The sequence below is a fragment of the Sturnira hondurensis genome, unplaced genomic scaffold (genome assembly GCF_014824575.4).
Source record: "Sturnira hondurensis isolate 20B ecotype Veracruz unplaced genomic scaffold, ASM1482457v3 Scaffold0002039, whole genome shotgun sequence".
In the NCBI taxonomy this organism is placed as follows: Eukaryota; Metazoa; Chordata; class Mammalia; order Chiroptera; family Phyllostomidae; genus Sturnira; species Sturnira hondurensis.
In genome coordinates, this window is record NW_028074670.1 from 3,747,595 (window position 1) to 3,891,773 (window position 144,179).

At 38.2% G+C, this 144,179-nt stretch overlaps 1 protein-coding gene across 1 annotated transcript; it reads left to right on the forward strand.

The window, feature by feature from the left end:
* Nucleotides 1-13,771: 13,771 nt before the first annotated feature.
* Nucleotides 13,772-75,190, forward strand: LOC118982634 (alpha-N-acetylgalactosaminide alpha-2,6-sialyltransferase 2-like). The gene is given in 6 exon segments (XM_037039783.1): nt 13,772-13,933; nt 20,125-20,226; nt 73,831-74,804; nt 74,806-74,981; nt 74,984-75,081; nt 75,083-75,190. Coding segments are annotated over 6 exon segments (1,620 nt in total).
* The last annotated feature ends 68,989 nt before the right edge of the window (nt 75,191-144,179 follow it).

The following is a 144,179-nucleotide window of genomic DNA, read 5'->3' on the forward strand; positions in this document are numbered from 1 at the left end:
CCAGGCCCAGACCAGTCTTGTAGCTAAACCACAGAACAATCAACTCAAAAATTCAGCATGGAGTGAGTGAGCGTGTGTGCGAGTGAGTGCGTATGTGGACGAGAGTCCAGGGAGCGTGCAGGTGTGGGCAAGAGGACACCTGTGAGCAAGTGGCCCAGGCTCTCCTAGTGGGGCAACTGCTGCTGTGGCTGCTGCCCAACCCAGCACTTGTGCCTGTGCAGATTCAGGGTGGCTGTGGATTGGTTCAGGAGCTATGAGCTCTAGGGGTGAAGAGAGACAGAAGGGGCGGTGCTGGCAGCAGAAATAGTGCATGGGATCAGGTTTGCCCGAGGCTGAGAATTACTGGAGAGAGTGGGGAGAGCACCCCACTACTGCCCCGTGTTATAGTGTCATTAAGGGAATCTTCCCAGAACCATCCGCGAGGGATCAGAAACTTTAAAACTGTTGAAGGCTCTCGCAGGCTGTGGCCAGCCCTGACCAGAAGAGACTGTATTTTTGGGGGACGGGGAGCATGTGGAGAACAAGTCTGCCAAGGTTCAGTGCTACAGTGTGGGAGCCACATAGAAACTCTTTTAAAAGAGGAGCAGAGGAGAGACTTGAGGTTTGGCAGGGACCTGGTGCTCAAGGGCACGTGCAGCTCTGCCAACGGAGAACTCGGATGGATGGAGTCATGCCGAAGGGATTGTGGGACACAACCCAGCATGGTTAGCATGTAGGAGACTCTGCAGGAGGGAGAGTCTGGGTCAGAGTCACCTGTGAGAGTGACTAGGGGACTGGCCAGCCGGGGGGAGCCGCTCGCAGACAGGTGAGCCCAACCCCCTTATCTGCTTCTGTATGGCCACTGTAGTAAACAAAGATAAACAAGTCTGACAAACACCTTTAACCAGACTCATCAAGTAAAAAAGAGAGGACTCAAAGAAATAAAACCAGAAATGAAAGAGGAGAGGTTACAATTGATACCACAGAAACACAAAGGGAATTTGACAACTTGGGTGAAATAGATAAGTTTGTAGAAATATACAATCTTCTGAAACTGAATCATGAAAAAGCAGAAAGCCTGAATAGACTGCTAACAACTAGTGAAATTGAAGCAATAATCAAAAAATGCCTGGCACACAAAAGCCCTGTGCCAGACAACTTCACAGGCAAATTTTACCATACAGTTAAAGATCTAATTCCTAACCTTCTTGCACTACTCCAGAAAATTCAAGAAGAGGGAAGATTCCCCAACTCTTTTTATAAGGCCAGTATTTTTCTAATTCCAAAACCAGGTAAAAACACAACAACAAAAACAACAACAACAACAACAACAAAACTATAGGCCAATATCTCTGATGAACAAAGGTGCTAAAAACATCAATAAAATATTGGCAGTCTGGATCCAGTAATCTATTAAAAATATCATACATCATGATCAAGTGGGATTTATCCCAGGAATGCAAAGATGTTACAATGTTTGCAAATCAATGAATGTAATATACAAAATGAAAGACAAGAATCACATGATCTTATCAATAGATGCTGAAAAAGCATTTGATAAAGTCCAACACCTATTTATGATAAAACACTGAGCAAACTGGGAATGGAGAAAGCATACTTCAACATAACAAAGGCCATTTATGAGACACCTATAGCCAACATCATACTCAACAGAAAAAAAACTAAAACCTTTCCCCCTAAATTCAGGAACAAGACAAGGGTGTCTGCTTCACCATTTTTAATACACACAGTATTGAAAGTCCTAGCCACAGTGATCGCACAAGAAAAAGAAATAAAAGGCACCCAAATTGGAAAAGGGGAAGTAAAACTGTCATTATTTGCAGAAGACATGATAGTGTATGTAGAGAACAGTAATATCTCCACCAAAAAATTACTCGACCTAATAAATGATTTTGGCAAAATAGCAGGATACAAAGCTCATATGCAGAAATCAAAGGTATTTTTATACACTAACAATGAAAATTCAGAAATAGAAACTAGTGAAAAAACCCATTTACTATAGCAAAAAGAAAAATGAAGTACCTAGGAATAAATTTAACCAAGGAGGGACAAGACCTGTACTCAGAAAACTGTGGAACACTGAAGAAAGAAATTAAGGAAGATACAAACAAATGGAAGCATGTACCATGTTCATGGATTGGAAGAATTAATTTCATTAAAATGCCCATACTACCTGAAGCAATCTATAGATTCAATGCGATCTCTATCAAAATACCAATGGCATATATCACAGACCTAGAACAAATATTTCAAAAATTTATGTGGAAAAAAGTGACCCAAGTAGCTACAGCAGTCTTGAGAAAGAAGACCAAAGTAGGAGGGATCACAATACCTGATATCAAACTATATAACTACAAGGCCACCATAATCAGAACAGTTTAGTACTGGTATTAGAACAGACACATAGATCAGTGGAACAGAACAGAGAGCCCAGAAATAAATCCATGTCACTGTGATTAATTAATATTCAACAAAGGGTGCAGGAACATAAAATTGAGTAAAAATAGCCTCTTCAATAAATGGTGCTGGGAGATCTGGAATGGTACATGCAAAAAAAAAAATGAAACTAGACCACCAACTTACACCATACACTAGAATAAGATGGATAAAAGACTTAAACATAAGCTTTAACATCATAAAAGTCCTAGAGGAAAACATAGGCAGTAAAATTTCAGATATCCCATATAATATTATTTTTGTCAATACATCCTCTAGGGCAAGGACAATAAAGGGAAAAAACAAAGAAACGGGACTAAATCAAATTAAAAAGCTTCTGCATGGCTAACAAAAACATCGGCAAAATGAAAAGAGAACCAACCATATGGAAAACATATTTGCCGACAATACCTGAAACAAGGGTTTGATTTCTAAAATATATAAAGAACTCATAAGACTCAACACCAGGAAGACAAACAATCCAATTAAAAAATGGGCCAAGGACCTGAACAGACACTTCTCCAAGGAGGACATACAGAGGGCTGCCAGACATATGAAAGGATGCTGAACATCACTAGCCATCAGAGAGATGCAAATTAAAACCATAATGAGATAGCACCTCATACAGGTCAAATAGTTATCATTAATAATTCAACAAACAAGTGCTACCAAGGATGTGGAGAAAAGGGAACCCTACTGCACTGTTAGTGGGAACACAGACTGGTGCAGCCACTGTGGAAAACAGTTTGGAACTTCCTCAGAAAACTAAAAATGGAACTGCCTTTTGACCCAGTGATCCCACTGTTGGGGTTATATACTAAAAATCTTGGAACAGCAATTCAAAAGAACCTAGGCACCCCTAGGTTCATAGCATCATTGTTTACAATAGCCAAATGCTCAAAACAGCATCAGTAAAGCCCATTAGTACTTTTTTGAGTGGATCAAAGACTGTGGTACATTTACAGAACGGAATACTACACAGCAGAAGGAAAGAAGGAACTCCTGCATTTCACGACAGCAGGGATAGAACTGGAGAACATTATGCTAAGTGAAATACACAAGGCAATGAAAGACAAATACAATATGATCTCACCTATAAGAGGAACCTAATGACCAAAACAAACTAATGAGCAAAGTAGAGCCAGAAGCATGGAAACAAGAAACAGACTGACAGTGATCAGAGAGGGGTGGTAAGGAATGGGTAGGAAAGAAGGGAAGGGACTAGTCAAGGAACATGTGTGAATGACACATGGACATGGACACCAGGGTGGGGACTGACTGTGGGAATGGGGGGTGGGATGGGCAGATGAGAACAAAGTGGGAAAAATTGGGATAACTCTAATAGAACAACAATAAAATATTTAATGAGAAAAGATGATCAGGTTGAATGTTATCTTTTGGCATATGTTTTTGTTTGCTTAATGTTATATTATTAATTTTTTGTTTGTGTGGCTTTGATTCATACAATAATCCATTGTATAAATAAATATTTTCTTACATAAGTATTTTACCAATGATTTTTGCTAAGAAAAATATTGTCATGAAAATTTTTACACATATGTTGTGATGGACATTTGTGATTTCTTTTCAATCTATAAGAACTTTTTGATATTTGTTACCAGACACTGGATACTCCTTGAAACTACTGTAAACGGTATGTTTTTATTTGCTTTGTAGTTTGTTGTTGCTGTATAGAAGCACAACTGACTATTTGTATAATTTGTCTTACATCTAGCAACCCTGCTAAGCAATTTAACTATTTCAATCAATTTATATTTACTTATTATTTTAAATTTTTCATTCAGTTTACAATACTGGCTTTATAAAATGAATTACAAAGAATTCAATATTTTTTGTTGGCTGAAAGAATTTAAGATTGGGATGAAATTTACTTTGCAAGTTTGATAGTATCTACTTGTAAAACTACCTTAGTATTTCCTCCATTTAAACATTATAAAACTATTGTTTTCTGTAATAGCTATAGGACTATTCATGCTAATATTCACTTGATTCAATTTGGTATTTTAATTAATTACTATGGGAAATATTTAGTATATGATATTTTCCCTATAAAACTTTCTTTTATTTGTAGATTTGCTTATTTTATCATTTATAATTCTTTTTAAAAGTGAACTTTATTTTTTAGAAGTTTTAGGTATATAAAAATATAGGAAATACAGAGAATTCCTATAATACTCTTTCCTCATTCTTTACATAATTCTATTATTAACATATTATATTAGTGTAGTTACAACCTAATTGAATGTTATTATTAACTAAAGTCTGTAATTAACATTAGAGATCACTTTTTATGTTGTATAGTCCTATGGGTTTAGACGAATTTAAAATGTCATCTATCCATAATGATAATGTCATACGAAATACTTTCACTTATTCATCCCTTTTCTCCCCTTTTTTTGAATCAGTGGTGACCACTGATCTTTTTACTGTCTGTACAATTTTCCAGAATGTCATATAGATGGAACCATATAGTATCTGACTTAAGACTGACCATTCAAAACTTTTTTCTTTTCTATTTTTTTCTTGATTAATTTCTCCATAGCCTAGTTTATTTTATTAATCTTTTCAGAGGACCAACTTTTCACTTTATTGATCTTCTCAATTCTCTTCTATTTCCTCAATTTCTAGTCTCTTTTAAATTTCTTTCCTTCCATTTGTCCTTAGTTTCTTGATGATTCTAGTTTCTTAAGTTGGATTCTAACCTTGTTAATGTTTAGTTTTTATTACTTTCCAATACAAGTATGTAATACTAGTGTAGATGTTCCTCAAAATGCCACTGTAGGTATAGTCCACAGTTTTGATATGTAGTGTTTTCATTATCCATTAGTTCTAGATAATTATATTTTCATATGTGTTATTTTGGTTCATAGTTGTTTGAATTTCAAAATATGTGGTAAATAGTTTCCTTTAGTGGTTCATTTTTAACTGTTTGCATATAACCAAGAAATAGAAATTCTGTTTTTCACCTGTTCTTTGACATTCATAGAGACTTGCTTTGTATTTTAGTACATGATTAATTTGTATAAAGTTATTTATATCCTTGATAAACAAGTTTATTCTTCAATATGTAAGTTCAACATTCTACTTATGTCTGTGTATATATTAAGCTTCTTAATTGTGTTTAGATTTTTCACATATCTATTTAATCTGATTAGTCTGTTAATAAATGAAAAAGTCACACTGAAATCTCCCACTCCGATAATGAACTTATCCATTTATAACTATAGCTCCATGATTTTATGATATAATGCATTAGAAGACCATTTTTAGTTGTGTACATGTTTAAAATTATTATATCTTTCATCATAATAAATGGAAACTTTTATCAATATGTAAAAATCTTTTCTATCCCTTATGAAGATATTTTAAATTTAAAGCCTATTTTGTTCTAATATTAATGTAGCTACACTGTTTATTATTTTTTAGAATTTTGCTGTTATTCTTTTTTGCATCCTTTTAATTTCATACTTTCCTAATTGTTTTGTTTAATGTCTCTTCCACACAGTTACTTTTTTTACCAAACCTGATGATCTGTTTAACCCAACCTGATGATATTTGCTGAGTTTATTCTTCTCATATTTATTATAATTATTAGTGTATTTGGATTTATTTATGCTAGCTTTGTTTATTGTTCAATTGTCCCACCTTTTTATTTCTTATTAGTACTTTTTAAAGAAGAATTGATATATCCTTACCTTAAGGGAAAAATTTTTACACATTATTTTCCCATTTTACAATCTCTAAACTGTTAATATTATGTAGCATTTTAATTTTTTATTATTATAGAAATACATTTTGACCTTTTAAAGTTTGTAGGCAAATACATAATTATATTATCTTTATCTATTATTAATATTTAATATAGTATAGGGAGAGCTTTCTTTTTTAAGCAGCAATTTATGTTCTTTTTTTAAAAACTTTTTTATTTAATTCTTATTCAAGAACAGTTTTCTGTCTTATATTCCCAGCCCTGCCCACCCCCAGTGCTCCCCACCTCCCTCCCATTTCCGCCCCCCACCTTAGTTATTGTCCATGTGTCCTTTATGCTTATTCATGTGAGTCCATCCCCTTTTCCCCTATGATTCTCTCCCCTAGGGAGAGATTTCTGATAGCATCTCCTTGATTTGTTTCTCTGCTTATTTTAATACTTCTTCCAAAATGTTTACAATGAAGAAATTATATGCCAAATATTCTGAAGTCTTTATCTGCTAGAGAGGTTTATTTACTCTCTTACACACATACACAAAAATGAATTATATGTATGAGGATAATGGTAAAGTTAATTTTTAGTTAACTTTAATTATATATAATGTTGGGAACTACCCTGCCTGGTTTCAGGAGCTGTAACCGCCCCCCTCCCCGCCCCCGCCCCATGGCAGGAGCGCCACTTCTGCTCCTTTTTCCATAACTGGCCTCCAATGCTTGATCAGTTAGCCAATGACGGGTAAGATTCCCCCAAGGGGGAATCACCTAAGACAGGCATGGTCACGTGGAGGCCACAGGGAAGGACTTGGGGGCTATGGAGAAAGAGGGTGATGGACAGTTTTGACAAAGCCTGAGTCCTCATTCTGTCTATGAGAAGTTTCCTAATTTCTTGGCTATCTTGCTTCCTCTGCCTGACTTAAGTCTGAAACAATGATAGAGGGCGGTGCAGCCCTGTGCTGGAAAGGGCAGGCTCCCCGGTGATCAGGCCTAAGAAAGAATACATAAACTCCTGTGAAACCTGTTTTGCTAAGAATGCTCTTAATTAAATGATAAAAGTCTGAGCAGGAAATGAGTTTGTTTCCCAAAGTTTTATAGCCCTTTAGCTAACAGACCCTGACTCAGAATAGGCCCTCAGAGTTCTTTGTTATCTATTGTTTGATCCTTACTGCCTGACAATGATTAATGAACTTTACCTGTATTCCTGTGCAAACTGAAACCCAATAAAAGCCTGTTTGGGCAAGGGTCAGCGTGCTCTCCCCTTGAGAGAGTGGCCAAGCCCCTCTGAGGTGCTCCCCTTTTGAGGGAGTAGCTGTGCCACCCCTTTTCCTCCACAGGACTTGGTACTCCTTGTGAATTTGTCTCATGCCTCATCCATGACGCTGCAGACAGTGCGGGCTGGTGTCTGTGTCAATATAACTTTAATTTTAATTTATATATAACTTTAATATATATAAATCTCATATTTAAATAGCAATTTGTCTACATAGACAGTTCTAGGTTCCAATTGTTTGCCTTTCATTCTTTAGAAGTATTTCCTTTTAAGTGTTCATGTCCATGTTGCTATTAAAATGGTTAGAGGTCATTCAATGTGACCTTTCCTTTTGAATGCTATGCCCTCTTTTTCTCCAGAGATTTTAGAATTTCCTATTTATGTTTTGATTTTCTTAAGATTTTTTATAAAAAAATTTTAATATATTTTGACATTCTGTAGGGCTTTCTAGTCAGATGTTCAGATGTTTCCTTCTTCCTTTCCCCTTCCTTCCTTTCCTTCCTTCTTTTGTTTCATTATTTTGGGAAATTTAGCTCAATTATGCCTCCAAATATTCCCTTCTTTTTGATATTTTTTCCTTCTCTGATTCTCTTATTCCAATGTTGACATTTAAGAGTTTTTGTTTGTTTATTTAACCTTTTTCTTTCTGGGACGGGACTTCAGTATAATGTTTCCACTAACTAATTTTTGCTGTATGAAGGCTTTGTGTGTTACCAAGGTACTAAGCCAGATTTAGCCAAACTGGGAGGTTAAGAAGGCACAGTCCCCCAGGCTCCCAAGTCTGCCCGAGACTTCGGATATTAGTTGCAAGTTCACAGGTACTTAGGGATACTCTTGCTTAAGACTAGCTAGACACAAGTCAAGTGTAACTGTGGACTTCTTTGAATTTGATAACTTGATAGAATGACTTACATAAATCAGGAACACATTGTACTTATGATTACAATTTTATTATAGAAAAGGACAAAAATCAGAACTAAAGGAAGAGATGCAGGGGGTGAAATCTGGGATTGGGAGCTTCTCAAATGCAAAGCTTCTGTGTCCTTCAGGACGCCCCCCCCATGCTTCTGACTTGAATATGTGGTAATATATACAATGATGTAAACCTAGAAGCTCACTGCAGCATGAGTATCCATAGCATTTATTGAGGCTTTGTAACAGGGTGCAGCCAAGAGAGGGCCCCAAATAGGGATTTGTAATGGAGTCTAGAGCTCAAGGTGTCCAGGAAATATTAGAAAAATATATATATGATGTTCTCAGTCTCATAAGTCTGAGCTGGGGGATGGGACACATGGAGCAGGGCCATTGAGAGCTGTGTTGTACAGCAACGGCTTTGCAGCTAATCTCTGGCATGGTCATTTAATATATCTATAACCTTTAACTGGTTTCATGGATATGGTAAATAACTGTGGTCATGGTTTGAGCCAGGGGGATGGAAGTGACTTCCACTCAAGATGTAACTGGAGGGAAGCTCCTCCTGGTTACAGCACCTGCGTGAGAGCTTGGAGAAGACTGGCTCCATGCCATGAGGCCACGCCTGCCCAGACAAATGATGGCAGCCCAGGAAAGCTGGAAGAATACAGGAATGCTGGCAGGTGTAACCTATTGTAGGAGGAGTCAGAAATGGGGCTGCAGAGGAAGAATGGCATGGGGATTTAAATCCAGATTCAGCAGCCGTGCAGTGGGGAACCACGTGGCTTTGGGTTGCTCCCCTTTGCTACATGGCTTAGGAAGTGTTGGGAACAAGAAAAATAGTCTCAGCCCCAAGGAGCCTGCGTCCCTAGCAAACATCCTGTAAGTTGATTGCCATGTGTTTAGTTTCAAAATTTTCCTCTCAGTTGAGTCAGACCCCACCCTGATCCCGCACGCGGGCTCTGTAAGCCAATAGCTAACTGCCACATCTGCTTCTGTGCAACGCTTGCTTGCTTGCCTCTATATAAGGACTTAGCTGTAAGTGCTGGGTGCGACTCTTGTTTGCAGGCCTTGCAGGCACTGTGTCTCTGGACATTCTGAGAGTTTGCCCCTGCGCAGGTTAAACTTGGCCAATAAAGTAACAGCTTTGAAACCCTGAAAGTCTCCGACATTTGTTCTCGCGGTTGGTGGATGCAACAGGAAGCAGGAGAGATTTTGCTTGGAAGAAAAGGGGTGAAAGGACTCTTGTTGGTGGGCCATGAGAAGGTGCCACATGGCTTCAGATTAACTGGAGATCGTGGTGGCAACTGATGGTGCTGGGAGCCCGAATCAAGGATTTCTACTTCTTTCCTGAGATATGGGACCCAAGACTGGTCAGAGGGAGAAGGAAGGATTGTGTGTAACTGTGGGTATCCTAAAGACTTTAATATTTTAATGAAGACAATAAATCACTACTCTAAGTCTGTATGGCTTTTAAATAAATAATTCCTTTCCTTTTCAGAAATCTCTGGCATTGAGAGACGTTTTTCCTTTGGCGGCAGGCATAGTGGACCCAGTGGGGGGTCCTTTTGGTAACAGTACAACGAACACCGGCTCTGTTCTGTAACACCCAGGAGGGTTTAGACTAGACTGAATCTACCATGCTGTAGTTTTGCAGCAATCAGGACTGTTCTGTACTTACTTCCATTGTGACCCGAGGAAGAAGCAGTTGGTGTGGGTTATGGAGTATCCGCAGAGGGACAACTTCCCTGAAACTCTGCAGATGAGAAATTACAATAATAAGGAGCAGCGGGGCCCCTGTGTGTTTTTCCACAGAGCGAATTCACTGCTGCTTTGTCTGACCTTGAAACCTTGTGTCACTGCTTTGCTCAATCAGGGACTCTAAATGCATATTCAGGTCACATCTGGGCTGAATTGTTTTATTTATATTGATTGATTGTGGCTTATGACACAGCATTTCCTGCTTATTCAGAGTAAGTGGAGTGAGTTTTAAGGACAAACAGTGAACCAGCTGCAGAAAGGTCGAGAAGACAGAAGAGTGTAATATTGCAAATTTATAGTGTAAACTTCAGGAAGGTATTTTTATTAAACCGTAAAAAACATCTGTACCATCTTAAGACCAAAAGTTCAGGCATATTAGGCAGTGGCTGCATGATTAATTTTGCGGCAGTCATCACCAAACGCTCTGCCACCCACCATGGCTCCGGAGGAGATGTGTTAGTTTCTTCTTACCTGGGAAGTATTTAAAACTTTTTCCTAAGTATCCCCTAATGGCCAATAAGAGTTAGTGAATCTCTCCAGGGTGATAGCCTGAAATAGCTACAGAAAATTCTTACAGAAAATTCTAAAAACATTTGTCAAATGTTTATAGATTTACTTTGAAAAGTACGCAGCTTTGCATTCAACTCTATAATATAGCCATGTTTGCTTTAATAAAGAAAAACATCACCCCATTGCCTAAATGTTCTGGGTTGGGACATATATCGGTTCTGCTGAACTAGAATTGCAGAGATGGGGACTTCTGTGTGTATTTGTAGAGCCATGCAAGGGTTTCTGATGTGTAGCCAAATGGCAGGGTGTGCCCTAGTAGCTGTGGGGCTTTGTGCCCTCTTTGGCATAGGGATAGGAAGTCCTGACTGAGAGTGAAGACCTGACCTCTGATGATTGGATTCTATCCTCCAAATCCAGGGACTCATTAAAGTGGTGAGGCTACTGGACAAAATAGGAAAGTGTGGTAAAGATACCTGATCGCATGCTCACCGCATGAAGAGTGTTGGCTACGACCCTGCTGGAAAGGGGCAGTGAGTACCCTGGCTGAGCCACTGGCAAGGCAAGCTGTAGCTCTGCCTACCACAGGCCACTCAATTTTAAAGAAATAAGTTGTTTTTCAAACTTGCCTTCTTCAAAAGCTTGGTCTGTTGCTTATTCAGGCATACAAACAATAGCAAAAATAGTCCCCTTTGGCTCCTCATGGAGGTCCTCTGCAGCTTTGGGATAGTTCACTACCTTAGTCAGCTGTGAGATCCACTTCATCTGTGTGCTTATCTACAGCCATCAGAGAGAAGGGTAAGGGTAGAGCAGATATGCCTACTATAAACTGACTTTTTAAATGCCTACTAAAAAGTAACTTTTTTTTTTCTAGTAGCATTCTTATCACTGAACAGAAAGTAGAGTTTGGATGCCCGCTGTTGTCCATAGGCGAATTCTGGAGGCAGAGGTTTGGTGAAAAAGGAAAGAGGTCTTTTATTCAAACACTACACAATCTGGGAAATGGCAGGTTCCTGCCTGAGAGACCATCCCTTCCAGAACACCCAGAGAAAAGCCCCGCCACCCTCTGCCAGACAAGGCCAAGGCTGCACCCAGAGTTCCTTCTCCCATTTAAAAATACTGCTCTTTGGGAACTGCAGGCAGCTCCAGCATGACCATCCACATGGGTTAGCTTGTTCCCCGCTGCAGTGTGGCTTCAGGCTTCTCCTGGAGTCTGTGCCTGGGGCTGCTGCTGCCACGCTGCTGCCTCTGCTTCCCACGCCAAGGGCCTGGGGCTGCTACTGACTCCTGCAGCCAGCGGCCAGGGGCCTCTGTTGTGCCAGCTGCAGGGGCCAGTACCCACTGGTCCCACAAATGCTCTGGCTAGCATGTCCCTGCCTCTGGATCCAGTTAGGAAGAGAGGCGTTTCTCCTTTTCCTCTGTTTACACCTTCTGGTCCCAACCTCCACCCTGGGAAGGGTCTAGCTCTTCCATACAATCCCATCCTTTTCCCGGACTAGACTGAAAGGACAGCACCTCCCCCACTGCCACGTTGATCCGTACAATACCTGTGTAGCTGTGTCCTCTGGGGCCCTAAGGGAGGAGGAGGCCTTGTCTTCCGTCAGTCACCCTCTCTAACCTTGGGCAGACTTCTGCAAAGCTTCCCCTTGCCTCGTCTCTGCCTGGACTGGGAAAATCTGGAATGTGCTGCGCTGGCTTGGTCATCGGCAGGGCAGTTCGGCTGTGCTGCCTTGGCAGCCCCGGCCTACAGCCCCTCCCGGCTGCCCTGCGGTCTAGCTGCGTCTGGCCACAGCTGCCTGGATCATTCTCTGTAGCAGAAAATGTTGGTTTCCCTTCGAATATTCATCACCAATCCTTCCCCACCTGCAAACAGGGCCCTAATTTAAGTTTGGCTATCCACGTTTCCTCACATGACTCAAGGTAAGTTCTCGTGAAAAATGGTGGTTTCAGTCTTTTATTAGGTCATTTGTTTAAAATGGGCTTGTGAGTCAAGTCTGGCCAGAAGCCAAAAGGATAGTTCTCATTAAGGTCTCCTCCTAGGCAGGAGATTCCAGAGAATGCTGTACTTGCGCCCCGGATGGAACTCGTGTGTGTGGGTGTAGTGTTTTGAATTCCAGCAGTCGTCTTGCTCTGTGAGAGGAGCCAGTCCAGAGGGAAGGCTGAGACCCCGAGGATGCTAGAGAGAAAAAATGGGAAGAAACTGGGTTTTTGAGGGTGCCATTGAGTCGATAAATCAATAAAGCCTAGAGCCCTTCTTGATGCTCTTTTCTTTTTTTTATAAATAGACCTAATTTTTTAGAGACTTTTAGGTTCACAGAAAAACTGAGGAGAAAGTACAGGGATTTCCCACATAGCCCATCTCTCCCAACAGCCTAAGTGGCTATTAGCATTTTACACTAAGGTGTTATATTTGTTACAATTGATACATCACTATCACCCAAAGTCCAACGTTTACATTGGGGCTCAGTCTTGTATTGTATATTCCAAGGGTTTTGACAAACCTATAATGGTATGTAGCCACCATTATAGTCATAGGGTGTATTCACTGCCCTAAAAATCCCCTGTGCTTTGCATATTCATCCCATTCTCATTCCTAAACCCTGGGAACCACTGTCTGTATAATTTTCCCTTTTCTAGAATGTCATATATTTAGAATCCTATAGTGTGGTTTCAGATGAGCTTCTTTCATTCAATATGCACTTAAAATTCTTCACTGTCTTTCCATAGCTTTATAGCTTATTTCTCTCTGCACCCTTTTGTATGTGAAATAATAAACATCCTCACTTTTAAGACACTTTCAGTTGAGGCTTTCTGCAACTTGGAAGCCTGAAACAAAATAACCAATATGGTCTCTAATCATCTGTGTAATGAGAATAGGAGTCGGGGGATCTGACTTTAATCCTAGATTGAGCACTAATTTTCTGTGTGATTTAGGGCAAGCCATTTTCTTTCTGGCACAGAAACTGCGTAGTTCCCATGGTGGGCACTAAGGCTAGCTCCCCCAAACCCATCCTGCTTCAGGTGATTGGTGTAACCGTTCGATGCCTGGCATCCCTCTGGTACGTGTAATTGTTCTAACAGGAACACATCTTCATTTGATCCAGTCAGATGGAAGAGAGGGATTATTATGTTTAATATAGAAAATCTTTCTAACGGTGTATGGATAAAGCAGCACATATTCCTTTCACACTGGTGGATTTCTTGAGGAGAAGTCACGTGATGAAGGCCATGCTGGGGACAGAAGGTGAGAGTTACGAGAAGAACCCAGATTATTGGGTCACTGAGCAGGTCATGTGCGATTACTCCATCTCAGGAACTTCAGTAAAGAAACAATAAATTAATTTATTGCTCACGTCCACTAGGAGTCTAAAGTTTATCCTTTTCAGCTCACATTACCTTAATGGGTATCAGTAATTCTTCAGATCAAATAAGAGACTGTAAGTAACATGCTTTGAAATAGTAAGACACCACACACATTCAAGGGAGTATCATTTGCCTATTAAAATAAGCATGTACTTCTCATGAACCACTGGGACGGTAAATACACAATTATTGAATATCTACCAGGTGAAGAGACCGCTGCATAGATTTTAAAATTCATTCTCAAAAAAATTCAGTGAGGCATTATTTATCTTTTAGTAGATAGGGAAACTAAGTGTTATGTATTGGTTTTACTCCTACAAAAACTCGTTTGTTGAAATCTTAACTCCTAATATGGTGGTGCTTGCAGCTAAGGGGTTTGGTGTATGATTAGGTCATGAGGGTGAAGCCCTCATAAACGGGATTACTGACTCTATAAAGGAGATCCTGGAAAACTCTCCTCCCCCTACTTAGACCTGAGGACAGAGTGGGAAGGTGGCCACTTATAAATCAGGAAGTAAGCTTCCACCAGACACTGAATATGCCAGCACCTCGATCTTGAACTTTCAAGATTCAGAACTGCAAAAAATGAATGTTTGTTGTTTAGACCCTGAGTGTATGGTGGTTTTTTTTTTTATAGTAGCATGGATAGACTAAGACACTGAAGCTAACAGGTATGAAACAAAGGGCCCAAAGATGTGTGACTGATGCATATCACAGTGTGGCTAGCCTGGATTTAGCTATTTCCAAAGTCTGTGTTCTTTCCACTACCATGAGCTGCTTCTAGCTTACTTGTTATGAGAACAATGTCACGAAATAATGGCATTTGAGCTAAGTCTTGGGGAAGGGTAAGATTCTTCCAAAAGGGTTAACAGCATGAGTAAGGTTACTGATGAGAGGACTCTTATGGTGTTCAGGAAGCAAAAAGGATGTCAGAGCACATGGTGCCTGGGGAGTTCCCTGGGGAAGACAAAGTTAGGAGTCAGAGGAGAAGAGGTAAACCAAGATGGGCTGGAGGCACTACTGCATGTTTAACAGAAGTGAGGAGGTGCAATGAAAGTCCATAACTTGGAGATTTGGAGGCATAGTATCAGGATGCTCAGATATTTTGTTTTAAAGGTAAATCTGATAGCAGTGTACGGAATAGTTTGTAGAGGCAGGATGGAAGAAACCCAGGATTCTCCCTGTTACCATGTTTCATGTTCTTTCTTCTTTTCAACTGTACACCACATTGTGCCCCCGACTTTGCCTTGCTGTATTCTTCCCTGCTATGCTTTCCATTATTACCTCTGTTTTAAATCTTGTACCATCCCCTCTATTTATGTTTTAATATTTTAAAAACTGAGGTGAAATCAAGTAACATAAATGAACTATTTTAAAATAAACAGTTCACTGACATTTAGTACATTCATAGTGTTGTGCGACCACCATCTCTGTTTAATTTCCAACAATTTCCATCACCACAAAAGGAAGCCCCATGGTCATTAAACAGTTACTTCCCCCCCAAAAAAAAACAAACAAACAAAAAAAAACAGTTACTTCCCAATGCTCTTCCATTCCAAGCACTTCCTCAGAAAAAAACCACGAGTTTGGTTTTGGTCTGTATAGATTTACCTATTTTGGATATTTCATATAAATTGAGTCATAAAGTACATGAACTTTTGTGTTTGGTTTCTTTCTCTTGGCAAAATATTTTTGGCTTTTCTTATTGATCTCCTTTCTATCTTCTTTCCAGATGTTTTATCCATTATTGAATATGGGGTATTGAAGTTTCCAAGTTTTATTGTAGAACTGTCTGTTTCTCCCTTTGAATCTGTCTGTGTTTGCTTTCTATATTGGGGCTGTGTTATTGGTGTATATATGTTTTTGTTGCATGTTTCTGATGAATTGATTTGTATAAATATGTAATATCCTTTGTGTTTTATAACAGTTTTTGGTATAAAGTCTATTGGTCTGATATTAGTATACCCAAGTCAGCTCTCTTTCGGTTAATATTTGCCTGGAATAACATTTTCTATTCTTTCACTTTCTACCTATTTGTCTTTGGGTCTAAAGTGAGTCTGTTGCTGAACAGCTCATCATTGGATCCTGTTTGTTTATTGATTCTGCCAATACTTGCCATTTCATTGGACAGCTTACCTCATTAACATTTAAAGTACTTACTGATGAGAAAATTCCTACTGTTAATTTCCTATTTGTTTTTATTTGTATCTCACCATATTTTGTCCCACATTCCCTTTATTACTGCCTCCCTTTGTGTTTAACTGATGTTTTGTAGTGTACCATTTGATTTTCTCCTTTCTCATGGGTTGTGTATATGCTTTTCCCGGCTTCCCCTTCCAGGTTTAGGCATATGGTGTGGACTGTTACTTTTATTTAAAATGTTTATGAAGAATACCTGCTCCCTGTTGTGCTCTGAGTGAGCTCTAAATCAGGTTTAAAAAAAGACAAGCCCCCTGCATGGGGCCTTTATGTAACCCCCAAAACAGGTCAGAGCAAACAAACAGAATCCCAATAAACTGTAAATAAACTCTGCTCTGCTCCCTCTAGAATGAGAGCCCAGGGTCTCACAGTGACCATGCAGGCTAATGTCTTCAGACCACTCCTGAGTCAGGAAGAGGGTAGAACAAGGAAAAACCAAAAATACCACAAAGTTTTTCTATCATTTTTGAGTTGCCTCTTCCTTGGTCCAGCATTCCCTTTGTTACTATAAACCTCTGAATGTTTTCCAGAGTTGTGACAAATTTGATTCTGACAGTTTTTGCTCAATTTTTAAATGTTTTTGAAGAGAGGTGTGCCCTTGGAGCTGCCTACCCCACTAATTTTGTTGACTTCACTCTCTCCTCCGTTTATTTTTTATAATCTCCCTTCAATCACGGCTTCCATTTCTCGTTCCACCCCAGGCTCCAAATATTCTTTGATACTGCCAAAAACTAGATGTTGTTTTCTTTGGTTTATTTTAGTGTTTTTGTCACTTAATGTCATGTCTGTGTGTATTTGCATGCTAATGTTGAGAAAGGTTTGGTGATAGCAAATTAGAAGGTCTTGTTGGCAGAAAAGAAATTTTAAACTAGCCATAATTAGGTGTCTCTAAATACACACTTTTTTTTTACATTGAATGCAATTTGATGGGAAGGATACAGTTCTCTTCTGGTGAAATATTTTAAAATGTGATTTTGAAAACATTAATAATCAGAAATGATCTATTTCATAAAAGGGGAAACCAAATGTTTATTGAAACTTGTCACTGTGAAGCTCATTATGTTCTGGTTTAATGGGAATAAGAAATCACCATTATGAAGGATTAACACCACAAAATATAAATCTTGCAAGTAATTAGGCAGCTGTATATTTATCAGTACAGAATGTATTTTAATTTTTAATCAAGGCCTTTGTTCCAACTGACAAAGTAATGGCTTATTTTCAATGTTCTACTGAGACAGCCTCTCCAGAGTAGGATTTGGTGCATCGGTGGGTCCCTCCGTGTTTCGTTTGCTCTCGAGTCTGATGTGCCATGTAAACCCCTGAGAGGCCCCAAGAAAACACTGTGCTGCTTTTGAATTGGTTGTTTTCCCCATATCCAATTCACAGGTAAATAAAAATGGTCTTTTTGAGCAATGCATCCCATTTGGGGGGAAATGAAAGAAATATTATTACAGGGGTATTGGAATTATGATAGGAGCAGCTGGAATGGTTTTTATGGACCTAGAATGCATTTTATATCCCCAGAGAAACCTCAGGATTAGAGAACTCCTATTGGAATAGCTGTGATACTGCCCATGACAAAAACCTCCCAACGTATCTCCACTCCAATCGTAAACAATCTGTACATAATTTAGATGCAAAGGATAATGAAATTTCAGAAACATACCGCTGTACCCCTAGTACTCATTTCCTAAGGAAATATTATTTGCTGTATTAGTATATATGAGAATTGTCTGTTGAGGAATTTGTTAAAATACCAGAAGGAGCTCCAGAATTTAATTAGAAAACCAAAATCTGAATCCCGGTTCTCCAGTTTACTGTGTGGCTTGAGCCTGTGGTTTTGTCACTCTGTGTTTTAGTTTACTCACTGCTAACGTGGGGGCCATTCCACCTGAGCAGTACTTTTGCTGCATTGTCATAGTAATTTGACGACGCACCATGAGAGAAAGGAGGAGCATAGCTGTCTGAGTTGGGTTCCAACTTTACCACTTACTGTGACATTTGGTAAGTTATCAAACCATTAAGGAGCCTCGGTTTACTTTACCTGCAACATGGAGATAATGATACCCATCTCCTAGGTTCTTGTAACAATTTCTAAAAATTCAGAAATATTTTAGGAGTGTACTCATGTTTGCTGAATGAATAAACACAGTAAGAGATTTTTGTTCTTAAGAACGCACATAAACTTTTCCAACAAAAGTACAATAGAATCTACTTTCAGTTGATTTTGATTTGAGAAATTTGGAGGTTTGTTCATTAGGAATTTGAAATAATACTCATGAATAGGTGTTAAGCCCATGGAAGACTTAGTCTGAAATTGGCTGGATGATAAATATTTTAGATTGCTCAGTATTATGTATCTCTGCCGTACTGACTCAGCTCTGCCATTGTGGCACAAAAATGCTATGTATGGTGTGTGAAAGCCCCAGTGAAGAAAAAAGCATGTGTCTCTGGGGGGATCATGAGAACCCCTATGATGTTTCTTTTTTTTTTACTGGGAATCGTTTCCAGGTGGAAGAAAGGGCATTGCCAAATTAGGTGACCTCCATCTAATTTTTTCATTTCTTTTCACTCAAATTTCCTTCTCTGTTAGGTGCAAACAACCATTGTTGTAAAGGTGCTTTGCAGAATAGAAGGCCCTGTGCCAGTGGTAATTACCTTTAGTGGAATACTGTGAATTAACTTGAGTGAAGATTTCAGTTAGAAGGGACAACTCTGTGTACTCCTAGAGATGCAGAGGGTGTGAACAGGAGAAAACTTGCTGACCACCACCTGTCAGGTCAGCTGCCCGGGGGTTGCTCACCCTGGTCTGTCTGTATCTAAACTGCGTGCTTCTGCCATTGTGTCATGTTTTACGATGTGATGGAGACTTCCATTCCATCTGGCACCTGCCACTAGCAGTTGTATGCCACCAGGCTAGTCACTGCTCTGTGTTGGGCCTCAGTCTCCACTTATTTTAGAAGCACAGGCTGGACTAGATGTTCCCTAGGATCCTGGCATGCCTTCCCGTTGTACCTCTCCTACAGACTGTGACTGTGTTCGTGGAACCGTACCACCTTGGCGGAGCACCCGATGGACACAGGCCTTTCAGACACTTGCAGGATATCCTCCTTTGGATAAGATGTCAGATAGTCTACTTTTGTACTGAATTTTGCTGTGTAGAGAAAAATACCAGTAACATTTTCCTTTTGCAGAGCCTAGAACATAAGCTCTTACTTTATCCACTGGTCTTCTTTTATCCTCACCCTCCCCTATAACCCATATACACTTAGTCCTTTTTTTAAATTAGGATTTACAGCATACATTTCTACTTGCCTTACCCAGATCCTTGAATGGAGTTGAAGAAGCAATGCAGTGTAGTGGTCACTGTCACAGCCCGTGAGGGAGACAGGAGACCTGGTCACAGGTTTGCCATTTAGTATCTGTGTGGCCCTACCTTGCGTTGGCTTTACACCTGTAAAATAAGCACAGTGCCTACTTCATGGCGAAATTTCAATGATTAAGTATGACAATGACAATGAGGTTCTAAACATGGCAGCTAGAACATAGTAAGTCTTCAAAAATAATAATAATTATGACTATTTTATCCTTTGGTTCTCCTTTTAAAAAATTAAATCTTTTTTATCACCGAAAGGACAGATTTGGAAGTTGTTTCTTATTTCTTTCTATTCCACCTTTCATAGGTGCCCACTTTGCTGCTGGATACCCTTTGAAGGAATGCTGCACCTCCCTGAGGGCGGTGGAGAACAACTGTGGCAAACATGGTGGGCAAACACAGGCGCCGTAGCATGTGACAGTCCCTAGGCTCTCTACATTAGCTGCTAATGTGTTAATTAAGCCAAGAGAAGCCATGATGCAAAAAGTGATGTATTTTTTTCTCAGCAAAGCAAATGCTAATTTAATAAGACTTACAGATCTATTTTTAATGGTGTTGTGCTGTGTTGCAGGCTGGTTTATCAGTGGACGCAAGATGGGGTGACAGGACCAAGGGATCTCGAAAAAGCCTGGGAGAGGAGGCAGGAATTGGAGTTTCTAACAAGGTTGGCCAGGTAGGGCACTTATGAAGCACAAGGTTCATAGAAAACAGTAAGTCTAAAACAGATGTTAGAAAACTTTATAATGAGTGGAATGGTAACGATTTTAGGTTGTTCTGTCTTATGTCACTGTCCCATGTACCTGGCTCTGCCATTGAGGCAAAAAAGCAGGTATAGAAAATTATAAATGAATGGGCACAGTTGTGTTCCAGTAAAATGTCATTTATGGACACTGAAATTTAAATTTTGTTAATCTTTGTCTTATTGTATTTAATAATGTAAAAGTCATTCTTCTCTTGTTTGCTGTACGAAAGCAGGTGCTGGTGGCTGTTTGCTGACCTTTAATCTAGAGTTACATTTGTGGAATTGTAAATTACAGAGAAAATCAAGAAAGATAGGACATCAAAGGATAAAAATACAGCTGTTGGACAGGCCTGAGCTCTGTGGGTACCATTTTGGCAGGCTCTTGCCTCAGTGAGAAAAAAAGGGGCTGCGCTGTACTTGAGGGGCCTGGCTTGTGGCTTGCGGGCATCAGGATTTGCATGCAGAGGGACACAACAGGAAATGAAGGCTGCTGACAGACAGGTTCTGACTCTGGCAAGTCCTGACCTACTTTTTTCTATTATTTAAAAAATGTTTTCTTTCAAAGCTACCACAACTCTCTTCTGATTTTAACCTGTCTCCTTTCAAAAACCTTTACTTTCTTCCAGATGTCCTTCTGAACAAATGCATTGCGCTTTGTTAAAGCCCACTTTGCTGTACAAGGAGATTTTGTGTAAGGCGGGTACATACAGCCTTGGATTTCATTCAAGGAGGTGTGCTTATAAAAGAGCTACAAGGAGTTCCTGACAAGATGGTCACACCCAAGTTTACTTTTATGAAGCAGACCCTCATCTCTGGCACCTATGCACACACTATTCTTCAACACCCTCAATTAACCCTACTCCAAAAATCTGTGCTTCTCTCCCTTAATTGCATGAAACCCCTGAAAATGTGCATCACTGAGGATAATGTCAAACCTAGATATATTTATATATTTATATAAGTTATATAAATATATATATAAATATAATTTTTATATATATACAAATTTATGTAACTTATATAAATATATAAATATTTATATATTTACCTACTAGCTAAATGACCTTGGACACATTATTTGAATTTGTCTAGTCTGCATTTTTCAAATGTATTTCATAATATCTCCTAATCTAATAGTACAGTTATTTATGAGTTTTTAGAATGTCTGAAAATAAAGATGTTAGGTAGGTTGAATTAATTTGTGTACTCTAATATGTGTGTTTTAAATTATTTAAAATATATTGTTTTAAATATTTTAGAGTCTTTTAAATATGTTCACACACATACATTGCAGTAAACGGCACAGAGATAAAAACTATATATGTGACTTCTGATTCACCACTTTATCTTTGCACGAGAGCTGTGTAGTACAGGGCAAGGAACATTGGCTCTTGCAACAAGGAGATAGGATTTTCATTACAGGCCTGGGCCCATCCTGAACTGGGTGGGAATGTTTAATATTTCATAATCTTTATTTCTTCATTTTTAAAAATGGGGATATGAACCCTTGTCTTGACCACAGGATTGTTTTAATAATCAACTGAGATGATGAAAAGAGTTTTAGAACAATCAAGTGCTATGCAAATCTAACTCTTGCCTCGTTAGCATAATTTTCTCTCCTGTGATGATGTGAAATTCCGCTCACAAGTCGAGGAGTCTACAATTTGAAAACCACTGGCAATAAGATAGTAAACCTTCAGAAAAAAGGTCGTGGTTCATTGACAGCTGAAATACACTTACTGAATTTTTTCTATATATGGTTAGGGGACCAATGCTTGATTAAAATGTAAAAGGTACCCTCAAAGTTCAACAATTGGATTTTCAGTAAATCTTGAAATAAGAGTTTCTTTTCATATAGACTGCAAATGCATACATTATGTATAGTTATCCTTGCATCTGTTATTGCAGCAAAATGTTGTTACTAGAGCACCAGGAGTTCGATGCTCCCCTTTGATCTGGAGGAAGGAGAAACAGTCTGAGCCAGAATCATGGAGGGAAGAAAATTTCTTCCCAGCTCCTACAGAAGGTCAGACAACTGGCTGATTTTAGCAAAGCACTTAGTTGAACTAATTGTTTCTTTGAAATGATTTTTCTGACTGAATTTACTAGGTGTTTGAGTCCAGAGGAATGATCTTATATTGCTTGCTTGACTCAAAGCCACAGGCAACATAATTTGAAACAAAATGAAACAAAAACAATGAGAAAAGTGGCCATAGAGTGTGTTCACAGTGACCCAAGTTAAGCAGGCTAATCCTTTCTGTATGACTTTCTTTTTTTGCTCTGGGATGATTGGACCCTCAAGGGCCAGAGGCTCTGATTTTTAATACAAGATCCTCAAAGAAGTCTCTACTGAGTCATTAAAAAAAGAAGAAGAAAGGCAGACCACACAACCTAGGGTTCCAGCGCAGGAATCCAAAGCCAAAACCTCTGGCTGTAAAAATCTGTGGGGGTTGTAGCAGTGGGAGAAACTCCCAGCCTCACAGGAGAGTTCGTTGGAGAGATCCATGGGATTCTAGAATGTTCACAAACCCACCCACTGGGGAACTAGCACCAGAAGGGCCCAATTTGCTTGTGGGTAGCAAGGGAAGTGACTGAAAGCAGGGCAAGAGCCAAGCAAGGAGCATTGTTCCCTCTCTGACCCCCTCCCCCCAATATATAGTACCACAACCCAGCAGAGTGGGTTGTCCCACCCTGGTTATACCTAAGGCTCTGCTACTTACAATGTAACAGGTATGCCAAGACAAAGAAATATGACCCAAATGAAAGAACAGATCAAAACTGCAGAAAAAGAACTAAGTGACAAGAAATGATTGAGTAAAGAGGCAAAATAGAGGAAAAAGTGAAGGCTATGCAAAGTGAAATAAAGAAAAATATACAGGGAATCAACAGTGAACAGAAGGAAACTGGGACTCAAATCAATGATTTGGAACAAAGGAAGAAATAAACATTCAACTGAAACAGAAAAAGAAACAAGAATTCAAAAAATGAGGAGGGGCTTAGGAACCTCTGGGACAACTTTAAAAATTCCACCATCTGAATCATAGAGGTTCCAGAAGAGAAGAGGAAGAGCAAGAAATTGATAAGTTATTTGAAAAATAATAAATAAAAATTTCCCTAATCTAGCAAAGGGAATAGACTTCCAGGAAGTCCAGGAAGCTCAGGGAGTTCCAAAGAAATATAACCCCTGGAGGAACACACCAAGACACATCATATTTAAGTTATTCAAGATTAAAGATAAGGAGATAATTTTAAAAGCAACAAGAGGAAAAAAAGAGAGTTACCTATAAAGGAGTGCCCATAAGGCTATCAGAGGATTTCTCAAAAGAAACCTTACAGGCAAAAAGGGGCTGGAAGAAGTATTTGAATTCATGCAAGGCAAGGACCTACATCCAAGATTGCTCTATCCAGCAAAGCTGTCTTTTAGAAAGGAAGGGCAGATAAAGTGCTTCCCAGACAAGGTCAAGGTAAAGGAATTCATCATCACTAAGCCCTTATTATATGAAACATTAAAGGGACTTATTTAAGAAAAAAGACTATCAAAACTATGAATAGTAAAATGACAACAAACTCACAGCCATCAACAACTGTACCTAAAAAAACAAAAACAAACTAAGCAAACAACTAAAATAGGAACAGAATTACAGAAATGGAGATTACATGGAGGGTTATCAGCAGGGAGGGGTTGAGGGGAGAATGGGGGAAAAGGTATAGGCAATAAGAAGCATAAATGGTAGATAGAAAATAGACAGGGGGAGTTTAAGAATAGTATAGGAAATGGAGAAGCCAAAGAACTTATATGTATGACCCATAGACATGAACCAAGGAGGGCTGAATGTTGGTGGGAGGGTGAATGTTGGTGGAGGGGAATAAAAGGTAAAAAAAAAATGGGACAACTGTAATAGCATAATCAATAAAATATACTTAAAAAGAAGAAAGGTTTCACCCTGGCTGGTGTAGCTCAGTGGATTGAGTGCAGGCCTGCGAACCACACGATTCCCAGTCAGGGCACATGCCTGGGTTGCAGGTCAGTTCCCAGCAGGGGACGCATGAGAGGCAACCATACATTGATATTTCTATCCCTCTCTCTTTCCCTTCCCCTCTAAAGATAAATAAATAAAATCTTTAAAAAAAAGAAGAAAGGTTTCTTTCTTTTTAAATCAATGGAAGGCCTTCTATTACAGTTTCTGCTTACTCACCATGAGGAAATAAAAGTGAGATAAAGAAAACAAAATTACCAAATGATAAGGGATAAAAGGCTTTTTTATTGCTGAGGTGTGGTGAGTCATGCCACATGAAAAAGCATGCTTTGGATTTCTGGTTGAGATAGCAGTGTAGGAGGACCTGGCTCGCCTCTTTGCACAACCACATCAAAATTATAGCTAAAATTTAGAACAACAATCACTCAGAACTATCAGAAATCAAGTTGAATAGAAATCTGACAACTATGGAATTAAAGAAACCACATCCATCCAGGCTTGTAGGCAGAGCACAGACATGGAATGGGCTGGTCCATTACACACCTGTGGAGGATAAAAATTCAGGATAAAGGACACATGGACAACAAGCTGTTATTGTCCATGTGTCCTTTATACTTTATCTCAGGAGTGAGGAGTCCCAGCCCCACACCAGGCTCAAGCCCAGGGCTCTAGTGCCAGGAAGATAAGTCTTCATCATTTCTGGCGGCAAAAACCACTGGGGATTGAGTTGGTGGAAGAAACTTCTAGAGCCCCAAGCAGTTTTTCTTAAAGAACCCACACACAGACACAACTACTCGGACTCCCTCTGAACTCTAGCACCAAGGTAGCAGCTTGAAAGGAACCAGTGACATATAGAGGGAAACAGAAGTGTCTGGCATCAAGGCAAGCAGAGNAGCAAGGACCATTGTTCGCTCTCTGACCCCCCCCCCCCCAACATATAGTGCCACAACCCAGCAGAGTGAGTTGTCCCATCCTGGTGAGTACCTAAGGCTCTGCCACTTACAATGTAACAGGTATGCCAAGACAAAGAAATATGACCCAAATGAAAGAACAGATCAAAACTGCAGAAAAGGAACTAAGCAACAAGAAATGATTGAGTAAAGAGGCAAAATAGAGGAAAAAGTGAAGGCTATGCAAAGTAAAATAAAGAAAAATATACAGGGAATCAACAGTGAATGGAAGGAAACTGGGACTCAAATCAATGATTTGGAACAAAGGCAGAAATAAACATTCAACTGGAACAGAATGAAGAAACAAGAATTCAAAAAATGAGGAGGGGCTTAGGAACCTCTAGGACAACTTTAAACATTCCAACATCTGAATCATAGGGGTTCCAGAAGAGAAGAGGAAGAGCAAGAAATTGATAAGTTATTTGAAAAATAATAAATTAAAATTTCCTTAATCTAGCAAAGGGATTAGACTTCCAGGAAGTCCAGGAAGCTCAGGGAGTTCCAAAGAAATTGGACCCCTGGAGGAACACACCAAGACACATCATATTTAAGTTATTCAAGATTAAAGATAAGGAGAGAATTTTAAAAACAACAAGAGGAAAAAAAGAGAGTTACCTATAAAGGAGTGCCCATAAGACTATCAGTTGATTTCTCAAAAGAAACCTTACAGGCAAAAAGGGGCTGGAAGAAGTATTTGAATTCATGCAAGGCAAGGACTTACATCCAAGATTACTCCATCCAGCAAAGCTGTCTTTTAGAAAGGAAGGGCAGATAAAGTGCTTCCCTGACAAGGTCAAGTTTAAGGAATTCATCATTAGTAAGCCCTTATTATATGAAACATTAAAGGGACCTATTTAAGAAAAAAGACAATCAAAACTATGAATAGTAAAATGACAACAAACTCACAGCCATCAACAAGTGTACCTAAAAAAACAAAAACAAAAACAAACTAAGCAAACAACTAAAATAGGAACAGAATTACAGAAATGGAGATTACATGGAGGGTTATCAGCAGGGAGGGGTTGAGGGGAGAATGGGGGAAAAGGTACAGGCAATAAGAAGCATAAATGGTAGATAGAAAATAGACAGGGTGAGTTTAAGAATAGTATAGGAAATGGAGAAGCCAAAGAACTTATATGTATGACCCATAGACATGAACCAAGGAGGGCTGAATGTTGGTGTGAGGGTGAATGTTGGTGGAGGGGAATAAAAGGTAAAAAAAAATGGGACAACTGTAATAGCATAATCAATAAAATATACTTAAAAAGAAGAAAGGTTTCACCCTGGCTGGTGTAGCTCAGTGGATTGAGCTCGGGTCTGTAAACCAGAGTATCGCGGTTCGATTCCCAGTCAGGGCACATGCCTGGGTTGCAGGTCAGTTCCCAGCAGGGGACGCATGAGAGGCAACCATACATTGATATTTCTATCCCTCTCTCTTTCCCTTCCCCTCTAAAGATAAATAAATAAAATCTTTAAAAAAAAGAAGAAAGGTTTCTTTCTTTTTAAATCAATGGAAGGCCTTCTATTACAGTTTCTGCTTACTCACCATGAAAAAATAAAAGTGAGATAAAGAAAACAAAATTACCAAATGATAAGGGATAAAAGGCTTTTTTATTGCTGAGGTGTGGTGAGTCATGCCACATGAAAAAGCATGCTTTGGATTTCTGGTTGAGATAGCAGTGTAGGAGGACCTGGCTCGCCTCTTTGCACAACCACATCAAAATTATAGCTAAAATTTAGAACAACAATCACTCAGAACTATCAGAAATCAAGTTGAATAGAAATCTGACAACTATGGAATTAAAGAAACCACATCCATCCAGGCTTGTAGGCAGAGCACAGACATGGAATGGGCTGGTCCATTACACACCTGTGGAGGATAAAAATTCAGGATAAAGGACACATGGACAACAAGCTGTTATTGTCCATGTGTCCTTTATACTTTATCTCAGGAGTGAGGAGTCCCAGCCCCACACCAGGCTCAAGCCCAGGGCTCTAGTGCCAGGAAGATAAGTCTTCATCATTTCTGGCGGCAAAAACCACTGGGGATTGAGTTGGTGGAAGAAACTTCTAGAGCCCCAAGCAGTTTTTCTTAAAGAACCCACACACAGACACAACTACTCGGACTCCCTCTGAACTCTAGCACCAAGGTAGCAGCTTGAAAGGAACCAGTGACATATAGAGGGAAACAGAAGTGTCTGGCATCAAGGCAAGCAGAGGCCATTGTCCTCTTTCTAAACCCACCCCCTGTAGACCCACAGAGCTGGCAGGCTGATGCCATATCTGAGACTCCATCAAACTGGCTAACACGATTTGACACACTTTGGAGATCCCCAGAAACTCTGCCATACCCAACTTACGGGTCCACCCAAGCTGTTTTTCCATAGGAATGCCTGGTCTTTGCTCCTATTGTGCAATTGCCTAAATCCTCTCAAACAAGCAACAGCTGGCCTCAGTGAGCACCAGGCTGGGTGCTAGCAGCATCCAGCCTAGATTCACAGTTTCTCAAGCCTGGGGATATCCAAGCCCCACACAAGTAGCAGCCTCCTCGGATTGCTTTATAGCTCAGGTGGGGTGGCCCTGGGGCAAAACACAGGTCAAGTATGACCTTCATCTGCACCACCCCAAAAACTTCAGAGCAAGTGAACCAAGTGGACAGCTACAGACCACATCAGAGCATCACCATCCTGCCCCTGCAGAGCTGATCCTCCATGGAGGAAAGAGGTTGGTGGTAAGTGGTCACAGCCAATTCTTGCAGCTGCTAAGGCTCAATAAATCCCTTCCATTGATCTGCCAACAAGCAAGTTTCAACTACAAGGTGGGGGGATGTACTCAGCCTACACAAAATGTGCATCTCAAGTACTCAGCTTGGGTGATAGGGGAGGCTCTGCCACTGGACCTTGCGAGACACCTACTACATTAGGCCATGCTACCAAGACACAGAATCAAAGCAGCTATACCTAATACACAGAAACAAACACAGGGAGGTTGCCAAAACAAGGAGACAAAGAAACATGACTTAAATGAAAATAAATCAAAACTCCAGAAAAAGAACTAAACAAAAAAAGATAAGAAATCTATCAGATATTGACTTCAAAACACTGGTTATAAGCATGCTCAAAAAACTTAGTGAGGACCTCAACAGCATAAAATGATCCAGTCAGAAATAAAGTTTACACTAATTGAAATAAAGAACAATTTACAAGGAAAGAACAGTAGAGTTGATGAAGCCAAAAATCAAGTCAATGATATGAAACATAAGGAAGCAAAGAACAATCAATCAGAAAACAGGAAGAAAAAAAGTATCCAAAAAATGAGGATAGTGTAAGCAGCCTCTGGGACAACTTCAAGAGGTCCAACATTTGCATCATAGGAGTGCTAGAAGAAGAAGAAAAAGAGCAAGAAATTGGAAATCTATTTGAAAAAATAGTGAAAGAAAATTTTCCTAATTTGGTGAAGGAAATAGACATGTGAGTTCAGGAAGCACAGAGAGTCCCAAACAAGATGGTTGCAAAGAGGCCCACTCCAAGATACATAATAATAATTAACATGCCAAAGTTTAAAGATAAAGAGAGGATCTTAAAAGCAGCAAGGGCCAGGTAGTTAGTTATCAACAGTGGAGTTTCCCTAAGACTGTCAGCTATTTCTCAAAAGAAACTTTGCATGCTAGAAGGGATTGGCAAGAAATATTCAAAGTCATAAAAAGTAGGGACCTACAGCCAAGATTGCTCTACCCAGATGTAGCCTTTAGATTCAAAGGACAGATAAAGAGCTTCCCAGATAAGAAAAAACTAAAGGAGTTCATTGTCACCAAACCATTATTACATGAAATATTAGAGGGACTTATTTAAGAAAAAGATCAAAAGTATGAACAATAAAATGGCAAAACATACATATCTATCTAAAATTGAATCTAAAAACCAAACTAAGCAAACAAGAAAAACAGAGACAAAATCATGGATATAAAGAGCATTTTGATGGTTGTCAGATGTGAGGGGTTGTGGGGGAATGGGTGAAGAGGTGAGGCGATTAAGAAATTCACACAGGTAGTTACAGAATAGGCATGGGGATGTAAAATACAGTATAGGAAATGGAGTCACCAAAGAACTTATGCACATGACCCATGGCACAAACAATGATGGGGGGATTGCCTGAGGTAGTGGGAGGTGCTGGGTGGAGGCGAGAAAGGGGGAAAATCAGGACAACTGTAATAGCATCATCAATAAAAATATATTTTTTAAAAAACATTCTTTGAACGATCCACCTGGCAAGATTTTATTGAAATTGACAGAACATAAGGCAATGCATGGTGCAAGAATCTTACTTTGGGAAACAGAAGTCATTTAGATGTAATACTTAAGAGAAGACATGCAGGTGAAATAGCTTGGGAGTCACAGAAAAGCATTGCAAGGACAGGTGCAAACTTATCTTTTAGGATCATGCCTTCCATCCTGATTGCATGGTGACTGGCGACTCCAATAGTCCTACTGAACTTGTGAGTTTACTGAACTTTGTTCTCTGCATTCCAGATTAATACATCCATTTACTCATTCTATGTCTTCACATGCAAGTTTCGAAGGCATATTCAAGTCAACATATTCAAAACTGATAATATTCTACCTAAAACTAGTCTTCTTTTTGGTGTCCTCTCTCTCAGTATCTGATACCATCATCAGTCAAGGAACAAACTGGAAACTGAAAGATGTTTTTTGAATCTTTATTGCTCTCCACATATCACAGGTAACCCATTATTATTTTTTAAATACTTTATTCAGAGCAGTTTTTGATTCACAGCAAAATAAAGAGGTTTTTAACATACTCCCTGACCCCATAGATACAGAGCCTCTCCATTTTCAACATCCACCACCAGAGTGACATATTGGCTACAATGGGTTAACCTACATGGACGTATCATTATTGCCCAAATTCAGTAGTTTACACTAGGGTTCATTCAGGCTGTTACACATTCTATTGGTTTGGATAATTTATAATGAAAAGTATCCATCATTGTATATCATGCAGATTATTTTTACCACCCAAAGGTTTTCCACACTCTCTCCATTCAGCTCTATTTTCTCCCAACCACCTACTGCAACCATTTATCTTTTCACTGTCTTCATAGTTTTGCACTTTCCAGAATGTCAAAGAGTTGGAATTGTACAGTATGTTACCTTTTCCGATTGGCTTCTTTCACTTAATAATGGCATTTAAGTTTCCTCCATGTCTTTATAGCTCACTTCTTTTTTGTGCAGAATAATACTCCATTGCTTAGGTCTACAATTAATGTATTCACCTACTAAAGGACATCTTGGTTGCATCCAAGGATTGATAACTATAAGTAAAGCTGCTAAACATTCATGTGCAGATTTTTGTGTGAACATGTTTTCAGCTCCTTTGGGTAAAAACCAGAAAGTGGGATTGCTAGATCATGTGAGAAGTGTATGTTTCGATTCTTAGGAAATCCCCAAACCATCTTTCAAACTATGTACCATTTTGCATTTCCATCATCAATAAATGGGAGTTTCTCTTACTCCACATCCTCATCAGCATTTGGCATAGTTAGTTTTCTGGTTTTGTCCATTCTAATAGGTGTGTAGTGGTATCTAGTGGTTGTTTTAGTTTTCACTTCTCTAATGACATGTGATATGAAGCATCTTTTCCTATGCTCACTTATTATCTGTGTATCTTTGGTAAAATGTGTGTTAAGGTCTTTGGTCCATTTTTAATTAAGTTGATTGTTTTCTTATTATTGAGTTTTAAGAGTTTTTTGCATATTTGAAAAACAGCCCTTTATCAGCTATTTGGTAATATATGAACAAGATAGTATTTGATATATCTTTTTTATCAGATATGTATTTAAAAATATTTTTCCAGTCTATGACTTATCTTCTCATTCTCTTGAGATTGTTTTTTGCAGAGCAGACATTTTAATTTTAATTAAGTTCAGGTTATCATTATTTCTTTCATGAATTGTGTCATTTGTGTTGTATGTAAAAATTCATTGCCATTCCCAACATCATGTTAGGTTTTCTCCTAAGTTATCTTCTAGGGGTTTGATAATTTTGAATTTTACTGTAAGTTCTATAATATATTTTGAATTAACTATTCTGAAAATATAAGGTCTGTTTTCAACATAATTTCTTTTGCATGTGGATATTCAGTTGTTCTGGCACCATTTGCTAAAAAAACAATCTTTGCTTTGTTGTATTGCCTTTACTTTTTATCAAATATCAGTTGACTATATAGCATATACAAATATACCTTTTCATTTTTTTCTTTTCTAATTCCATTATCTAAAACTTCCATGATTTATCTATGATTAGAAAGGAGTTATGGGAGAGGACATTTGAGTTTTTGACATAGTTTCTTTCCCTTTAAGAAAGTTATTGTAAATTTTTTTTTGCAAGGCAGATCTACTTGGCAACCTATTTTGTTAGTCGGTGAAAGCCTTTATTTCTCCTTCACTTTTAAAAGGTAATTTCACAGGGCCCTGACCAGCATAGCTCAGTGGTTTCAGTATTGTCCCACAAAGTTTCACTGGTTTGATTCCTGGTTAGATCACATGCCAGGGTTGAGGGCTATGTTCCCAGTTGGGGCAAGCGTGAGAGGCAACCAATCAATGTATCAATGTTTCTCTCATGCATCACTCTTTCCCTTCCACTCTTTCTTCCTCCCTTCCCCTCTCATTAAAAAACGAATAAATAAAACTTTGAAATAAAAATTTAAATAAATAAAGGATAATTTCAAAGGGACAGAATTCTAGTTTCTTTTTCTCTTAACATTTTAAAGACTTCACTCTTTCCTTGGTAACATGGTTTCGGAGAAGTCAGATATAATTCTTAACATTGATACTCTATAGGAAAGGTGTCTTTTATCCTCTATTTTTTATGAAAAATTCTTTGTTTATCTTTGATTTTCTGTAGTTTCAAAAGTATATGCCTGGGTGTAGTTTTTCAGCATTTATCCTGCTTGGTGTTTTCTGAGCTTCCTTTATGTTTTCTTTGTCCATTCTTCTCTGAGTGGACACTTAAGTTGTTTCACTGTCTTGGCAATTGTGAATAATATTATTGCAAACATGGGGGTACAACTATCTCTCTGAAATAGTAATTTCATTTCCTTTGGATATATACCCAGAAATGTAATTGCTAGATCACATGGTAGATTTATTTTGAATTTTGTGAGGAACCTTTATACTGTTTGGCATAGTAGCTGTAGCACTTTACATTCCCACAAGTAATGCACAAGAGTTCCTTTTCTTCACATCCTTGCCAATATCTGTTGTCTCTTATATTTTTCATAATAATCATTCTACCAGTGGTGAGATGACATCTCGTTGTGGTTTTGATTTGAATTTCCCTGATGATTAGTTAGTGAGGTTGAGTAGTGTTTTCTATACCTGTTGGCTCTTTGTACATCTTCTTTGGAAAATTTCTAACCAGGTCATCTGGCTATTTTTCAATCATTTTGTTTATTTTTTATATTGAGGTATACTCATTTCTTATTAATATTGCAAATATTTTTATCCTTTCATCTGTATTTGTTTATTAATATGTGTGTTCAAATTTTACTTGATGTTTATTTTATATTTTGTGAGCTATAAAGATGTAAAATATTTTAGAAGATGAGAGGACATTTAGATAAGATGTGTATACTGTAATACAAAGTAACATCTAATAAAAGTAATATGAGTGATTTATTAATAGCATATTTATTTTTTATTTTTTTATATTTTTTATTTTTTAATTTAATTCTTGTTCAAGTACAGTTTTCTGTCTTGTATTCCCAGCCCTGCCCTCCCAGTGCTCCCCACCTCCCTCCCCTTTCCGCCCCCCACCTTAGTTATTGTCCATGTGTCCTTTATACTTGTTCATGTAATAGCATATTTAGTTTTTAAAACAAGGTATCTTGTTTTAAAACTTTTAGAGACTTTTTTCTCTAGCCAACCCTTCTTCTGGGTTGGTTAGAGAAAATACCGTGGCAGAGGGCTAAAGGAGCTGGGAGGGCTCAGAACCTTGGATAATGATTGTCTGTCTAACTTGCTGCAACTTGCACAGGTAGCACCACGGCAATGCACTTAGTCAACCAAGGACAAAACCTGGGACTCAGTCTTGATTTTTCTCTTTATTTATTTATTACCCATAGCAGAAATTTTTATATAGTTGGTGTTGAGTGAGTAAGACTTGGGTGTTTGCTTTAGACCTCAAAAAATAGTTAACCTGCCCTGTTCTTCTTTGTTTTTGGACTTTCTTTTATTTCTAGTCATTCCTGGAGCTAACCACGAGATTTTATGTCTAGAGGAAATAATGTATGGCTGCAGATTTTGCAGTCATAAATGATGTTAGTATAAATACTGTCTCTACCACTGATTTTATAATTGAATAAGTATTTTCCTTTCTTGTTTAATTTTTAAATTTTGCGTTTCTAAAGGACTGTGGTTAGTTTAAGGTAACAAAAATCTCAAATTATGTAGCTTAGATGAAATAAATGCTCATTTTTATCACATGGAAAAATGTTTTGAGACATAAAATCTAGGGATGGTCTATGTCTCCTCCCAAATGTAAGCAATTCAGGTCAGTTTCAACTCATCACTCTGCATAGTTAGCATGTGATATTCGACAGGCACCAACTAATGTATCTGCATCCCCCAGCAGATGGAAGAAATGGTATAATAATAAATAAAATGCAAAGAACTCACACCAGCTATCAATTGAGAGCTTTATTAAGAAGCCATAACAGCCCTGGCTGGTGTAGCTCAGTGGATTGAGCTCGGGCCTGTAAACCAGAATATCGCGGTTCGATTCCCAGTCAGGGCACATACTTGTGTTGCAGGCCAGTTCCCAGTAGGGGACACATGAGTGGCAACCATACATTGATATTTCTCTCCCTCTCTCCTTCCCTTCCCCTCTAAAGATAAATAAATTTTAAAAAAATTTAAAAAAAGAAGCCATAACAGAACACTTCCACTTAAATTTCATTGGCCAGAATTTCATCATATGACCATAACTAGTTGCAAAGGAACCTGAGAAATGTGTTTTTTATTTTTGTATCCCAAGCATAGCTAAAAATTAAGATTTGTTTTGTTATTAAGAACATCAATAAGAACAAGAGAAAAAAACCTAAGTGTTAATAAAATGTCTGGTTCATAGCATTTGTTAAATTAATGACTATATTTTGTTTTTCTGATCCAGTCCTACTTTTCCTAAATCATATTTTCCAATCAAATTTTGCATTAAATTTGCCATGATTCTAGATATCAACATTTTTTTTTTGTCAGATTGGGGCTATACTAGTTTGTTACATTGTACACAATGTAACTAAATAGTTAAATAATTATTAGAACAGAGTAAAATTTTGCTCAGAATATTCCAGGTTTCACAAAACGTAAGTGCAAACCAAATACTTAAGTCATAAGAATAGAAGTAAAAACTCCAACAAGAAATATAAGAAGTAAGATTAAAAGTAGCCCTGGCCTTAGTCTCCATTGCATACGTTTAATTTGCCTTTGGCATCGTCAGATCCCTGTTCGTACTCCTCCCACTATCACCTTGCTCTGTGTTCTCACTCAGCTACTCGTTACCTCTAATACCCTGGGCCAACACTCTGGAGATCTCACTTGTTGCCCTACCAAAACCTGATCACTTTATTTTGAGAACACGGAATAATAAATGACAGAGAACATGTTTACTCATGGCATTTACTCTCTCTCTGTCAAAGCCAGGCTTAAAAATCTTTCAGGGCAGAGGACTTCCTCTCCCTGAGTCTGACTTTCCACACCGATTAGATGAGAGGGTTGGACTCAATACTACCAATATCATACCCTGTAGTACTGTAACTTTTATTCAGTTGAACAAAATGGTGGAGATTTATGATTGTGGTTTTTTCCAGAAAGATGAATAACTTCATTAACCATGCCAACCAATTGTCATCANATTTACTCTCTCTATGTCAAAGCCAGGCTTAAGAATCTTTCAGGGCAGAGGACTTCCTCTCCCTGAGTCTGACTTTCCACACCGATTAGATGAGAGGGTTGGACTCAATACTACCAATATCATACCCTGTAGTACTGTAACTTTTATTCAGTTGAACAAAATGGTGGAGATTTATGATTGTGGTTTTTTCCAGAAAGATGAATAACTTCATTAACCATGCCAACCAATTGTCATCATCACTGCTGTTATACTAGGTTGCAGGCAGATGATACTTGATTCTTGAGCAGTAAGTAAATATATGAACAGAGTTTACTGTTGTGACAAAATGAAACTCACAACACTGGTCATCTGACTTTTTATGTTGTGTTGCACAGTAACAGGCATAAATTGTACTCTGTTCACCTTAAGGCTCATGATTAAAATTAGTTTTGTGAAGACAAATAATGTTTTTAGTTTTCTTATGTTATTCAGTTTTCTTGTATCTTGAACCATCATCAGTGGAGTGCAGCAGTCAGAGCACAGATTCAAAATGGGGTATCTACCCCCACTTAAAAGCAAAATGCATGATTTTCTAAACTCACTGTATCATTAGAAGAAGCAGCAATGGGCTTTTCATGTTGCAGAAGCAGGAAAAGCTGGGCAGAATTTTGTTCAATAAAAAGTGTATAGAGGAGTAAATCTGAAGATTGAGTGTGTCTAGTACAACATAGGAAAAAATTGTAATAATTGCTTTCTTCATGTATCTGTTAAATATCTAAGACAAGATGATTTGGTATATTAAATTGCTACCTGCTGATAAGATCTTGGCTGGATATTAAAAAAGAAACACTGTGTGATGGATGGAGCTTATGTTAAAAATATTTGCTGCTTATCTCCTGTGAGAAACATATACTTCTGTCTCCCATGGACATGGGGTTTAGCCATGTGACTTGTTTAGTCTAAAGAAGTATGAGGTAAGTAATGTTTGCCACATTGGAGCATAAACTTCAAGAACACTGCAGTTTCAGCTAGATAATTTAAGAGGCATTGTCCAGCTGTGTGCCAGCAACCTAGGCATTCATAGGTCAAAGAAGGATAATAGCTACTACAAAAAAATCCTGCCAGAAGACCATTGCCCATGCAAACTAGGGGTCAGTTAGGTTTTCTCTTAGTCTCAAATAAAAAGTTGCTCATAATCCAAAAGTTAATCTCTTAACAATGGCCTTGAAGATTTGAATGATAATGTTACTTCTCCAGGCTAACTCCAAAGTAAAGGAAGAAAGAAAAGAAGCAAGGGTTTTATGTTTAGCTAAAGTAGGAAGTCTTGATCCACTTTCTTGGGCAGAAGCAGTCCCCATCAATGTCTCTTTTCTTCCTAGTGAATTTGATTTGAAAGTCCTCAGTGTTTGTACAGAATCAGGTATCTGGTGAAGCCTTCTTTAGCTGTGAGATGTGTGCCCAAGACTCAATGCCTTCTAGATTTACAGCAGTGTCAACGGTTAGGAGGTCCCTTTCAAGGGCTGTCCTCTGGTGATAATGCTTCCAGAATACCCAGTCAGCAGAATCTAGGCTGTGACAAATAGGATCACTTGAATTGGAGTCTGGAAAATCATCCTTGAGTTGTTAATGTGGGGCTTGATATTTGAAGACTTAGAGTAGCCGGTCATACTAGCCAAGGGACAACAAGGGGTCAGCAGAAGGTTGTATACCAATAAACACTGATCTGCCAGTGACTATGTCATATAAAGTCAAAACACATTTTCTAACTGTTAGGGCATTAGCCTTGAGGCAGGGAAGGCTTCAACCTATTTGGAAAACATATATATATATATATAAAATGGGAACATATTAATAACTTATACTAAGTGGCATTTGAATAAAGTCCCATTGCAGGTGCTCAAAGGGTTCAGAGGGAGGAACTCTGAGGTCTCTGAGGACAGAAGAGTTTTCCTTAAATGCACAGTGGTCAGTAAAAAAAGGCAAAAACTAAGAATGAGATTGACAAGGAAGCCTGAAAAATGCAAGCAGTCCTCTTGAGTTTCCCATAGCCCTGACTGTTCATTTAATTTATAGCTTTGTTTACTCATCTGAATTTCCCTGATTCAGGAGGAGTCTGTTGCCATGTTGCATGGATGCGAGGACAAAAAATGTTGGCAATAAGGAACTTTTTTTTTTCGGCAGAATGGACTTCATTCACAGGTGCCATTATCTTTATAAATTCTCTTATTGTTGCCTTTGCGTTAAAATCAGCTACTAGGGTATTTTCCTAATACTCGGGTTCCATACTTTTTAGTATGAACCTCAATTTTGATGATAACAATTTAAGAAGGCAACAGAGTAGCAGTGAAAATATCATTTTTCTTATTGCCCATTATTAAAAATCTAACTGAAAATTCACTACAATGAAATCGACAAGGAAATTTGGTTATTTCTGTGACACTTCGTATTTTAAGATAATAACTAGAATTATAAATGATAACATTATATCAGGCCATATCAAACTTTTAGGAAATTTATACAATTTCTCTAGTACAACTTATATTAACCTATGCAATATACCATCATTTATTTAATAATGCATCTCATGTAACTTAACATACCAAATAAGTATATTTATTTTAATATCTCACTTTTTATAAGGAAAGAGAATAAATCTTTTGAAATTCTGGGAACTCTCTTAAAAACTTTAAAGTTAGTTTGTGGTCCAACTTTATTTAGAATTGGATTCTCGAGAAGTTTGTCAAAAATATCAAGAGGTTCTAGCAAAAAGGAAAAGGGACTCTCAGCCATGGACAACAAACGGTGTGGTGATTGGGGGAGGGGGGCTTAAGGAGGGAGTAAATGGTAATGGGAAAAAATAAAATAAAATAAAACATTTTATAAAAAGGTTCTAAAACCTTTGGTAATAGGTAAGATCACACATTATTATGTAACAATACTTAATTACCAATTTGGCCAAAGTAACAATAAAACATTTCAAATACAACTACAGCAGGTTAGCTCTTATTATTGAAAAGATTCAGCATTCTTAAATAATCAAAGGCTTGATTAAGACAACATAAAACACAAGAAGTTATTCTGATAAAACTGAATATTTGCCTTATTGGCAGATAACTTGAAAAGAAAAACCTTTCACAATTAATTATCAGGAGAACAATGGTTCAAAAAACATTTGTCCTTTTAGCAGATGAAAGAAAATTAAGGTGTGGTTTTGCATAAGTACACCATTGGTATTAAAGCTTAATTTTTAAAACCCTTATAATAATAATTCAGTCTTAGCTAGTTTAATTACACAAGGTAGAAGTCTTTCCTGTGTTCATTCTCTCTTCAACTTTTTGTATACACTTAGTTTGTCCTTCATAACCAGATGTTCTAGTTTAGATAAAATTATGCTCTTTTCCCTTAACAAAAAAATGCATCTTTTTTCATTATAAGTTTTTCAGCCCAAACATCCTCCTTTCTTGCATAGAGTCATGCCATTATTATTTCCAGTAGCTCCAATTACATATGTTAATTTTTTTACATATCTTAATTTTTTTCTTTTAGGAACCTTTATTTCTAGTGAAAACTAAGAAGTGAATAATTATGAGCTGTCTTTTGTATTAGCATACTATATCTTGACAAATTTATACTTTTTATAATTTCTGGAAACATATGCTTTTTCATAGATAATTTCTCAGTATGACATAAAACATGTTTATTAATAGATCTAAATTTGTGTTCAGTTTTTCTGCAAGAGGAAACTAAAAGTAGACAAACCTAAACTCAGTAATTATGTTTCAGTACCTTTTCTTACTTGGGAATAATCTAGATTTTTAATACATTTTCATAATATAACTTAACAAAATCTTAAGTGTCCAGGTTACTGAAAGGATTTAGAAAAAACTATTTGAAAAGTTCACCTAAAAACTTTTTATCATACTTACATCTATTTAATTTACTTGCTCTTAACTATTGTTTAGATCACTTGTGAAAGCTTCATGAGACATTGGACAAAGTCAATTATTACCTCAGGCTGTTTTTTTCTGTTGAGAAAGTTTGTAACAGAGATAACAAACTTATTTAACCCCTAGTAAACCAAGGTAGGAAAAAAGCTGTTAATCAGTATTATATTCAATTATGATAACTCTAAAGATATATCTGCTTTAATTAAACTAATAAAATTAAAGTAGCTTTTATTTACTAAAGATTATCTTAGATCATGTGAACAAATATATGTATTTGTTTGTTTTTAAGTCAATCAAATAGAACTTTAAAATTGATTTTGGCCATACCATCCCGAGGTGGAGAATACCACACATTTACAATATACATGTAGAGACTCACGCACACAGATGAAAACACTAACCTTTTAGTAACTAATATTTGTGAAGACACTAGATTTAAGATTTTTTATTTGACCAAGTTCCAGATAAGTTCTCCTTTCTTTTAAGAGAAATATTTGCATTTCAAAGGCTGGCTTTTAGGTCCTAGAGAAGATGGAGCTAGAAATCTTCATCATGAAGACACAGAAAAGGTATCCAAGTTTTCTTCAGGGTGAGATTTTTGGGGACATATTTGCAGGACAATTCTGTTTCTAATGTCAGAAAACCTACAAGTATTTTGAGATAAATAGGTGAGGTTTTGGGATTGCAGAGAAAAAAATCTGACACATGCATTCACCTTTTGGTGAATATGACTCAGGAGTCTTTCCCTGTGCGTATATTTAGTGTGGGGGAAAAGGCCTAAAAAGAACCTCTCGTCAGGTGCTGAATATGAGCTTCCAGTTTGGTCAAATTTCTAATCTTAAAGCTATTAAATCCTTTCAAATATCTGATCAGGTTTTAACTGAGATAAACAGGAAATATTTATGGCACATCCAACAATCCCACTCACTTAATTTTGGCCTCCCCTGACTGTTTAAGGGAATAACGTAGCAGTGTACTAAAAAAGTGCCTCAGAATTTTGTCAAGTGGGGAATGGTCCATATAAGGCATTTAGGGGAATGTTGAAGAGTTTGCGTAAGGTTTAGAAGATAATAGTTTCTTCAGGGTCCCAGTAGATTACTAGAGACACGTTGATTTCTGGGCCAGTGGATGACGACCCCCTAGGAAGTCCTAGGTGTTATTTTGGATCTCTGGCCCTGGGGCTGTGGTAGCTATAAAGCTATTAGCTTGGTGAATTTTTGTTTGTGATCTCACTCCAGAATCTCTTCCAAGTTGTCAGCTGTAGTCACAAGTTTAATCAGGCTTGTGAAAGATCAGATTTTACTCCTCCTCTTCATTCTTTTTCTTTTTCTCTTTTGTTCTCCTCTTCCTTTTTCTTACTCTTCCTTTTTTCTTTGCATCTTTTTTCCTTCTCTTTCTTCTCTTAGAATATAGCTTTCATTCTGGAAGAAAGTGGGGCAGCTGAATTCATTTGAGAGTCTATTCTGATGGTCTGCATCTATCTAGAAAATGAGGGCTAATAATAATTAAAACATATTATGAGATAAAGATTGACAGATTAATCACATTTTAGTTAATCCCAGTCACTTTTGCAGTAATAACGGGGTGTCTATATGCCTTTTGTAACATTCCTTAGGCATTGCACATGGTTCAGAATACATAGGTTTATTTTTTTAATTAACTATGAGTAGCCAATAACACAGTTCTGCCAATATCTTCTCATCTGCCTTATTTTGTCATTTAAAATAGATTTAAACACCAGAAAATCTGTTTTGTTTAATTTTACTAACTAATTTTATTTTTAAAGGTCCTTTTGTTTCACCTGTCTAGGACCTGATTTAAAATATTTTATAATTTCAGTGACTAATACAACCATTTTCAGAAATTCAGTTATTTCCCAATTGAATCAACTATCTCTAATCTCAGGATATGAGAATCTCTATAAATACTCTGTAGTTGTGATTCCATAACAGATCTGATTAAAATCCATGTGGGTTGTTAAAGATGCATGTCATGCTGAAGATGTAACAGCACACATTTTTATAAAGTGAAGTGAGATGGAAGGTATGTAAATGACTATTTACTATTTCACCTGTCATAAAAGGGTTTATCACTTGTGCATTTTGCAATTGTAATAAAAACATTTCACTTTCAGGAACAGTAGTTTCGAAGAAACCAACATTACCATATATTTATTCATGAAGATTTCAGGTTATTGAAATTGCTTTATTCTACTGCACGTTAGGTAGGTCTACTATTTTGAGGGCATGAATGCTCTCCATATATCTAGGTCTTGGTCATCTGTTTTTCTACCTATATAACTTCTGTGCTATTTTATAGATATAAAAATTTGCATATGGACGTAGTGTTTTTAATATTAGGTTATAGTATTTATGCTTTTACTTCTACCTTGATAAAATATTTCTTATGTTCCTTCTGCCATTCTTTCTTGTTTATTGCTTATATTCCCTAAGATTAGATACAACTTCAGCCTGCTCCTTTACCAGTGAATGGGACTCCTACTCAACCAGGGTAATTCATGCTCCGTTGGTCTAGATTCACCCCCACGTCAATCAACCCCAAGTGCAGATCTTCTGTACCTCCACCCTGCTCCAGCCACCACCGAGTCTTGTCCCAAGTAAGTTTCCATGTGAATAGTTTCACTTCTGTTGCTGATTCCATCCATCCTACTGATGAGCTAAAGCGATTGTGAAAATGCAGATCTAAACAACTTCGAACTCTCCCACTTAAACTGGCAGTGGTTTCCTACTGAACTTGGTAGAAGTTCAGTTGCTTTTCACAAGGTGAGGTGCTCTCTGTGATAGCTATGATCGTTGCCTATTTCTCCAGCTCTCCCTCTCATCCCAGCTCCCTAGAAACTCAGCCTTTCTTCTGCTGGACTTCTTTTCGATTTTCCAACAAGCCAAGCTCAGCTTTAAGCCCAGTCTTGATACATTCTGTTCCTTCTGTCTTTAAAGCTTCTACCTACTCAAGTCTCACATGTTATAGATAAAATATACTTCAAGTTTGTGAAAATGTTTCTACCTAAAGAGTATTTTTTAAATGAAGATATGCACCTGTTAAATTGATACTCCATTTAATTTACTCATTTTGAATAAGAAGGTTGTGTTTACCCAAAGTGATGAAGTCATTTTTATCTACTCTGACAATTTGCCTTTTAGTTGATATACTTAAATCATTCATATTTACAATATTATTCATGTAGCTGCACTAACATTTAGCATATTTGTAACTGTTTCTTAAATGTTGCACTTGTTCTTTGGTTCCCCACCTCCACCCCACTTTTTCTGTCTTTTCTAGTTTTAATTGAGCATCTTATATAATTCTGTTTTATCTTCTTTTTTTAGCATATTGACTCCAGTTCTTTCAAAATTAATTTTGTGGTTGTCCTAGAGTTCACCATCTATATTTACAACTGAAGTAAATTCACATCAAATGACACAACATCACTTCAAGAGCAGTGCAGGTGCCTTAGGGGAGGGAATTCCCAATTCCTCCATCCAGTTTCTTATTACATTGCTGTCATTCATTCCACATATCCATGTGCTATAATCACCCAATCAATTATTGCTATTGTTAATTTAAACCATTACCTTTTAGATCAGTTAAGAATAAGAGAACTTTTAAAAAAGGAGTATATCTTCATTTGTTTTTCCCTTACATTCTTCCTTTCTTTAAGTAGATCTGAGTTTCTGACCTATATAATTATCCCTCTTTCTGAAGAATCTGTTTTAACACAACTCGTAGGGCCTGCTTTCTTGTGGTCAATTCCTCAGTTTTTATTTGTCTAAGAAAGTTTTTATTTCTACTTCACTCTTCAAGGATAATTTCACTGACTATAGAATTTTTAAATGGTGATTTTTCTTTCAGTATTTAAAATATTCAATATTTTTTGCTTACATGGTTTCTGATAAGTCCACTGAAATTCTGATCCTTATTCCTCTATTGTTATGAGGTATCCCCCGTCTCTGGCTCTGTAAAAAATTTTCTCTTTGTCTTTATTTTCTGTGTGTGTGGTTTAGAATATATGTTTTTGTGTATATGTTTTTTGGGGGTATTTATTCTATCTGATGTTCTGTGAGCCTTTTGGAACCATGGTTCGGTGTCTGCCATTAATTTTGAAAAATCCTTGGTGATTTTTAATTCAAATAGTTCCCCTGCTCTGTTCCCTGTTTCTTCTTCTGGTATTCCGAACTGTGTTATCCTTTTGGAAATGTATCAGCTTTTGAGTGGCTTGTATTCCTATTCTTTTTATTTTATTTTTGAAAGTTTTTAGTGACTTGTGCTAATTTCACAGATTCTTTCCTAGCCTATCCAGCCTACCAAAGGGCCCATCAAAAACATTCTTCGTTTCTATTACACTGTTTTTGATTTCTATCATTTTCTTTCGATTCTTTCTCAGAGTCCCTCTCTCTCTGTTTATATTACCCATCATTTTTTCATACTGTCTAGTCTTTCTTATAGCCCTTCTTTTATTAATTATAGGTATTTTAAGTCTTATGATTTAAAATTTTGTATCATCTTTTTCTGGTATTTATGCTTGTTCTGTTTCAGGTTGTGATTATTCTTGCAGTTTAGTAGGCCTTACTATTTTCTGTTGGAAGCCAGACATTTTTTGTTGAGTAATAGGAACAGACATAAATAGATTTTTGTGTGAGGTTTTGTTAATACGTCTAAGAGTTGGGTTGCATTTCATGTGTGTTATAGGTCCAGGTGCCAGAGAGTTCAAATTTCTTTAGTGTTTTTTTTCTTTCCTCTTGCCTTCTGGCTGCCCTAAGAACTCTGCCTAAGATAGAATCTGCATCTTGTACATTGTTTGGCTGTAATCCACCGTTATTACACTGGGGCCACTAATGTGGTGCTAAGGTATGGGAGAAGAGAAGCATTATATAATCTTACAGTTAAATCTCAATGCTCTAGCCTGTATTCCTGGGCTGTACTTGCACAAGGGTTTCATGACTCCCCCCTCCTTAGATGAGATAGGAAGGCTAGAGGGTCATAGATAAATGCCCTTGCCTCTAGGTGGGATGAGGTTCTGGTAATGCCTTCTGTCCTGGAGAGGAGGCCTTTGTGGTGGAGAATCCTTGTCATGTAGTATTTCTCAACAGTTACTTGTCCTCTGTCTCTGCCAGAGCCTTAGGGAATATTTCTTGGCTCTCAACAGTAACAGTGGGGTTCTTGGTGGTAAAATCCATGAAAGTGTGGGGGCCCCGCCAAGACTGTGGTACCCAGAAGTTTCTTATTTCCAAATTAGTGCATACTCAGGCTCTGGTTATTTATTAAAATGACCATTAAAGTGCTCTGACCAGTCTACAGCTCCAGGGACTTCTGCTTCAGGTATGCATATATACTCTGTTTCTGGTTCTCTATGTTTGCTTATCTCCAGATTCAGGGATGGAGGTTTGCCCTGTGACCTCTGTCCTCTAAAGGTTCCAAGAAAATTTATTCAGTTCCGTTTTTTCAGCTTTTCCTTTTTGTAAGTAGGGAATGACAAATTTCAAGCTTTTTTTCATATTGTAGCTGCAAGTGGATATCCAACTGACTCACTTTTAAAGGAAAAACAGACCATTTACTAATCTTTTTCTTCTCTAACTTGAGAATAATAATATGTATTTACTTTGTGAGGTACAAAAAAGATAAAAAATTTAATATGGTGCCTGCTCACACTACATGATCAAAAATAGTAGTTGTTTTTAATTTTATTAGTAGTAACTAAAATTTTCTTTGAATCATCGATCCATTTCTATTATTTTGATTATTGGTGTGATTCAATTAGTTAACCACTGGTGTACCAACTAAATAGCAGGTCTTCTGGAAATTTCTTTTAAAAAGAAAAAACTGCTTTTTTGTGGGCATTCCATTATTTCTTGAGTAAGTTTTATTTGTTATTAACTTGCCTGGTAAGAATAAAGCAATAAAATCAAAAATAGCATTTATCTTTATTGTGTGTTTACTATGGAGAAATCATTTTACATATAATAAATTTTCATTTTCCATGGCAGTCCTTTGAAGTAGGTACTATTGTCATCATTCATGTTTAATTGATGAGCAAACTGTGACTCGGGAAGGTTAATGTATGTAAGGTTATAAAACCAGTGAATGGAAAAGCTGAGGTCTGAAACCGCACCTGACTTCTCCACAGCCAAGCCCTTGGTCTTCAGCACAGCATGAGCATATCTGAAACTTTAGTGGCACTCGTTTAAAGGAAATAAATTCTGCTAGATTACTTTATTCAGATTTCTACTATTTTTGTCATACTATTATTTAAGCATATATGCACAATGAACCAGGTATAAACTTCCTTTCAAATAGCTGTTATCCAATTGAAATGAGAGCACAATTCAAATGCAAACTGAATTACAAAATCGATCAAATGTAACTAAAATATTTGACTACAGAAGTGAGAGAAAGGTACTATGAGGCAATTGAGTGCTTAAAATAGAATGTAAGCACTTTTGGCAGCGCATTTTATTTTTAAGTTTCTGGTAGGCACCTGAGCTTTTCCAGAACAACAGCGGTTACCTGAGAAGTACCCCACATCTCACCCAGGAGATGTGTTTAGTCCGCGAGTGACTAGAAATAAAGGGGCTCACCTTAGTGGAAATTTGTGGAAAGAAAAATTCTAGAAGTAGAGTCTGGATTGAGTAGTGTCTTCTGAAATGTTGACCTTGTGGTCTCAGTGCTAATGACGTTGATTATTTCATTGATCTGGTCTTTTTCCAGTTAGCCAGAACCATCTTTCAGTTCCTTGACAAACTATCCTCCACTACTTAGAACTAAGCTTTTTATCCCAAGTGCACAGTTTTATTTTATAATCTCTGCATAGCTTTGTTTGAAGTATTATTTTGAAAGTATCTCACCTTGAATCTTTTAATCAAAATGTAAGAAAAAATCGTTGTTACTTACACTTAAGTCCAACTTTTTTCACCAAGTGAGAGAGTGAAACAAAAAAAAATTTTCCCCTCATTTGGTTACCTTTTTCGTGCTATTTTACTCATATGTGTTTAACTTATTATATAAAGAGACTAGTAATTCAGGCATCCTTGACTTTCTAAGATATCTTCTCTTTCCAGGAGTCTCAGCCCTAGTTCCTAATGTAATTCCGGCTACTGAAGGCAAATCATTTGGTGTTTTCAAGTTCTATATGTGGATCAAGTATAAAATTAGTTCTGCTGTTAGAAGCCTATTATAATATGCCCTTACAGAGTACTCCAACCATCCATAGGTTCCAAGATTCACCATGTTTGGTCAAATGAATATTACTTTTCATCGGCCTAAATTTTCTGGGATTTAAAGAAGCAGAAAAAATAATTATCAGCACCTACAATTTTCCAGGACTGAGCTAAAGGATTTTTATACAGGGACTGATTTACTATTCAAATAATCCTATAAGATTATAATGTATTAGAATTCCACTGAAGCAAACTGAGTTCTAAGCAAATTGAATTTCATGTAAATTCAAGTTCATAGAGAATTAGGAGAGAAAACAAATTAGGTATCCCAAATACCTAATAAAGTTTGACTTCAAATAAAGAAAAAGGTCTTATCAAATCCTAAACTAATCCTACTATGAACACTTACAATCCTCATATCTTGGACATATGGGCTGGACATTGTCTACTGGACAGAGACCAGCTATAAAGTAAATGAATTTACCAGACCCACAATGTGGTTCCTCATCAGAACTTGACCACAACCAGCAAGCACATGAATGTTCAATACACAAACATACAAGTCCTCTTTATCGCACATCCCAATCAAGATTGAGTTTGCCACAGTCCTGTGTTAAGTTCATTAAATGAATGATTATTCCATCAAAGATCATTGTTTTGTTACTGATGATTATGTTTTTGTCCCTAAGTCTTAGGCACAGAGCCTTGGCTTCCTGTCATCTCTAACTGGTCAAATCTAATTATTCAATGACCAGGATGCTTCCTGGTAAAGCCCAGAATGTCTTCCACATCTGTTATTGCCTCATAAAGTATCCTATACTCTATGTAATTAGAGATATTCTATAAATCTTAAATTCCTCAATTAACATTTCTTGATTTATGCTAAAGTATTTGTTCTCAGTGATCTTAGGTACATTAGTTATACTTATTTAATTATTCATAATTTCTGCATTTCTTAAATAGCTAGACTGCAAAGCTTTCTTTTTTAAAAAAATTTCATTTATTTACTTTTTAGAGAGGAAGAGAGGGAAAAAAGAGGGTAAAAAACATTTATGGGAGAAAGCAACATTTATCTATTGTTTCTTGTATGTGCCCCAACCAGGGACCCAACCTGCAACCTAGGTGTATGTGCTCTGACCAGGAATCAAACTGGAGGCCTTTCTCTTTGTGGGACAACACCCAACCAACTGATCCACACCAGTCAGAGCTGCACAGCTCTTTTTATTTTTCATCTCTAAGCTTTTAAAATAAAAATTGATGAGCCTTAGGAATGGGTGACAGAGGTACTCCCTACTCAGGTTTTCTTTATTAGGTTGACAAATCAAGCCATTTTACATGTTGGGAACTCTCATAACATACTGATGTGGACCCCTGTCCATGGGGTCCATGTGTTGTGGCTGCGATAAAGAAATTCACATGGACTACAGAAGTCCTGTGGAGAAAAAGGGATAGCATGGCTGCTCTCTAAGTGAGAGAGAGGGCCCCAGCCCCTGGACAGGCTTTTATTGCTTTTCCGGGTACATTACATTGAGGATGGTCCTTATGTACTATGCACAGGTTCACTGCAGGGGACTACCTTTTACAGATAACAAAGGAAAGAATGTTGCTAATTATTTCAAAGAGAAGGATGTTGCAGATCAAGGGGAAAAGTGGTTGAACTGATTACACTCCATACTTGGGAGGTTTAGCACAGACTTTAGGAAGTTAAACATATGCAGTAAACATTTTCTGCCTCAGTTCAGGGTGAGGGAGTTTTAGCAAAAGCAAATCTCATAGCAGCCTAGGTACAATGCAGGCCTGATTCCCCACGAGACAACCTATCCATGGGTGTAGGTCCTGTGTGCCAACTTTGCTCCCCACTGGCCTTTCCAAGCAGAAGCTGGGCAACATTCCTCATACCATGAGGAATAGGTTCCCTATAACATACCAGGACAAAAAGAAAATTTGTTGAGACCTTTCTAGTAAGGGACTCAAAAGAGAATGATTTTAGATTATTACTGTATATATGACAGGGGACACTCCAAATATGGTATTATCTTCTGGAGGGTGGGCCCCTTGTGGTGTCTTGTGGTGCAGGCTTCCCCCACAAAGTGAGTGTTCTAGAAATCTAAATCTAGAATGTCCTAGAAACTGAAATCTGTATCAGTGTACCAGCTGGTGTTGTTGTGAGAGGCTGTGTTAGGCTTCAGTGAATTTTTTTTGAAGACTCAATGTGTTTTCCCATTTCATAGCAGGTGATTTACTATTAAAGTGATGACTATTGTTCAGGAACCATTGGGACAGCATTTCCTAAAGTAAGTTTTGAGATACTCAGGTTTAGGTTTCCATGTCTAAGTAAGTTTGGGAACAATTGGTATTATAGTCTCCTTTTGTTGGTTCAAAATAAACATCATTTAGTTAACTAAGAAATTCAGACATCTTTCTCTAAAAATCAAAAACAGAGGGAAGAGCATGATTTAATGTTATTTAGTTCAGAAGTGTCCAATCTGACTTGACTATGAAGCACTTTCTGCTTTCTATTCATATGCTATGGAACAATGCTTCTTGAAAGGTTACACTAGAATTAGCAAATAAATAAGAAGGTTGCAAAAAGTCAGTGAGGAAAAATGTAGAATGTTTAACATCTGTACTAGCGACTTATAATTATTGGTACTTGGTGAATATCGCAGGGACTCTACAAACATTATTACATTTAAACTTCACAATGATCCTATAAGATAGGTATTGTTGTTCCAAGTTTACTGATGAAGAAATTAAAGATATTAGAGAAGTTAACTACTTTTACCTAGATCACACAACTAATTAATAACTGAGTCAGCCCCTGAACTCAGGTAGCCTGACTCCAAACATTCTATCCATAATACTATGTTGCCTCCTAAATATTTCTTAAAGTTATTCCAAAATGTTTAGTAGGAAACAAAAAGATGGACTATGCAGTTACAATTAAAAGAAGGTAAAAGTTGATTACAATAATCTGGTTTGCATGTTCCATAGATTACAGAGGTTGACAAACTATAGCTCGTAATCTAAGTCTGAACTGCCATTTGTTTCTGTAAGACCTGTGAGCTAAAACTGTTTTCTATTTTTTTATATTTTAAGTGGTTGAAAATAAATAAAGAATAATATTTTATTACACATGAACATTATATGAAATTAAATTTCAATGTCCATAAATAAAGTTTTATTGGAATATAACTGATTCCATTTGTTTACACATTATTTATAGATAGATGCTTTTATGCTGCAATAGCAGAATCAAGTTGGAACAAACAGAATGGTCCACAAAGCCTTAATTAAAAATTTTACTCTCTGGCCTTTTACAAACAGAGTTTGCTGACTCATATAAGAAAGGGAATATTCTCTAGAGAAAAATGAGGGTACAACTTATGGCTTAGGTGTCACAGATATCATTATTACTGTAAGATTATGCTGAGCTTGGGAAAACTGAAACCCTTCTTTTAGTTAGTATAAAGCTGCTATAAACGCTGGTGTGAAGACTCAACACACAAGCAGACACAGTTCAGTTACAAGGAACAAAAACCATTCACGGCTGAGAAAATAAAAGGATGAAATGGCATCATTATATTTTCAGGATATGAAAATCCCAAGATTCAAGGAACCAAACTGCAATCCTTCTGTAAAACAGTCACCAAACCTTTACTTTCTCTCTCTTTCTTACTTCACAGTCTCTTGTCTCTAATTTGCTTCTGCTTAACTTTTTTCTCCAACAGAGCATCTCTCTGCTCATCTATCTGCCTTCACAAACTACTTCCAATAGCAATCATCACAACCCAAAAGTCTGCATCACCTTCCAGCTTCGCTTCACATTGCAAATATGTGCATCTCCTAAAGTTCCAGAGAGAAATCTGATTGCACTGGCTCAGAAAGGTACAGGACTCAATCCAATTAGTTGTAACCAAGAGGCTGGTTCATATCCTTCAGATCCCTTCTTCTGACCTGAAGGGAAAGAGTTTAAGTAAGTCTCATGTCCAACAACAGTTTTTATAGATTTCATACGACGTGCCGGGCCTTGATTTGCAAAGGGCAAAGAAGAACTAGGAGCCACATCCTGGCTTTGTGTTAGGAAACTATGAGAAAGAAATAAACACAATCTGGGGATTGTTGGAGACAATCCACAGGGCAGATTCAGGTTTCAGTTAGGACAAGAAGTGAAGGAAACATTTAGAGATGAAACAGATTTTGTTGATGATGGACTGTAGATTTGAGAGGTCTGCTTTGGAGGGAAGTGAGGGAGTCAAAGGGAGATAGGGTTAGAGCAGGGAATGGCTTTTGTATACATCTGTCTATTAGAGATGCCTGCTATTTTCCCACCATGATGTAAGAAACGAAGTTATGTTAGAGAAACAAAGTTCTCCAAAACCTGTCTTGAGCCAAAACATGTTCCTTTATTGTGAGTATCCTGAAAGCATGCTTGGACCTCTCCAAGACTTCTTTTCCCCCATATCCTTTATATTTCTTCAAGATATTTAACACTATCGGTAATATTACATATTTGTGTGTTTTGTTTTAGCTGTATCTCCTGGTTGAATGCAATCTTCATGAGAACAGGATTTTGCTTTTGTCCACTAATGCATTTCCAGTTCCTAGAACAGTGCCTGGCACACAATATGTGCTCAATAAATATTTGTGAAATTAAGAAATGAATGAATATGAAAATAAATGTTGAATTCCTACTTTATGATGCCATGTAGTGACAGGATGGCTTATGTTGGATGACTGGAATTTGATGACCAAGGAGATCCAGAATTGAGGGTAAGTAAAAAATAGAAGGATGATCAGAAAAATAGAAAAAATATAAACTTTATAAATGTGCAGTGGAGGAAAACGGTGGGCCTAAGGCGGAGTACAGTTACATGGATACAATTCCCCACAGACCTGAGTGCCGGGATAGACTGAGATGGTCAACGGAGGCTCTCCTTGAACACATGGGGTTACTGGGAAGGCCACTCAGCAAAGACAGAAACTCAAGTTTAGAGGGCATACCCCATTTATTGGAAGAGAACAAAGTGGAGATTTAAAGCACAAGATAAGAAGCCAGTTACTTTAACTGGGTTACTAGGTAAGCATTATTTGCTCCATCTCTGTTTGTTTAACCTCGGACATATGCAAAAGTGGGCATAGACATCAGCGCTTGTTCCAGGTATCTCTCACTTCTTAATTGTCTTCTTACATTCCTATTCCTGCTCCCTTGCTTGGTACCAGATGCCGCAGCCCGCTGCAGCAGACGTGATCACGAGGTGAGGCGAGAGACTTAATTAAATGGAGAGGACCATAGCTCTGCTGGCATATGGCAACTTTATTCAAGCAACAGCTGTCTTAAATACAAACTGTTAATGCCTGAAGCAAGACTGCAGAGAACTAGAAACAATGTTGTTTTTCAAAGTTCGTGCACTCCCTTAAGCTACCAAGGGCAAGAAGTTCTCATAACCATCTGGGAACATGACACCTGCGCCAGAGCCTTGTTGTGTCCTTCAAGGCTGGGAACTAAAAGGTTAGGAAAGTGTCAAGGTACCCGCTGGCTCCAGGGACCAGAAACCAAGTTCGTCCACCATTTTCACAGTGGAGAACTCTGTCCTTGGCCCCCTTAAGGCCTGGCGGACCCCCACAACCAGACCCTGGGATTCTTTATCTGCAAACCTTTCAGTGCTTCTCTGACTGGTGTGACATTAGGATTCCTTGATAACCTGCCTTCTTTCTTAATTGGCAATTCTTCACTTGTAGTTGACTTCTGAGTCCTCTGGTGATCCAGACAAAAGATCCTCCTCTCTTCCTGAGTGATTCTCACCTACTGAACAGGGATCATGAACCCCTTTAATTGATGCTCCAAATCTTAAGACTTTTTCCCCCTTAATGGATATGAAAGGAGTCAAACCAGAATTCAAACTCATTAGTTTGCTGAAAGCCTTTTAGGTTGCAGGGTTACAGGATATATTCAAATGAGACTTTTATAGGTCTTGCAATTTCAGTAGAGACTTCAATGCCTAAGAATAATAGGTCAGGTGCCACATACTCCCATATGTTAGGATAAGGGCTAGAATATCTATAGACAGGCCAAGAGATGGTAAAATCAGCTCTGCCTGTGAATAAGCCACACACCCACTTCCAGTCTATATGAGAGATTTCCATTAGATTTGGGAGTGAAGTTTTCCATAAAAAGAACTGTTAGGGTATTGAAGTTGTTTTCATCTTCTTTCATGGTAGGAGGGTAAAGTAATCATTCGGCCAAGTGAAGGGGGCATCAATAACACACTTTTCAGAGCTTTATATGGATCCATCAAATTTGGAGCACACGGGAACTATTTTTCAATTCTGCTAGGAGAGGCCTAAGATAACTTCTGTCGGCCTGTGGCAGGACAGAGAGGAATGTAACTGCTCTGAGAGCATGCTGCTACATTTCCATCAACAGAAAAGCCAAGATGCATGTGTTCCAGAGGCTGAACCTGGACGTGACCTGAGGTTTACACAATGGAATACTATGCAGCAGCAAGAAAAAAGAAGAAATTCCTACCTTTTGCTACAGCATGGATAGAACTGGAGATTATTACTCTAAGTGAAATATGCCAGTTGGTGAAAGATAGATACCATATGCCCTCACTTAGAAGAGTAATCTGATGAACAAAACAAACAAACAGACAAACAAACAAGCAAAACAGAACCAGAGACATGGAAATAGGAAACAGACTGACAGGTGCCAGAGGAAAGGGGGAAGAGGGAGAATGGTGGAAAGAAGGGGAAGGGATTAGTCTAAGAACGTGTATGAATGACTCATGGACATGGACAACGGTGTGGGGATTGACTGTGGGAATGAGAGGTGGGCTAGATGGAGGAGAGTGAAGGGGGAAATTGACACAACTGTAATGGAATAAAAAAAGAATTTTAAAAAAGGATCTTGCAAAAGTGATTAACAGAGGCAGAGGGGAACTGGTGGGAAGCCTCTGGGCTGAGAAGAGGGGCTCATTGTAGGCCTGACGGTAAGTGCTAAGGAATGCATTTTCCAGCAGAGGAATCTGTGAGGAAGCCATGGAAGCTCCATGTGAGATTTTTCAAAAGAAAAAGTAAAAAACAAAAAAAAACCCAAAGTAATTATACTTTTAAAACATGTTTATTGATTGATTTTAGAGGGAGAGTAAGGGAGGGAGGAAAAGTGGGAAGGGGGGAGAGAGAGACAGAGAGAGAGAGAGAGAGAGAGAGAGAGATTTGTTGTTCCACTTATTTATGCATTCATTGGTCAATTCTTGTATGTGCCCTTCCTGAAGATAGAATCTGCAACCTTGGTGTATCAGAACAACACTTGAACCAATTATGATACCAAGCCAGTACTAAGGTAATTATGTTGATTACAGCTGTACCAACATCATACAGTTATGCCCATCTTTCTTTGCTCTGTCTCTCTTCAGGTTCTGAAGCTGCCTCCAGCAAGTAGGTAAGAAAGCAGAGCAAGAAATACTGACAAAGCTCACCCAGTACCCTTCCTCACTGCAGGCTTCCAGACCCCCAAATGTACTCCGCTGAAGCGATAGATACATGTGAAATCAGATATTTTAGAATTTTAGAATTTTTACAGGACAAGATTCCTTAATATTTCATGGGAGTGTCAAAAAACCTTTTTATTATCTAATATATGTATATATATACATCAGCACATGTGAACTAGGTGACAAGTATAATATTCATAGCAGCATTGTCCATTAACAGCAAAACAACATAAACAACACATTCTCATTGAGAGAAAAATGTAAAAATAGATTGTGTTATGTCTCATTCAATGAAATGTGATATAGTGGTGAAGATGAATAAAATACAGATATGTTCAATAATAAAGATGATTTGTGGTTATATAATATTGAAGGTGAAAAATCAAGTTCTAGAAGACTACATATAGTATCTTTTCTCATAAGGCAAAAGAAAGTAAAACTGAATAATATATTTCAACATTTGAAAATATATTAGGCAATAAGCTATAAAAAGACAAAAAATTAAGAGGCAGACAATGGAGGACTGTGCTAACATTTAGGGTGGAAATGCAGGGTGGGGTTGGGTCAGGGCTAGAAGTAAGTTATTGGCAATGTTTCAGTTCTGTGATTGGATGGATTGTGGAGATCTACTATATTATGAATATAAATGACTGCATGCAATTAACAATAAAAAGACACATCCATGAAGACATTCTGGACCAAGAATTATAATTAATTTATTTTGATGGTTTATAGGAAGGAAGGAAGGAAGGAAGGAAGGAAGGGAGGAAGGGAGGGAGGGAGAAAGGGCTGGCCCTTACCAGTGTGGCTCAGTGGGTTGGTCATCGTCCCGCAACATGAGAGGTTGCTGGTTTGATTCTCAGTCAGGACACATGCCTGGGTTTCAGGACAGGTACCCCTGGTTGGGGGTGTGCAAGAATCAACCAGTTGGTGTTTCTCTCTCACATTGATGTTTCTCTCCCTCTCTTTCGCCACACATTTTCCCCTCTCTAAAAATCAATAAATAAAATTGAAAGAAGGAAGGGAGAAAGGAAGGAAGAAAGAAAGTTAGTTCAGAGTTCTAGCTGATATCCCCCAGCTTTGGCTGGAGAAGAATGAGTCCAGGAAGCAATGGAGTGGGCAGAAAAATAAATGTTCCTTCTTTATTGTACCTATGGCATCCAACCTTTTCAAAGACTGATTTTTCCCCCCTGGCTCACACATGTGTAAGGGGAAAAGCTTTGACTGGCTGTTTAAAACATGGTAATAATGTCTTGTCAAAGTCTAAGGGTGAGATGAAGATGAAAACTAAAATGTCAGGGCTGTATTTGTAAAACAAGCGGAAGCGATCTGAAGGTCTGAAGAGAATGTTTCCTCACCAGCTTAATTACAGATCTTGATGTTAATGCTGATGTTCATAATTTTCTCTTTTTCAAGTAAAGGTTATTCTGTCACTGAGTGAAGAATGGAGAGCAACCTGTCAAAGACAGGCTCAGTGGTGGTTCTGAATGATCTGATTAGATGGAATCAGAGGCTCCAAAAAGCAGAAGAAAGAAAAAATTGAGAGCTCCTGGAAGAAGACACTCCTCTCAATTTTACGAAGTGATTTTACATCTAAGAAAAGATCCTATAATCGGGGCAGGAACATTGGAACTTACTGTTAAATAGCATGGCTTTCTCCAACATTTTTTATGTGCCTGAGAGGAAGAAGAAAGACTAAGACATGTCTGAAACTGGTGGGATACCAGAAAGGGCATTAGTAATGTCTATAGGGACCTCAGCTAAGACAGGTTTTAGTACTAATTGGAATGCCCAGGGCCCCAGAAGCTTGTCTTCTCTCACCTACTAGCAGACTGGGCACAGGATGCCTTGGTATCTGTATGCTGTTAGAACTGAAAAATGGCACGTGTCATTTGAGTGTAACGACAGTAGAAGGAGTTGGGAAACAGATCTCATAGGGACTGGATAAGGCAGGAGTGAATTCGCAAATCCACTATACAAAATCAGATAACTAATGAAGGTTCCTTCTTTTTGGCACCTCTCATTCTGTTGATAGTGATGGTCTTTCCCTGGGCCATAAAGCTTGCTGAAGAACGGTTCTGTCTGGCCTGCATCAAATGTACAGATGTCTGCTTGTTTCCTCCTTCTATTTTGCACTGGCTCCAAGATGCCACACTCCAGTGAGATTTGGAATGAAATAGATAGGTCTTAGTCTGGTGGCCTTGGGAAAAAGTCCACACGTTGGTCCTGGAAGGTGAAGAAAATGACTGTGACATATCACTTACCAATACATTCACAAGGATGGCTGCCAGTGAAAACTGACTTAGCAAATTAGAGATAACTCAGATCGAGATAAAAGCTATTCCTGGAGCATTTGTATGAAGTAGCTGATCAGACTATTTAATGGAGCAGATGGGCTCTTGGAACATGGCAAGTGGCACCTGGTGACAAGTGTCCAATCTCTTCTAGTCTTTTAAATTTTAAATTGGGGCAGAGGATAAGTACAAAAAAATGCCAAAGGTTACTTGAATCCAGAAAATGTTGTTGATCATTGCTTTCATTCAACAGATTTGCCTTAGTGATACCACACCATGGTCAGTGACCATGTGAGATTAACAACACTGATTTATGGAGCAGCTTTTGTGGGCACTGAAGTGGTTTTCAAATGGGTACTAATATTTAGTCACCATATAAGGAAATGTATAAGTAGCTCAGCAAGCCTGCCACATTGCCTTGTTTAGATACCCATTAAAGAAAGGCACAGGAATCACTGAGAGCCTCGCTACAGTAATGTTTATCTGTCAAGGCTGGAGTTGGTTGGAAGGTCTGAGTGGGGAAACTAAGCTCCTTCAGATACGTGCTGAAGTGCGAGAATGAAATCACCTGTCACAGAAAATATCCATGGGCTACTTGAAGTGATTGCAGCCATTTGTTCCTTATGGCCAGCAGGACGGAAACCACATTTCATTTCTTCAAACCCCTTATAATTAAGCAGAAAACTTAGGACTTGGCAGACCTGTGAGAGATAAACTTACTCCTGTGGCAGGAAAGCAGCTTGTAGGGGGTCATGGTCCAAGAAGGCAGACTCAGAAGGCTACCTTAATTGACAACCTTCTTAACCATGCAACCTTTTTGTTTTTTTTAAATTACATTTTATTGATTATGCCATTACAGTTGTCCTATTCCCCCCTCATTCCCCTCCACCCTGCACACTGCTCCCCCATCATTTCCCTCCTTTTCGTAATTTATGTCCATGTGTCAGAAGTTCTTTAGATTCTATATTTCCCATACTATTCTTGCCATCTTCCCCACCTATTTTCTACCTACCATCTATGCTACTTATTATCTGTACCTTCTCCCCTCTTCTCCTCCTCCCACTCCCCTGTTGCTAACCCTCCATGTGATCTCCATTTCTATGGTTCTGCTCCTGATCTAGCTGTCCTCTTAGATTGTTTTTGTTTTAGGTGTGGTTGTTAATAACTGTGAGTTTGCTGTCCTTTCACTGTTCATATTTTTTATCTTCTTTTTCTTAGATGAGTCCCTTTAACATTTCATATAATAAGGGCTTGGTGATGATGAACTCCTTTAACCTGACCTTATCTGAGAAGCACTTTATCTGCTCTTCCATTCTAAATGAAAGCTTGCTGGATACAGCAATCTTGGATGTAGGTCTTTGGGTTTCATGACTTGGAATATTTCTTTCTAGCCCCTTCTTGCCTGTAAGGTCTTTTTTGAGAAATCAGCTGACAGTCTGATGGGAACTCCTTTGTAGGTGACTGTCCCGTTATGTTTTGCTGCTTCTAGAATTCTCTCTTTCATTTTAATCTTGGCTAATGTAATGATGATGTGCGTTGGTGTGTTCTTTCTTAGGTCCAACTTCTTTGGGACACTCTGAGCTTCCTGGACTTCCTGGACTTCCTGGAAGTCTATTTCCTTTGCCAGATTGGGGAAGATCTCCTTTATTATTTGTTCAAATAAGTTTTCCACTTGTTGCTCTTCCTCTTCCCCTTCTGGTACCCCTATAATTTGAATGTTGGAAAGTTTAAAGATGTCCTGGAGGTTCGTAAGACTCTCCTCATTTTTTTTTTGAGTTCTTGCTTCTTTATTCTTTTCTGTTTGGTCATTTTTTTCTTCCTTCTGGTCCACCCCCTTAATTTGAGTCCCAGTTTCCTTTCCATCACTATTGGTTTCCTGTGCATTTCCCTTCATTTCAATTAGTTTAGCCTTCATACATTCCTCTAATTTGTGACTAAAATCAACCAGTTCTGTGAGCATCCTGATCACCCGTGTTTTGAACTGTGCATCTGAAAGGTTGGCTATCTCTTGGTCGCTTAGAATTAGTGGCTCTGGGGCTTTGAGCTGTTCTTGAGCCATAATGTTTTGGTCTGTTCATGCCTGTTACATATGAGGGGCGGAGCCTTAGGTGTTCATGAGGGTGGGGCGACCCAGTCACTGGGTTGTGATGCTGCATGTGGGGGCAGGGACAGAGAGGGGCAATGGCATTTGTTCTGCTCTCTCTCGGATTTCAGTCCCCTCTGCTGCTTCCTACAGCAAACCTAGCCCCCCTGATGCCGGTTTCTGGGTGTGTGGGCCTGTGCACCCTTCAGAACCCTGTGGGTCTCTCCGACAAACTCTCTGTGAGCCTGGGAGCGTCTCCTGGCACCTCAACCCCAGAAGTCTTTCCAATTGGTGCTTTCAGGCTCTAATTCCCATCACTGGGGCCCTATCCCAAGCAGTCTGTCTCACTGCTCACTCCTTCATCTGGTTTATCTGTGCGGGAATGTGTGACCGTGGTCAACCAGCTGCCTTACACCCTCACTGGGTCCATCTGTTACCACTCCACGCCTGGGCTCCGCCAACCGCTGCTTGTGCTCCTGTGTGCCTTGGTTCGTCTGGCTGATCTTTCCTGCCAAACCCCACTCTGCCGCTGACTCCGCCCCTCTTACCAGTCTTACTGAATGGTTCGGTGGTGTTGGACTTTTATACAGTTCAATTTTCTGTGTTTTGGCTGTGTTTTTGTTACTAAAACTTTGTTGTCTTTAAACTTGGTTGTGCAAGGAGGCACAGTGTTTCCACCTACGCCTCCATCTTGGCTGGAAGTCACCATGCATCCTTTCAATAAACCATTGCATTTATGATAAAGAGCATCAGTCATGTAGTTTGAACATTTGAATTGGTACTGGTTCAGCCTGGGTGTTGGAGATCCCTGAGTTATAGTGCTAAGGAGCATCTATCTGAAGATAAAGATTATTTCTGGGATGGTTATAAGTCCCATGATGATAATGTACTTCACCTCTTGTTGTAATGAAAAAAAAAGTTGAAACTAAAGTCTGTGGAGGATAGAAAAATATACTGGGCTGGTTATCTAAATATCTATATTTCAATTCCTGTTCTCCATGGGTCAGTTGTACTGGGTAGATGCTTGGCAGTCATTAGGTTTATGGTTCCTCGATAGTGCCCGCTCCAGAGGACAAGCTTAGGGATCATTACTGAACCATTTAGCTGTGCTGGAGTCATGTGATATAGGGAAGGGTCAGTCAGTGTTCTGAGACTGTGGGCTGAGTGTTCCTCTTTGGAACATTTTGGAATTTATGGTGTCTTCTCTTTCTTCCCTATAGGTGGGAATTAGAAGCCTTCACAGTCTTTTTGCTTAGAAGTACTTAGAGAGCCAATGGGAATCTTAGCCCTTCCAAGGCAAGGAGGCATGAAAAGTACTTTAGTCTTACAGGTACAAAAAAGCCTTTGGGTGAGACCTCCTCTTTCCCACTCCTTTACTCTGGAAATGTTTTCAGCATTAAGATGCTAAGTTTAGATCAGAGAATTGAGAACTGGGTACGGTCTAAGGGGGATGATGTGTTGAAGAGCTGGCTTCTGATTTTACTTCTAGGCTCATTCTTTTGGGGCCAAACCTTGATAGCTCTATGGGGCTTTGACTAATTAACCAAGAAATTCTAATATATTGTTTGAGGAAAATATTTCCTTTAAATAAACAAACAATTTTGCAGTGATGATTGTCTTTATTTTCTGTGGGAACTTGGAGCAGTGACAGGAGGATAATTGAGGATTTACATTTTCAGGATGAAAAGACTGGTCATTTTGGTTTGTTTTTCCCTAAAAAATGACATTTATTTGTTCTGATTGTTTCTTGTGTCATTTTCCTTTTGTATTGTTTTTATAAATTTATTCACTCTCTAATTTGTCACAAGAGGAGGTACCAAAGCACTGGTTATAGAAAAACACATGTATCCTTTTTGATTTCAACTTAAATTCTAGGGATAACTGCTGGCAACTTGAGATTAGTGCAAATTTCATTTAACATTCATAAGATAGTTCATTAATTAATGGATTGAATGATTAAGTGGATATTCGCTGTGCCCTCCACATAATGCTGTTTTCTACATTACACTTTCACCTAGAGCTTCTATCTTGAGGACTTTGGATCCCTGGAGGGTTTGAGAACAGTTTTCAAAATGCTACAAATCCCCCGAATTTACATGCAAACTTTGTGGATATGCTTATCTAAATATATGAATTTATAGCTTTGATATGATTTCCAAAGGGCCCTGTAACCTCAAAAATATAAGACCAACTAATTTAAAATCTAAATTCTCTAGGTTCACAGGCCTTATATTTTCTTTCCTTAGTGTCTGTTAGCACAAAAATCAATGTACAGTATAAAATTCATCAGTGTGGGTTAATTCAATATCTTAGGCATTTATTGAATGCCTATTTTGATTCTGGCAAAATGTTTCTAGGCTAAGTATGTAAGGTTGAAGGTAACCGAGTAGAAAAGGGGGAGTTTCAGGGCTGTCTGAGGGGCTCATTCCCATCAGCCACCCACTGAATCAAAAGTTCAAGGAGAGGAGTAGATCCAGAGGCATGATCTGCCCACAAGATTTTCCAGGTTATTCTTCTATAGAATCAAAATCGCAGGTTTCAAAGTTATGACACTGGTGGAACAGATAAATAGGTAAACATTAAATAAATATACTTGAAGACAAGATGAACTCTCTTCTAAAAAATAATCTCATTAACATGAACTAAAAAGCAGTGAAAACTATGTGAATTTCAGAATATTCCTAACTGCGAACAAGATCTTGAGATGTGAGAAAATTTCAATCAGAACAAAATGATAAGACTTGGAAATTCTAAGTATAAATTTTTTTTAATTGATTGGTGATTTTAGAGGGAGAGAGGAGCTCAAACCCATAACCTTGGTTATCAGGAAGATGTTTATCAGAAAGGATCTCTACCCAATTGAGCAACCTGGCTAGGGCCCCAAATACGGAAGTTTTGACAGTGGAGGAGGGCAGGGGTACAGAGTTTTCTGATGTCCTCCTCTGACAAAGAGAGTGTCCAGATAGGTGAATACGTAGTGTATGGATCAGGTACAAATGTATTAAGGCAGAACGGCAAACCAAGAACTATGTAAGTCAATCTATTTGAGTTGGCTGACAATACCTTCACAACTGTGTAGCTCTACCATAAATTCACCCCCCTTTTGTTCATATTCAAGCCTGTCATAAACAGTGTGTATAGCTGGGACTCAGACAAGTAGATGGCATTTCCAAGAGCCAATTTAATATAATACGCATTTTTAAAAGCATACACATTCATCAGAACTTCTCAATTTAAAAAAAGCTAGCTCATTATTAGAAAAGTACTTAGAATGTCTGGGATACCCCGAGGGAGCCGGTATTTGTCATTTAGGCTGACAATTCAGCTTAAATGATTACCTGTATCTCAATGTCATTAGCTGATTGGCTAACTGGGGTTTTCTTTGGGGATTTTGTTCAAGAAACTAGTTTTTTAATATTATGTTAGTTTTCTATGGCTGCTGTAATAAATTGCCACAGAGACTAAAGCTTAAAGCAACAGAAATTTACTCTCTCACAGTTCTGGAGGCCCAGAGTCCAAAATCAAGGTGTCAAGAGGGACACATTCCCTCTACAGCCTCAAGGCGAGAGTCTGTTCCTTGCCTCTTCCAGCCTCTGGAGGCTTGTGGATGCGTCTTTCTGCTTCACGCCTTCCCCTGTGTCTCCTTGATTTGACTCTCAAAATTCCTTTTCCCCCTCTCTTATAAGGATACTTACACAATGTTTTCCACTTTATTGATTTCTGCTCTAATTTTCTTCTGATTACTTTGGATGTAATTCCCTCTCTCTCTCTCTTAGTTTCCTAAAGAAAGAAGCTTAGAGTATTTATTTTAGATGTTTCCTTTATTGTAATAGATGTACTCAGTATGCTGTAAAATTCAATATGCTGTAAATTTCCCTTTAAATACTGTTTTCACTCTGTCCTACAAAGTTTGATAAGTTGTATGTTCAGTTTCATTTACTTTGAAATTAAACTTTTCTGAAGATTTTTTTATGATACATTGTGTTTGATCTCCGAATATTTTAATTTTTTTCAAGTTATCTTTCTGTTATTAGTTTAATTTGGTTGTGGTCTTATGATATCTGTTCTCTTACATTTGTTAAGGTGTGCTTTACAGCCCAGAATGTGGTTAACTTGGTGAGTGATCCATTGCATCTTGAGGAGAATGTGTTGGATGAAGTCTTCTGTGTCACTTAGATCCAATTACAAGCATAACTTGTTTTACTGTGTTTTGCTTCACTGTACTTTGCAGACTTCGCATTTTTTACAAATTGAATATTGTGGCAACCCTGTTTTGATCAAGTCTATTGGCACCATTTTTCTAATAGACTCAGATGATGGTTAGCATTTTTCATCAGTATTTTTAAATTAAGGTACACACATTTTAAAAATGTTATTGCACACTTAATAGATTACATTATGCTGTAAAAATAACTTTTATAAACACTGAAAAACCCAAACAAAACCATGTGACTTGCTTTACTGTACTATTGGCTTTATTGTGGTGGTCTGGAACTGAGCCTGCAATATCTCTGAATTATGCTTTGTACATCCTAGTGCTGTTAAGTTCAATTTTATCTTTACTGATTTTCTGCTGGATCTGTTTCCAACTATAATAGAGGATTCATCTATTTCAAAGTGGAATTCTTGTAAACAGCATACAGAGGGTCTTGTTTTTTAAAATTTATTCTAAAAGTCTGCTTTTAACTGGTCACATTATAATGATTATTGACAAGAGTGGCAAGACGGCGGCAGAGTAGAATTTATCTCATACTGCCTTCCAGAACCAAACTGATATTAAAAATAAAGAGGGGAACATCCACCTGAAATAAACAACTGAAGACCACCTGAAGAGGAGATATCTAACTAATGATGAACAGAAACCACCCAAGACTGGTAGAAAAGGCAGGGATACAATAGGGGCTGGTGCCTTTCACAGGCAGCAAACCAAAGTTGTCGCATGGCTGTGGGAGCTTTCCCTGGACAGAAGTAAAGGCTGGACCCTGAACTGGGCTTCTGAGCACAGAACGCTAGTGCTGGGTTCTCCTGCCCATACAGCATCCAGTGGTAAAAAGCCATGGGTATTTTGCCCACTGGAGAAAGATGGAGCCCACTGGAGACAAAGCCACCTTTTTTCTTTCCTTTTCTTTTTTTTAAAAGGGCCAACACACAGGGTTCACACTCCCAGTCACTTACCTTGGACTCAGGCAAGGGAGGCCAGCACGGTCTATAGTTGTGTGAGGAAAGCCTGGAGTGGGAGGCTTGGGTGAAAGGCATGGGGATATGCATGCTGGGTCCCCAGTGTTAGGATATATCCTGATACCACAGCAGCCATTCTTTTTAAAGAAGAACAAGTCCCTCTCACGGGGAAAACAATTACTCTTCCCTTTGGGAAACTGCTTGCTCACCCCACCCTCTGAATTCTGCTTGCCCCAACCAGCATACATTAATTTTTTAAAGTTTAAAATGTTTTCCTTTGTTTCTTACTTTCCCTGAACATACATCCTATTCCCTGCCGAGGATACTGCAATATAGGCAGACTCAGAGATGCTAGAGACTGGCTTTAGGGCATAGCCATCCCGTACACTTTCCCAGGAACCAGACTGGTGCATGCTCTCATGGGAGAGCCTAGGAACATCCTCCCATTTTCCAGCAGACCCAAATGCTGGGGTCTGGAGGTCCCATCCATTATCTTACTACAAGCTTCTCCCTGCCAAGTGCTGGGAAATAATCTGGGGCAGACTTAGATGTGTGGTATGAACAAAGGGGAACATAACTACCATCTTCCCTGAAGTCTGACTGGCACTTCCCACAGAACATCCTGGGGTTCCATCTTCCCAGTTCCACCAGAAGACCTCTGAGAAACAGATGGGTCAATAGCTAAACTAAGACCAACAGCAGGACCGTAAGCAGAGGCAGGTGGAGGCAGTTCCAGCAGTGCCTTTGATAGTTGACCCACCCTTGACCTCTGTGCTGATAAAAAGCCAGACTTATGGAGAAGCGAGGCCTATCCAGGATGCAGACAAGCCAGAATGAGACAGCTGCCAATTATGAATTGCATATAGCTTTGAACAGGCTGCCTAGAGCTAGACGAGGCAGCACCTGGCTTGGCTTACACCAGTTTCAGATAACATTAGAGTTGTATCCAGAGGAAGAAGCCAGCAGAGAAGCACTAAACTCTGTTGAGATGAATCCCACATTGTTATTTTTCATTATTTTTGTTATTTTTTCTTTCATGTGGCTTTATAACATTTTTTCCTCAATGAAAATTTTTCTCTATTTTTCTTTCTACTATCATATTTTCATCTTCCCTTTTCTTATTTTGCCTTTTTTCCTTTCTTCTCTTATTTTCTTAAATTTTATTTTTTCCCTTTCTTAGTTCTTTTGTGGACATTCCTTGTTCCTATGCCTTCCTCTTATTGTTGTTCTTCCCTCTATCCTCTCATAATCATTTTCCTTTTCTTTAATTTTTATCATATTCTTGTTCTTCTTAAAATATCCTATTTCTCTTTCCACTGTTATTATTCTTTGTTCTTTTATCATTGATTTTACTGTGGTTGTTGGGTTTTTTTTCTCTTGTGTGAATTTGGTTTTCCATGTTGTTTTGCTTTGTTTTGTCAGCATCAGTAAACAGCGTATAAGACATGGGGGGAGTGGTGAGCCTCTCAGTCAGCCAGGCAGAGGGAAGAACCCACCAATGAACAGGCCAACAACAATGAAGACCCAAATACAACAGGGAGCCCACATGAAATGCACAAGAGGCATTCCTAGAGCATCCAGCTCAAGAGATCAAGGAGACTACACTGCTGAGTCCCACAGGACTCCTACCACACATAAAGCCACCCCATGAAGACTGGGAGTCAAAGCAGATCTATCTAATATGTAGGAACAAAAAGAGTCAGCTAAAGTAGGAAAATAAAGAAACAATTCCCAAACGAAAGAAAAGGAAGACTCCCCAGAAAAAGTGTTAAATGAATCGTGGCAAGAAATTTAGCAGACATAGAGTTCAAAGTAATGACTATAAGGATGCTCAAGGAAGAGAGTTAGAACTACCAGGAACTTAGTGGGAACTACATTAGCATGAAAAAGGACATAGAAAATGTGAATAAGAACAAATTGGGGAGTTCCAGCCAAGATGGAGGTGCAGGTAGAAACGCTTCTCTCCCTCACACAACCAAAAGGAGGATAACAACCAATTTAAAAATAATAAACAACCAGAAGTGCCAGAAAATCAAACTGCATGAAACTCCAACAACCAAGGAGTAAAAGAAACATTCATCCAGACTGGTAGGAGGGGCAGAGATGGGCAGACAGGCAGGTGGAAAAGCTCTGCAGCAAGGCTGTGGACCACGTGGGCAAGGAGGGGCTAGCTGAAACTAAAGACTCAAAACCTCTAACTATAAAATACTGAGGAGGTTGAAAAGGTGGGAGAAACTCCCAGTCTCACAGGAGAGTTCAGTGGAAAGTGGGGCTAGGGCCTAGAGAGGGAGTGGCATTGTTCCCTCTCTGGCCCCTCCCCCACATACAGTGCTACTACGCAGCAAAGTACTACTATGCCCCACCCTGGTGAATACCTAAGGCTCCACCTCCTACCATGCAACAGGTGCAGCAAGACATAGGCAGGAAAATCTCTAGAGGAAAACATAGGCAGGAAAATATTTCATGCATCAATATTTTCACTGATATGTCCCCTAGAGCAAGGGACATAAAGGAAGGAATAAACAAATGGGATCTCCTCAAAGTAAAAAGCTTCTGCATGGCTAAAGAAAATGGAATTAAAATAAAAAGACAACCAACCATATGGGAAAACATATTTTCCAATGATACCTCAGACAAGGGTTTAATCTCTAAAATATATAAAGAACTCACATGACTCCACTCTAAGAAGACAAGCAACCCAATTAAAAAGTGGGCAAAGGACTTGAACAGACACATTTCCAAGGAGGACACACAGAGGATCCAGAGACACCTTTTCATCCATGAAAAGATGCTTAGCATCACTAGCTATCAGAGAGATGCAAATTGAAACTGCAATGAGATGCTGCTTCACACTGGTCAGAATGGCCACCATAAACAAAGGAACAAACAGCAAGTGTTAGAGAGGTTGTAGAGAAAAGGGGACCCTAGTTCACTGTTGGTGGGATTGAAGACTGGTGCAACCACTGTGGAAAACAGTATGGAATTTCCTCAGAAAACTAAAAATGAACTGCCTTTTGACCTAGCACTACCACTGTTAGGATTATACTCTAAGAATCCCGAAGCACCAGTTCAATAGAACCTGTGCACCCCAATGTTCATAGCAACACAATTTACAATAGCCAAGTGATGGAAGCAACCTAGGTGCTCATCAGTAAATGAATGGATCCAAAAATTGTGGTGCATTTACACAATGGAATTCTATGCAGCAGAAAGAAAGAAGGAGCTCCTACCCTTTGCCACAGCATGGATGGAACTGGAAAGCATTATGCTAAGCAAAATGAGCCAGGCAGTGAAAGACAGTATGATATGATATGATATGATATGATACCATATGATCTCACCTTTAACAGGAACCTAAACAACGAGGCAAAAAAAAACCCAAGCAAAATATAACCAAAGACATTGAAATAGAGAACAGGCTGACAGTGACCAGAGGGGAGAGGGGAGGGAATTTCAGGGGAAAAGGGGAAAGAAGGGTTTGCAGGAACAAGTATAAAGGACACATGGACAACAACAAAGGGGGTGTGGAGATGAGAGGGAGGTGGGGAGGGTAGGGGGGATGGGCTGGGATGGGGGTAAAAGGCAGAAAAGTGTACAACTTTATTTTAATTGAACAACAATTAAAATAAAAAAGGAAGAAAATATGATGAAAAACTATATGCCAAGAAGTTGGACCAACTTTGTGGAATGGATAGATTTCTCAGAAGAATGATATGATATAATCTCAGAAGAATGAATCAGGAAGAAGCACAACACCTGAATAGACTGATAAAAACTAATCAGACTGAAGCAGTAATAAAAAAACTCCCAGCAAAGAAAAGTCCTGGAGCAGATGGCTTCATAAGCGAATTTTACTAATCACTGAAAGAAGAACTAACACCTATCCTTCTCAAATTATTCCAAAACATACAAGAGGCAGGAAGTCTCCCAAACTCTTTTTATGAGACTAGTATCATTGCAATTGCAAAACACACCAAAGAAAGAAAACTATAGGCCAATGTCCCTGATGAACATTGATGCTAAAGTCCTCAATAAAAAACTAGCAAACTGGATCCAGCAATACATTAAAAATCATACACCATGATCAAGTGGGATTTATCCCTGGGAGGCAAGGTTGGTACAATATGCACAAATCAATAACTGTGATACATTACAAAAACAAAATGAAAAATAAAAAATCACATGGTCATATTAATAGATGCAGAAAAAGCATTTGGTAAAATTCAGTACCCATTTATGATAAACATACTCAGCAAAATGAGAACAGAGGGGTCATACCTCAACATAATTAAGGACACATGTAAAAAACCTATAGCCAGCCCTGGCTGGTGTCACTCAGTGAATTGAGTGTCAGCTTACAAACCAAAGGGTCGCTGGTTTAATTTCCATTCAGGGCATGCCTGGGCTGCAGGACATTCCCCATTAAGGGGAGTGTGAGAGGCAACCACACATTGGTGTCTCTCTCCCTTTCTTTCTCCCTCTCTTCCCTCTTTAAAAATAAATCAATAAAGTGAAAAAAACCCTATAGCCAACATCATACTCAATGGGCAAAAACTCAAAGTGTTTCCTCTAACATCAAGAACAAGACAGGGATGTCTGCTTTCACTACTCTCATTCAACACAGTACTGGAGGTCCTAGCCACAGTGAACAGACAAGAAGAAGAAATAAAAGGCATCCAAATTGGAAAGGAGGAAGTAAAACTGTCATTCACAGATGACATGATTTTGTACATAGAAAATGTACAAAAAGCTAATCAAGCTTAGCTTATGGCTAAGCTCCACTACAAAACCTCTAGACCTAATAAAGGAATTTAGCAAAGTAGCAGGATACAAAATCAATATTCAGAAATTGATGCCATTTCTATACATCAATAATTAACTAATAGAAAAAGAGGAAAACAATCCAATATACCATTGCAACAACAAAAGAAAAGAGATACTCAGGAATAAATTTAACCAGGGAGGTGAAAGATCTGTAATTTAGAAAACTATAGGACATCAAAGAAAAAAATTGAGGAAGATAAAAATAAATGGAAGAATATACCATTCTCTTCAAAAATGATGTTGGGAGAACTAGACCAGTACTTGAAAAAAATGAACTAGACAACCAATTTACACTATACACTAGAATAAACTTTACATGGGTAAAAGACTTAAATATAAGTTATGATAGCATAAACATTCTACAGGAAAACAAGCAGTAAAATTTCAGATATCTTATATAGCAATGTTTGTCTATATATCTCTTAGGGCAAGGGAAATAGAAAAAAAGTAAACAAATGGGACTACATCAAAATAATAAGCTTCTGCACTACTAAAGAAACCATCAGCAAAATGAAAAGGGTACCCACTGTATAGGAGAACATATTTGTCAATGATACATTAACAAGGGTTTAATCTCCAAAATATATAAAGAACCCATTTGATTCAACACCAGAAAGACAAAGAATCCAATTTAAAAAATGGTCAAAGGACCTGAACAGACACTTCTCCAAGGAGAACATACAGATGACCCATCAACATGTGAAAAAATCCTTAACATCATTAGCAATTAGAGAGAGACGAATTAAAACCATAGTGAGATACCACCTCATACCTGCCAAAATGGAAATCATTAATAAATCAAGGAACAAGTGCTGGCAAGGATGTGGAGAAAAGGGAATCTTTTTTTAAAATATATTTTTTAATTTTTTTGAGATTTTATTTATTTTTAGAAGGGAAGGGAAGGAGAGGGGGAGAGAAGTATCAATGTATGGTTGCCTCTCATGGGTCCCCTGCTGGGAACTGGCCTGCAACCCAGGCATGTGCCCTGACTGGGAATCGAACCGCAATACTCTGGTTCGCAGGCCCGTGCTCAATCCACTGAGCTACACCAGCCAGGGCCCGAGAAAAGGGAATCTTAGTGCACTGTTGGTGGGAATGCAGACTGGTGCAGCCACTGTGCAAAACAATATGGAATTTCCTCAATAAACTAAAAATGGAACTGCCTTTTGACCCAACAATTCCAGTTCTTGGAATATATGAAGAACCTGGAAATACCAATTCAAAAGAATATATGCACCCCTGTGTTCTTAGCAGCGTTATTTATAATCCTAACATTTGGAAATGGCCTAAGTGCCCATCAGCAGAGAGGGGGTAAAAAAGCTGTGGTACATTTACACAATGGAATACTATATAGCAGTAAAATAGAAGGAATTCTTACCATTTATAATAGCATGGATGAAACTGGAGACTATCATGCTAAGTGAAATAAGCTAGGCAATGAAAGACAAATACCATATAATTTCACTTATAACTGAAATCTAACAAAAACACTAAAAAACAAAATAGAATCAGAGGCACAAGAACAAGAAACAGACTGATAGCTCTAAGAGGGGAGGGGTAAGGTTGGGACTGGTTGAAAAAAGATGAATGGATTAGACAAAGAACATATATGCATGACCCATGGCCATAAACCACGGTGTGGGGATTTACTGAGGGAAGGCAGAGCTCAGGGGAGGGGAGCAAAGGGGGAAATATTGAGATAACTATAATAGCATAAACAATTCAAAAATAAAAATAAAAATGAATAAAAATGGAGTTAAAAATAAATAAAATTATACAAATAAAAATGGTTATTGATATAGTTGGACTAATATCTACCATGTTTGTAATAGTTTTCTATTTATTATCCTTGTTCATTGCTTCTTTGTGTTATTCACTCTTTTTTGCTTTTGGTTTTAAGTGAGAATTTTATATGATACCCTTTTCTTTCTTCTCTTAGCATACCAATTTCCTTCCTCCTGGTCAGTTAGGCTCTAGAAAACCCTAGTTGGTTAGGCTCTGGTAAAGTATTTTCCTTTCGTGATGGGAACCTGTTAAAAAGAACAAATTATCCTGAGCTTATTTAAAAATTGTTACTTTACCTCTTCTGCCAGTAACATGAATGAATTTTTCTCTAATCTTTTTAACCAGTACTCAATGGAGCTCTTGGAGGTAAAATTTATGGTTGGGCCCGGGAGTTTTTATCTTTCAAGCTAGTCAATGCTTCATCTTTAGCAATTATTTAATCACCATTTAAGTGTTCCTAACAGGCTCCAGCAGCAGCTTCTGCTCCTGGTAAGCTGTGATTATCTGTATTCGACTGTCTCTGCACTTTTCAGGTCAGTGGTGTGCCCTTCACTTTAGTGCTCCGATAGATTTGAGAAGAGTTGTGGATTTCCAGTTTTCTCAGCGTTGTTTTCTTGTAAAAACAGAAGTGATGATCTCCAACTTTTTACGTTAGACTCGAAACTGAGTCACTGAAACCTACTTTTTAGATATTATACAGTGGACATATTTATTGGGAAAAAGGGTTGTGCTTTATAAACATTAGATCCTCTTCCAAGCCTCATTACTTTTTTTAAAATGATTCTAACAAATATTGTTTCTATAAGTTCAAGCAGTTGCAAAGTCACTAAATATGATGGTGACATTGCAGTTTTGAAGCAATATACAAATTGGATGGAGGAAAGTCTGGATATAAACCATGAGGGTGAAGTCTCGGCCTCAGTTTAGCACTTCTGCTGTGGTTTAGAAAAAGCTTCTTCACATCTCTGGATCTCAGCTTCTTCACCTATGGAATAGGCAGTCAATTTAAGTTGCAATTAGCACGGACATTCTGCTGTTCTATAGAATGATTCTTTTAAGGATTCATAGCAAAAACGTGCCTAATTTCTTGAACACATTCTTAGTTCTTATTTGTGAAATACTTTATTGAGCAAATAGTTTATTGTAGCAGTGGATCTGGGTATTCTGTCTAGCAGCTTTCCATTTTCTAAATGGGAAGAAGTGGATTTGATGGTGCTCTCATTTGTTTTAAACACAAGAAACTTAATTCTTAGTGTTAATATTAGTGTTAATATTCTTAATATTACAGATCTTCTGAAAACTAGACCAATTGGGCTCAGTTGAGCAAAGTAGTTTTTGCTACATTAACTGAAGTAGTTTTTGCTGATTAATTGAAAGGAGGATAAAAGCTACAGATATTAAATACCAATTTTCAGCCCTTAATACACAAATTACTGAATTTGTCAACAAATTGTTAGAACATGAAAAGCTTTGTTAGTTAGCTGACTGTTTAAGCTATCGTGCTCCAAAAAGGTAGATTTTTTTCTTTTCTACAGATTTTAATAATTTCATATGGATTGACCAGGCAGATTTTCTTTTGTTACTATACAGGCACAGAAAGATTCTACTGTTGACCTGTATGAAATAAATTGACATTTTTTCTGCACTTTCTTTTTTTAATCAATTCAAATATCATTTATTCAATATATATGGCATGTCAGGTACTATTTTAAAGTTTGAAAATAAAATAAAAAATGATAGACAAGTCTTCAAAGAGTTAACAATTTTGTACGAGACAGAAATATCTTAGTGAAGTTAGGTCCTTGAAAGTTACACTAGGCTAGAGAAATCAATTTCAGAGTCAACCTACAGATGGTAAATGAAAACAGGAATGTGGATGAGCTATACCAGAGAGTGGAACCTTAAGAATCTCCAATATCTAAAGAGTCTCAGTGACAGGAAAAACTACTGAAAAGAAAAATTCAAAGAAGTAATTATGGAATTAAAATTTTGTCTCTATTTGAATTCCAAAAGTTTGTCTTTGTTAAAACTCCAAGACAAGTTTTGAGTACAGGGAATTTATTTGGAATGATCCCAGGAAGTAGATGAGTGAAGAGGTGAGACAGGGAAGAAAAGAAAACCAATGAAGTTTGCTTTATGGAGCAAGTTACAGTTGTGAGCAACTGAAGCTTAACTTCACTGCAGACCTCTGAGACCCAGTATAGGTGTGTGTTGTGAAATTGTCTTGCCTCTGGGGTGAAGGAGCTGACATATCTGTACAACAATTGTTGCTAGTCATTGTTAGGCATGGTTCTCAGTGGTCATTCATTCCCTGATACCACTGTCTCATCACGTGTGCATTGAGTAAGTTCCAGTGGTCAGAGAATCATCAGGCAAAAGAGTATCTGGTATTGGTGGTAGACAGTGTGGAAATGTTAAGTGCTTAAGAACTACGGATACAACATTAACAGCACCTGGCACAGTTTCGTGCCATGGGGACAATGGGAAGAGAAAGTTTCTGGGACACAGTAGTAGTGGACAATGTTAAAAAAGACTGACAAGTGAAATTAAGTTAAAAAAAAACCAGAATGAGTCATAAGCCAAGGAAAAAGTGCTAATAGACATGGAAAAAAAAGTAGAAATTATAAAAAGGAGATAGGAAATGAATCATTGATAGATTAAAATACAGGAAGAGATGGAATGAGGCTGTGTGTGAATGTTTATAACTAAAATTTAAAAATGCAAACAAAGATAAATTAAATAAAATTATCATTAAAAAGAAAAATACCCTTTTATGTTTTAATTCCTACACCAGTATATTCAGGAGACTCTCCTTGAGCTGCCAAGTCTGGATTAAGTGCCACTTCTTTTCTTTCCCACTCACCCTTGCTTATTTTTATGATGGAATTTACCACCCAAACTCCACATTCTTCATGTACTGCCTATGCAGGGATGGCAGGCACAGAGAGACATTAGAGCTCCATTTGGTTCATTTGAGCTATAAAACTCTGAACTACTTTGTGCAATCTCAGGACACATGAATAGAAACTAAACCAGCATCCTGGGGCACATAAACCTGGTCACACAGTGTCCATTCCAAACAGGTTAGTCACATCCTTGACGTTTTCTCCTGACACACTGATGAGTTGTTGCAGTGCAGCCCACCATCAGAATACAGAGTGACTGCTTTTTAGCAATTACATTTTTCCTAAACAGGCTCTAGATGGAGATATTCAACTACTGTTCTTTTGTTTTCAAAAGTTGAGGTGAACAATATTCTCAACAACAGAAAAAGTAAATTAAAATTATTCCTCATGTTTAACTTTCTCTAAGACTCATAGAAATGATTTAAAATATTACTTGCGGCAGATAAGATATGAAAAATATTTTTGAATTGTTAATCCAGATAATTTATTAAAGTAGGAGACTGCTGCATGTTACCTTTTTCCATATATATATTTTCTAAATAAGATACAAATCAATTGCCTTTTTATATGGAATAGATTTAATCAGAAATACAAAGGAGTTCCAACACTTCCATCTTTTTTAAAATCTGCACTTTGTAAACAACAATGAAGAATAGCAAAGTCAATCCATAATAAAAAAAAAGCAAAATTTGCAAATGTTCTTGCACAGATTTTAACATTTAGGTAAGGCTCAATGAATTATTATTATTTTATATTATTACAGAAAAATTGTGTGCATCACTTTCTCAGTTAATGGGCTATTCTGCACCCTGAGTACGTAAGTTTGGAGAAGGAAAATTAAATGGATCCCAGAGAGACATGGAGCGACGCAAGAACTAACCAACTCCTGACACAACAGGCAGACATTAACACCTCCGAGGTCCTGTTTTCTCTGCTGTCAAAACGGGAACTTTTTCTCGGCTGTACCTAGTTAGCGGACTGAAGTAAGTAAAACCCGGATTGTGATGGAGGGTAGGTGCGGCGGGGCCAGGGGCGGAGGCCGGGGCAGGCCGGCGGGGCGGCCGAGGGTGGCGCCTCAGGATGGGCCGCAGGCGCCTCCCCTGGCTCTGGCCGCTGCTCGCGGCCGCCGGCGCGGGGTACCTCCTGTGCTGGTTCTCGGGAGCCTGGGGAAGTCGGAGCTCGGAGCCGCAGCCCGAGCGGCGCGGGGCCTGCACGCGCCCCCTGGCCGCGGCCCTGCAGCGGTGTCCACGCTTCCAGCAGCTCTTCCGTCTGTCCACCCGNGGCAGGCCGGCGGGGCGGCCGAAGGTGGCGCCTCAGGATGGGCCGCAGGCGTCTCCCCTGGCTCTGGCCGCTGCTCGCGGCCGCCGGCGCGGGGTACCTCCTGTGCTGGTTCTCGGGAGCCTGGGGAAGTCGGAGCTCGGAGCCGCAGCCCGAGCGGCGCGGGGCCTGCACGCGCCCCCTGGCCGCGGCCCTGCAGCGGTGTCCACGCTTCCAGCAGCTCTTCCGTCTGTCCACCCGGGTGCTGCTGTGGGGCGGCCCCCTCACCCCGGAGCTCTGGGCCGACCTGAGCCAGCTGCGAGGCCCCTACGGCGGGCGCGGCCTCTCTCAGGAGGACGTCGCCACCACCCTGCGCCTTCTGAACGGCTCGGGGAGCGCGGAGTTGTGGGCTGCGCCCCAGGAGCTGCGGCCGCCCTGCGTGCGGGGTGCCGTGGTCGCCAACGGGGGCATCTTGAAGGGCTCCCGCCAGGGCCGCCACATCGACGCCCACGACTGCGTCTTCAGACTCAACGGTGCTGTGATCAGAGGCTTCAAGGAGGACGTGGGCAGCAAGACCTCCTTCTACGGCTTCATGGTGAACACGATGAAGAACTCCCTCAGCAACTACAGGGGCCAGGGCTTCCTCTCCGTGCCTGAAGGGCGAGACGTGCGCTACTTCTTCATCCCCGCCAGCTTCCGGGACTACGTGATGCTGCGGTCGGCCATTTTGGGTGCCTGTCCCGGAGGGTCCGGACAAAGGCGACCTGCCTCAGGCCTATTTTGGACCAGATGCCCCCGCGGGTAAATTCAAGCTGCTACATCCAAACTTCATCCACTACCTGACAGAGAGGTTTTTGAATTCGAGCTTTATTAACAGAGGTGCTAAAGACATATACATGCCCAGTACGGGGCCCTCGTCCTGCTGACAGCTTTGCATACCTGTGATGAGGTTAGCGCCTATGGATTTATCACAGAAAATTACCAGGAATTTTCTAACCACTATTTTGACAAAAAAAAAGAAGCCACTGAAATTTTATGCAAACCACGATCTGCATCTTGAGGCCACTCTGTGGAAAAAGTTGCACCAGGCTGGCATCATGCAGCTGTACCAGCTCTGACCCCGACCTCCATGAGCCCTTCACTTCTTGCAGAGCCTTGGCTCTCATCCTCTCAGGGGCCAAAACCTTTTTCTTTTCTTTTTTTAAAACCACCTCCCCTCAGCCTTTCCCCTCTTCCCAAAGTGGGATAGGGAAGGTAGGTTCACAACTCTTACCAAAGTTCTTACAACAGATCTTGCATCTGACTCTTTCAAGACAACCCCCCTCTGGATCTTACATAGACATTCCAACTTTAGCTAAGGAACAATAGACTACTTTGCTGGATTTGTTCTAAAATGAATGATAACACTCCCAAGAAGATAAGATGTGCCCTTGGCTAACAGAGGCTGTCATACTTCAGAGTTTAGCATTCTGATATCTGAATGTCAGTCCGGCCATTCCAGACCTACCTCTTCACCAAGATCAAGCAGCAGTGCAATGCCTAGCCCCAGATCTCTCACTGACTATGTCAAGATTTCACATAACACTCCAAATCAAGCCTTCAGCAGTTTAAGGATAAGTCTTGAGGATACTTCTGTAAGATGTTAATTCTCGGAGAGTGTGATCAATTTGCTTCTGCCTCATGGGGAGTGAAGCCTTGTCTGATAAAGTGGGAGCACACACACACACACACAAAACACCGGAAAAGAAAATGTAATTTGAGGTTAAATAATTATATGAATGACAAGTAATCATTTGTCTTTTTTTTTTTTTTTTTGCGTTAGGGATGTAGAGAAAGCATATAAAATGTAGGGTAAGGTGTGAAAATCGCACTTAGAATTGAAGAATCTGGTGAGGTGAACAGGATTGATGGGAGGGAGTTTCGGGGACTGGGTGAAAAGTAAAGGGATTAAGAAGTACAATTGATAGTTACATAATAGTCACAGAGATATACATTATAGCATAGGGAATATAGTCAATAGTATTGTGATAACAATGTATGGGGCCAGGTGGATACTTGAAATATCAGGAGGGGGCCACTGTGTAAAATACTATGCTGTACACCTAAAATTAATGTAGAATAATATTGAATGTAAACTAATTTAAAAAATCCAAAAAATGAACAGAAGAATCAGGTGAGGTTTCTGGTTGTTTAATGGAGGTGTCAGTAATACTGCAGACTGCCTACCATAGAAGTAAATTCCATTACAGATTTATTACCATCTTGTTACAACCCCCCCCCCCCAACCCTACTAATGGGTGAGTAATGAACCTTAGGTCAAGTCATAATTTCAATTAATTTAAACTGAGGTATCTGATAATCAGTTTAATGGTTTTAGATGGATTAGAACTGTACATTCTGGGCTTTCATTGAGACTTGATTGTTTCCCAGACTGGTTTAAGGAAGTCTCATCCAACATATCACCATATAGCCCCATTTAACCAAGACCTGTGATTTAATGTCTTGGTAACTAGAAGCTTAGGGGAGTCTCTTCTACTACACCAGGTGTTTAGCTAACAAGAGAGTTTCCAAGAGAGCATTTGCCTTGGAAAATTCACCAAGGATCAGCATCTGGCCTTCAGTTCTGAAGTTTTGGAAGACAGAGCTTATCAACACATAATACTAGGAATGAATGAACTCAACAACTAGAATCAAGAGACCAATGTCTACTAAACTGCTACTCTAACAAAAAAACATGATAAACGAACAAAATATGATTGTGATAGTGTTGTAAAAGAAGTTATATACAAGGGAGGCATTACAATAACCTTTGAATATTGATATAGTAGAGTACAGGTAGAATAGGCTGGACAGATCCAGCCTAGCAGTACAAGCTTAATTCTTGGAAATGAGAAAGTTGTAGATCTAATTCCTTGATTTGTTTTCCTGATCTTGAAAAGTCAGCTGATTTTTTTGTCCCTTTGTTACATGATTGGGAAAAGCGGAGTGTGAGTGAAGCACCAAAGCCACAGGAGATTGCTCTGCTCAAAGAGGTTCAAATTTCCTGAAACTCTAGTTGGTGAGGTTGTTTTTATGCCTTTCAAGTTGGCATTTGAATTTATGGGATGGAAAAACTTTCTCATTTTTAGATGAGGATGACTGGGGGTGGCTTAGGGCTTTCTTCTGCCTCCCTTAGGGTGATGCTAAGTCAAGACAAGGAATAGCAGAATTGAACTTCTTTAGAGCAGATTGAGCAACTCCACGTGATAAGCTTAGGTGTGTTATTCAAATACAGCTATAATGCTAGTTATAACTCTGTTATCTCAGACTGGCAGACACACATGCACACTCACCCCTGCATATCCATTATGTTACTGATCAGCACACTTGATATCTGCTTTACTTATTACTATGAATGGTGGACTGAATATTAATCTTACCAGATAGACATGGACAGACCTCATCACACATTCATGGCCTGTTGCCCAAAGGCCTCTAGGGCACATCTGAGTTTTCTTCATTCAGAGTGAATGAAGAAAGAAATTTCTACCTTTTCTTCACTGTGGTATCATTTTATGTTATCACTGTGTATTCCAATAAACATTTTGGCTGAGGATATGAATGTGGTCACATTGGAAGTTCTGCTGTGGCCAGAGACATGACATAAAGGCATATCTTGGAGATACTGTGGGTTCCATCCCAGACCCCTGCAATAAAGTGAATATTGAAATAAAGCAACTCAATTTTTTTCCAAGTGCACATGAAAGGTATATTTGCATTATACTTCAGTCTATTAAGTGTGCAATAACATTATAGCTAAAAAATGTACACACTTTAATTAAAAAGTACCATATTGCTAAAGAACACTAACCATCATTTGACGCTGTTGAAAAATGGTGGTCACAGACTTGTTCCATGCAGGGTTGCCACAGATCTTTGACTTTTTAAAAACAAACAACTAAAAAAGGCAATATCTGCAAGGCACAATATAGCAAAGCACAATAAAATGAGGTGTGCCTGTGATTCCAAGTGTATGCCACTCAGAATGTATTTCCATGGGGCTTATAGTGCAGATTCACATAGCAAATGCATTTCCAGAACAGTTCTGGCTCGCTGTTGCGTTATAGTAAAGTTATGTGCAGAATATTAAGGTAAGTATGTGGATTTGGAATCAGATAGACCTGGATTTGAGTATGGCACCGAAAAGTACTATGTGACCTTTAACAAACCGTGTAATCCCTCAAAGTGGATTCTGTGGAGCAGCACTCAGATCCTCCCTGTCAGGGATGCAGCTCCAACTTCCCGAGTAGATGAGAATGTTGGTGGCTGGCAGCTTCAAGTCCGTTTCTGAGAATTGCTTTCTCTGAATGCAGCTGCTTCATGCAAGGTTACATCTCCTCTTTGGGGGCAGCCTGTCTGCAAGGATTGTTTTTTTTCTTTATTTTTTGTTATTGTGTATGCTATTAAAATTGTCCCCCCACTTACCCACCTCTTCCCATTCTCCCCTCCTCCTTCTCTCAGACCATCACCACACTGTTGATCTCACTTGTATGTGGAATCTAATGAACAAAATACACTGATGAACAACATAGAAACAGAGGCATGGACACATGGAGCAGACTAACAGCTGTCGGAGGGGAGGACTGTCAGGGGGGCTGGAAGGAAGAAGGTGAAGGGATTAGCCAAAGAGCTATATACTTGATCCAGGGACATTGCCAACAGCGCAATGATTGATGCAGAAGTTTCATCCTTACCCTTACCTTGATTTGGGAATGTCTGAAAGACTATCCCAGTTCCAGAGCTTCCTCTGAGATCATTTGAGGTCTTTGTGGAAACTAATTGCAGTTCAGCATCTTTCTCCATCCAGTCCTCCGTAGATGGTGCTCCCCAATAAAATTATTGAATGCAACAATAATTGCAGCAAACCGTGCTTCAGAGTTTGTTTCCCCAGTACCTACTTGCAACCCGTCTTTGAGTGTCTATTTTCTCATAACAATACTGACCACTTCACAGTTTTGAAGGTAATTTAAATATAACTCAGAGAAGGCATGTCACATGCTTCCTGCCAGAGTTAGTAGGTGAAGAAAGACGTGCTGTTGTCGTTCCGGTAACAAACTGCAGGGGGGGCTTTTTTCTTCCTGCCATCACCTGTCTTCCTTTCACCACTAAGCTCTTCAAACAGCTATTTTGTGTCTGCTATAGTATTTCACTTTCCCAGCACTATTCTTACCATCTGTAATCTGATTTTTAAGTTTACTGTCAACACCACGGTTTTTTCATATAGAATAAGGCCTAAAATTAGGGCCCCAAATTATGTGTTTCTTGACATTTCGGGCAAAGCAAGAGTACCTCAAATGGCCTAATCGCAAGTTCACTTCCCGACTCTGATCCCAGAAATAGGATTTCATAGCTAAACAACATTCATTATCATGGGGACCAGGCAGAGTCCCTGCTTTAGTCCCCTGCCAGCCTGGGGAATAATTCAGACAAGTGAACCACATCCCCCAGTGGGAAGCAGGAGTTACTCTCAAAATGGAAAAACCAGCACTCATGTTCCCTGTCACCTACCAGAACCCATAAGCACAGAAAGGGATTGAATCTTTATGGGTGCTTTATTCAGATGGTCAGTGACCTGAGAAGACTGGGTATATACCCTAATAGACCGTCTTGAATTCTGCTTTCAACTGACCCTTTGTATAAGGAGAAGAAAAGTGGGTAAAGGAATTGGAATTCAGGAGAAAAGTGAATCAGATAAAAGCCGCAGCTTTCTTTCATCTGTGTCCTGGGGGGTGGGCGTCTCACTCTGGAACCCAATGGCTCGGATACCATCTCTATTGCTTGAAACCTCCTGAGGCACAAAGGTGGAACTGCTTATGGTCTCCTGGAGTCAGGGTGAGTCATACCTTCAGTTCCTGAAACAATAGCTTTTTACATATATCGATTACTAAGCTTATTAGCTATTACCTGAAACTAATTTTTTCCCAACATTTGAGCCTCCTAACAGACCCCGCTTTTTTGATACTATAAAACCTTGTTGTTCACTCTGCTACCCATTACCACCTTCCTACATGGTATATGGTATCCTCTACTCCCACCATGTGAGTGTATGTGACAAACAAATTGCTCTTGTGATTTTCTCTTAATTCTAGCCTGCGTTTTCCCAGTGACCTTCAGGCAAATGGCTCCTGCTATAGATATGCTGACATTAGGGGAAATCTGGTTGAGGCTCTAGTTTTTGGAAGAACTGTCCATGCTAGGGGAGTGCTTCTCCTGAGGAGGTGGGGAAATACATGCAAAATAATAATTGCAGGAACCTCAAAACTGGTCTCAGGTCAGCAGGGGTCAATGGACTGAGAGCAAAAAGGGTTACAGATTTTGTGCTTTTCTTTGAATTCTTGTTGGTTTCTCGGTGACTGCACTCGGTTGTCACACACCTCTTGCTCTGCCCATTCTCCTTTCCCGTGACATAAATGAAGCCTGAATTCTGGACTCTCTTAAGATGGATTTCAGGAAGCCCTAGGGTCCCCATCTTCTTGAGCTGGTGCTTTCTCAATCAATAAAACTTTTCTTACTCTAAATTCTGACATTTTGAATACTGGCCTTTGAAGTTTCAGGCACAGGGACTTGAATGGGTAACAACTATACCCTTCAGCTTTCAAGGTCAACTTTTATGTAAGGCTTTCTTCTTTCTATATACCTCATTCATTTGCACATTTCACTTACCCCTTTAAGCTAATTACTTTCAACTATTGCTCTGTTTTGGCTTCACTCTTAAGGGACAGTTTCATATTTTCAATTACCAAATGGGTAATTTGAATGGCTCTCTTGCCATAAACTCCAATTCCACATTTTTAAAAGAAATTTTATATTTCCTTCAGTCCAAGTATTTTCCTACAGCTGCCTTCTAATTGTCTATTTTCTCCACCTACAGTTCTCAGCCTTCCTTGCAGATAGATTGGAGCTATGTGACTGTGAGCAGAAGTGGTAGGTGTAGCTTCTGAACCAGTCAATTAAGAACCAGTATCTATCCTCCATTTTTCTTCCCCCTACAGTGCCTTAGAAGCCAAGTGTTCTCGATAGCATAGCTATAAAAAGAAGGAGAATGTCTGTTCCATACTGGAGTTTACCAGACTGGGAAACAATCTTTTATGGATTTAAGCTACTGAAATTTCTATATTTATGTGTTAGAATAGGAGTTCATAGCTGGGCACTGTGTCAACCTGGAGCAGTCATGTACTATCTGAAGAAGGCAGTCCACCTGCCATCGCACAGTATCTGNTCTTCCCCCTACAATGCCTTAGAAGCCAAGTGTTCTCGATAGCATAGCTATAAAAAGAAGGAGAATGTCTGTTCCATACTGGAGTTTCCCAGACTGGGAAACAATCTTTTATGGATTTAAGCTACTGAAATTTCTATATTTATGTGTTAGAATAGGAGTTCATAGCTGGGCACTGTGTCAACCTGGAGCAGTCATGTACTATCTGAAGAAGGCAGTCCATCTGCCATCGCACAGTATCTGCATGCAGAGATGTGAGTGTGACACACCCAATCTGATTTGATTAGGTGAGTCCGCAAATCCAGATTTTCATGTGAAAATTCTCAATGTTTAAAAATTGGTTGAAATTTGTTGATCACGATTTGGGCCACACAGCATGTCTGTGGACTCATGGGCCACTTGTTTACAATTCATGAACTGAATGATCTTTAATTCTGTCTCAGCTTTGTTATGTTATGATTCTATAATTTGATGAAATACCACTATATCCACTGGGCAGATGTTCATACATCAGTCCAGAGTAATATTATTGAAGAACTTATTTTATTATATTACCCTGCTTTAAAAACAAAACTGAAAACAAATAAACAAAATCCCACACAATGGTTTCTTATTTTCCATCCTACACACTCTAATTCCTTTTGCTATTCAGAGTGCTCCTCAATACAGAACTGCCTGGCCTTAAAACCTTGTTCTGCCCACTCTAGGCAACCTTGTCTTCACATAGATGTGCTGTGTTCACTTATTTCTCTTCGCATATTTTTTTCTATTGTACTTCATGTGACCACTTAGGGTCCCACTGCCTAGCCAAAGCATATCAGTCCTTGGGGGCCATTCCACTCATTCAAAGCCACCTTGCTTGATCACTAGTCATCACTGGACCACTTTTATTTTGAATCCTTGAGGCATTTACAGCTCAGATACATAATTTGCTTTTAAAGACACTATTGTGTATTAGTAGTACTATTTCAAGCACATTAGCACTTTCTCTCAAACCAGAATGAGGACTGGACCATATCTTGACTTATTCCACCTTTATATTCCTCTATTTTTCAGTATTATGTGACACATTTTTCTGTTTCGGACTGCTAATGTCTAAGACCCGGTCACTCTAATACTCTTCCACTACAGACCTAATTGGTGACACTGTTTAGCATGGATAGATGAAGTCATAACTTGAAAGCGGCCCATAACTGATAGAAAGCATGCAGAAGAAAAAAAGAAAAAGAGAGTAAGCAAGTAGATGAAAGCCAGAGGGACAGGGCTGAGGGTTGAGAAGTTTATGTATGGAGAAGCCTTTTATTTTTTAAATATATTTTATCGATTATGCTATTACAGTTGTCCCATTTCCCCCCTTCATTCCCCTCCACCCTGCACACCCCCTCCCATCCACATTCCTCTACTTTAGTTCATGTCCATGTGTCATAAGTTCTTTAGATTCTATATTTCCCATACTATTCTTGTCCTCCCCCCATCTATTTTCTACCTACCATCTATGCTTCTTATTCTCTGTACCTTCTCCCCCTCTCTCCTCCCCCCACTCCCCTGTTGCTAACCCTCCATGTGATCTCCATTTCTGTGGTTCTGTTCCTGTTCTAGTTGTTTGCTTAGTTTGTTTTTGTTTTAGGTGTGGTTATTAATAATTGTGAATGTGCTGTCATTTTACTATATGGTCTTACTATATGATTTTACTATAAGGTTTTTATCTTGTGTTTCTTAGATAAGTCTCTTTAACATTTCATATAATAAGGGCTTGGTGATGATGAACTCCTTGAATTTGACCTTATCTGAGAAGCACTTCATCTGCCCTTCCATTCTAAATGAAAGCTTTGCTACATAAAGCAACCTTGGATGTAGGTCTTTGGAGTTCATGACTTGGAATACTTCTTTCCAGCCCCTTCTTGCCTGCAAGGTCTCTTTTGAGAAATCAGCTGACAGTCTGATGGGAACTCCTTATAGGTTACTGTCTCTTTATCTCTTGCTGCTTCTAAGGATTCTCTCCTTCATTTTATCTTGGCTAATGTAATTATGATGTGCCTTGGTGTGTGCTTCCTTGGGTCCAACTTCTTTGGGACTCTCTGAGCTTCCTGGACTTCCTGGAAGTCTTATTTCCTTTGCCAGATTGGGGAAGATCTCCTTTATTATTTGTTCAAATAAGTTTTTCACTTGTTCCTTTTCCTCTTCCTCTTCTGGTACCCCTATAATTCGGATGTTGGAACATTTAAAGATGTCCTGGAGGTTCCTAAGCCTCTCCTCATTTTTTTGAATTCTTGTTTCCTCATTCTTTTCTGTTTGGTTGTTTCTTTCTTCCTTCTGGTCTACTCCATTGAGTTGAGTCCCAGTTTTCTTCATCAATATTGGTTCAATATTGTGCATTTTCCTTCATTTCACTTAGCATAGCCTTCATATTTTCATCTAATTTGTGACCAAATTCAACCAATTCTGTGAGCATCCTGATCACCAGTGCTTTGAACTGTGCATCTGATAGGTTGGCTATCTGTTCATCACTTAGTTGTATTTGCTCTGGAGCTTTGATCTGTTTTTTCGTTTGGGCAATTTTCTTTTTTTTGTCTTTTCGCACCTATTATGTATGAGGGGTGGAGACTTAGGTGTTCACCAGGACAGGGCGACCCAGTTGCTGGGTTGGGATGCTGTATGTGGGGGCGGGGTCTGAGAGGGAACAATGGTGCTTGCTCTGCTCTGTCGGATTTCAGTCCCTCGCTTCCCTCAAGCAAACTGAGCCTTTCTGGTGCTGATCCCTGTGTGGGTGGGCTTGTGTACATTCTAAGACCCTGTGGGTCTCTACAATGAACTCTCCTGTGAGGCTGGGAGTTTCTCCTGGTACCTCAACCCCCACAGGTGTTTTCAATTCGAGCAGCCCTTTTAAAAAAATTACTTCTAGCTTTTTTTGTTGTTGTTTCAGACAGCTGGTCAAGACATCTAATTCTAGCACATCTTCTTAATAATTGCTAATAATTGCTTCTTAATAATTCCTTCATAATAATGAAGGACAATTTACTTATGTATAAAAAGGCAAAGGAAAAAGGTCATGTTTGTTTAACAGTGAATTTGACTCTCCAAATGAATTATCTTACAAAAAAGTCAAGCTTGTTTTTCCAAACATTTCTGTATTGGTAAAAATGAAAAAAAAAATGTTCACAGTGAAAAGAAAAATCTGTAGGCTTGTGTAGCAAGTTAAGACCATCATTTTTATACAGTAAATAATTCCTTCAAATACTTTACATGAATCTGCATTTTCAAAAAATAATTCAAATATTTTCACTATGTTTGCTTGGCCAACTATAGCATCATTTATCGAATTGACATTAAACTGGACTGCAAATACTGTGTTTCAAATGGAATAAACATGTCACTAAGGCTGGACATGTACTTGTGCATATTATATACATGTGAAATGGCTAACACTGTTGTACATAACTATTCCCATATGTAGTTTTACCCTATAAAATTCTTTAGATTATCTTGAATTGAATTGCAAATAAACAACAACAGAAGCTACTTTGATTATGGTAGACCTTTGCTCAGGCATTCTAAAAAATGAAAAAATTATAATGCTTTTGGGATTTAAAGATTATTGAACATAAGATAAAAGTCAAAACTACTTACAAAATACCTGACTGGAGAATGTACCCATGTGGACAGCACATGGTGAATTTATATTGCAGAGTTCTGGATTCTCTGGGCCTGTTATTATTGTTTTAGCCTAAGTTTTACATTTTTAGAAGAGGGAGATTTAATCCAATAATATTACATTATCTTTTTTTTTGTTCTAATCACTAACTTTAAATGTAAGTACAGTGGAAAAGTATAGACCTTTATACACTGGTACTTTTAAGACCATTTTAATTTTTATTGTAATGTGATATTTTAATTACCACATGACAAAAAAATGGATGGCATTTTGGTTTTGTTCACAACATTCAAGTATTTTATTGCTAAAATATTCCAATATATATCCAGTAAATGTACTCTACTTTCAGTACCCTGAAAGAGGAATCCAACTCTTTTTATCCATTACAATGAAACTGAGATGAGAGCAGCTGAGCTAAAATCCAGTCACCAAAATACCTAAAACACTAATGCTTTTTATCTGAGGCAGAAAAATGAGCATCCAAAGTAAAGAGAACTCTATGATCAGTAAGGTATCCAATCAACAACCACTTCTCTGTTATTCAAGTAATAGTTTTTCAAAGTTTGAAGTTTCTGCCTTCATTATTATTGGTGATTCCTGGAGTCATAGTTTTGATGTCGAATGGGACAGCTCTATGAACTCTTTTGCCCAGCAGTAAATGTGGAAAGTGAATGGCACCATTTATATTGATGTGAACAGCTTGATCTTTCAGCAGCTAGTCATATACATTCTGTGCTTCTGTGCACATTCCTCTGGTGTCTCTTCTTTTCAGTTGTCTCCCAGTTTTTACCCCGAATGTTAATGTCTTCCCATAGAAATAAATTGGAGTGCTACAGTTGGAGAGACAGCAAGCCATCACTGCTCTGGGACTAGGCATTTTCCATGCTGTTCATGGCACGGTTCTCACAGACGCTGACCTCCTGCTCTCTGATTTCTGCCCATCTGGGACTCTAGGTGTGCCTGTTCCTTTCTGTCTCAGCAGACTCATCATGGCTTACTGTCTCCCTGGACTGCAGAATCTGCCAGGCTTTTCCTGCCCCAGAGCATTTCTCTCCCTGGCTCATTCTGAATAAAACCTCTGTACAACATACTACCATATCCTTTGTTCTTTAATGATCACAGGCTGGAGAGACACTTTAGCTAAATGAACTTGCTAATTTTTATTGAATGTTCACACTGTATCAGCACTACTCTAAATGCTTTACTCATATCAACTCATTTAATTCTTGTGGTGACTATATGAGGCCCCTTATTAACATCCCCATGAAGTAACCTGCCCCAAATGACCCAGATGTTAGGGGACAGAACCAAGATTCATATCCAGAGAGTTTACTCCCAAAGGCTAAACTCTTAACCATCACACCATAAGGCCTTGGTAAATGAACACCCAGGTGGTAAAATGAGAAAGCCATAGCAGCAGGTTGAATCATTTAATATTTATTGTTATTTCTATCATGTGCAAGGCCCTTATGCATGCGATGACAGATTTTCAGTTATACCAGATAACAATTTTACATTCTCTGAGTTCAAAATCTAGTGAAAAATAAAGGAGTGTGTAATCGCCACTAAATTTAAAATGTAGTCTGGTTGCTAAGAGAGGCCAGAAGAAAGTATAAGCAGTCGCAAGACAGAGAGTCAGGGGCTATACTTCATGGTCGAGTCAGAGTTTGATGGGATCTGAGCATAGTACTTGGAAATTAGAAAGAAATAAAGAGGGGATCATGTCCAGGAAAGGAAATAACAGAGGGAGTGTCCCAAGGATACAGTGTGTACAAGGAAAGTACATGACTTTGGATAAGAACTGGAATGAGAGCAGAAAATAGAGTTAAGAGGTTAAAGCCAGACATTAGAAGACCTTATATGCCAGATGAGAGTTTGTATACAGATTGAAAGGTACCACACGTCAATGGTTTCGAGGATGCCTCAGGAAGACTGACTGGGCAGCACAGGATGTATAAATTGGACCTGGGAGCAACCAAACAAGAGGTTAATATAGTCTCTTAGAAAGGTTATCAGACAGTGCATCCAAAGGGATAAATTTGAGAGCTATTTTAAAAGCAGAGACAAAGCCCTAGTGAGTTGAGTATGAGAGGTGAGGAAGAGTGGGTTGTGGAAGTGGGTGAGAGTCACAGTACCCTCGCCCTCACCCATGCATAAATATCTTTTTTCTTTTAAAAAAATTTAAAAGATTTTATTTATTTATTTTTAGAGAGAAGGGAAGGGAGGGAGAAAAAGAAGGTGAGAAACATCCATGTGCAAAAGAAATATCCATGTGCAAGAGAAACATCCATAGGCTGCCTCTTGCATGCCCCAAACCAGGAACATGGCCTGCAACCCAGGTGTGTGTCCTGACTGGGAATTGAACCTGTGACATTTCAATTCACAGGCCAACACTCAATCAACTGTGTCAAATCAGCCATGGCTAAGTATCTTTTTTTTCACCTGGTTTCTGAGCACACTTCATCCAATGAGTGTGAAATGCAAGGCCTCCACAGTCACAACTCTACCTTCTGTAATCCTCAACAGAGGGAAAATAAAGTCATACTTGACTCTTAGATGGCGACTAATCAAATCCTGCTTGGTCCATAGGAAATTAATACTGAGAAGTGATTATACCACTTGTGGAATCTTGGTTAGGCTCCATTTAGAAATTGCATTAATTCTTTATTATTTTTATTGCTGTTCTATTACATTGGTCCCAGTTTTCCCCCATTGCCTTCCCTTGCCCCACTCACCCTCACTCCCACAGTCAATCCCTACCCTGTTGTCCATGTCCACGGGCCATTTATGCTTCTTTAAATAGACCCTTCCACTTCTTTCCTCCCTTACCTCCTCACCCCTACCCTCTGATTACTGTCAGTTTGTTCTTGTTTCCTAGCCTCTGGTACTATTTTGCTCATATGTTTATTTTGTTCATTAGGTTCCTATTATAGGCAATATATATCATATGGCTTTTGTCTTTTGCCACCTGGCTTGTTTAGCTAAGCATAATACTCTCCAGTTCCATCCATACTGTCATGAAAGGAAGGAATTCCTTCTTTCTTTCTGCTGTGTGGTATTCCATTATATAAATGTACCACAGTTTTTTGATCCACTCATTTATTGGTGGGCTCTGAGGCTGTTTATAGTACTTGGCTATCATAAATAATGCTGCTGTGAACATAGGTTCTTCTGAATTGGTGTTTCAGGATTCTTAGGGTGTATTACCAGCAGTGGAATTGCACATTCACAATGCAGATCCGTTTTTAGTTTTTTGAGGAAATTCCGTACTGCTTTCTCCAGTGTCTGTATCAGTCTGCATTCCCACCAGCAATGTACTAGGGTCCCTTTTTCTCCACATCCTTGCCAGCACTTGTTTGTTGATTTGTTTAGGATGGCCATTCTGAGCAGTGTGAAGTGGTATCTCATTGTGTTTTTAATTTGCATCTCTCTGCTGGCCAGTAATATTGAGCATCGTTTCTTTGATATGCCTATGGGCCCTCTGTATGTCCTTCTTTGAGAAGTGTCTGTTCAGGTCCTTGGTCCAGGACCAATTATTAAAAATAATTCAATTTTTAATTGAATTATTTGTCTTCCTGGCATTGAGTCATATGAGTTCTTTACATATTTTGGTGGTCAACCCACTGTCTGAGGCATTGTTGGCAAATATGTTTTCCCATATGGTTGGTTCCTTTTTCATTTTGATGATGTTTTGTTTAGCTGTGCAGAGCCTTTTAATTTAATGTAATCCCATTTCTTTGTTTATTCTTTCCTTTATTTTCCTTCCCTTAGAGGGTGTACTGGCAAAAATATTGCTATATGGATATCTGAAATTTTACTGCCTATGTTTTTTTCTATGACTTTTATGGTGTCCCAGCTTATGTTTAAGTCTTTTATCCATTTTGAGTTTATTCTGGTGTATGTTGTGAGTTGGTGGTCTAGTTTACTTTTTTTGCATGTGCCATTCCAGATCTCCCAGCACTATTTGTTGAAGAGGCTATTTTTACTCAATTTTATGCTTCTGCCCCCTTTGTGAAATACTAATGAACCATAGAGACATAGGTTTATTTCTGAGCTCTCAATTCTGTTCTATTGATCTATGAGTCTGTCTTATGCCAGGAACAAACTGTTTTGATGACAGTGGCCTTGTAATATAGTTCGATATCAGGTATTGTGATCCTTCCTACTTCGTTCTTCTTTCTCAAGATTGCAGAGGCTATTTGGGATTGCTTTTTGTTCCATATAAAATTTTGAAATATTTGTTCTAAGTCTGTGAAATATACCATTGGTATTTTCATAAGGATTGTATTGAATCTGTAGATCGATTTGGGTATTATGGACATTTTAATGATGTTGATTCTTCCAATCCATGAACACGGTGCATGTTTTCATTTGTTTGTGTTTTCCTTAATTTCTTTCTTCAGTGTTCTGCAGTGTTCCAAGTACAGGTGTTTTACCTCCTTGGTTAAGTTCATTCCTAGGTACTTTATTATTCTCATTGGTATAGTAAATGGGATTTTTCCCCCTAGTTTCAGTTTATGATATTTCATTGTTAGTGTACAAAAATGCCTTCAATTTCTGAATATTGACTTTGTGTTCCTCTGTTTCCCCAAATTCATGTATTAGATCAAGTAGTTTTTTTGTGGAGCATATTGGGTATTCTATGTACATATTATGTCATTTGCAAATTATGACCGTTTCACTTCCTCCTTTGTAATTTGGCTGCCTTTTATTTCTTTTTCTTTCTGATTGCTGTAACTAGAATTTCCAATACCATATTGAATAAAAGTGGTAAAAGTAGACATCTTTGTCTTGTTTCTGATCTTGGGGGGAAAGCTTTTGTTTTTGTCTATTGAGTATGAGGTTGGCTGTAGGTTTCTCATATATGGCATTTATTAGGTAGAGTTAGGCTCCCTCTATTCCCATTTTGCTAAGCGTTTTCAAAAATAAATGGGTATTTTACGTTATCAAATGCTTTTTCAGTATCTATTGATATAACCACATGATTTTTGTTTTTCATTTTGCTTATGTGCTATATTACATTAATTGATTTATAAATATTATACCATCTTTTGGGAACCACCCTGCCTGGTTTCAGAAGCTGTAACCAACCCCCTTGGCTAAGGCTGAGTAGAAAGACCTTGGGACCATAATCCACTAAGGAGACAAAGTTTATCCTCCCAGCATGCCTCTGCCCCCTTTACTTCACCCTGCTTGGGCCCAGGCAGATGACTGGGTAAGATTCCTCAAGAAAGAGACAACCAAAGATAGGCATGATTGTGAAGGGACCATCAGGGAAGGATTTAGAGGACCCTAGAAAAGGGGTGATGGACCTTCACCCCTTGGCTTTGTCATAGCCTGAGTCCTCATTCTATCTGTAAAAAGTGTCCTAATCTTTTGGCTGCCTCACTTCCCTTTCCTGACTTAAGCCTGAAACAATACAGTGCCAGAGGTGGGTGTGGCCCTGGCTGGAATCAGTGATTTTTGGGGGGCAATCAGAAAATCCTGTGAAATCCGCTTTGCTACGAATGCTCTCAACTTAAATGATAAGGGTTCAAGCATAAAATGAGTTTGTTTCCCAAAGTTCTATGGCCCTTTGGCATCAGTCTATCTATTTGTCTCTGACTCGGATTAAGCCCTGAATACAATCTATTGTTTGATCATTACTGCCTGACAATGACTGATGAGTTTTACGTATATCCCCTGTCTTCCTATGCAAATTAAACCCAATAAAAGCCCATTGAGGAACAGGCTGAAGGACCTTCTCGTTTGAGAGGTTGGCCATCTTTCCTACTCAAGCAGGTCATGTCTTGGTAGACTTATTCTCATCCTTGAGAAGCAGACTGGAGGGTTCTATCTCCACAATCATCCTTGCATACCTTGGATGAATCCCACTTAATCATGGTTTATGATCTTTTTAATGTGTGGATGGATGTGGTTTGCCAATATTTTTTTGAGAATTTTAGTATGTACATTCATCAGTGATATTGGCCTGTAGTTTTCTTTCTTTGTTGTGTTTTTACCTGGTTTTGAAATTAGATAATACTGGCCTCTTAGAAGGGGTTTGGGAGTTTTTTGTCTTCTTGAATTTTTTGGAATAGTTTGAGAAGAATAAGAGTTAGCTTTTCCCTAAATGTTTGGTAAAATTTACCTGTGAAGCCATCTGGTCCAGAGTGTTTGTATGCCAGGAGTTTTTTTGATTACTTCTTCAATTTCACTAATTGCTATTGGTTGTTTTAAGCTTTCTGCTTCTTCTTGACTCAGTTTTTGAAGATTATATGTTTCTGGAAATTTGTCCATTTCACCTAGGTTGTAAAATTTTTTGGCATATAGTTTTTCATAGTAATTTCTTATAATCCTTTGTTCCTCTGTGGTATCAGTTGTAATTTCTCCTCTTTCATTTCTGGTTTTATTTATTTGAGTCTTCTCTTTTTTTTTTTTCTTGATGAGTCTGCTTAAAGGCTTGTTGAATTTGTTTATCTTTACTAAGAACTTGTTCTTGGATTTATTGATCATTTGGATTATTCTTTTAGTCTCTAAGTCATTTAATTTTGCTCTGATCTTAATTATTTCCTTCCTTCTACTAGCCCTGGGCCTTGTTGCTGTTCCTCTAGTTCTTATAGATGTAGGGTTAGGTTGTTTATTCGAAATATTTCTATCTGTTTTAGGTAGGCCTGTATGGCTATGAACTTCCATCTCAGGATTGCCTTTCTTTTGTCCCACAGGTTTTGGGCTTGTGTGTTCATTTTCATTTGTGTCCAGAAACTTTTTGATTTCTTCCTTGATTTCATTATTAACTCATTTATTATTTAATAGCATGTTACTCAGTCTCCCTGAATTTGAATGTTTTTGAGTTGTTTCTTTGGGGTCATTTCTAGTTTCAAGCCATTGTTATCTGAGAAGATGCTTGATATGACTTCAATGTTATTGTATTTGTTGAGGCTTGTTTTTTGACCAACCATGTGGTTTATCTTTGAAAATGTTCCATGTACATTTGAAAAGAATTTATATTTTGCTTCTTTGGGGTGAAATATTCTTTGTACATTATTTAAGTACATTTGATCTGGAGTGTTGTTCAATGCCACAAAGTCCTTGTTGATTCTTTGTTTGGAAGATCTATCTGTTGGTGACAATGAGGTGTTACCGATAGATAGACACCCCTACTATGAGTGTGTTGCTGTCTGTATCTTTCTTGAAGTGCTCCAAAATTTTCCGTATATATTTTGGTGCTCCCATGTTGGGTGTATATGTTTCTAGGGTTATGTTTTCTTGATGGATTGTCTCCTTAAGTATTACATAATGTCCTCCCTTGTCTCTTTTTATATTCTTTGTTTTGAAATCTATCTTGTCTGATATAAGTGTTGCTACCCCAGCTTGTTTTTCAGGTCCATTTGCTTGGAATATTTTTCCATCCCTTCACTTTCAATCTTTGTAGATCATTTTTTTCTGAGACAGGTCTCTTGTAGCCAACATATCTGTGGGTCATGTTTTCTTACCCATTTAGCTGTTCTATGTTTTTTGATTTCTATGTTTTTTGATTCTATGTTTTTTTTGAGAGCATTTAATCCATTTACATTTGAAGTTATTATTGATAGGTGCATATTCATTGCCGCTTTTCCCCTTTGTACCTCTCTCTCCCTCTCTTTTACTTCACCTTCTTAAAGCAGTCCCTTTAGCATCTCTTGCAGTGCTGGTTTGATGTAGATATGTTACATTAGACCTTTTTGTCTTATTTACTCTTCCATTTTAATTGAGAGCCTTGCTGGATAGAGTAGTTTTGGTTGCAGGCCTTTGCTTTTCATTACTTGGAATATTCCTTGCTTCTGGCTTGTATTGTTTCCATTGAGAAGTCAGCTGCAGCCTTATCGGGATTCTTTTGTATGTTACCTCCTGTTTCTCTCTTGCTACCTTTAAGATTCTTTCTTTGTCTTTAAATTTTGCCATTTTTATTATGCTGGGTCTTGAAATGAGCCTCTTTAGCTCCTCTTGATTGGGACTCTCTGTGCTTCCCGGACTTGTGTGACTTTTTCTCTCATCATGTTAGGGAAGTTTTCTGTCTTTACTTTTTCAAACAGGTTTTCTATGCTTACTCCTCTTCTTGTCCTTCTGGTATTCCTATGATATGGATATTATTGTATGTCATATTGTCTTTCAGCTCCCTTAAACCCTCTTCATTATTTTTAATTTTTATTTGTTTTGTTTTGTTGCTCTGTCTGGGAACTTTTTTCTACCTTGTCTTCTAGGTAGGTCACTGATTCAACCCTCTGATTCATCTTGGCAGATTTTAATTCCTTCTAGTCTATTCTTCAATTCAAATATTGTATTCTTCACTTCCTCCTGGCTATTATTGATAGTTTCTATGTCCTATTTCATGCTGATGTAGTTTGAAATAAGTTCCTTGTAACTTCCCTTAGTTCCTTGTAGTTCTCACTGAGCCCATTGAACTTCCTTATAACCATTATTTTAAATTCAATGTCTGATAGTTTGCTTGCCTGTATCTCACTTAGCACTCTTTCTGGGGATGCCTCCTTTCTTTTCAATCAGTTTTTTTGTCTGCTTATTTTAGGAGAGGCTTTTCTTGTTAGCTTCTGCTTCTTAGATTGATCTGCTTTGACTCCCTGTCTTCATGGTGTGAACTTCTATGGTAGGAGACCTGAAGGATTCAGTGGTGTAATGTCCTTGATCTCATAAACCTGGTGCTGTTCAGATGTCCTTTATGCCATTTATATTGGCTCTGTAGTTGTAATTAGTTTTGATTCTTGTTGGTTCATTCATTTGTGGGTCCTTCATTTGGCTGGCTGACTGAGGGTCACTCTGCCCATTATGTTTTGTATGTTGTTGGGCTGTTATGCCAGGACAAAACCAAATAGCCCAGAAGACCAACCCACACCTGCAATAATAACCCTCATCAACAATCACGCTATGAGCCAATGAGCCAATTAATAAAGACATAAAATGATTAGGTTATTATAAGAAAGGAAAAAATGAGTATGAGATGACTAAATGAAAGAAGTAATTTTGAGAGCCAGTGAGGGAGGAGCACTAAGAGTTGGGAGTCAGAGCAATGTGAAGGGAAAAAGTAAAATTTACATCATAAATAAAAAATGGAATGAAGAAGGCAGAATGGAACAATAGAAGTGATATGTATAATACTAGGTTTAAACAGAAGCTTAAAAAACTATAGTGAGAGAGAAAAATAAATAAATAAAGGAACAAAATTGGAGAAAAAGATCTTCCACAGCACTATCAACAACAAATGAGTTAAAATTAATATAGGTGGGATGGGAATAAGAAGGAAAAGAAAGAAAAGATTAAGAGGTATCTAGAGGAAAGGGAAGTGATTTTTAGAGGAAGAAGGAGTACAAAGAGGGAGGAACAAAAACCAGGCTAAGACAGGGAAAAATAAAAATTTGAGATGAAAAAAAGAAAGGGCAGGAAGAAGATAGAATAAAGTAAAAGAGGAGAATGGTAAAATTTGAGATTTGAAATATCAAGATATTGCAAATATAGAGATAAAATTGAAGGAATGCAACAACAGCCACACTACCCATAATCAATAAGCAAAGTTTGATGAAAGTGAAGAGAGAACAAAAGTATTTTAAGAATGGGAAAAAGAATGTGAGATGATCAATGACAAGAGAAATGGTTTTGAGAGGCTGGTGGCAGGAAGAATTAGTAAGAGCATAGAATGGAAACAAGTCATAGTAACAGAGAAAACAAAATTTAAAATGAAAATAAGAAGAGAGAAGAAGAGGGTGAAACGGGGTGAGAGAAGGGAGGAGCAAAATATGAGATTTTAAATAAACTATAATGTAAAAACTACTGCAGGAGTGTCAAACTCATTTTTACTGTGGGCCTCATCAGCCTCATGGTTGCCTTCAAAGGACTGAAAGTAATTTCAACTCCTTAACAGGTAAGGAGTAGTTACATTATACAGTCTAAAATTATCTTGGCCCTTTGAAAGCAACAATGAGGCTGGTGTGGCCCCCAGTGGAAATGAGTTTGGCACCCCTGATCTAGTCAATCTGTAATCTGTAGGCAGGCTTAAGCAGCACAGGGTGGAGTAGAGTAATTCCCAGGGTGGCGCTATTGCTTCCCTCAGGCTGGTGCCACTGGGAGGAGGGAGATCTACCTGAGCAGGCAAGCTCCTGCAGTATGGGAGATTACTCAGCACCAGGATCTTGATGGCTACGCCCTCAGTTTGCTTCCCAAAGCCACCATCCGGTCTCTTCTTAAGCATCTCTATTCCAGTCTGCCCCACCCCCACTCCCTTTGCTGTAGTCCTCTGTAAGTGGCTAAAAATGAAAGTTTGTGATTTTGACTTTTAAATGGCTCTCTGTGACTCTAGCCATCTGTCTCTGTCAGAGAGAAACACTACCACTTTTCACAGCTCAAGGACATCTGGGTTTTTTTCAGGCTTTGGTGCTACAGGCTGGGAGGCCCAGCTTATGGTTTAGACCCCATGCTTCTCAGAGGGGTCTAAAGACCCCCCTGCTGCTGAAATATTCCTGTGGCACTTCAGTTGCCACCATGGAAGCCTAGCCAGCCCTCTCATGTTTCCTCCGCACTCTGTACCAGTCACATTGTAGTGATGCTGTTTCTTCTGTCTGCCCATGCTTATAAGGCTTCTTTCCCACTATTGTTAAGTTTTTTATTCCAGATGATTTCTCTGCAATTTAGTTGTAACTTCAGATTGGTCCTGGGAGGAGATTAGTGTAGCTTCTATTTACTCTTCTGCCATCTTGGAACCTCTGCATTAATTCTTACAGCCACTGTTCTTAAAATGTCATAGAAGCTCCCAAAGTAGCCTAGATAGCCATGACTCAGAGAACAGTATGTTGAGTTAATTGGCCACTCAGACCCTTAGTTTGTTTTGGGATCTTAGGACAGGGGAAAACATGAAGTACTGTGCTGAGAAAGGCTGTGCTCTACTGAGTAGCAACGTTGGTTATGGGTGTAGGAGGGAAAATGATGGATATGCACCACATACAAGCCATCTGAATTCAAGTCCAGTTTTTGTGGAATGCTGGAGTTTCAGTAGTTAAGGATCTATAGGAACAAGACCAGCTGAATATTTCTGGTGAATTTGAGGACCTAGCCTTTTTCTATGAGAATATTTTAATGGAAATCTCTACAGCCCTTAAAAGAAGTAAGTGACAAGGAGGTAGCCAATCTATCAGATTCAGAGTTCAAAATATGGGTAATCAGGTTGCATACAGAAATGGTTGAGTATGTCACAAAATAGAAGGAAAAGTGAAGGCTACGGAAAGTGAAATGAAGAAAAATACATTGGAAGCAACAGTAAAGTGAGGGAAAACAGGACTCAAATCAATGATTTAGAACAGAAATAAACATTTGACCAGAACAGAATGAAGAAACAAGAATCAAAAAAAAAAAAAAATGAGAGGCTTAGGAACCTGCGGGATAGCTTAAACACTCCAACATCTGAATCATAGGAGTGCCAGAAGGAGAAGAGGAAGAGCAAAAAATGGAAAACTTATTTGAACAAATAATGAAGGAAAACTTCTCCAGTTGGGGAAAGGAATTAGACATGCAAGTTCAGAAAGGTCAGAGTTCCAAAGAAGTTGGATCCAAGGAGGAACACACCAAGACATATAATAATTAAATTACCCAAGATTAAAGATAAGGAGAGAATCTTAAAAGCAGCAAGAGACAAGGAGACGGTTACCTACAAAGAAGTTCCCATTGGACAATCAGGTGATTTCTCAAAAGAAATCTTGCAAGTAAGAAGAGGCTGGAAAGAAGTATTCAAAGGTATTGAAATCAAAGACCTACATTTGAAATTACTCTATCCGGCAAAGCTATCCTTTAGAATGGAGGGCAGAGTGGAGGGCAGATAAAGTGCTTTCCACATAAGGTCAAGTAAAAGGAGTTCATCATTACCAAGCCCTTATTATATGAAATGTTAAAGGGACTTATCTAAGAAAAAGAAGATAAAACTATGAACGGTAAAATGACAACAAACTCATAGCTATCAACAACTGAAAGAAAAGAAAAACAAGCTAAGCAAACAGCTAGAACAGGAACAGAATCACAGATATGGGGATCACATGAAGGGTCATCAGTGGGGAGGGGTAGGGGGTAAAATGGGAAAAAAGGCACAGGGAATAAGAAGCATAATCAGTAGGTACAAAACAGACAGAGGGAGGATGAGAATAGTATAAGAAATGGAGAAGCTAAAGAACTTATATGTATGACCCATGGACATTAACTAAATGGGGGGAATACTGAAGGGAGTGGGTGCAGGGTCAATGGGGATAAAGGGGAGAAGAAAAATGGACAACTGTAATAGCATAATCAATAAAATATGCTTAAAATATCCCCCCCCAAACAATAACAATGATTTAAACTGGGTGGTGAGCACATTGTCTGTCATTATGCCACTCTGTCTGCTTTGTATGTGTTTAAATTTTCTCATAATAAAAAGATTTTAAAATGTATGGAGATTATTATGCTTAATGAGTGGTGCTAGGAGAGTAGCAGACATGGTGGACGTAGTTTCAGCAAATGATTTTATGTCCTCCCTTCAGCAGAAAGAGCAGGACCTGGTTTAATGCACAGGGAGCTTCAGTGACTGAGATTTGATACTTTTTCATTAGTGCTGGCCTCAAATAGCCAAACTCCCTCAAAATTCTTCTTCATAGTATTTTCCTTCCTTTGGTCCCAGAAGAGTGAGACAATGAGAAAGTCTGGATGATTTAAAACTACCTCTCCTTCTATGACAATTCTGGAACAGCCACGTGATGCTGGATACCAATCTTAAAGTCATAGAGTTGGTCCCCAAGCACGCCTGGACTGAATCTGTGGTTGAGTGATCTCAACATCCAATCTACTGCTCTATTTGAATCTACAAACTGAAATTCCATATGCTGCTTCTTTAATGCCATTTTATCACATACCACTTAATATGCTGAGAGTCTGTAGCTTTCCCAACCATTACAGCTTTTAGCTGAAAACCAAAATGTTAAAAAGTACAAGGTATAGTTTTCACAGGAAGCATTGAAATTTCATAAAAGAGGCTGATGTGACAGTCTGAACCTTGAAGTCTTACTTGCTTTCACCAGCTTGGCTAGTATGGCTCAGTGGATTGAGTGCTAGCCTGGGAACCAAAGGGTTGTTGGTTGGATTCCCAGTCTAGGGCATATGCCTGAGTTGTGGGCAACCATACATTGATGTTTCTCTCCCTGTCTTTCTCCCTCATTTACCCTTTCTCCAAAAAAAAAAAAAAAATAAGCAAATAAAATATTTTTTTAAATGTCTGATAATTTGCTCTCACCAATCCTAAGAGATCTTTCTTTTCTTTATAGATTGTTGGAGTGTGGTTGGATTAAACTTTTTCTTTATAGATTGTTGGAGTGTGGTTGGATTAAACTGTTGTCTCTCAGTTTGTCCTGTATGAGTCGGTAATGGCCAGCAGTATGTTCATCCTGATTTTCACAACTGTTGCCTGATCTTTGGGGCAGATGGCAATCACTTAGAGCTAGAGGCACAAACAAAACTTGGCAGTGACATGGCAATATCCTTCACTCAAGGGTTGGAGTCAAGATTCTGTTAGCTATGAAGTCATCAGGATGTGGCATGAGAAAAATGTGATAGGAGAGACCAACGAAGCAAGCTTGGCATATCTAGAGAGTGAGAAGGGGTGGTCGTGGGCCACCTCTCAGTGAGCTCACAAATCCTTCCTCCTTGCCTGAATTTACCAGAAAACAACCTGCCCCCGATATCTATCTGGTTTACCTTTTGTTCTTTGCACACTGTATGAATGTTCAATTCAGCAGATGGGGAATTGGGAAGAAACATTTCTACATGAGGTTGTTTGAAATATTTTCATAGGATCAATAAGATGGTACTGTAACTCTTTAGAGGGTCTAAATCCACAGCAACTCAGAGAAGCCATTCTCATGATTTATAATGGAATTTATCCAAAGCTGCCACACGTTCCGAAGATAAGGATCCTGGAGCCTATGATGACTGCCTAATAAATTGAGCTGAGGTTAATAGGAGAAACCATACATCAAAAAGCAAACCCACTGTACCACTGAATCTTTTTTTTAAAAAATGAATCCCTAGAAAGAGGTATTCTGGTTACTTTTGTTATGCTGGGATCATCCACCAGTAATTGAACCCAGGAGAGATTTTTTTAGCTTCTATTTGACAAGCAGGGCCTGAGAGCGAAAGCTTCTGTGCTGCCTGGCAAAAAGTCCCAAATGCCTAGTGTAATTGGGAAGTGTCTGCTAAGTCTTTTTGTTCCCTTACTAAATGCTTAGAGTGATTCCACTCACTGCACTGTCGCTGACCCCAGTGTGGACTTCTCCTCTGTGGTTCTACTCTCAGGCTGGCACTTTTTTCCTTCAGTTACCCTTAACTCTTCTTAACCCCTGTTCCCCATTGATACTTAATATTCCAAGTCCATCCTTTTAAGGTGAGCCATTCCCAGTGAGCCATTTGTGTTTAAGGCTTTTATCAATATTAGTTTTGTATTAATTTTCCATTGTTGCTAAAACAGATTACTACAAAATTTAGTGATTTGCACAGAGTTAGCCAAACTTCAAAGTCTGAGTGAACACAAGACTGCCCTCACTTCAGACACCAGCCATAGTTTGGAGGTTTCCAGTTTCACCCTCACTACAGACTAGCTGGCTACAAACTCCAGGGTCCCCACTGTGACTCAGGTTTCATAATTCTCCATAATGAGTCATAAAAATCACTGAATAGTTTGTTACAGAGAAAGGATACAGGTTAAAGTTAGCCCCAGGAAGAGACACGCAGAGCAGAGTCTGGGAAGGGTCCAAATGCAGAGCTCCTGGCCTCCCTCTCCCAGTGGTATCATGGAAGGTATTATACCCTCCCAGGTACTGTGTGGGACAATACAAAGCATTGTGAACCAGGGAAGCTCACCCCAGACTTTGGAGTTCAGAACTTTTATTCAAGTTTAATCACACTCCTATGTGGCTGACTATTGGTTGCCAGTCTCTCACTGATGGTCTTTAGTCTCCAGTTTCTTCAGAGGTTGAAAATGATACTGTGTGATACTGTCTTGTAACCAAAGACCCCTGGCACACAAAGACATTCTTATCAGGTAGGACATTTCTGGGGTCTAGATATCACCATCTAACAGCTGAAGTTAAAGACCAGGCTTCTCCTGGGAAAAGCCAATTTTTCACTACATACAGCCTTAACAACACAAATTTATTATCTCAATAGTTCCATGCATCATGTCAATGTAAGAAATGTTCAAAGCTATGGAGAATTTTTGAGTTATTTTAGCCAAACTGATGACAATTGCCAGGAAGCCAAACCTTAACAGATTGGGGAAAATATTCTGGAAAATGGCAGTTTTTCACCTTATTTTATAAATTATCATCAAAAGCAGAGGCGTAAGGGGGTTGCACGAAATCCAGTGGTGATAGATTAGGGAGGCAGGAGAAAGCAGAGTGGGGGGGGAGATGGAGGAGGTGGGGAGGGACCTTTAGGATTGGATAAAAAGTAAAACTATGTACAAATACTTCTTTTACACAGGTGAATTGTTTACTACAGTGAACAATTAACACAATGATGGGATTCATGGTCTCCTCCTCTCTGGTGTGGTAGGTGTGCCTGAGGGGTTCTGAAAAAGGGAAGTTACCTTGACATTCCAAAGATATTTTGTCATAGATGCAAAAAGACAACAGACAGGCTCAGTTAAGGTAAAGACTGACTTTTGTCAGGGAAGATTATAGCCTAGGACATGACTAGTCACCATGAACTACTTTTAGTTAAAAAGTTTTAATTTCAGACCATCCTATGTGGTTACTTTAGGTCACTGAATTTGTAAGGCTGTCATGCAGGAACACCCCTGAGCTCACCAGGCTGTCTGTGGCCCCTTTTTGTCCATAGTCGGAAATCTGACAGGGTTTCATTGGACTAAAACTAAGGCATTGGCAAGGCTGTGTTCCCTTCTGTAGACTCGAGGGAGATGATCTGTCTCCTGTTCATTTGGGCTGTTAGCAGAATCCAGTGCCTTGAGGTTTTAGGACTGAGATTCCTGATTCTCATTTGGCTGCCAGGTAAGGGCCATTCCAAATTATACAGCCTCTGCATTCGGCCTTCTGTAACAGAGTGCAGCCAAAGGTTGGCCCCAAATAGGGATTTGTAATGGTGTCCAGAACTCAGGGTGTTCCAGAAATATTAGAGAAAAATATATATGATATCCTTACCCCCACCGGTCTGAGGTGGGGGGTGGGGCACACAAAGCAGGACCATTGAGAGCTGTGCTGTACAGCAACAGCTTTGCAGCTGACCTCTGACATGGTCATTTAACATATCTATAGCCTTTAACTGGTTTCATAGATATGTTAAATTGCTGTGGTCATGCTTTGAGCCAGGGGGATGGGAGGGTCTTCAACCCAGGATGTGACTGGGAGGCAGGTCCCCCAGGTTACAGTGCATGTGTGAGAGCTTAGAGATGATTGGCTCCATACCATGGGGTCATGCCTGCCCAGACTTATTATGGCAGCCCAGTAAGCTGGAAGAATACAGGAATGATGACAGGTGTAACTGATTGTGGGAGGAGTTGGAAATGAGGCTACAGAGAAAGACTGGTGTGGGGATTTAAACCCAGATGTGGCAGCCATGACAGGGAATCACCACCTGGCTTGGGCAGAGCTTGGGACCATGTGGCTTTGGGGTGCTTCATTTTGCCTGTGGCTTAGGAAGCAGGAGAGACATTGCTTGGAAGAAAAGGGGGAAAGGACTCTTGCTGGTGGGCCATGAGAAGGTGCCACATGGCTTTGGATTAACTGGAGATCACGGCAGTGACACAGTTAATGGTGCTGGGAGCCTGAATCACAGACTTCTACTTCTTTTCCTGAGATACAGTACCCCAGACTGGGCAAGGGGGAGAAGGAAGGACTGTGTGCGTTTCTGGGTGTTCTAAAGAACTTTAGTATTTTGATGAAGATATTAAGTCATTACTCTAAGTCTGTATAACTTTTAAATAAATAATTCCTTTCCTTTTCACCAATCTCTGGCATTGAGAGACATCTTTCCTCTGGAGGTGGGCAAAGCGAACCTAGTATGGGAAGGCAGGAATCCCTGGAGAAAAAGGGGAGGTCCTTTTGGCAGTAGTATATTGTTCACTCCTCCTCTGGGTCTGTTCTGCAATACTTCTTCCTTTATATTCATAGCTAGCAATGGCAGGTTAAATTCATTAAATTTTCTACATCTCTGCTGCTCTTTCTTAGGTGTCACCTCTCTAACCGAGTCTGATATGAGCACCGGGTAATTAGATGGGTAACCAGATAATACAGGGTAATCTCTATCTCAAGATCTTTAATTCAGTCACATCTGCACAACCACTTTTGTCATGTAAAGTAACATATTTACAGATTCTGGGGCTTTAGGCTTGGACATCTTTGGAAGCCAATATTATACCTACAATAGGTAGCAAATACAAATTATGAAATGTAGTTCTGTTACTGTAATTCAGATGAAAGCATGAAACTCAAACTTCTAAGCCAGAATAGGCCAGAAAGAGAAACAATTCCAGGTGGGAGATTTTTCACGGCTCATCAAATCTTATAGAAAGAGCTGGCCAAGGTGGCTCTCTTGCCTCAATATTATACTTAGTTGGTTTCATATTTGACAATCAATTTTCAAGAAATACCTTGCCAGGCAGTATGCTAAGCACATTTGCTTGGTTTTCTCTCTACATCACTTAACACAAGGAAAAGATATTCAGAGCTTCAGTTCGTAGATTGAGAGACTGGGTTTTAGAAATATGCAGTGCATTACTCCAAGTCACACAGTGAAGAAACGGTATCTCAAGGGTTGGCATATGGTTTCCTCTGAGTCTAGGGTTCTTCAGGCTGAAAAATGCCATCTCCTCAATTTTACATCTGATATATATGTATATATACAAATAATAGCTACATATATACATTTTTATATCTACAAGGCTGACATCTTTATTTTTTAATGTATAAAATTTTACTTTTTCTTCAACTTCTGAGAAACAAAAAGCAGAAAGCTTGCATCTTATTTATCTATTTAAAGAGTTTAGTGCATTTTAGGTGCATTTACTAATTTGATTAAATATTGAATTTCTTATGAGGTCAACAAAATTACACAGTCAAGCCATTGTAAATGAAACTTAACAAGCACAGAGTTCATTTTTTTAATTGCTAAAATATCAACTCAGGTGAAATCTCAGAGTATCTGAGATTATCTAAAAGTGTGTATCACTTTTAGTTGACTCGTCTACAATAAGAAGGTAAGTATTTTAATTTTTGTTTTACCTTGTAACCCATATCTTTGCAGTTGGTTCATTTAATCCAAGGCAATTTTCAGGCCAAAACTGAGGCAATTACTAGCCCATTATAAGGGGTAATTAATCGATCATTTACTCACATTACTGGAGATTCAGATTTCCAGCATTTTCATCAGATCTCATACTCTGTCTGTAAGTAGGTTGGCATGCTGGTTGTTTACTTTTCCTACAATCCCTAGCCTGGAGGCTCTGTGCTAGGAAACTAAGTGTGGAAATGCTATTTTGCATCTTTCTATTCAAGAAATTCTTATCTTGTGTTTCTAATTCTTTCCCCTCCAGTGGCTCCCTTCCCTGGCCTCACTGACCAAAGACCACTTTTGCCAGTGAGAAAGGTATATTCTCTCTTTTCGGTACAAGACACAATAGATATTGATTCCTAGAGTCTCCTCATTCATTTAAAGTAGAAAACCACAGCCAATGTTCTCCTGTCAAAGTAATCACTTGGGGATGGCAGAGAACTGCAGAAATCTCTGAATCAAGATGTCCTGGCTGGAGGACATCTGCTCCTCCTAATGGCATCTTTGGAAAAGTAGGATCTCTCAGTAGCTCTTCCTAGTGGCCCTGTATCTTTTTGCTGGAACCCTTCTGCCTTAGGGAATTTCTCCAACCTCTGTGGGTTATAGAAAAAGTTATATTATTTTCAGTTATACCTTCTAATTAATTTCTTTTTACTAAATTCTTTTAATAGTAGCAGTGAGGCCATGTAACTGATTTATTGATCCAGTTTTTGAAAGTTTCTTTTCAAAGTTCCAAAGAGTTTCACAAACAGGTAAACACAGACATCTCAGCAACTTTAGTTCCTTTTCGCTGTGTTGGGAGAGCTCAGATACTTGGGATGGACATTCATTTACTCATGTAACAAATATTAAATTCCCACTTTGAACCATCACAGTTCTATGCATTGGGAAATATAAAATTTGGGGAACAAAACAAAAATTCTGACTGTATCAAACATATTTTCAAGTAGGAGAGATAATAAAATAAATATATATAATACATAAAAAGATAGGTGATAAATCAGAAATAAGTTCTGGATTGTGTGTGGAGTACATGTTCTTCAGGCTCTCCTCATCCTCGATCTTTTGAGACAGTGTCTGAATTCATGTCACTGGATATAGAGAACACTGTTTGTTGCCAATTAATATCCTTACTCCCTGTTCTTCACCAACAGAATTTGGGTTTTCTCTGGGCAACCCCATAGTAATTTCCTCAAATTCCCTTCTAGCTATGGAAGCTCCGTTTAGGTCATAAGATACAAGCAAATGTTCCTGGACTGGTTGTGTCTTTTCCCCCAAATCAAAGACTTTTAAAAGGCTTTTAAAAGGCAAAGACTCTCTATTTCTTTTCTGCTTTATTTCCAACCAGAATGTGAACACAATCTCTAGAGTTACAGGAGTCATGTTGCTATCAGAAGGAAAGTGCACAGCAGAGACCACAGAGCACGAAAATGAAACTCAAGCTCAGGGGTGTTCAACCTGTGGGCTGCATGCAGCTTAGGATGGCTATGAACGCAGCCCAGCATAAAATCATTAAAACATTATGAGATTTTTTTGTGATTACATGTTGCAATTTATTTCATGTGTGGCACAAGACAACTCTTATTCTTTCAGTATGGCCCAGAGATGCCAAAAGTTTGGACACCTCTGCTTGAATTGACCCTGTTAGCCTTTTTCTCTCAGCATCACCATATTGCCTGACTCCAGGGGGCTGTATCCACCACCTTGTGGCCTCAACACCTGCTCTGGACAACACTTCTACAAGGTATGAGCTCAAATGGAATTGTGTAACACTGTAGCGCTTTTTTTTTTAAAAAAAAATCCTTCTTTGGTTTATTCACAGTACTCAGGTTGCAATTACATACAGCCAAACACAATCTTGAATGATTCGCTATGCTACCGGAATAACAATCGCCATATTTTCTCTTCAAAACTTTTTTCTCAGGAGACAGAGGCATGTACTCAAACTGAGTCCTAGGACAATTCATGTGCCCTACATGAATGGCAGTTATGCAAAGTGGGCTGTAAAAGTCACTCATTAGTGTGATTCATTTTCCAAGTTCATTTTCTTGCCAACCCAATCAATGTCTTCAAGGACCCCAACTTGTTCAGCAAAGGGAATGAAAGGATAACGTCGGAAATACTAGACTTTAAGTTAAATATCAGGGCATAACCAAACAATCAGAACTATATCTTACATTTTATAAAGTGGCTGTTCCTCAGCTCCATAGTCAAGAGCTTACATATCTGTTAACTAGCAGCCTGGAATGAGTGGCCAGAGGAAAAATAAAGCTGGGCTCCAGCCCTGTGCAATCTAATGAAGAACTTAAAACAGTAGATCAAGGGTCTCTCATCCTGGAATATGACTTTAATAAAACAATTAGATTGCTCAGTTTGAAATAAAAATACCCCACTAGGCTAGAAACAAAAGAGACACATGTGTCACTCATTGAGTCAGCAGCCTTGGGCCTTGTCTGATAAGATTGCCAGGTGCTCTGAATATCACAAGCAAAACCATGATAGCTCAGGAGGAGGGGAGCCCTTGAAATTATGGGTATAACATTTTGACTAGCTGGGAAAGAAAGGCTCTGTAACAATTTCACTGGCTGGGAAAAAAAGCCTTTGAGACTATTGATCCCAAGGTCTGGAAAGAGAAGGAGGAGGAGGATTCCTAGAGGCTGACTAATGTATATAACTCCTAGAGTCCTGATGGGACCCTCAGATTAGCTGAGTGCCCACTTGCAGCTTCAGGTTCAAGTGTATAGAACATGTTTACTAACAACATTATTTCTCCTATATGTGGGATATTCAGACTAGCTGGATGCCTGCCTGTGGTCCCGTGCTCAAGTGTATTTTGTAAATAAGCTTATTATCTCATTTCCACTATATGTGCTCTTTCTCATGAGAATTTTTTTTGCAAGCAAGGCAAGAACCAGGAAGAGGGAGCCCCTTAATTTGGGTCTCCCTCATAATATATCTGTTGAGACTACCTCCCAATGTCTAGAATCTGTGTCCATTGTCATTGAACTAATTCAGCCCCTGTAGTCTGGCTCAAGACCCTGTATTTGCCTTGTACTTGATCTCTTTGTCTTTAGTTTTTCTCTATAATTGAGTCTCCAGATTACCAGAGAGTTGCCTTTCTCAAAATGACATTCCCCACTATTATTTTCCTTTATAAAACTTTTTTTTAGATAAAAGCTGCCTTCTGGTTAAAGCCCAGATGGGACACAGGTGGCACACTGAGTGGCACACTGAGTTTCTTACATTGTGGCAGTGTTTGACTTTTCAGCTTCAGCTCCTGCCACTAACCAGATCTTGACAATTTCTGAATACACTGTGACATTTATAATTTTTAATATGTTTTATTGATTATGCTATTATCGTTGTCCCCTTCCCTCTCTTCATTCCCCTGCACCCTGCACACCCTCTTCCACCCACATTCCCCCCTTTAGTTCATGTCCATGTGTCATAACTTCTTTAACTTCTAGATTTCCCATACTACTCTTGCCCTCCCTCCTGTCTATTACCTACTTACCATCTATGCTACTTATTCTCTGTACCTTTCCCCCCTCTCTCCTCCTCCCACTCCTCTGTTGCTAACCCTCTATGTGATCTCCATTTCTGTGGTTCTGTTCCTGTTCTAGTTTGCTTAGTTTGTTTTTGTTTTAGTTTTAGGTGTGGTTGTTAATAATTGTGAGTTTGCTGTCATTTTACCATACATGTTTTTGATCTCCTTTTTCTTAGATAAGTCCCTTTAACATTTCATATAAAAGGGCTTGGTGATGATGAACTCCTTTAACCTGACCTTATCCGAGAAGCACTTTATCTGCCCTTCCATTCTAAATGAAAGCTTTGCTGGGTAGAGCAACCTTGGATATAGGTCTTTGGAGTTCATGACTTGGAATACTTCTTTCCAGCCCCTTCTTGCCTGTAAGGTCTCTTTTGAGAAATCAGCTGGCAGTCTGATAGGAACTCCTTTATAGGTTACTGTCTCTTTATCTCTTGCTGCTTCTAAGGATTCTCTCCTTCATTTTCATCTTGGCTAATGTAATTATGATGTGCCTTGGTGTGTGCTTCCTTGGGTCCAACTTCTTTGGGACTCTCTGAGCTTCCCGGACTTCCTGGAAGTCTTATTTCCTTTGCCAGACTGGGGAAGATCTCCTTTATTATTTGTTCATATAAGTTTTCCACTTGTTGCTCTTCCTCTTCCCCTTCTGGTACCCCTATAATTTGGGTGTTGGAACATTTAAAGATGTCCTGGAGGTTTCTAAGCCTCTCCTCATTTTTTAAAATTCTTGTTTCTTTATTCTTTTCTGTTTGGTTGTTTCTTTCTTCCTTCTGGTCTACTCCATTGATTTGAGTCCCAGTTTTCTTCCCATCAATATTGGTTCCCTGTGCATTTTCCTTCATTTCACTTAGCATAGCCTTCATATTTTCATCTAATTTGTGACCAAATTCAACCAATTCTGTGAGCATCCTGATCACCAGTGCTTTGAACTGTGCATCTGATACGTTGGCTATCTGTTCATCACTTAGTTGTATTTGCTCTGGAGCTTTGATCTATTGTTCCATTTGGGCCCTTTTTTTTTTTGTCTTGTCACACCTATTATGTATGAGGGGTGGAGTCTTAGGTGTTCACCAAGGTGGAGCAACCCAGTTGCTGGGTTGTAATGTGGTCTGGTTGAATATGTCTATTTTATCTACTTTGTTGTCCAACTTCCATACAGTTAAATTTTCTGTCAGTTCTGGTTGTTATTTTGTTTCTAAATTGTTGTTGTCCTTCTTTTGGTTGTGTGAGGAGGCACAGTGTGTGTACTTACGCCTCCATCTTGGCCTAAGTGTGACATTTATAATTTTGTGCCTTTTTTGTTCAGGAATTTTCTTCTTATCAGGAATGTTCTCCTTCCTCTCAGCTTTCTGCATCCCCCCTTGTTCTTCCTTCTAGATTCAGCAAATAGACTCACTTCTAAAGTTTTTACCTGCTTACCCTCCATAATTCTTATACAGCACTTGGTAGAATCTCATAAAAACACTTTACAATGACCAATTTTTATTATTTATATGTGTCTCCTTTTTCAGATTATGAATTTCTAAGGGTTCATGTTCATATTTTTATATTTCAGTTTTAGTATATGTGCTAAGCAAACATCAGCTTAAAATATTTAAATTTAGAATTAAATCTAAGTAATTGTCTCAATCATGCTACCTGGTTAAATCAGAGATGGGAATGAAGTGGTCAAAAATTCCAAATGCAAAGTTTCTGAATTATTTGGAATCCGAGTCGAAGCCTTGAGTTATTTTGGAAACAAGTAATCTGAGACCAGTAGTAGAGGTTTTCAACTGCACTTAGGATAATATCAGTGCACAGAACAACGATCAAATATATGTATTTATCTTTACACGTCTAATGGCAGAAGATATATCTGAATATATTGTCTTACTAATGATACAAAACAATAATATCTTAAGAGATTATATTGTATAAGTGTATATGTAAATCTTCAGTTGGCTGGGATAAGAACTCATTTAGTTTGAGTAGATGGAAGTGGTAGAAACAATGCATACCGATACCAAGGGAGCCTATTGTATTTAATGTTGATGGCTGCTAACATTGACAATTATATGTAGTTCCAACAGCAAAGTGTAGAAACATTTCTTTTAGGTGCAAGCTGTTAATAAACAAAGCTCATTATAAAATGGCACCCAATGAACTTATCTTTCCCCACTAGGGGCAAAAAATTGCCTAAGGCTTATATGCCAGGTGTCTAAGAGAGATGGCCTGGGGAACAGATGACTAGTTACTGTATTCTGTATTGGAAGGTCTCAGGTTTCCATGAGAAAGTGGTGTAAAGTGGACAGTACTTTCATAGAATTTTACACTGAGTTGTAGCACTCTGCTCTCTCTTCTCTCTTCTTTCTCTATTCCAAAATGACACTTTATGTTTGTGCACATTCCATTTGTATTATCTATTATATGTTGTCTGTACAACAATGAAAAAGAGAATCTACCAAAAAATACATTAGCATAAACTGTGCAATGTGTACATGGATGAGAAAATTAACTTTACACCAAAATAATTGTTTAACACTTGATATAACATATAACTCCTAAAGGCGGTTAGTGAGCATTATAAAGAGTCTAATCAGGAGTCTACACTTTAAGAAGCCTCAAATGGGCACTTCGGGATCACATCTAAATCTGTACCAGCCCTTTACTATGCAAAGGGTGATCCAGAGACCAGTAACTTAGGCATCACCTACGTGCTTATTAGAATGCAGAGCTTCAGGGCCTCAACCCAGACGTAATGAATCAGTTTGTGTTTTAACAAGATTCTGAGTGTATTCTGTGAGCATTTAACTTGAGAATCTCTAAAGTAGGCAGTGTTTAAATTAGCACAAGAGAAGTTAGAGATAATTTTTGCATTGGTGAAGTGAGTGATGATCAACCATGTGTTTTATTAGAAATACTGTATGGGTACCTCTGCCTGTGCTGGAATTAGATATAAGAATCTAGGGAGCCTGTAGCTTTTGGGGTAGCAGCCCAAAATGAATCTAGAGCTCATTTGCTCTTGCATTCCCCCCCTTAACAGAAGGTTCTGGCATCTGATCTGACTGCAAGGTTAGCTGACCCCACAGTCAAAATATTGTCACATTTGCCTTGGAATCCAACTGTCATGCAAGCTACTTGTTTGTTATTGTCCAGGAGGACAGAGAATGAGGGTGTCACATGATTGCTCTTGTACATGCTTGAGAGCAGATGTTTGTATGTACTTATGTTTGTATGTTCAAGATTTCTTGAATTATATTGTCATAGCATGCCACCTGGTAGTGAGCCCAGCAATCACTGGGGGCTTGGGCATATACCAGAAAGGGTCCTACAATTTATTTTATTTTAACGATAATTTTTTCCATCACCATTTAGACCCCTCACAGCCCTCTACTCCCAGCAATCACCACACTGTTGTCCATGTTCATGAGTCCTTTTTCCTCAATCCCTCCATCCCCTAACCTCTCCACCCTTAGTTGTCATCCTGCTCTCTATGGGTCTGTTTTTATTTTCCATGATAGTCCAGTTTGTTCATTAGATTCCACATATGAGTGAAATCATATGATATTTTTTCTTTATCTGACTGGCTCATTTCATTTACATTATGTTCTCCAAGTCCATCCATACTGTTGCAAAGGATAAAACGTTCTTTTTAAATAAAAAAAATATTTTCATGGCTGAGTAGTGTTCCATTGTGTAAATGTCCCGTAGTTGTTTTATCCACTCATCTACTGATGGACACTTGGGCTGATTCCATATCTTGGTGATTGTAAATAATGCTCCAATGAATATAGGGATGCTTATATCCTTTTGAATTAGCATTGTGGCTTCCTTTGGATATGTTCCTAGAAATGGGATGGCAGGGTCAAAAGGCAGATCCATCTTCAATTTGTTGAGGTATCTTTATACTGCTCTCCACAGTGGCTGCACCAGTCTGCATTCCTGCCAACAATGCAAAAGGGTTCCCCTTCCTCCACACGCTCGCCAGCACTTGTGTTTTGATTTATTGATGGTGGCCACTCTGACAGTTGTGAGATGATATCTCATTGTTGTTTTAATTTGCATTTCTCTCATGATTAGTGATATTGAGCATCTTTTCATATGCCTCTTGGCTATCTTGGAGAAGTGTCTATTCAGGTCCTTTGCCCATATTTTAATTAGGTTGTTTGTTTTTCCATTGTTGAGTTTTGTAAGTTCTTTACACATTTTGATTACTAACCCCTTATCAGATGTGTTGGCGAATATGTTCTCCCATTCTGTGGGTTGTCTTTTTTCTTTGTTGATGATTTCCTTTGCTGTGCAAAAACTTTTTAGTTTAATGTAGTCCTGTTTGTTTATTTTTTCTTTTGTTTTCCTTGCTTAGGGAGATATCTGATAAAATATTGCTAAGAGCAATGTCTGAGATTTTGCTCCCTTTGTTTTCTTACAGGATTTTTATGGTTTGGGGTATGGCATTTGGGTATGGCAAGTTTTTGATCCATTTTGCATTTATTCTTGTGTGGTCTTAAAGGATGGTCTGGTTTCATTTTTTTTTGCATGTATCTGTTCAGTTTTCCCAATACCATTTATTGAATAAACTATCTTTAGCCCATTGTAGAACTTGCTTCCTTGCTGAGTATTTATCGACTATAAAGGAGTGGGTTTAGTTTTGGGCTTTTAATTCTGTTCCATTGATCTGATGTCTGTTTTTATGCCAGTATCATGCTGCTTTGATTACTATGGCTTTATAGCATAGTTTGATATTAGGTAGTGTGATCCCTCCAACTTTCTTTCTAGGGATAACTATTATTATATGGGGCTTTTTGTGGTTCCATATAAATTTTTGAAATATTTGTTCTAGTTCAGTGAAATACATCATTGGAATATTGATAATACATCATTGGGATTGAATTGAATCTATAGAGTGCTTTGGGTAGTGTGGACACTTTAATGATGTTAATTCTTCCTATCCATGAACACAGTATGTACTTCCACTTATTTGTATCTTCAATTTCTTTCTTCAGTGTCTTAAAGTTTTCTAATTTCAGGTCTTTTACATTCTTGGTTACATTTATTCCTAGGTATTTAGTTCTTTTTGAAGCAATTGTTAATGAGATTTTTTAAAAAAATTCCCTTTCTGTTAGTTTGTTATTGGCATATAAAAATGCAACTGATTTGTGGATATTAATTTTGTATCCTGCTACTTTGCTTAATTCATTTATCTGTTCTAGTAGTTTCATGGTGAAATCTGTGGGGTTTTCTATGTACAGTGACATGTCATCTGCAAATAAAGACAGTTTTACCTCTTTCTTCCCAGTCTGGATGTGTTTTATTTTTTCTTGTCTGATTTTGTGACTTAGACTTCCAGTACTATGTCGAATAAGAGAGGCGAAAGCGGGCATCCCTGTCTTCTTCCCAATCTTACGGGGCATGCTTGTAGTTTTTGCCCATTGAGTGTGATAACAGCAGCGGATTTGTCATATATGGTCTTTATTATGTTGAGGTGTGCTCCCTCTATTCCCAGTTTGCTGAATTTTGATTATAAATGGGTGCTGGATTTTATCAATGCTTTTTCTGCATGTATTGCTATGATCATGTGGTTTTTATCCTTCATTTTGTTTATGTAGTGAGTCACATTTATTGATTCGTAAATGTACTAATCTTGCATTTTCAGAATAAATTTAACTTGATCATGGTATATGATCTTTTTGATGCATTGTCATATTCTGTTTGCTAATATTTTGTTGTGGATTTTAGCATCTATGTTTATCAGGGATATTGGCCTATAATTTTCTTTCATTGTAGTGTCTTTGTCTGGTTTCAGAATTAGGATAATTCTGGCTTCTTAAAATGACTTTGGGATCTTTCCCTCCTCTTTAATTTTTCAAAATAGTTTGAGAAGGAGAGGTGTTAGTTCTTGGAATGTTTGGTAAAATTCACCTGTGAAGCCATCTGGTCCAGGGCTTTTGTTTGTTGTGAGTTTTTTGATGACTATTTCAATTTCACTATGTGTAATCTATCTATTCAGGTTCTCTGATTCTTCCTGATTTAGTTTGGAAGATTGTATGTTTCTAGGAACTTACCCATTTTCTCCAGGTTGTCCAGCTTGTTGGTATATAGTTGTACACAATATTTTCTTATAATCATTTGTGTTTCTTTGGTGTTAAATGGTTATTTCTCCTCTTTCATTTCTGATTTTATTTATTTGGGTCCTCTCTCTTTTTTTCTTGATGAGTCTGGTTAACGGTTTGTCAATCTTGCGTATCTTTTCACAGAACCAGCTCTTGGATTCATTGATCTTCTGTATAATATTTTTTTATACATGATTTCATTTATTTCTGCTCTGATGTTTATTATTTCCTTCCTTCTGCTCCCTTTGGGCTTTGTTTGTTCTTTTTCAACATCATTTAAGTGTAAAGTTAGATTGTTTATCAGAGCTTTTTCTTGTTTTTTGAGAAAGGCTTGTATCATTATGAATTTCCCTCTTAGGATTCTTCTCCCAGTATCTCACATGTTTTGAGTTGTTCTGTACTCATTTGCATGTGTTTCAAATGCATTAGTTGTTAAACTAATCAATGATATAGCCTCAAGCTGTACTCAGCACCCCAGCTTAAGCTCCACAGAGTGGGCCAGAGTATTCCTGCAGGGAGAGCAATTGTTTTCCCTCAGCTGATTGCATTTGGAGAGGAGTGCTCTGCCTGAGAAACATGGCCTCAGTGGTATGGGGCACAACTCAGCACAGGGATCCTGGTGGCTGTTCCTTCAGTTTTCTCCCCAGAACCACGAACACCAGACTCTCCTCAAGCATCTCTAGTCCATTCTGCCCTCCCTGTGCCAAAGTCTAGGGTAAGTGGCTGCAAATGAAATTTCGTGCTTTGGACTTTTAAGAGGCTCTGTGTGTCTTTAGGTGTCCCTCCCTGGTGGACAGAATCCCCTCTGCTTTTCACAACTGGGTGCTAGCTGGCTTCCTTTCCCAGCTCTGTTGCTGTAGGCTGGGAGCCCTGCTTGGAGTTTAAACCCCACACTTCTCTGGGGGAACCTCTTGGGCACTGAAATATTCCTCTGGCACTTCAGCTGCTACTCATGGGAATCCAGCCCACCTTCTTGTGCCTCTTCCCCAGGCCCTACCAATCTCATTGTGGTGAAAAGGGTCCTACAGTTTAAAAAGATCAAAATGGTTTGGGCTGTTTAGAACAGACACTTGAAAGCTACACAACCCTATGATTTCTTTTTTAGCAATGAGCTTGGCTTATCGATAGTCTCATGATTGAGATTGTTTTGTACTAAAAAAGAAAAAAAACCTTCAGTACAATTACACTAAGATTTAAGACTATCACTAATAATATTTTGTTCTGAATCCCTCTGGTGGTCTTTTTTGCACAAAGAATTTGGCCCTGAATTGCTATTCCTCTTCATGGCATCATGTTAATTGCCAGCAAATGTCACAAATAACCTTATGTACTTCATAGATATTTCTTTCACATTCTCTTACTTTGTCATTCTCAGAAAAGAAAACAACTTTGTTCTTTACACATCTTTAATTTCACTATAAATTAACACAAGAAAGCCTAACCTATGAGATTCACACAAATCTCAATTTCTGCTCTCATTTTTATTTATTTTCTTCTGCTTTGAATTTAATTTTTCTGTACTTTTTTTAGTTTCCTAAGGGAGAACTTAGATTATTGGTTTTAGATTTTTCTAAGGTATGCATTTCATATTATAAATTACCCTTTAAGCACTGCTTTTGATATATCCAATAAATTTTGATAAATTGTATTTTCATTTAGTTCTTTTTAAAATTTCTCTTGAGACTTCTTCTTTGACATGTGTGTTAATTCACACTGTGTTGTTTAATCTCCACGTATTTGAAGATTTTCCAACTATCTTTCTGTTACTGATTTCCAGTTTAGATCCATTATCATCTGAGAGCAGACACTGAATGATTTCTATTATTTTAAATTTATTAAGATGTGTTTTATGGGCCAAAATGTGGTCTATCTTAATGAATGTTCAGTTTGAATTTGAGAATGGGTATTCTGCTGTGCTTGGAGGAACTAGTCTATAAACAATCAATTCAGCTGATTGATCATGTAGTTGTGTTCAACTGATTGAACACAACTTGCCCTTACTGATTTTCTTCCTGCTGGATCTGTCCTTTTCTGATAAAAGGGTATTTAAGTCTCCAAGTATAATAATGGAATCATCTGTTTCTTATTACAGTTTTATCAATCTTTGTCTCTCATAGTTTGATGCTTTGTGGTTAGGGTTCTTGCATTTTAAGGATTGATATATGTTGGAGAAGTGATCCCTATATTATTATATAATGCTCTCCTTGATGCCTGATAACATTTTCTGCTCCTAACTTTGCTCTGTCTAAAATTGATATCTGGCAATTCCTGCTTTCTTTTTTTAGTATTTACATGGTATATTTTTCTCTAACCAATTATTTTATTTTTTGATGTATACAGAGAAGTTTTAATTTTATTTATTTTTAACTCCCCACTCCAACTTTAATGTGATATTGTCAACATGTAACATGATGTATGTTTAAGGTATACCATGTGATATGTGGAATCTCAAAAAGCTGAAGTCAAAGAAACAGAGTATATTGGTAGCTGCCAGGGGCTGGGGAATGGGGGAAATGGGGAGATGTTGGTCAGAGGGTATAAAATTTCACTATTTTTATCTATGTTTCTTTATATTTAACATGGGTTTCTTATAGACAATGTATAGCTGAATCCTGTTTTCTGATCCAATCTGACAATTTCTGTCTTTTTACTTGGTAACTTTAGACCACTGGCACTTAAATTAGTTATCGATATACCATATTTTTTGAATTATAAGACACACTGTTTCCCCCAAATTTGGAAAGAACACAGGGGTGTGTCTTATAGTATGAATGTAGCTTACCTGCCTTGTTGTGCGGTGGGGGCAGCCTATGTTATCTGTGTTATTAAATATTTTACCACATTTTTTGCTTCAAAATTTTTTTCTGTTTTCCTCTAAAACCTAGGTGTGTTTTATGGTCCGATGCATCTTATAGTCTGAAAAATTCAATAGCTGGATTAATTCCTGCTTAATGTGTTCCTCTTTTCTGTTCGTTAGTCTGCTCATTGTTTCTAGTTTTATCTTCCCCTCTTTTGAGGTTTTAATTGAGCATGTTATATGATTTTCTTTTCTTTCTTAGCATATAAACTTTACTTTTCTTTTTAAAAGCATTTTTCAGTAGTTGTCCTAGAATTTGCAGTATACGTTTACAATTAATCAAGTCCACTTTCAAATAACAACATGCCACTTCATGGGTAGTGTGCCTTTTAATAAAAGTAATCCTAATTCTTCCCTCCAATTCCTTGTATTCTTCCCTCCAATTCCTTGTCAACCATTTCACTTATTATTACATCTGCATATGTACAAATATGCATAATCGAATGCATCATTACTATTATTTTTAAAAATATGTTATTTATTTATTTTTAGAGAGAGGAAAGAGAAACATCAATGTATGGTTGCCTCTCGCCTGTTCCCTATTGGCCTGCAACCCAGGCATATGCTCTGACAGGGAATTGAACCAGTGACCCTTTGCTTCATAGGCCCATACTCAATCCACTGAGCTACACCAGCCAGGGCTACTATTATTATTTTGAATGATCTATTGTTAGATTAGAAATAAGAAAAATAAAAGCTTTTGTTTTACCTTTACTTATGTCTTCTTTGATGCTCTTCCTTTTTGTATTTAAATCTAAGCTTCTGACCTATGTTTTCTTTCTTTCTAAAGAATTCTGTTAACATTTCTTGCAAGGCAGGTCTACTAGTAAATTTCCTTGATATATATTCACCTGAATAAGTCTTTATTTCTTCTTTATTTTTGAAGGATAATTTCATACAGTATAGTATTTTAGGTTGGTGTTTTTGCTCAACACATTCACTATTTTACCCCATTCCGTGCATCTTTATATTTATAGTAGTTTTCTAATGGAAAACATAATTGGGTATGGTATTTTTTATCAACTCTGACACATTTAGAATAAACCTAAATGAATCTGCTGCCAAGGTATATTAAAATTGAACCTCTGAAAACTAAAGGCAAAAACATTTTTACGGGAACTATTGAAAAATAGTGTTTAACCTATAGGGGAAAACAATTTAAATGACAACAGACTTGTCATCAGAAACTATGGAGGCAAGAAGTACATATCTCAATACATTTTTAGATGCTGAAAGAAAAGAAAATTTAACCTAGAATTTCATAGCTGGTGGAAATGTCCTTTAGGAATGAAGGGAAATTCAAGCAAAATATTCTCAGAAGAAGGAAAACTAAAGTAGTTTTACACAAGCAGAACTACCTTTAAAAAGTGGCTAAAGGAAGTTCTTTAAACAGAAAGAAAATGATGGAAGAAAGTTTGGAACATCATGAAGTAAGAATCGAGTAAGTAAAACACAAATAAATACAATAAGCTTTTCTTTTCTTCTTGAGTTTCTTGAAGTGTATTTGATGGTTTGTAGCAAAAAACATGAAACTGGAGTTCATTTAATTTTTTGAATCTGTAAGATTATCCTTTTGCCACATTTAGGAAGTTTTCATTATTGTTATTTTTTTAGTACTCTTTGCCTCATGATTTTTTCTTCTGTGATGGCAAGAATATTTAATCTTTTGTTGGAGTTCCAAAAGCCCCTAAGGTTCTAATTATTTTCTAATTTATTTTCTATTTTGGGGTGGTGTTAAGGGGTTCTTTTGGGGTATGATCTAATTTATTTTCTTTCTTTTGTTCAGATGAATAATTTGTCTTCCTCAGTTTTTAGGTTTATTGATTCTTTTTTTCCCTTTATTTTCTCCATTTTGTTGTTAGGCCTATGTACTGAGCTTTTAATTTTGGTTATTATATTTTTCAGTTCTAAAATTTCTACTTGGTTCTACTTTATATTGTCTGTTTCTTTGCTGAGACTTTTTTCCTTGTGGATGTTTTCTCTCTATATATATTCTTTCTACTTGATTCAAATGTTTGTCATTACTCATTGGAGCATTCTCTGAAGGCTGCTTCAATATCTGCATCAGATAGTTCTAATGACCCTGTCATCTTGTTATTAGAACCGACTGTCTTTTTTCATTTTGTTTGAAATCTTCCTGTTTGTTGGTATAATGAACCTCTTAAATTGAAACCTGAAATTTTTAAATTGTGTTATGACACTTAAGCTTTCTATTTTAGGTTGATTTCTCTAAACCACTTCAGCAGGAGAAGGGAGAGACCTGCCTCATTATTGTCAGGTGGTTACAGAAACTCAGGTTTCTTAATCTTTGTTGATGTCTGGATGACTTTTTTTTATTATTATTGTTCTGTGACACTAAGAATTGTAGTATCCCATGTGGTCTCTATTAACAATGCAGTGAATTTAGCTTCATTACTATTGGGTGATTATAAAACTCATGTGTCTCTGCTAGGGAGAAGAGGTGGAAGTATAGGTCTCTCTCTTGGTCTCCACTGTGGATAAACACCAGTGATTGTTGAGTCTAGACTCCTAACAAGTTCATTAAAGTTAAATGCCTCTAAATAAGAAGTTTTAATTCTCCAAATGAGAGGAGACATCTGGAATTTCTGAGAAATCAAATATAGTGAAACATGAAAGGGGAAATCATACTTTATGATTTTGTTCTGGGAAGTTTGCCTTTTCTGCCAATTGTTACTTAACATGTTTGCACTTTCCTATTTTCTCTATGTGTGTATGTGTCTATATTTCTGGTTTAAGTCTAAGCAATTGTATTCCTAGAGGGGAAGTTATAGCAACTTCACAGAAATATTTTGATCCCTCTGAAAGACATTGTTTTTGCAATGTTTAATCTGCATGCTGTTCTCTCACTGCATCCCACTTTTCTAACAGACAACTTTATTTATGGATGAATACATAGCTGGGAACACTTTCATCTGCCAACTTCCTCAGGCCAGAAATCTTGACTGTGGAAAGGTCATGGTATATTGTTCTTAAATAAAATACTTTTTATAAGGAAGTTCAGGTCTTGACCACATATTGCAAACACATCTAACTAAATTTTTTAAAAATTATCAACTTATTTTCCTTCTGCTTGATGTCGATTAAGTGCATGAATTGATCTTGTTTATGAAAATTTCTCATTTGGGCCATGAAGGAGAGAGTTCTGATCAAAACCTTCTCTTATGCTAGGTACAGCTCTCACAGTACACGAATCAAATTCAAGAGGCAGAAAAAGAGATTACATTCTAAGATGTCTCAGTGTTTTAAGGGATATGTCAGAAACTACTGGTGTTCAGATTATAGGATAAAGAAAAAAATCTCAATTCAGGAAATAGATTGAAGCATAAAAGATTTGAACAGACTACAAAAGCAAGTATATGACAAAAATATTTTATTTTTGATGAGAAAATATGACAAAGTAGAAGACTGTCCAGTTAAGGCACTGCTTTTATTTTCTAAATCTTGATGAGAATTAACGTGATCATTATGGCATTTTATTTTTTAGAGTAGCATTTCTCTGAATATTACAGATAATATCCAGTTCTGTCATATCATTTAAGGGATTTTCCTAGAATTTAGCTTGCAAAATGTAATATGAGTGCTTTGTAAGTGCTGTAGCTGAAAGACTTGCAAAGGAAAAGTGAAATTCAGAAAAAACCTTTATATCCCCAGATCTCTTAAAATCCAACTTTGTATTTTTACAAGTATTTTCTAATGTTATTATTCTGTATTTCTCCAGCCCTATATATGATTTTATTCTATTTGAGATAGATTTTTAGTTGCATGACAAAAAAGTGGAGAAAGACCTATTACAGATTACGGAGGATTTCTCAGCCTTTCCACCTTTTGGCTCATGACATGGTCCTCTGAAGACAATTTTCCTCTTGAATGTATCTCTTCTGCTATATTAATATGTTGTATTAAATGTCCTCTGTTCCTCCCTGTTCTCCCACTCCCAAATACCTTGCATACATACTCCTGCCTGGATCACTTCCAGATCAAATCACTTTCTAGGATTGTATATAAATAGTACATACTTAAGATCAGAATGTGAATGATGAGTTTTGATATTCAAGATCTATGTATGGAAGGAGAAAAATGTTTACTTTTTCTTTCATGCTTGAAATACACTTTAACTACAGTATATTTAGTTGTTGGTATCCTGTCAGAAATTCTCCCTGTTGCCTAATAAACTCTCAATTGTGGTTTTAGTTTATTCTTTAGTTCTAGAATACCTGTTTGCGTTTTACCTCTGATCATTGCATCTGCCCCATTTATGCAGTGCCATCGGCAATCCACAGACTTAATCCCCATTTTCTTTCGATTATGTTTGTTATGTATCTCATTTTTCATGATGGTTTACTTGATTCACGAATAGTTCCACATTTTTTATTCACCTATTCAGATGAGTGGGCATGGGGGTAGGAGGCACTCAATTATGCATAGCCCCAGCCAAATTCCTGGAGTTGTGTGGTCAGTGAAAAATCATAAGCCACAGCTTATTCTGTTTTCATGTATCGTCCTGTATCTTCAGCTTCCTATGGCACCGTGACACTCAAGGATGCAATGGACTACTCTCCCCTTGGGGCGTACAGTGAAAGGAGCTGAAAGAGCATATTGTCCAAACCTGGTTGCCTTAAAACACAGGCATTTACGTCTTGTTTATATTTGGAGCAAGAACTCTATGTTTAGGAATGCTGAAAAGTTGACTTAGTCTACCTTTTTCCTAATTCAGCTATTTCAATTTAGAAGCCAGCCCTTGTGGGGTCAAAGCTGATATTTTGCATTATGATCCTATTTAGTGATTTAGTTAGTAGAAATCCCCAGATCTCTTTATTTTTCTTGATAATATTTATTTCAGTCTATAATATTAAGTTATCATTTGATTATTTTCCTGTTTTCTATCTCTCTCTTTGTAAGCTCCCTGTTAGCTGGGAATCTGAGTGCTTTGTTCACTACTGGACTCTTAGGGTCTGGCATGTAGTATATGCCCAGCAGATACTTGTTTTAAAAAGGGAGACTTAATTGCAAATTGGTGAAGACGAAGATAATTATCAGTCTCTTTACTTATTTGATTCTATGGTCCCAGTATATGTGTGTATCAGTGAAGATGAGTGGTTTAGGAGGGAAGCTGGATGGTGTATTTGGAATATATTGGGATTAAGGTGCCCAAAAGACATCATGGAGATGTCAACTGGTTACTTAGATTGAAAATATGAAACCAAAGGGATAGCTCTATGCTAACGGAGAGACTGAGGATTTAATAATATCTATACGGTAGTTAATGCGTTCAAAGAACTAAGCTGATCTTTCAGGTATGAAATGACCCTTGGGCTGAAGACTGAACACTTGTGCACACTAATGTGGGACTGAGAAAATATTTTTATGTACTTACATCCTCTGAGCTAAGAAAACAAAGTATATGGAGAAACACTGGATGATAGAGAGTGCTCGAATAGAGAGAGATCTCTAGAGATAGAGATTTATCTCCAGGAGTTATGTTGTTATATTTCAAAGAGGGGGCATGATCCCTGGGGCCATCTTTTTATAATTCAAAGGATCATAGAACATTTAGGAGAAAAGGTTTATCTCAGTCATTCTGGAGGGAAGAGTGGTAGTATATGGCAGTTTCTATTTAACTCCCAGATTTATGAATGTAAGATTATTCTCCTACATTTGTGAATGTAGGGATACATCTGTCTCCCACTGTGTCACTTTGAAGAGGGATAATGGGTCATAGGGAACCAATACATTTGTTGATGTAAAGTAACAATACTTAACATGGATTCAAAAATCTAATGTTTGATTTTAGGACAAAATAAATAAACATGGATATTAAAAAAAACATTGGCTAATATTTATTTGCCAACAAGAGAAAAAAAGAACCCATAGAGATTATTGAGAATAAGGAAAGGGTGATATCTGAGAAGATAACTGAGTTTTTAAGTATTAAAGAGTTCCCAGACAGAAGATGGATTTAATTTAGATTACAGAGGGCTGTATAAAGGTTTTTGCACATTACTGGGAGGAAGGTTTTGGTAAAAAAAGGGAAATCATTTTTATTAAATTCTTCAGTAAGGAACCACAGTCCCTTAGATTAAGAAAAGTAATATATTGCAATGAAAAGAACACTGGGAATAGGTTCAATGCTTGAAAAAATTTTTTTCATTACTCAGTACCCATTTGTATGGGGCAAACATGATTATCTTTGAATTTTTGTTTTCTCATCCTTAATCTGTCTAGTTAGCAGGGTTTTCCTGAAGATCAATCATGCACATACACTTGCAAATTAAAAAATATCATATAATTTATCAAATTCTTTTTTAAATGAAACATAATATAATTTTATTCATTATTATCTGTACATTATAATATTTTATAAATGTGTGTTAATTGTACAATGGCATGGCCCCCCTTAAAGTAGTTGAATCAATATTTTAGAGTATCTAAAGAACAGATCAAGACTTCTCTTCAGCTGTAAATTGAATCTTGAATTCCATTTCTAAACTTTTTTTTGATGTGTGTGTGTCTCCAGAACCTCTCTTCCCTGTGGTTGTCTCTACCTATTTTTTTTTTTTTTGGCCAGTATGTTATCTTTCTTCTTTTTCTTTCTTCTTTTTTCTTTCCTTCTTTCATTATTGTTCAAGCACAGTTGTCTCCATTTTCCCAACACCACTGTCCCTGCTCCACCCATCCCCACCTCCCTCCCTCCCTCAATCCTAGCCCATTTTGGCTTCGTCCACATGTCCTTTAAACATCTTCCTTGATGTTTGCAAAGTTTTTAAATGCCAAATGAATCTTATGATAAGTTATCTTGAATTAAAGTATTAATTAAAGCAGAGATCAGGTAGCCATCTTTCAAGCCATCCTGGATGTTTGACATTCTAATAACTATGATCCATGGCATCTGAGTGTAGCCTCATGGGAGACCCCAGGAGGAACCACCCTGAGTCCAGCACACCCACAAAACTGTGAGAGACAATAGTAAATTGTTCTAAATGGAGATGTAGTGCTACACAGCAATAGATAATGTACTTCAATGCATTTCTGTGTGAACTGGGATTACACAAGAAACCAAAACTACCTGAAGATGCCCAAGGCTAATCATCCTGATATGTTTTGCTAAAAGGATATTCTTTGTCCTTATCACACAGCTAATCATAACTTTAAAAATTTTATGAGCTGGAGTGCTAATCTGCTCCAAGCTTCCAACTCAGTTCTCTGTGGGGCAGCTGCACTGTGACTCCAGCTCCCCTAAAGGAGGTAACTCAACGTTCCTTTTCCCAGCCAGTTATGTTACCAGGGAGTGCTGCAAATATATTGCATAGGGAGAACACGTGGGTTTCCTCAGCATTTTCTTTAAGAAACTAAAACTACATTTAAAAAAGAAATACATTTCCCATCCTTTGAGAGTTCCTATAAGCACATGAGAATTGAATGAGAATATGACATTGTTTTTTGAGAAAATGTTATATTTTGGGTACACTTTTCCAGAAGATTAAATGCTGATATTATTTCACCATAGGACACATTTATCAACAAGGAGGCCAATATGTGATGATAACAGATATATACTTCAATTTGTCTGAATGTTTTTACATATGTTAATAAAATTATAGAGTAAATGAGGAATAATATTAGAGAATAAATTCAATCCTGTTATTTTCCGAATAAGGTCAATGGAAGCATGGGGTAAAGTGATTTGCTCATGGACATTTACCTAGTTGGTGGAAGAACTCAGATTCTTCCGTTTCTGTCCACTCTTCATTATATTGCTTCTGTCATGTGAGACATCTCTGTGGTAAATACAGCCTTGCTTCTTTGTCTAGTTTTACAATGAGTGAATTAAGATACAATATCATCATAGTTGAGTGACTTAATTAAGGTCAAAAAGGCAACTTAAAACATATCTCCAAGCACTCTTAAGGTTCCTTATCATTCCAGCCATTCCACTCCTGGACATATACCCAAAAGAAATGAAAACATAGTTCCACATTCAATTTTATGTATGAACGTTGATGGAATTACTTATAATAACCAAAAATAGAAGCAACTCAAATGTCCACCTGCTGATGAATGAATAACAAAGTACAGTATCCCATGTAATGGAGTATGCAGCAATACAAAGAAACAAAGTACCAACATATTATACAACATGGATGAGTCTTGAAAACATGCTAAGTATAAAATGCCAGACACAAAAGTTCACAAATTATATGATTCTGCTTATATGAAATATGCAGACCAGGCAAACCCAGAGTCAGAAAGTAGCTTAGTGGTTTCCAAGGCTGGAGAGTGGGGAGGAAATTGGAGAATAGAGATGACTAATAAAGGGTATGAGGTTTCTTTTTAGAGTGATACAAATGTTATAAAACTGTAGGGATAGTTGCACAACTGTGCGAATATGTCATTGAATTACACATTTTAAATGGGTCAATTTTAGGGAATGTGAATTACAGCTCAATAAAGTTGTTAACCAAAGAGAGGGGGGTGGAGAGAAGACAACTGCTCTTCATCATAACTTAGGTCAGGATGGGATTTAAAAATGGCACATTCTAGAACACCGAAATATGCTAGCTAAGTACCTCTATTCAAGTGAGGTACAAATGAGTTAAGGGTTGTGGTATCTTCCTCATATGGGCCAGATTTCCCTAAAGCAGTATGTGCCAAAGGATTGTAAACATTCTCTTGATGGCACATTTGATGATTTAAGATGTACCCACATTTTAATTAACATAAAAGTAATTAATTGATGCCTGTATTCTCTTTGTGATGTTGATAAAAAGCTTTCTTAAAATATATTAATTTCGATTAAAAATAAATTACTGTAAAGAAACAAAAAATACAAATAATGGTACATTTTGTATGAAGATATAGTGAAACTTGTTGGAAACCGCCCTTCCTGATTTCAGGAGCTGAAACCCCCATGGCTAAGGCTGAGTGAGTGACCTTTGGACCATAAGCCACTAAGAAGACAAAGCTTATCTCCCTGGCAGGAGCACTGCTTTTGCCTTCTGCTCCTTTTTCCATAACTGGCCTCCAATGCTTGATCAGTTAGCCAATGATGGTAAGATTCCCCAAGGGGGAACCACCTAAGACAGGCACAATCACATGGAGGACCCAGGGAAAGACTTGGGGGGCTATGAAGAAAGGGGGTGATGGACCTTCACTCCCCAGCTTTGACAAAGCCTGAGTCCTCAATCTGTCTGCAAGAAGTCTCTGAGAATTCTTTGGCTATCTGCCTCCTCTGCCTGGCTTATGCCTGAAAATAATGACAGAAGGTAGTGCAGCCTTGTGCTGGGAATGGCAGGTTCCCTGGGGTGATTGGGCATAAGAAAGAGTTCCTAAAAGTCCTGTGAAGGCTGCTTTGCTAAGCATGCTTTCATTCATATGATAAGGGTCCAAGCAGGAAATGAGTATGTCTCCCAGAGTTTCTGCAATCCCCTTTCCTGACAGACACTGACTCAGACTAAACCCTCAGATTTCTTTGAAATGTTATCTACTGTTTGACCCTTGCCACCCTGTATTGCTGTGTATTAGAACCCAATAAAAGCCCCTGGAGGAAGGGGCTCCAGGCCATTTTCCTCTGATAAATTGGCTACCTCTTCTCGCCAAGCAGATCATGTCTTGGCAGTGTTTACTTTCATCCGTGGTGGATGGGAGACTTGCAGGCAAAGTCACCCCTACAGAAACTCATGAAAATCATCTATGAACAGCTGAGTTTTGGGAAACTTTGGTCCAGAGAAAACTTCTCCCAAAGCTTAGATTATTCCTGAGATTCTCCAACAAGAGTAAGCTTTTGGTTACCTAAAGGGGAATTAGCTGTGTGTGGGTACACAGCTCAATGTCATCCGTTCTCAAGGAGGCTTAAAATGACAAATCAATAGTAACTCTCTTGTATGTGATGAACCACATCTCATATTTGATTCAGGGATATAGTAAAAATAAAAATAAGGGTAATTGAGCTCAAGGCATTTGGATTAGAATATTTGCTGTGTGACTTTCTGGGCACATAACAGTATCTTTGTGTTTCATTTATAAAATGAAAATACCATAATTTGTTTTAATAGTGTGGATGTGCAGATTAACTAAACAATGTAATTGACATATATGACCTGAAATAGAGTAGATGATTAAAGACTAGTTTCCTTCCTTTCACTGTAGGTTATACAATCACATTTCATGGAACAGAGTAGAAAGTTAATTGCCTATGTCATTCTGTGAAGAAAACAACATGTTAAGGCTGTTTCAGGGTTGAAGGGTGAGTCCCTCTGGCCTTTCCAAGTCAAGTGCAGTTATTGATCAGTCACACTCCAGAGGCAATTAACACATTCTCTGGACAAAATTCACATTCAAAATAACTCTATCATTCTGATTACTATTCTAGACACCTTGGTCATTAAGTAGAATTTTTGTTGGGTCTGGTGACTGTATCTTCTTTGTGTAAAGACTGGAATATCATCCAGGGAATTCTTTTGGGGTCCCAGATACTTCCTACAAGACTGAGCTGATCCTTAGGAGCCTGGTAGTTTGGTACATTTACAGATGGGGCAGAAGTGACTTCCCCTTAAGTACCATTGGACCATTCATATGTAATAGATAATTGAGTCTTTATTCAGTATACAATGTGGGATAGTGAACAGAGCACTGGCCTTGCAAATTTACATACTTGCATGCCCCTGCTGGCTCTAAGTTTTCTTACCTATGTGATCACTATAGTGATTTGTCTCTTAGTCTCAGAGATCTCTTTGGTTGAAAAAAGAAGATAAAGGAAGAAAAAGAGAGAAAGGAAGAAATGAAGGAAAAAAAGGGAAAAATGGTTGGAGGGAAGAAGGAAGAAAGAAAGGAAGGTAGGAAAGAAGAAAGGAAATTAATATTTTCTTCACCAAAATGTGAAAATAAATCAAAGTCAGGTAATATGGGAGATAATACAGTAAGCACTTAGTAAATATTTTTGCCTTTTCTCTTGTTCCCTTTCCCCTTTTTGACTGATTTTGGAGTTTAAAGGCCTTTATCAAACAACTAATCTATATAGCTTTAAGGCATCCCCTGCTAGGCCAAGAAAGGGTCACTTTCCCACCTCATTATGGGTGGAGGGCTCAGTGGAGAACAGTCAGCATGAGCTTAGAGTGGCAATAATTCAGACAATTAAGAAAAACAGATTTATGCACCCAGTGCCTGAAGGAAGAGGTCTATGAAGTAGAAAGAGGAAAAATTGAGGAACTCCTTGAAGGAGACAGTTTTAAGCCTGCCATTTGTGGTCAATGAAGTTAATGAGCTGAAACCCCATATTTTAAACTTACATTATCTGTATGTATTATGCAGTTACACTCCATAGCTCCCTTCCACTCCAACAAATTTAGTTGAGCATCAGAACATATTTAAACTACTGGGCCACACAATGATTGCATTGAGAAAACTGACCTCAAATTTACTGTGCATGAAAATCACTCAGGAGTGACACTTAAAACATGGACTCCTGGGCCCCATCTTTAGACATTCTGATTCAACACACCTTGAGTAGAACTTAGGAATCTGCGGTATACCCCTCAGGTGACACTGGTGGACGTTGATCACCTTCGAAGAAGCCAATGACCTGAAATCTGCCCTAGAAAGAGTGACCTCAGAAAGGAAATAGGGTTAAATGGCAGACAAGTAAACAAAGCTAGTTATGAAAGTCTGATTAGTATAACTTTATTTTTTCACCCACTTTTATCACTCGTTGCTTAGACTCCACACCACTGTTTTTTTTCTTTATTAATTTGCTCTTGTACCATTTAATAGACTCTATCAGTTGGGTTCTTGAAAACATTAATTTTACCCACTACCTCATACAATCTGATATATCCTAAAGGGTAACCTTCCTGTATCCATTTCATAATGCCATTCTTTAAAAAAAAAAGGAAATCTCCAAGTTTTGTTAATGATATTTTTGATTTTAATGATTGTAAAAATAATTTTAATGAGTAAGAATTGAAAATCAGCCTCCTTGATGTGGAATTTAAAGTTCTCTGAAATCTAACCCCTCCTTATTTTCCAGGATAGTCCTTCTGCATCTTATACGGAGTAAGGTTGTCTCCCCTTATAATACCAAGTGCACTCTGAGCAGCCAGTTTTTCATGTCCTTGCTGATACTCCAGTTATGGGGAAGAAACCTCTTCACATTTCTACCTTGAGGCATGAAAGAGGCTGTATGAGGACTAGGTATCATGATAAAAGGTTAACAATCAGCTCTCTGGGGGAAAAGAAAGGTCTGATTTTTAGCATTTGTCAGTTTTTGCGAAGTCAATAATCCCAATATGACTGATTTCAAGTTGCCAACATTGTGGCCCCGAAAGTGGGGTTTGGAGTGCTGTGCATAGTCAGTGTCCCTGAGCCTCGCTAGGCTAACCCCAGCACACCACCAGGTTTGGGGGTTAGTCCCTTCTTTGTCCACATATCACAGTGCTGTCTGGCTGTAGGGGACGCTTTGCTTTCCTATCTACAGTGGGTGGAGAGGGGACTAGCCTACATGTCCAATTCATCCAGCCCCAGGGCCTGGCTGGCTTCTGACCTGATGACCTTTTTCCTCTGCAATGCTCAATGTTCCACTAGCAGCTGCTAAAATCGAATTGGTGATTTAACATGTCATCTGTCCTCTTAGTACTGTCAAGGCCCAGGGCCTCTCCCCCATCAGCTGAGTTGCCTCAACTCAGCTGAGTTGCTGGGACCATACTCTATGTTTAGCCACATGGTCCACTGGCCTTTTGACTCATGATGGACCCCCAAAATGGCTTCCCACAGCAGGCCTGCAGTTCCCCACTCAACCAGCTTCCAAGTACTGACTGGTACCAGCAGGGACTCTATCCCTAATCCAAGGAGCTGAGGGAGACTTGGGGGCAGTGCCTCTGACCTCTCTCCCTTTATTTATTTAAAGGTAGTCTCTCCCTTTATTTCTTTTCTACCACATAGATAGGGTCATGCTAGTCAAAGAGATTGTCTAAGAGAACTAGGAATCTCCCCCAAACAAACAGGAGGGGTGGAGTGCTTTAGGGCCTCCTAACTTGGTTGTTTATTTCTAAGATCACCAACACCCCTCTCTCTAAGGTTTCAACCTAGAGTGATTAGCAGAATATATATATATTATATATATCCTTTCTGTATCCATTCCTTTTCTGTCTCCCCTGACTTTTACTTTTCTTATTGAAGGACACCTATTTCCATTTCCTTTTAGGAGATTTCTTCTTTCATATTATAAGGTCTCCCTAAAAATGGAGAAAAAGAAGGGTTTGGCAAAAATAGATATATAGTTATGATATGAATCAATAATACAATAATTAACAAAATCATAATACAAGAATAAACTGTGTTTCATGTACTCACAACTGTCAATCTACTTTTGCCTACCCCTATATGAACAAACAAATACACTATTTTCTCCATAGGCACAAAGTGATATGAATAGCAAACAAAATTACAAAATTTGTAATGACATTAAGTTTTGACTTCAGAAATCACTAGAAAATTTTTTATTCTGAGGCTGGCATATACTTTTGAATATGTTTTATTTGACCAATGAATAATTGTACTGCATTTGATAGCTTTTCAGGATCCCAGAGTATCTGCTAGATACCTACACACACTTTGCAGACTGGAGTCCTACATTTCACAGGATGAATAGTTATCTCCAGACAAGAGAGCTGTCTCTGCAGTGATGAGTGGAGAGAAGAATCTGGCTATCTTGCTTTCTAATTCTGTGATTTAGAGACTCCAGGGTTTAAAACAGAACCACAGATGAGTCAGCAATTACCGTGATGGCAGTTTTCCCAGAAAGAAAACATGGAGCAACTGGGAATGACATTCTTTAAGGGTCTTAAATATTTAGGGGACAATCTTCTCATTGGGTATCTCTAAATTATTTAAACTCAATTGGCCTACCCTGTGGTCTGTTCTCTCCACAGGATTTGAAAACCCGAGTGTTTCCTTCTCATAAGTGGGTAGGCTTATAGCTTAATGAAAATGACAAGTACCCAGGACATTATGTCTATTATAAACCACAAACATTACAGCACAGGTGGCAAACACAAGGCCCGTGGGCCCAATCCAGACCTCCAGACCTTGTTTTATTCTGCCTGGCACCTTGTTTCTACCCATTAGCAGTGCTGAGTTCCTTGTTCCTAGTTAAGGAGTAGTTACATTTATACAGTCCTAAAATTACATTTGGCTCTTTGAAAGCAATTGTGAGGCTGATGTGGCCCCGATGAAAATGAGTTTGACACCCCTGCATTACAGAGTCACCAAGGCAAGGAAAAGAAGGTTGCGAGGAAGAAGTCCAGGCTGCGGGTGTAACTAGAAAACGATTCTCTTCTCTGCCTCTACAACACCCTCTATAGGTTAGGGGTAACCTTGCCCTTGAAGCATTTCACCCTTCTGGTGGCCAGTTTTGAGGCCTGTTTCCAGGGTCACTACATGAGCATGCCGGGGTTTCACATCCACATGCTAGTGTAACTGATAGCCAGAGATTTTGACTGCCTTTGTCCTTCATGCCTCTAGCTCATTCCTGTCCTCACACACAGGACTTTTTTTATTATGATGGGAGAAAAGTAGAGGGGGCTGAGGCATGTAGACCTGACTCTGATTATTCTAGGGGCTGGTGTTTGATCTAGGGATTCTGTATTTCAATGTGGAAGCTCTAAAAGTAGAATCAAAAGCAGTGTGTGAAATGTGCACCAGTATTTCCTTCACTTGTGTCTAACCAGTCTGCTAGGTCATGCTAGGTCACACTCACGTAACTAGTTGTAATGAAAGAGATAGGAGCAGTAAATAAAATGTTTAATGGCATTAAGGTTTCACCACGAACTCAGAGACATGGAAATTCCAGTCACTCAAAATTTTCTAAGTAGAGCTCTCCGGCTGGTATATGTACAAATCTTAGGTGGGCCAAAGTACCAGTTTCAGGTGTAGGTATCTCACTCTGTGGTATTTTTATTTTCTGGTACTGATGCAACAGAAATGTAAGCTACTTTTTTGTGTGAGATTATTAGTCACTTGATTTCTACTCACAGTAGTTCCTGAAACCAGTTCTCTTGCCTTAGGTGGTTATAGCTGCTTAATACCTTTAAGAAGTAGATTCTCTGTTATTCCAAAACTGTATACTGCCCCTTCCCTATGGTGATTTAAACACAGTATTTGCACATAAACTTTTGCTGAGCAAATTAGGTGAAGTGAAGTGAGGAGAAAACTGGCAGAAGGGAAGTTTTTCTTGAGTTCTTAAAACAGAGAGCAATTTGTCCTCTGAATGAGCTCATTCTCCCAGAGGCCCCCATGGCTAAGCTCATGAAAAACTCAAAGCCATAAGCACATCATAAAACAGGTAAAAGGCCTCAGTGTGATCCTTGGAATGGTGCTAAGGTAGAAAATCACAAAGGAAGGTTGGGGACAAAGATGAGACGCCTACATCTACCTTGCTCTGTGGACATATTTCTCCAAAATACAGTGAAAAAATGCTTTAGAATAGCTGCATAGATAGAAATGTTGTTTTCTTTCAGGAGATATCCTTATTTATTAATCTTGAAAATTAGAGTCACCCTCTCTGTAAAGACTTGTAGAAATGGGATGGCATGATAAAATGTAAAGAAGTAATGATTATATTTTATTAAAGATAAGATGCACTGAATTCCTCTACTCTCTCATTTCTTATGAGAAAAGGAGCAGGAACTTGAGCACAGAGTAAATATGGGGTTACAGATCATAGTTAAGGGACATTTTTGGGTAATGCGGTGGAGTGGGCATTTCGGACATATAAACATTAAAACCAAATAAATTAATGTTTACTCTGTGATGAATAGCATCTGCTATCATATTAGGGGAGAGGGATTAGGTATAGATATTGACTGTATGAGATTATTAAATAAGACATTTCTATGGTTNATGATTATATTTTATTAAAGATAAGATGCACTGAATTCCTCTACTCTCTCATTTCTTATGAGAAAAGGAACAGGAACTTGAGCACAGAGTAAATACGGGGTTACAGATCATAGTTAAGGGACATTTTTGGGTAATGCGGTGGAGTGGGCATTTCGGACATATAAACATTAAAACCAAATAAATTAATGTTTACTCTATGATGAATAGCATCTGCTATCATATTAGGGGAGAGGGATTAGGTATAGATATTGACTGTATGAGATTATTAAATAAGACATTTCTATGGTTATTTAAAATAATTTATAGGAAAGTTATAAAAATTATTGTGTGCATTTGTTCTAAACTGTCTGAGGGCTACCTGAAAAATTAGCACAAAGAATTTGTTTTTGTATTACTTAACTTGAAATTCACTCAGGTCAGGAAAGCAGTGGCTATCACCCAAACAGAAGACCTGCAGCCACCTGGGACAATATATTATGGTAGAGACATATAAGAGGCAGCCGTAAGCCTTGGAGTCAAACGTAGGGAAAGGGTTTCTTTGGGAAATTAAGGCAATTAAATGCTCCCATGTATACTTAAAAAATTACATAGAAACACACATACCGAGGACTGGATACATGCTCAGAAAGTGTCTGAGAAAACACTAAGCTTTTGTCTTTGGCTGCTCTCGAGGCTCAGTGCAGCAGAAAATTAAAGCTAAGTAAGGCAGAATTTTCTATTGCCCATCTGAGTGATATTGAAAGAGTGCCCAAAGACAGAGACTACCTGCAAAGTCTGGGAGAGGTGCTTTTAAGCTTCTCATATTCAAGGAAAATGCTTTCAAAATACTAGCTGAACACAAGCTGAAAAAAATGGACCCTTCAGTGACTGCATATGAAAAGGAATACAGCCTTTGCCAAGGTAGATTAGAAATGTCAGGAATCAAATGAATGACTGGGCACCTAAACAATCCACAGATTAACATAATTAATGGCGAAGGATTAAAATTTTTCCACCAAAAGATTGTAAACTAGACAAAGATAACCACTTTAACCACTGGTATTCAACATGAAAAAGACATCACTTGGTTGCCACCTGTAGATACCCTGACTGGGAATCGAACCCACAACCTTTTGCTGCCTGGGGACAATGCTCCAACCAAGTGAGCCATCTGGCCAGAACCAAAATAGTTTTTGAGGTGTAAGCAAGTTTAGATGTTGAGAGGAACTTTTTTGGTGCCACATATATTACATTTCTTGACCCAGGTGTTTGGGTTTACTGTGAGTAGTTAGTTCATTGAGCTATGTTATTCTGATTGTGCATTTTTGTATCTAATACTTTAATTAAAAATTTAAAACATATACCATGCAATAAAAAATTAAAATGGGGCCCTGGCTGGCGTAGCTCAGTGGATTGAGCACAGGTCTGCGAACCAGAGGATCGTGGTTCGATTCCCAGTCAGGGCACATGCCTGGGTTGCAGGCCAGTTCCCTGCAGGCCAACTCCCAGCAGGGGATGCACGAAAGGCAACCATACATTGATATTTCTCTCCCTCTCTCCTTCCCCTCTAAAGATAAATAAATAAATAAAATCTTAAAAAAAAATTAAAATGGCCATTAAGAGTGACTATATTTCAGTTCTAATATAATTCTAATATATTAGAATTGGTTCTAATGTAATATCTTGAATTAAAATAATGAGCTTTTTAAATTTTTTAAAATTTATTTTTAGAGAGAGGAGAAGAGAGAGAAAAAGAGGAAGAGAAACATCAATGTGTGGTTGTCTCTTGTGTGCCCCCTACTGGGGACCTGGTCACAGCCCAGGCATGCACCTTCACTGGGAATCAAACCAGCAACCCTTTGGTTTGTAGGCCAGTACTCAATCCACTGAGCCACACCAGCCAGGGCAATAAGCTTATTTTTCAATAGACCATAAGAAAAATACTTAAGAGCATATATTGAACTTCAAGTAAGTGAACAATAAATACTTTTTACAGCAGCTACTTTCCCATGGAGAACCTTGAGATATGGCATATCTTACTTTAGCAATAAAAATTTCGCCGGAGGTGCAGGTATGAGCTAGAGGAAACTTCTGCCCTAATCTTACATTATTGGCTTGGCTGTTTCTCCACTGTTTTTTCCCACTATAATTCTGTCAATATTATGATGGGGAAATAACTTTCTTTCCCAAAAGATTGGCTTATAAATCTTTCATTCATTTATCTATGCTGATTTTTCCCATTAATGTTTGAGAGTCTAAAGTATGGAGAAGAAGTATTTTTTTAAAGATTTTATTTATCTTTAGAGGGGAAGAGAAGGAGAGGAGGAGAGAAATATCAATGTATGGTTGCCTCTTGTGTGTCCCATGCTGGGAACTGGCCTGCAACCCAGGCATGTGCCCTGACTGGGAATCGAACTGCGATCCTTTGATTCACAGTCCCGCGCTCCATTCACTGAACTACACCAGCCAGGTGAGAAGAAGTATTTTTAATTGTACTTTGTTAAATTTATAAAAACTTTGTGACTTTGGCATTGCCCTTGACATTTTGGGAAACAGTTCTGTTTTCTGGCAATAATATGATAAATCCAGAGCCATTCTGATATTTTCTTGGGCAAGTCATGGAATCAGGTGCTTTACAAGGTTCCCATTTATTTTCCTAGTTCTACATATTATGTGCCTTAACTCTTTTTTTTTTAGAGAGAAGGCTTCATCAACCACTCAGCTTTCTTTTACTCTGATAATTTACACAAAAGCAATTAAAACCAGTACGGAAGAATATAGAAGACCCCTGCTATTGTGATGTGGAGGGCAGAGAAGGTGAGGCATTAACCAGATGTAGAAGGAATATTTGCATTCTAGCAGAATTTTGTAACTAGATACAAATTAATGAGCATAGATTTTGCAAAAGCACTGTGAAATGGTTTTGAAATATCACTGTTACTAAACCATTGCTATTCCCCTTTCTCCTTTGTTCACTGATACTGGAACACTTACTAATGTAGGAGGATATTAGAAATTAATGACCCTCATCGTCAAAATGAATAGATTTGAACTAATCCTATTTGCTGTCAAATCTGTTCTTCAGTATGACCTATGTCTTTTAATTAGTATACCATCTAGCTGTCACCCAGTGTTACAGACTCTGACATTTCTGACTTTCTTCTTTTCTTTTTCTTTTTTTATAACATAGCAGTTGAAGCCAAGTAGACCTGCGTTCAAAATCTAGGTTTTCCACTTACTGTGAACTGGACATGTTTACCTTCTCACTTTACTATAGTTTCTTTATATGCAAAATATGGAATAATAATAGCCTTCATTTTGTTGAGTTGATAGAATTGAATGATAAAATGAATGCACTTGACAACCAGCAAATACATAGTGTTGTAAATATTATTAATTACTGCTATTATTGCTAAGTGCCACTGATTCTAGCTGTAAACTTTCTGTTGTAGTTGCACATTTCTTTCCGTTCATGCTAGTCCTGTCCTGATTTATGTCTAGTTTTTTTTTTACTGTCCTGGACTCTTAAGAATCTAATTCAATCTACTAATTTTACCCTTTTTTATTTCTTATGCTGTTCCCTTTAAAAATCTTTAATGGCTTTAAGTTATCCAGAAAATCAGGTTGAATTGTCTTAAGCTAGCTTTGTAGGCTTGTAAAGTTTTGGATGAATGTTCCTCTTCAATTCTCTTTGGTCTCAGTCTGCTCTTCACTGGCTGTGTGGTCTTGGATCAGACTAGACTTGGCATTGAGGTTGCCTACTCTCAAGGTTTATTATCAGAAGTACTTAATTTATTTTCTAGAAGTTAGGTCTTCAAAAGCCCCATTAATTGGCAGAATGGCCTTGGCAAAATCAATAGACTTTCCTGTGCTTTATTTTACTTATCTGTAAGTTGACAGGTTCTCAAACTTTAGTATGTATGAGATCACTTAGAGAACTTATCACAGAGATTGTAAATTTTTTTAATTTTTTAAAAGCAAAATATGACATACAATAAGTGCACAACATACACACACATTAGGTGAAGATTTTTGTTTTTTAGTTATGTATACTGTTGTGTTAATACCATCCAGGTCGAGATGTAAAACTTTTCCAGTGCACCCAAAGTTTCCCATTGCCTCCTGGTCTCTGTCTGTTCCAGAGTCAACCACTATCACTTCTATTATGATTCTTTTTTTAGCAATCTGCTTAGATGATTTTGGGTGTTTCTTTTGGATGCAGTTCATCTGGTTCTAAATTTTGAATAAGTTCATATTGTGGTCCCCAATATACATATTACTTAGAAACACATTTCTTGTAGTCCCTGTCCCCAGCCCCATGAAAAATACCAAAGGGCTTCCCTCTCCTTTGATTCTTCACCCACACTGTCTTTTATACCCTTTCTTATTTTCAACATTATAATGCCTTCTTTCTAGCTAGGCTAGAAATATGGAATACTAACATTAGAGGTCAGGTATTTCAATCTTCATCACTTGCAGCAATTTCTTCTACAACATCCTTGGAAAATGGTCTTATCTCTGCTTGAAAACTTCTAGTATCTGACAAGTGAACACATTAAATGTTTGAATATTTTTCTATGCTAGAAAATGCTTCTCTATGTTGAGATTTATAAAATATTTTTTGGTTTATTTGCTCATAGTCATACCCTTTAGAATAATGAAGAATACCTGGCTTCTCTTCCTTTCTTTTTCCTTTGCCTTTCAAATATTATGACTCTTGCCACATATGCTCTAAGTTTTCTTTTTTTTCCTTATTAGTATAAATCACGACTCCCAGCACTTTGCTGGATCTTGCCATGCCTTTCAAAGACCCAGGTCTGAAGGGTATTACACAATTATGAGTCACAGTCATCTTTCATGGGGGAAATTACACTTTATGGTGTAATACAACTGTTGGAGCAATAATGTATAGGTCCTACCCCACTGGGACGGACATACAAAACAGCACAAATGTCTTTCCTCTACTCAGTACCAGCTTCGTGACACGCAGCCTGTGCAGTTTTCACTGGGCTCATGCCTCATTGGTCCCCACGCCTGGTTTGATGCTCTGCTGTTGCCTCTTAAAATGCTTAATATATTTTGAACAAAGGGCCCTGTGTTTCATTTTGCATTGGTCTCACAAATTAGTCCAGCTGGTTCTGCCTTTCTGGTTGTCTTGCACTTGCTAATGCCTTACATATTTTGATTTTTCTTTCTTACTAACACTTCCTATAACTGCCATTAAGAGTGTATTATATTTTATAGTTCTCTTCATTTATTTGAAAATGCTTTTCCTCAGAGCAATGAAGATAGGTTCAATATTATAATCTTGCTCGTGTTGTAGATGAACAACCTAGGGCTTAACGAAATTCAGTGAATTGCCAAGTTTTTATAGCTTTTTAGTAACAAAGCAGGGCCAGAACTAAGTGTCCTGACTTCAGCATTCTTTGGATAGGTACTGCCTGCCTGTCTCCTGAAATAGTGCTGCATTGCAGATGCCCAGGGTTCAAGTTAGATACTCTAATTTTGTTAGCTTTCCATATTCCTGTAGTTCTCCATTTTGTTCACTTTCTAAGCACCAGGCTTTGGCTTGATACCAGGTATTGCTGACTCATGTTGAGTCTAGAATTCCCTCTGTTTGTTCTTCAGGTCACTTACCCATAATTGCTTAGTCCTTTCTTATCAAATAATTGAAGCTTATTTTTCTACTTGTAGTGATTTACCCTGAGTTTGCATTTTTTTTAAAAAAAGTAATCTCAGGTTAATTTTGAAAGAATTTTAATGCAATCTCACTTTTTCCTCCCTTGATTCTGATTCTGATTCTGATTCTGATGTGTAGCTAATCTCCAGAACATTAAGGATATTCTAGTAATTGAAAATAAATCTCCATTTTTAAAAAAAGTGTTCATCTAAGTTGTAAAGGAAGTTAAACTACTTTGAGCTGCTGAGATATGCCTTATTTGACCAAAAAGAAATCCAAAGCAATTTTGTAAAAATGTAACTTCATTTGCAACTATGCTAGTCAGGTGATAGGAAATGAAGGATATAATGTAACAAGGTTATAATGACCATCTTCATATGACAAAGTTGATAGTGGCATGAAGCCTCACATTGGTTTTGTGTCTGCATATTCCCCAGACTGATATCAGCCTGTGGGCTGTCAGACCCCACAAAAAACTGGGCAGTTGAAGTCTTTGTCTTCTGGTGGTGAATTGGACTCATGCTCTTTTTCTTGGATAGCCCAGGTTGAGATATACTGTGTTTTGCCATGAATAATGCTCACCAACCTTTTGTGTGCATTATACACAGGACTATTATTATAGTCATTATATCCATGTATAATGTATATTCTTATTCTTCCCTCATAAAATTTGAGCAAAAAAACTACACATTATACACGGCAAAATATGATCATTTCATATGCAGTGCTTGAAACTGAGGTAGTTTAACAATTTATTTCCTAATAATAGCTTATTGATAACAAAGCAGGGCCAGAACTAGGTCTCTTGACTTCAGCATTCTTTGGGTAAGGAATTCCTCCCCTTTTCCTGAAATAGTCCTTATATCTATCTGTAGTGTTGCCTATTGAGATGCTACCACTTTAGACACATACCACTGACCTGGAAATAAAGTTAAGTGGTAATTTCTACCAGAGTTCATGACACCACCATTTTTCTCACTGAAGAGTGAAAGAACCTGGCCACTCCCCCTGATCCCTCCCTTTCCTTTACTTCCACATCCAATCAAACAACTAAGCCCTGTGGCTTCCATCTCCAGATACATCCAAATGATTTCTGCTTTCCATTACACAGGTACATCTACACAATAACCACCATAGGTACATGCTACACACTACACCTACACACTAAAACTCAAGTCAGCACTGCTTCGCACCTGGTCTGTGTGAAAACTCTTAACTGATCTCTTTTGGCCTGTTTATAATCCTTTGTATATAGAGCAGTTGAGATTAGACTTAATAATGCAAATCAGATTATGTCATTCTTTGATTACAACTCCACCGTAATTCTGTCTTTTTTAAAAATAGAACATGCCATCTATATACTTCCCCCCTGTTTATATTGTTTTCTTCTTCCAACTCTAAACTAGAATGAATAGAAGGGGCTTCCTATCCCAGTCCTCATTCACCTCCCCATATTTATAAGAAGAGTATTGGCACCCACGAGGTGCTCAAAAATTATTCACTGAATAAATAAGTGAGTGTGCAAGCCAGGGCTGAAATACAGCCCATCCCTCTTTGTTGCAGATACTCTCTCCAGTATTCCAGTGCTAAGTCCATGCTTTGGCAAACCACAGGCTTCCCTGAAGTTGGCTCTCAGGGCTTATGCCTCCTCAACTTATCCCTCGGTTTCACTGTAGCCAAAGACCACACTCTGATCAGGGTCTAGTACCCTTATTTCTTCCCTAATGCCTTTTCAATATATCTTCAGCTCTACAATTCTAGGAACAAAATTCCTTCTGTCTGAATTTAGCCTTTGAGTAGTCATGCCTTTCTGTCTTTCCTTTCCTATATTTAATGTTAACTAGGCTGTCAATCCTGGCTTCATTGCTTTTGCTGCTTCTCTGAGCCAATTAATATTTAAACATGTCATATATTCTTTAACCCCTGCAGAGTTCAATGGAAACCAGGTATTTGGAACGTGCTTGGAGTGACTAAGCCAAATAAGTGCCTCCTTCTGATCATATCACATATTCAGGATGTGTGTTTCCCCACACTGAGATTTGCACTGCCTCATTGCTTACAGATGAGCGCTTGTTTCGTAAAAGAAGTCTGTATATTTTGATGTGTCCATCAATGAATCTATAATGAGAATATCATTGCTCAGCATCCAGATAAAAATGAGTTGTATTTGATATATTCCCAACTGTTCTCTGACAACTAAAACTTAGTTGTTCACTTAGAAGTCAAGAAAGATTGCAATAAGCATCTGGCAAAAACAATCCTAATGGCAGAGATGGGATGTTGAGCATAACTTTGGCTGGCATTTTCTGGATTTTTTAAATGCTCGATTGCAACTGTCACTTCCTTAAGATTTCATGAAGATTAATAATGTAAGAAAAAGGCCATCTTTCATGTAACTGAGCACAGTGACTGTCAAAATAGGGAAAGAAATAAATTTGTCTCCCTGTATGTTCATCTCTAATTTTCTTTTTCTACCCCACTGGGACGGGCATACAGAACAGCACAAATTTCTTTCCTCTCCTCAGTACCAGCTTCATGACATGCAGCCTGTGCAGCCTTCGTGACATGCAGCCTTCTTTTCTTCTTTAAAAATTTTCATTCTGTTATTTGTCAATTATATATCATTAAGCTATACAATTGCATTCCTATTACCATTATATCATGGTAATAACAATAAAATAATAATATATGCAGATATGGAGATACTTATACATGTATGTTTATGCATCTGTATAATATTTGATAGGGTAATTTTGATAATAACCAATGTGAATAAATGATCTGAACTAGTAAATTTCATAGTAGGCCCTCAATAAACATTAGCCTTTGTTATTACTATATTATTTCTATGAATAATTAATACTTTGATACAGAAAAGGAAGGCTGACTTTAGTATGACAGTGTGGGGACCTGTACTGTCCCACTCTCCAGTGAAACAGATGAAAACTATAAAAAAAACAACTGTTTGGAAAGCTCTGAAAAATGATTCTAAAGGCAAAAAGTAAATAAACATCTACTCAAAAGCATTTATGAAAAGTTGGTAAGAAAAGAGTCTGATGTTTGAATCAGAACCATTTTTTCATAGTTCACATAGTGTTACTATATGACTCAATTCCATTTCTGGGTGTATACACAAGAGAAGTGAAAACAATATCTATACAAAAACTTGTTGTTAAACTTGTGCAAGTTTTATAAGCTTTATTCATAATAGCGCAAATGCAGACATAGTCCAAATGTTCATCAACTGAAAAGTGAATAAACAGATTTGGCATACCCAAATCTGTTTGGATTATTATTTTGTCATAGAAAGAAATGAAGTGCTACCAAAGCCAGAGACACTACAAGAAAACTATAAACCAATTATTGATGTATGGATATCAATGCAAAAATCCTCAACAAAATATCAGCAGACAAAATTAAAACAATAGCATGTTAAAAGAACTGTACACCATGACCAAGTGATATTAAATATCGACATTGTAATATATCATATTAAGAATGAAGAAACAAAAATGAAATAATGTTTATTGATTCAGGAAGAGCATTTGACAAAATTAGACAACTTTTAATAATAAAAAGACTCAACAAATGAGAAATAGAGAGAAATCACCTCAATATAATAAGAGCCACATGTGAAAATTCCAGCGAACATCATACTCAATAGCAAAATACTGAAAGCATTCCTGTAAATCAGGAAGAACAAAGATGCCTGCTGTCACCACTTCTATTCAACATAATATTGGAAGTCTCACCTGGAGCAATTACACTAAAGACATAAACTGTACCAAAATTGGAAAGGAATAAATAAAAATATCTCTGTAGATGACATGACCTTGTATATGAGGTCTGCCTGGAAAAAAGTCATTGATGTAACCCGGAAATCAAGGAGAGAGGCCTGGAATGTGCGTGCATGAACAGCAGCTTCACTGTGCCAGTCCATGGGGGTGGTAGACACCACTGAGTGAGCATGTGTACTGTGTGACTGTCACATTCAAAATGACTGAGTGAGGAGAGTAATAAATCTGCATCAAATTTTGCATTCAGCTTTAATATTTCCCCATGGAAACTATTTGGATGATTCAAAAGACCAAAGCTGTGGGCAACTGGTGACTGGCAGCTTCATCACCACAATGCACCCACTCCTGCATCATGTCATCTGTGGAATTTTTTGATGAAACATCAAACCATTTAGGTGACTTAGCCCCGCGACAGCCCAGATTTGGTGCTCTGTTGCTTCTGACTTTTCCCAAAACTAAAATCACCTTTGAAAGGGAAGAGGTTTCAGACCATTGGTGAGATTCAATAAAATATGACTAGGCAGCTGATGGTGATTGGGAGAACTGTGTGAGGTCCCAAGGTGCCTACTTTGAAGGGGAATGAAGTGTCATTATCTTTTGTACAATGTTTCTTGTATCTTGTCTTGTATCTTCTAAAAATAAGTGTCTCTATTTTTCATGTTACATGGCTGGATACCTTCTGGACAGACCTTGTATATAAAACCCTAAAGATTTCACAAAAATTTGTTAGAACAACAACAACAAAAAAAATAAATTCAGCCAAGAGGCAGGATACAAATTCAACAAACAAAACTTAGTTATTCTTCTATAAATAACAATGAACAATTCAAAAAAGAAATTAGCAAAACAATTTCATTTATAGTAGAATCAAAAAGAATGAAATACTTAAAAATTAGCTTAGCCAAGGAGATGAAAGACTTATATGATGAAAACTATAAAACATTTGTTAAATAAATTAAAGAAAAAAGAGATAAATAAAAAGGCATCCCTTTTCATGTATTTGAAGATTTAATATTTTTAACATGTCAGTAATGTTCAAGTGCTCTATGGCTTAATATAATCCTTCTGATAATTCCTATAATTTTTTTTCAGGAGTAAAATTCTGAAATTCCTAAGGAATCTCAAGAGACCCCAAATAACACAAATAATTTTTAAAAAGAACAAAGCTAGACCTCTCAAACTTTCTGATTTCAAAACTTACTACAAAGCTATAATTATAAAAACAATGTGATATTGGCATAAAGACAGACAGATACCAATGAAAGAAAATACAGAGTCTAGAAATAAACCATCACCTGTAAGGTCAAATCATGTTTGATGAGTCACATAGCCCAGGGGGCAAGGGTCTATTGCTTGCTCTATGTTGCAACCTCCCCCTCCCCCACCCCAGTCCCCAAGTCCTTCCCAGATGGCCTTCGGAGTGATCAAGTCTGGCTTAGGTTGCCCCTTGCTGTGAGGAGTCTTACCCGTCTCTGACTTCTGACCATGCTTTGGGGGCAGGGAGAGGAAACTGAGGCAGCATTTGCTGCCAGAGACAAGCTTTGTCTTCTGTGGCTTGCATTCTGGAGGTCACTAGCTCATCCTTAGCCATGGAGGGTAATTAACAATTCCTGAGACCAGGCAGAGTGGTCCATAACAAAATATAAATGAAACTACAATGAGATAGTACCTCATATCTATGAGATGGTTACTGTAAAACAAACACAGAAAGCATGTTTTGGTGGGGATGTGGAGACATTGGAAAACATGTGCCTGTTCATGGAAATGTGAAATGATGCAGCTGCTGTTGAAAACAGTATGGTGCTATCTCAAAAAATCAGAAGTAGAGTTACAATTTAATCCAGCAATTCCTCTTCTGAGTTATTTCAACTCACAAGAATTGAAATAGGAGTTTGAATATGAAAAAATTTTGTACACCCATGTACATAGCAGCATTATTCACAATAGGTAAAATGTGGAAGTGAACCAAATGTCTATCAAAAATGAATGGATCTTCAAAATGTCATACATAAATACAGTGAAATAAAAAGGAAGGAAGAGTCACTACAATATGAGTGAATCTTGAGGACATTTTGCTAGTGACATAAGTCAGTCACAAAAAGACGAATACTGTGTGATTCCACTTATAGGAGGTACTTAGAATAGTCAAAATCAGAGAGAGAGAAGGTAGAGTAGGGCCAGGGATAAGGGGGAAAGGGAGTTATTTTTTAATGAGTAAGTGCTTCAGTTTTGTAAAATGACTAGTGTTCTGGAGATAAATGGTAATGATGGTTGAATGACAGTATGAATGTACTTAATACCACTAAACTGTACACTTAAAAATGTTTAGATAGTATATTTTTTATTATGTGTATTTTACCACCACAACAAAAAAAAATTGAAAAAAATATTGACTCAATCATGCTACAACTTGGACTAAGCTTGAAATACTATGCTGAGTGAAAGCTATTCACCAAAGACCACAGATTGCATGATACTGTGTGTATGAAATTCCTAAGACAAAGAAATCAATATAGATAGTAGATTAGTGTTTGCCTATGGCTGGAGAGAAAGAATGGAAATAGGGGGATGATAGCTAAAGGGTAGGAAAATACGGATGAGGTAGCTAAAGGATATTTCCTTTTAATATACAAATCATTGTGGTAAACTCTAAGTAACACAAAAGTTACCATTTTAGCCATTTTAAAAGTGGACAATTTATGACATTAGGTACATTCACAGTATTATGCTATCATTGTCATTAATCATTTCCAGAGTTCTTCATCATCCAAATTAGAACCTTTACGCCCATTAAACAATAACCCTCATTTCTTTTTTCCCCCAGACTCTATTTTACTTTCTGTCTCTATAAATTTGACTTTTCTGGGTACCTCAAAAAATTAAAATCATACCATATTTGTCCTTTTATTGCCAGTCCATTTCACTTAGCAAAATATTTTCTAGATTGATTCATTTTGTACCATGTATTATAGTTTCATTTCTTTTTAATCCTAAATAATATTCCATTGCATGCATATA